General features: G+C 38.3%; 1 pseudogene; it reads left to right on the top strand.

Annotated features, from left to right (window-relative positions):
* The first annotated feature begins 36754 nt into the window (after positions 1–36754).
* LOC149231927 (small ribosomal subunit protein eS4x pseudogene) lies at positions 36755–106616 on the top strand (annotated as a pseudogene).
* The last annotated feature ends 37563 nt before the right edge of the window (positions 106617–144179 follow it).

The raw sequence follows: 144179 nt of genomic DNA, 5'->3' as shown, positions 1-144179 counted from the left end.
ATCTCATACTACCATATTTGGTCAAAAAATGGTCAAACAAGATGCTACAAGAGATCCTATAGCTGCTACAAGAAACTGCTACAGGATGTCCTAATCTGCTACATGATGTCCTAGTTTTCTATAGGAAGTTATCTGAAGTTCTTAGGGCAAAAGAAATGTGATATAAGGTGCTAGAGAGATGTATGATGGTGATAAATGGTGTAAGTCAAGATCACATTAACCAAGGCTAAGCCTAACACTCCAAGGATGTTGGATTGGCCTAAGATGGCTTGCTCACGGTGGCTACAAAACAGAGGTTTGGACTATGGTCTAGTATGCCTTGGAAGAAGATAGAGTGGACCTAGGTGAAGCTGGTTGGATGTGTTCCTCCCTGTAGATAAAAAATCCCTGCAACAAAACCTTTTTTTCTTTTCATTTATGCATCACTACATGCCAACATGGAAAAGATGAATTGAATTTGAGAAATATGATCTATCTATTGTTAAGGACTAGATCTATGAAATGGAATGCATTTTAAGCTACAAAAAACTTAAGGAAACAAGATAACAATTGCAGGTGCTTCCAAGAAATCATAAATAATGATCTAGCTAAGAATGAACCCTAAGCTATGCAATGACCAAAAAAAAAACTTTGTTTTTGGGGCTATGAGAGTGGGGCCCTCTAATCATGATCCCATAAGGGAGACAAGATAGAGGCCACTGTCACAATATTTTATGAAGTAATTTTCTTCACTACTACTCCAATGATCTACCTCTTCAAACTAATGGGAAATAGGTTGAGAAATCACTCAAATACTTGGTAAGCTAAACAAAACATAAATAAACTTCAACACCTAACTATCATTTTAATCTAAGAATAGAGATACAAAAATAGGAACTTCTACTGCTAAGGTTGGGCCCTAACCCAAGATCTTCAACTCTCTAAGACAACTTAGTGCTGGATCAAGGTAGAATTTCTCATTATTATCAAAATGTCAAATACAACATAATAATAACAGTCACAATTCTCTTTCTCAAAATGGCCTCTCGGCTACAACAAAAAAATGAATCCTAATGAGTCCCTTAGCTCTCTTATTTATAAAAAGTTTGAGCTCCCAACAACTCCCTATAAAATAGGAATATTTTGCTCCCTAACTCGATAATGACTCTTTCTTAATTGTCACTGCCTTGGCTGCCAATGGACTTGGCTTGCTTGGATGCTAGTAAATCTGAGATGATGAGATATGGTGGAGGAATCTTCGAATGATTTGAAGAGTTAAGGAGGGAGACCAATCTCCTAAAATCTCTCTTTCTTGCCCACTTCGCATTCCTTCACTTAAGTCAACCCATAGCTACTCCAATTCTGGCATTTAATACATATTAGGCTACATGATATAGTAAATCACCTTCACCCTTCTCCCTAAGAAAAATATAACAAAATATGTAAATAAATATGAGAAAGGTAAATTTTAATAAATTGGAGAGTGGCATTGTGACCCATATAGTTTACCTATTAATGAGCCTCATCATCAACCCCTACTAAAAGTGTTTCTCATCCTCTGAGAAACTTAGTCTATATCCATATCTTTCATAGCTCTTGTGGCCTCTCCAACATCTGAGGCCTTTGTTTTGTTAGGTTGTGTTATATTCTTTCCATGTAGTTAATAGGGGGTTTGAGGGACAACCATAACCCCACTTTATGGGGTCCGGGGTAGTGCCTCGGAAAATTTTGGTTTTGGACCCTATGTTAGGTTGGGCGGACCCACCTACGATTTTGTGCATGATTTTCACACATGTTTCTTGGATGCGATGGTTTTCGGTCCATGGTATTGGATGCTTCGGCATGTATAAATATGTATTATAACATTGAAAGGAAAATAATGAAAAATCAAGCTGGTAGTCCCGGTTTTGGGATCTAGGGGAAAATCTCTGTGTATATGTGTTTTATGTGTTTTGCTCTCGCATTATTTATTTTCTGTGTTTTAGAATTCATATGTAGGTAATTTCTGTATGGGGTTAGAACCTACATTTGGTATCAGAGTAGATTTGGCTTCAAGGGGACACCTTTGTTGCTGAGGGGTTTCACTCGGGCCTGTGGTAGACCCTGTTCAGTGGGAGATTTGTGAGATCGATTCTGGTGGTGAAAGAAGATGGCGAGTAGTGGAAATATAGAGATCGAGAAATTTGATGGTCAGAGTTTTAAGTTGTGGAAACTTAAGATGGAGGATCTATTGGTGGATAAAGATCAGTGGATTGCGGTAGATTCGGGTACTAAACCAATGGGAGTGTCCCGATGAAGAATGGAAGAAGTTGGATCAGAAGGCAAAGAGCACAATACGATTGTGTGTCTCAGATTCAGTATTGGTGAATGTATCAGGGGAAGCTACAACAAAGGATTTGTGGGACAAGTTAGGGACTTTGTACCAATCTAAGTCTCTGGTGAATAAACTGTTCCTGTAGAAAAAGCTATATAACCTGAGGATGAAAGATGGAGACTCGATGACAGAGCATCTGAATGAATTTAACACTATGGTAAGTCAGTTAGCATTTGTTGATATCAAAATTTCATATGAAGATAAGTGCATTAGTTTGTTGTGTTCTCTACCAGATTCGTGGGATAGTCTGGTTATTGCAATAGGTAGCAATGCAACCACATTACAATTTGATGAAATAGTCTCAGCCTTGTTGACAGAGGAGATGAGACGGAAAAATATGGAGAGCCAAAATGGTGATGCCTTTTCTATACAAGGACGGTCCCAGAACAGAAACAAAAATAAGTCATCAAGTGGGAGATCTAAATCTAGAGGGAGATCTAAATCTCCAGGAAAACCTGTAAAGGTGGTGTGCTAGAAATGTGGAAAGGAAGGCCACTTCAAAAGGGATTGTAAATCTAAAGCTCCTGACAAAGGAAAGGGATCTGATGAGGCTCCTTCTGCAGAGGCGAAAACCACCTCAGATGAAGGTGGGGATGTGTACTTGCCTTCTTCAAGTACACATGTAGATCATGAGGCATGGTTGATTGACTCAGGTGCATCCTTTCACTTCACTCCCCATAGAGAGTGGTTCTATGAGTATGAGAAATATGATGGTGGTGATGTCTTCTTGGGAGATGACAGGAAGGCTAAAATCATTGGCCGTGGAAAAGTAAAGTTGAAGCTGCAAGGTGGAAGGGTTAGAACACTTCCAGGTGTTCTGCATATTCCTGCATTATCCAAAAATCTAATTTCTGTTAGTAAGCTGGATGATGCAAGTGTAAAAATAGTGTTCGAGAAGGATACCTACAAGATGGTTCAGGGAGCACTGGTATTGATGCAAGGAGTTCGGATTTGAACTCTATACAAGCTGCAAGGTAGCACTGTTGTTGATGGGTGCAACAGTTCTATGGTTCATGAAAGTGGAGCAGAAAATCTAGTGGTCTTTGGAGAAAAGACCATGCTGTGGCATCAAAGGCTTGGACATATTGGAGAGAAGGGCCTTCGAATACTTCATGGTAAAGGTATGAGTAATAGCTCTCTGGATTTTGATTTCTGTGAAAATTTTGTAAATGGGAAGCAGAATCGGGTGAGTTTCCCCTCTAGTGGTAAGAGGGCGAAACATATATTAGAGCTTGTGCACAGTGCTGTGTTTGGACCTGTGAAGGTTCCATCACTGGGTAAGTCTGTGTACTATGTATCATTTATAGATGAATTCTCAAGGAATACATGGATATATTTCCTTAAGAAGAAATCTGAAGTATTTGATAGGTTTAAAGAATTTAAGGCTCTAGTGGAAAACCAGACAATGAAGAAGATAAAGGTGCTGACGACAGATAATGGTGGAGAGTTTTGCAGTAAGGAATTTGAAGAATTCTGCAAGAAGTGTGGTATAGCACAACAAAATACTACTCCATATACACCTCAAAAAAATAGAGTTGTAGAAAGAATGAACAAGACATTGATGGAAAGGGCAAGAAGCATGCTTAGTGGTGTCAGGTTAGGAAAGGAATTCTGGGCAGAGGCGGTGGATACTGCATGTTACCTGGTCAATAGGTCACCTTCATTAGCATTGGAGGATAAGACTCCACAAGAGGTATGGACTGGTAAGAAACCCTCTCTTTCACATCTGAGGGTATTTGGATGTGATGCATATGTACATGTTCCAAAGGAGAAAAGAACAAAGTTGGATAGTAAACCTGAAAAGTGCATCTTTATTGGGTTTAAGGATGGTTTAAAGGGTTATAAGCTTTGGAACCCAGTAACAAGGAAGGTTATGTACAATGGAGATGTGGTGTTTAGAGAGGTGAAAGATGTTATTAAGCATGAAGTCCAACCAAAGGAACCTGAGAAGATAGAGTTTGAGCTAAAGGAGGAAGAATTAGACTCTACAGTAGAGGAGGAATCAGAAGATGAAGAGCCACAAACTCTGGCTGTGAGAAGATCAGTTCGAGAAAGAAGGCAGCTAGAAAGGTATAGTCTATCTGCTTTTTGTTCAAATTTTGCTTTGTCTGTTACTGATGATGATCCCAAAACTGTGAAGGAAGCAGTGGATTCAGAGGATGGAAAACTTTGGAAAGAGGCCATGGTTGATGAAATGGCATCTTTTCACAAAAATGAGGCTTGGGATCTGGTGGAGTTTTCGGCTAGAAGGAAACCCATTAGCAACAAATGGGTGTTCAAAAAGAAGACAAATGCAGAAGGAAAAGTGGAGAAATACAAAGCTCGGTTAGTAGCAAAAGGTTATTCCCAGGTGCTAGAATTGATTTTGGTGATATTTTTTCTCCTGTTGCCATGGTAACTTCTATTGGATGACTTTTATCTGTTGCTGCTGCCTTTGATTTTGAGGTAGAACAGATGGATGTGAAGACAACATTTCTTCACAGGGATTTGGAAGAGGAGATCTACAGGAGGCAACCTGAAGGCTTTGTGGTGAAGGGTAAGAAAGAACAGATATGTAAGTTGAAGAAGTCTCTATATGGGTTAAAACAGTCACCAAGGATGTGGTATCAGAAATTTGATACATTTATACGGGGATTTGGCTTCACCAAAAGCAAAGCAGATCACTGTGTGTATTTTAAATTAATTGGTGACCGTGTTATTTATCTGGTCTTGTATGTGGATGATATGTTGTTGGTTGGAAATGACAAAGAAGTTATCCAGGATTTGAAGACCCAATTTTCCTCCAAATTCGACATGAAGGATCTTGGTGTTGCAAACTATATTTTGGGCATGGAAATTAAAAGAGATCGGGTAAAGAGGAAGCTCTGGTTAAACCAGAGGAAGTATGTCGAGACAATATTGCAAAGGTTTAATATGCAAGATAGTAAACCGGTGAAGGTTACTATTCCTGTAGGTGTGAGGTTATCTGCTGAACAGTGTCCCAAGACATAAGAAGAGGAAGAGGACATGTCTCGTGTTCCATATGCAAGTGCAGTTAGTAGCCTGATGTATGCAATGGTCTGTACTAGACCAGAAATTGCACATGCAGTGTGAGTATTGAGCAGGTTTATGTCAGAACCAGGGAACGAGCACTAGACAACAATGAAGCAGGTTTTCAGGTATTTGCATGGCACTAGTGATTATGGTTTGTGCTACCAAGGAAGACCAGGATTGGACAGAGTATTGGATATTCATGGCTTTGTTGATACAGACTGGGCTAGAGATCTGGATCAGATAAGATCTACAAGTGGGTATGTGTTTAACCTATTTGGAGGTGTAGTCAGTTGGATGAGTAAGAAACAATCTGTAGTGGCACTGTCAACTACAAAGGCAAAATACATGGCAGCCACTCATGCAAGCAAGGAATCAGTTTGGTTGCAGAGATTGTGTTCAAGTATGGGGTTAGTACAGGAAGCTATAAGGATAGACTGTGACAGCCAAAGTGCAATTTTCTTGGCAAAGAACCCTGCATATCATTAAAAGACAAAGCACATTGATGTTTAGTATCACTTTGTGAGGGATATGATAGAAGAAAAAAAGGTGTTGCTGGTAAAGGTGGACAATTTGAAGAATACTGCAGATGCATTGACAAAATTTGTGAGCTCTGAGAAGTTCTCTTGCTGTACAGAGACAATGGGTATTTCAGAGCTGGAAGAATGACTAAGCTCTCTTGTGGCCCGCTATGGAAAGAAACCAACAAGTGGGAGAATGTTGGGTTGTATTATATTCTTTCCACGTAGTTAATAGGGGGTTTGAGGGGCACCCGTAACCCCACTTTATGGGGTCTGAGGCAGTGCCCCAGAAAATTTTGGTTTTGGACCCTATGTAAGGTTGGGCGGACCAACCTATGGTTTTGTGCATGATTTTCACACATGTTTTTTGGACGCGATGGTTTTCAGTCCATGGTATTGGACGTGATGGTTTTCGGTCCATGGTATTGGATGCTTAAAGATGTATAAATATGTATTATAACATTAAAAGGAAAATAATGAAAAATCAAGCTGGTAGTCTTGGTTTTAGGATCTAGGGGAAAATCTCTGTGTATATGTGTTTTATGTGTTCTTCTCTTGCATTATTTATTTTCTGTGTTTTAGAATTCGTATGCAGGTAATTTTTGTACGGGGTTAAAACCTACATGTTGATAGAGTTTCCTCTTGAGGATAGAACCCTGCATTTTTCTCTATCTCTTCCCACTTCTTTCCTTCCTCTTCTTCCTTCCTTCCTTCTAACATAACCAACAACAAGGGTGGACTAAGTTTTAGTCCAATTGAATTGATCTTTAGTCTCTACATGGAATTCTTATACAGGGGGTCCTTTCCAATGCGTTTCTCAACCTCGCAAGGGTGCGGTACTCTCTGATCATTAGATAGTGTGGTAGGTTGTTCCATCTCCTCTAGCATGCTTGATGGCTTTCATTCCCTAACAATCATAAAGTGTTCTCAAAATGGGAGATGACCTTCTCTTGTTTAGCCAAGTTTCTTGGTGCAAGGTTGGCATCATTAGAAATGATGTTGTGGTTAGTAATGAAAGCCATGGAATTTATATGTTCTTCTTCGATGTAGAGGGGCTCTCTTTCCTCTTTTTCTACTATTCTCTTCACTTCGTCAGCCCTAGCCTTCTCATGACCGATCCATGATGCAAGGGCCATCAATTGTAGGTACCTCAACTTTGCATTGGGGTCCCACACTTTCAAATTTGTCAAGGAAAAGTTGTGTAGATACAATTAAGATATTTTGGCCTTGTCTTCTAGGGTGCTCTTGTCACATAGCTCTATAAATTGTCTATATTCTTGGAATGGCATGGTCCCTTGTTGTGATAATGTCTTGATTTGAAACTACAACCATTTATCCTTGAGGTATTATTCATATGATTTAGATGAAATCCTTCACTAAAGTGCCTCCATGGAGAGGCTTGCCATGGTAGCCAATTGGATCTCTTTTTCTTGCAACTGCCTCCTCAGCCATGTGTTTTTTGTATGTAATTGAGATCTCATGATGTGTTATCTATCTCTCAACTCACTCAACTCCCTTCCCATATCTAGGAGTTTTTCTTCCATATGGCCCACATCTTCTACTTTATTTGACTTGGAAATTTGCATCCAACGATGTGTTCTTGCCCTTTCTTTTTCAAGCTCAAAGAAGAGAGGGATTGAAAATTTATGTGGTATTACTCTACCTCCCTCAATGAAATTGTAGTAAGAACTCAGATTTAGCTATGGGCTAGGCTCCTGCAACTCTATAAAATCTCCCTCAGATGATTTTGGAGAAGTTGCCCCCTCCTACACCTGTGGTGTTGCTTCCCTGCCTTCTCTCTACCCCTACTGTCCTTCTTGTAGATTTTTCTGTGTTTCCTATAGCACTGACAATGTTTCTTGTAGCACTATCTGAGGATCCTGTAGTAGGATTTTTCCTTTCTGTACGAGGGTCATAGGTGCTTTGGTTTGCTTTGTTGATGCTGACCTGATGATAGCCTTCCTAAAATAAGTGATGTGAGCCTTTGGTGTTGCTTGTTGTGATGTGCCTTCCTCACTCTTCATTCCCAAGGAACTTATCTCTTCTTTCATGTTTGGCGACTCTTCAATTAGGATCAGATTTCTTGTAGGAATTTTTGGCTTCTTGTGCTTTATCCTGGTGCTTCTTCTTGTTCTAAAATAGAGGGGAGTATGTCTCTATCTTTTCCTCTTGGACTTGAAGGGTGTGCTCAAGGAAGCCAAAGCAGCAGGCACCTCCTTTTTAGTGGTCTCAAGAGAAAATATTGGATATCTCTCCCCTTATTTAGTATGTTTCTCAGGGCTAGTATCTGCCTTCTGCTCCTCCTCTTCTTCTTTCTCTTCTTCTTTTTCTTCTTCTTTCTCTTCTTCTTTTTCTTCTTCTTCTCCTTATTTTTCTTCTTCTTTATCTGGTTTTTTTGTTTCCTCCTCCTCTTCTTCTTCTACTTCTTCTTCCTCTTCATCATTAGAGGTTGGTGTTGCACCATGTTCAAGGGCTTAGATTTCAAGGAAAACCTCTCTGTTTATGTCTTTAAATGTGGAGCAGAAAACAAGAATTACGAATTGGCTCAAGGAATCCTCCATTATCAGCTTAATGAGTCCATGATGTGCTAATTGATGGTGTTTCCCTTCTTGCACCTTTTGGCTCATGTCTATAATTGATTGTAATAGGAAATAAGGCACACTGAGCCTTTGATTTATGGGTAAATCATCCTCGAACTTTAACTCATGGAGGATTCTGAATTGGGAGTCATAGACTACACTGAGCCTCCCATCACAAGAAATGCATTTGAGGATATGGTAGCTCACCTCATCCCAAGGATAGGGAAGGCTCTCCCTCTTGGCCCCATTTTTGTCTTCAATTGGCTCTTCATCATTTACAAAAATGTTTTTCTTAGCAAAGGTTCTACTAGCCTTGTCCTCCCTCCTCCATTGAACTCCTTGAAGAAGATTGGTTATTCTACTGATCACGTCAAAGTTGATTTTAATGGAAATCACTCTCACCATAGTGGTAGCACCTGTTCTTTCCTGAGGGTTGAGTGCCATGGAAAACTCATAGGCTATATCATCATCATACCCCCTAAGCAACTCAAATAAGCCTAAACAATTATGCTTCCTAAATATATCTACCATAGGGGGATCAAGGTGAATTTTAGATGTATCTGTGGGCCCTCTTCTATTGAACTCCCCTCCCATTTCTCTTCTCTGTTTATAGCTAAATGCAGGAGGTTTTGTAGGCTAGCTTCAATATGAGTTTTAGGGTGGCTGAGAGCTTAAAATTTTTTTGGTAGATGACTGCAATGTATACCCTTTTCTATATCCACACAATTCCCTTAAATTTCCCAAAATTCTGTCTAATTCTCTAGCCCACTGTAATTACTAGAAGATTGCAGAGTTCTTTCTTTTTAGTTATCAAATCATGAACACAGGAGAGATGGGCCACTTAATTTTCACTGTGATTCTTGGAATTATGAGAATTTCTAACCAATTTGACCCTAGGCACCCCCTTGCAGACTTCTTGTGGAATTCTAGTGCTTCTTATAGCTTTTTGAGTTTCCTGTAGCTTCCTATAGCTTTGTTTCCTGTAGGGTGGCCAAAACAAGGTTTGACTCTCCGATGGATTCTTAGCTGGTCCTAGTCTCTCTGATTTTGAAATGAGCAACAAGTGCATGAAAGTTTGGAATTTTATGCTATTTATGGTCGAGGCTTGGAGCGTTGTGTTGGCTGGTAGTGGTACGAGATTTCCTCATTGGGACTGTTGGCCCACCACTGGTGATCATGCACTTTCCCCTCGTAATCATCACCCACTCTCACATAACTGAATCGACCACCTTTTTGACTGATGCCCATTGATTTGACACTCCAATGTGGCATGCTAATTGGGAGTTCACTTTTTGATCATGAGCTGAGGGGGGGTCCAATTAACTGGTCACCTCCAGTGTATAAAAAATAACTGTTTTCCACATTTATACATTTTCATCATATCATAAGCGGGGAAGGGTTGGATGAGTGGCCATACCCATGCCTAACTTTATTCATCAATGCATGCTTGGAGGATTGGCATGTTGTACTACTACTTAGGTAAGCATTCATTTTTTTCATTAATGTTCATTTCCTCCTGCTTATGTAGCTAAATGCATGTTGTTCCATGTATGTAGGTGCTTGGTACATCCTTGTTTCTATTGTTGTTATGGAGATCTGGCTAGGAGAAAAAATGTCTTCAGAGATGCCGGTGCTGCGTTTTTCTCTAGTGGTGAAGGAGAATGTAGGCTCAGACTAGTTACAGTGATGGCACAAGCTACTATAGAAGATCCTATAACTACTACAAGAAATCATGTAGCTTCTTTTCTCTTCCTCTTTTCAGTATTTTCTTTCTTAGGGGAGATTGTGTAGTGATGTAGGGTTTGGAGAATGATGGTGAAGGCTTAGATGGAGTGGTGAATGGTTGAGGTAAGGGAGGACATGTCCTTTGGGCCTCTTTTTTATTTTTTCGTTTTCATGTGTTTTTTATAATGACACAGAGCTAGGTATGGATATGATGGCTTGGAACATTGATGATGGGTGAGGTATGATGATGTGTAGGGTCATTACACAACCTAGAATAGGCCTGCATAGTGATTTTCCTATCGAGACCCCTTTCCTGTAGCATTTCAGGACATCTTGTAGTGCTACATGATCTTCCTGTAGCAGCTACATGACATCCTGTAGCAAGCTAGAAAATGCCAAAAAGGATGATTTGTGATGCTTGAAAATGGAGATGAGTGATGGGGACATGGTGGCATGAATGAGATGAAGTGGATGGATGAAAAAATGAGATGATTCTTAGCATGTTGTCTTTGTAGCTCTGAATATTTTATTTCCTTCAAAAACCTACAAAATCACAGAATTTATTAGTGGGCAGGTTTGAGGTCCCTGCCATGGCATTTTTTGTTTTTTTCTTCTCTTTTTTCCTTTTTTTTTTAAAGACAAATAGGCTTCCCCAAAAGAGGTTTTAAGCCTTCCAACCTTCCCTATGGCACCTCACAAAAGGTTTTCACCCATGGATATTTTTATTTTTCTTTCTCCACTCCTGGGCTACCTCAAGGAGGTTTTCAACCCAAGAGTTGGCCTCAGATGCCTCATAGAGGTTTTCATCTAGGCCCCTTATTATTATTTTTTTTCTTCTTTTATTTTTTCACAAACATAAAAAAAATCTTGAAGGATCATGTGACTTGGAAGCTAAGACACTTCCAATCACATTTACCTCCTTACTAATGGTATTGATGAACTCTTCCATTGATAGAGGTCTTTTATAGGTTTTCAATATGTATCCATTGACAAGCAAAGGGATACCTTCCTCATAAATGGTCTTGATTTGAACAATCCCATTTGCATGGCACTTCTCTATCAGATATGGTCCCAGCCACCTTGTCATCAATTTTCCTTTGAAGTCCTTGAACCTGGAGTCATATAGAAAATCCAAATCCCCTTCTTGAAAAACCTTTTCCTTGATGTTCTTGTCATGCCAAACCTTCCTCTGTATTTGAATAACTTTTGTGTGTAGGAAGACCTACATCTTGAATTCATCCCAACCATTCAGCTCGAGAAGTCTCTCCTGCTATGCCTTTGTAACATCCAAATCCAACTGTGATGCCATTCGCAAAGTGTTGTACTCAAAATCAATGGAGAGCAGAGCCTTCTTTCCATAGACCAAGTCATAAGGGGTGAAGCCAATGGTTGTCTTTTAGGTTGTATTATAGGCCCAAGTGACCTCCAATAGTTTATTAGCCCAATATTTTCTATTACAGCTCACAACCTTGGTGAGGATGCCTTCCAATGCTCTGTTAGTGACCTCTACTTGTCCATTGGCCTGAGGATGGTAGGAAATTGACTTCCTGTGTTTTATCTTATGCTACCTCAACAAATTCTCGATCATATGTGATGTGAATTGAGATCCCTAATCGGTGACTAGTTCTCTATGGTACCCAAACTTGTAAAATACATTCTCCCTTAAGAACTCAGCCACTTTCTCCTCTGTTTCTACATTGATAGCCTTGATCTCATCCCACTTTGTCAAATACTTAGTGCACACATTTATGTACTTTTTCTGCCATTATGGTGGGTCAATGGGCCCATTGAAATCCATACCCCACTTGTTAAATGGCTCTAGAGCCACTTAAGTATGCAAGGGAATTTCATCCTTGGGAGTAGGTTTCCCCATTCTATGGCATTGATCACATCGACTGCTGTATATTCTTGCATATTGGTGGAGAGTGAGCCAATAGTAGCCAACTTGCAGTAACTTGAATGTTGTCCTCCTGGCTACAAAGTGACCTCCACAAGGCCCATCATGACAGGCTAGAATAATGTCAAATACTTCCCCCTTGCTAACACATGTCCTCAAAATTTGATATGGGACCAACATGAAGATATTTACCCCAATCTAAGTGAATGGGGCACTCTTCCTTACAATTCTACTCTTTTCCTTGGATGAGAGGTTTGGAGGGAACTATGCAACAACTAGGTAGTTGGCTATGTTAGAAAACTATGGGTAGAGAACTGAAATAGAAAATAAATGCTCATATGGAAGTTGATCATCAATCATTCCTTCTGCACCTGTAGGAAAAGCAAGTCTAGACAAAAAATTTGGAACTACATTTTCTCTACCTGGCTTATCAATGATAGTTAAATAAAACTATTGTAATAAAGTAACCATCTAATAATTATAGCATTAACATTAGGTGTATTCATTAAATATTTGATGGAAACATGGTCAGTATGCAAGAAGGTTTGATAAATAGTGATGTAGTGTCTGAATTTTTTCATGGAGTGGACAATAGCTAGGACTTCCTTTCCAGTGACAATGTAGTTTAATTCAATCTTGGAAATATTTTTGATAATGAAGTAAATGGAATAACACAATTTGCCATCTATTTGGCCTAGAGCTATGCCTATAGCCTTTTCAAATGCATCAACATGGATGTGAAAAGGAAGATCCCAATTTGGGCCTTTGAGTATGGGTGCAGTAGTCAACTTGTCCTTCCTTGGAAACTTTCTGACCAGCAAAATTCAGAGTCCTTGGCTAGCAGTCCAAACAATGACGAGGCTACTCATATGAAGTATTTGATAAATCTCCTATAGTATCCAACTAGGTCCACGAAACTCTTGACATCCCTCTGCTTTTGAGGAGTAGTGACCCCTTTTATTATAGAAATTTTATTTGGGTTGTCTTGTAGTCCTTCTTTGGACATTGAGTGACCTAGAACAATCCCTACATTCATCAAGAACTTACACTTCTTAGGAATAAGGAATAGGTTCATTTCAATGCACTTATTTAATACTTTCCCCAAGTTAGGGAGAGCCTCTAGGAAATCATACCCATAGGGAGTGAAATCATCCATATAGATTTCTACTGAGTCATGGATTAGCTCAACAAAGATGCTCAGAACATCCCTTTGAAAAGTGGTAGGGGCATTAAATAATCCAAAAGGAAGGACCGTATAAGCAAAGGTACCCCAAAGAAAAGTGAATGTGGTTTTATCTTGGTCCTCGAGGCTGATATAGATCTGATTGTAACCAATAAATCCATCCAGGAAAGAGAAGAAATTCTTCCCTACAAGACCATCCAAGACTTGATCAATGAAAGGTAGAGGGAAATGGTCTTTTCTAGTGGCTTTATTTAACTCAGTATAATCCACACAAATCCTCCATTTTCCATTCTTCTTTGGGACCAAAACAAGAGGAGACACCCACTCACTATCTGACATGGGGTAAATGAATCTTGCATACAATGACGTCTGCAGTTCTTATTTGACTATATCTTTGAGGGCTGGGTGCACTCTCCTTTGAGGTTAGTGCATTGGTTTGCAGCCTTCCTTGATGTAGATGTGGTGAATAAACACTGAAGGTGTTGTGGGGGAAAATGCCTATGCAGGACGATCCTATCCACCTAAGGTGTGACAGTGCCTTAGCAACAAACGAATATAGCTACACTGGTTTCTTCCTTTATGAAATGTGAAAGAAGAGAGATCAATAGACTTACCGGTGTCCTCCGTTTGTCCCTCGATCCAATCTCCCTTCTCTTTGGGTGTTCACAGCTACTTGCCTTCTTGCTTATCCAGCTACAACTTCCTGCAAGATCACAAGAGAACAGCTACTTGTGACAAGAGAACAGCTACTTAAGACAAGAGAAGAACACTACACAAAGACAAATGTTCACATTCATAGCTAATTTAGGATTAGAAATAAACCAAATACACTAATACATTTATACATCAAAATACATCAGCATATAGGAGAAACCAAGATAGCTTTATTGATGAATAACAAGGTTCAGGAAGAGATACGACCCAGAGGGCTCCAATCTAGCATCTCCTTCCCAACAAATGGAATTCCTATCTTCAACCCCTTCAAAGCATTAAGCACCCAATGATTCCAGTCTCAAACCAACAACAATTCTTTGCAATAACAAAATTCCAGCCTTTAGATCTCATGGAGAAGAGATCCATATATAGATGTTTGGAGAGAGGATGAGTCAGCTTGAGATCTGACTAGTGTCCTCTCCCTCTATCAGTTCTTGAGTCCACTTGGAGGTTCTTGCTTCCACTTGGAGATTTGGAACCTCTTACTCATCACCAGTCGAATTCCCTGAGGCAAGTGTCATTTTGGAAGCTTCCTGGGTTCTGACACCTTGAGGAATGAGTCTGCCACTTGTCCAATCTCGCTCAGCGCAGGTAGCCAGTGTTGGAGTTGACATTCAGCGCAGGTAGCCAGTGGAGCCATTGACATTCAGTGCAGATGGTCAGTGGAGCAGTTGACATGATCCTGAATTGACTTGTTTTTGAGCAGTTTCAGGTGGAGAACTTTTGTGAATTGTTGTGGTTTGTTAGCCTTGTTCCTCTAGGGGTAGGAACAACATGTTTAGGGACTTTGGATCCCTTAGATTATGGACATTTCATGCTCAATGCTGTAAGGCACAAAAATGTCTATAACAGTTGCCCCCTAAAGTATGAGGCTGTTTATCGGGCGAAATGCTTTATCAGGGGGATCCGAAGTTCATCCAATGCTGGGAGGGAGACCTGTAATACAATACAATACAATACATTATTTTTCATACTGCTTTCATGATCTAGCTGAGGCGGGCATTCCCATGCTCAGCTTTATAAATACATTTTTTCTGTACATAGAACAGACAATCGTCTGATGATAGACTGATAATTTTGATGAAATTATCATCCTTTGAGTAGGATGATTATCTGCTGCAATGGTGTACATGTCAATGTCTTTATCTTTCCTGAATATATATCGCAGCCCGGATGGATGAAATTAGATCCGGGGTCTTCAAACTCGTTCGATCTTCACTCTAAGTACAAGTCGATCCATGTGAGAATTGTTCTGAAGTCGAACATGGAAAGACATCGCTTGATTACCGGTCAATGATGTAAACAGTTAACAAGCGCGAGAGGAATCATTGATAATGATAATGACCCTCAAGGTACTGCAGTACAATTTACGTGGTGTGAATAAAGGACTTGGCGTCGAACACCATGCAAAATCTTCTGGTCGAAGGTCATTGATGTATACCTGTCACCGGAAGTGAGAAACTTGCCATCGTGGCATGCAAGCTTCAAAGTACTGAAGGGGTTGTTCCTAGATCAACTTCCTGGATAATGAGCTGATGTCGACAAGAAGCGATCTGTCACAGGAGGGCTTTAATGAATCCCACATCAGTGACACGGAACGGAGCTAACGATTTTAATGGAGGTGAAAACGATTTGTGACATATGATTCAGGGTGGCGATCATGAATGGATGAAGGATAATGTATGGCAGTGGATGGGACACGGTTGACTCTTTCTAAACGACTTCTCTTGAACATATGGCGACACTGATGCGATGGATCAGTAGCATTACCCCAAATATGGATGGTATGGCGAGACCATGGTGATGTGACCGGTGAATGAAACAACCCAACCCGATTGTGGTACGGAGGAAAAGTGTCATGTTCAAGAGCGACTTGCTACCATCAAAGTTTTCTTTAGTTTCTCCCAATTTTTCCCCAGTCATTGCTGACCAGTACCTCTTTATTTTTGTCAAGATTGAGGAGGATAACATATGCTTGTTCTATAACCTGCCCTTTGGGCAAGCCCATCGCTATGTTTTAACGAGCCTAGCGATAGTGAAACTCGTTCTCGTCTAAAGACAAGTTTGTCGCTATTTAATGATTTTAACGAGTCTAACGACAAGGATAACTTGGTCCTTTTCATTTTTAGAGAGTCTGAAAAGGTACATAAAGTCAACTCCAAAATTCCTTTTTCGTCATCTAATCCCTTAAGTCCGAAAAAGTATAAAACAATACAGAAGGGATGAGTTTTCGATAGTTTTAACGAGCCGAATAAAACAAGCGCTTGATCTTTTTGTGCAATAATCCCTCAGGTCCAAAAAGATTAAAATCTAGAGGAGGGATAGCTCTTCCGGTCGCTTTAACGAGCTGGAAGGCCAAAACTCGGCAATCTTTTCATATTTTACGAGTCAGTTGAAAAGAGCTTAAAGAAGACTCATCTTTTGAGGAACGAGTGATAAACAGGGATAGCAGTTGATTCCAGGTACAGGTTGGAATTTTCCAATCACGACAGTGTCACAAGGATGGCTAGGTGAAATCACTCTTCGCAGCTGTTCCTCAAAATGGGTAAACAATCATATGGAGGTGAACGATCGGCCAAATGAAAAGTGGAGGTGACGGTGCAAACACGACCAAGGCTTTAATGGCTGATGATATTACATTCACAGTGGTTATTTACCGGGTAGGTTAATTTTTTATTTTAAAATGAGCTTAAACGCTGGTGGAAACACTTGCTCATTGCTTATGTTTATTTTTTAACGAGCATGAAGTCCGCGTTAAAACTGCTCGGATCTTGCATTTATTTTTTAACGAGCATGAACTTTATGCTAAAACTGCTCGATAAGTTTGCATGCCCCCGACATAATAACGCAAATCGAGGTGCATGCCCCCCAAGCTTCATTGCATTCAACTCGGTGGTTGGAATGAAGGTTTCCCTTTGAAATTTGGAAAGGGGATTTGTTTCATTTTTTAACGAGGTTGACACGAGATAAGAACTGTCCTCAGAGTCCAGATCCATTAGATATAGAAGGTTTCATATTCCACTGTGGCCACTTCCGCCAGATTACTTGGAGGCGGTAGGGAAAAAGTACCCATTAAAGCAGGGTCTTTTAGGAGACCTACTCTGATATTTTTGAGTGAATGATTGCTTCCGTGGATCATTCGAATGCTTCCCGTAACTTGTGAACTATTGGGGAGAAAAGTTTGTTGGTCGAAGATTGTAATTCCTCCTTGGAAGGGAAATGCAATCTTCCTGAAGTAGGTCGACACAACTGCGGCCATGGCATAGATCCACGGTCTTCCTAGTAGGATGTTGTAATCAAGATTCCCATCGATGACTTCAACATCTATTTCTACTGTTTTCCCTCCTAGTTCAACTTTCAAGTTATTTAGGATACCGTATGGGGTATATGTCCTTCCGTCAAATGCTTTTAACGTCGTCGCAGACCGCGACAAGGTTGGAGATCCTAAATTTTTCCAGCAACTCATCGACATAATACATGTAGATGCCCCCTCATCAATAATTGTTCGATGAACAGTTTTGTTGAGGGCTTTCACTTGGATAAGGAAAGCTAGTTGAGTTGGTAACTGAGGGTCATATCCTTTATGATCAAAGGCCACAAGATTGGAATCCATTGGGTCAATCCCACCTATTGCTGATAATAAAGCTTGCTCTTAGGAGAAGCAATTTTGCGGTACCTCAAGTGTCGACATAGCGGACGGCGATAGGGCCAAGTCCTCTATCTGTGCTATTTTTGCACGAGGATTAAATGTCGACTTGTGTACTACTCCCTTTGGCGACTTTATCATTTGTTCAGGAATGATGGGTAGCACAACTTTGGTCAAAGTTGTTGTCGAACTATTAGGTCGTTCATTAGCCTTGTTATTCGACACCTGTGGATTCGCGTAATCTTTATTCCTTGTCAAAGCATCATTTTGCTGCTTTGAGATAGACAACATAAGCACTTGGGATAGGGAAGCATTTTGATTAGCAACCAGTTTGGTACCCGGGCTTGGAAACAGATCAGTCGCTACTGCTGAGGTTTTTGAACTCTTAAAGAGTTTCTTAACTTCAGCTATATGTGGACAATCTCTCGTCCAATGATCCTCATCGCATATATTACACCCCGCAAGGGGTTTCCTTTTTCTCCCTTTCTTTTTCTTCTTGCCCCCTGGTTGCTTCAGTTGTTCGCCCTTGTCGGTCGACACGACATTTACTTCCGAGGCAAGAATTTCATCTTTTGCATTTTGATCTGAAATCTTACGGGCTTTCTTGGACGTAGCCTTTGTCGATTTCGTGTTTGTCGTGCCAATCACGCCATCGCCGGCATGAGAGTCATTGTTTGATTTAGGAGGAGGAGGAATTGCGAATTCCGGGCTAGGGGCGTCAGGTATTTTGTCGTAGAGCGTGCCAAACTGAGTATAGACCAAGTCCAGATATTGCGCACGAGAGATGACTTGCTCTTCCGTTACGACTCCCCCCTTTGCCACATCTTCTGTGATTGTAGGAAGTAAAGACTTGATAAACCATTCAGCTAATAGCTGATCGGGAATGTACGTTTTTACCATCCTGCGACGACGTCGCCACTCATGTATATGATCAGATATGTGAGTGGCCGTTGTCTGTTTGAAGTTGGTAAGGAGTTCTGTTCCCGTTTCATACCTTATCGGTAATTGAAAATGGGTTAAAAAGGTTGTGGCTAAGGTACTGAAGTTGTCGAACGAAGCTCTAGGCAATTCAATATACCATTTTGCCGCTGGACCGGTTAACGTCCTCTGAAAAAGGCGAAGCCTTATCGAATCATCATTCAGTGTGTTTGATGAACACCACAGATGAAATGTCATCACATGATTTGACGAGTCTTCACCCGGATTTCCATTAAATTTAGGAATATCTGACAGACGTTTATGCGGAATCGCTGGCCACCAAGGGGCATAAGCAATTGGATCATTCGTCAGCCGGTTTAGATCTGGTAATTCTAGAGTTGCTACAAATGGCAACTGTTGATTCAGGTTAGGCGAAGCATACCCAGGATAAGATGGAATCGCCTGAGCAGTGGGTCTTTGCATACCAGTATAATGTATTTGATGCTGGCAACTTTGACAAGGTTGATGGGCACAACCATTATAATATGGTTGTTGATAACCGCTTTGGAAATGCGATTGTCCATTACTTACAAACACTTGTTGCTCAGGTCCTGGATATGATTGCTGGAATGGGGGTTGATGAGTTTGAACCAGCTCTGGTTGTTGGACCATTTGCTGTTGTCCAATACTGGATGATTGACCAAGATGAGGAGTCATAGTACTTGTTTGAGCCTGAGTCGCTCTGGATAAGGAGGCACTAACCGGAGGTTGCGATTGAGTTGTCGAGACAAGGGGCTGTTGTATGGCAACCTGAGAAACTTGGGGTTGACATGCCACAGGTAGCGCTTGTACTTGCGACGCAATCACCATACCAGGTATAGTGGCAACATTCGACACAGGTTGGACTGGTTGCATTGAATATGCAACCCTTGGTTGTTGAGGCAGTATTGGTACCCATCCGCTGGATGTAATTCCAGTTTGACCTGAATTTTGTTGTAAACTTTCATATGGTTGTTCTCCGGGGGGGAACAATGAAAGGGCATATTGTCCTCCATATGGTGGCAATCCAGTACTTAAAGGGTAGATTGGCCTTTGAAGACACATTGGATCTAGTTTATCCAAAAGATTTTCTAGCGATTCTACAAGAACTTTGTGATGAAGGTAGACTAACTTCGAAGATCAACGAGGGAATGGTGATGATTATTCCGTTTAAAATAAATTTTAACGACGCTTGGACACAACTTGCTTTTTCAATTTTAAAGAGTCGAGAAAAAGCTAAAGATTACTCTAGTCTCCTTCAATGTTTTAACGAGCCCGAAGTGACAAATGCTCGGATGGACTTTTTCTGTTATAGAGTTTGAAAAAGGCCAAAAGAAACTGCTCTGGAGTTCTAGGCAGAGGGTGTGCCAAAATTTTCGCAAAACCGCAGAATACTTTTTAAGGTACGGGAGGTCGATCTTCGTGAATGCTGTGTTCACTGCATTGCGATCAATAGGACGGCCTACACGGCTTCCTAAGGATAAAGGATATATGCCTATAGGGGTCTCCCAATATATACGCGACGATACGTGGGAGCACAATCCGTACTAGCGCTATCGTCCCTCAGGAGGAATCACCCACCTTCCACGAGATCAACAGTCACTAGGCTTAACGACGCTGGAACACGTCTCTAGCCTAGACCTCTATGTTGTGCGTTATGTTACAAAGCGTTGTTAGGTTCATTCAGTTTATTTTAGGTTGATCTTTTTAAAGTTTGCCTTTCAAGGTTCACCACGAGATGTATGATACAAATTCCTAAATGCAGTCTAAAGATGATAAGCAAGCTTTATATCTTTTCAACTTTGAAAATCCTAGCTACTGAGGGAAAAGAAAGACACCATCTTTTCTCAAAGAGAAATCAGCACACTCTAATGCACTTTTCCTAAATCCAACATGCAAACTATCAAATGCAAAATGCACAATGCAGGTGTTTGTTTTCCGCTTTCTTAGTATTGATGCCTACAAAGAAAGCTTTTTGTACAACTTTGAATTTGCTTTTAAATGATCAATACAAACAAGTTCACTTTTTCGAAATCAGAGAAGATAGAAGAGATTACAATACTTAACGATTTTCGAAATAAAGACTTGTTTTGACACTTAAAAGAGACAACTTCAAACCAATAAGCAAAAGTAAATGTATAATCACTCTGCAAACAGCCAATGAACTCTCTTCTAAGATCACAATCAATCAGATCTGAATCAAAGGCTACAGGATGACTATTTTACTTACGCAAAGGAAAACTGTAAATGACGCCACAAACACATAAAAACACTCACAGTCTTTTTGTACAAAAGGAGGCGGAATCTAAGCAAAGAAAAGGAGTTATCTGACTGGTACCTATGCTGGTTAAAGGCTGCAAAAAACAGAGATCAAAACAGGGCAACAGAGAGCAGAGAACCCCAGCTGCACAAGGCCAAACTGGTTCAGCGCAACCTCAACACTGAGGACTTGACGTTCAGCGCAGGTAGCCTTCACGGGACCTGCGTTGAAATGCAGACTGCCTTCACAGTAGTTGCGCTGAATGAGAAACTCTCGTTTCTCCTGGGTTCTGGGTCACAAATTACTCAAAAATCAACAGTTTCAGGCCAAATCAGAAACACAAGCAAGGTATAATCAAAGGGATGCTTTGAAAGCTACTAAGATCTATCACAAGGATCATCAAATCATTTGTGAATCCATTGTTCAGATCATAGACAAGTCCAACAACTGGATCAAAGCAGCAACTTTCTACTTTGCATCCAGGAAAGATGCAGTTCGATTGTTGCTGTCAAGTCTATGAAGTAAACAAAGGATGGAAACACAAATAAAATGACTAAAAAAATCTTCCCCAGCAGAGTCGCCAATTTGTTGTGGGGAAAAATGCCTATGTAGGACGACCCTATCCACCTAAGGTGTGACAGTTCCTTAGCAACAAACGAATACAGCTACACTGGTTTCTTCCTTTATGAAATTTGAAAGAAGAGAGATCAATAGACTTACCGGTGTCTTCCGTTTGTCCCTCGATCCAATCTCCCTTCTCTTTGGGTGTTCACAGCTACTTGCCTTCTTGCTTATCCAGCTACAACTTCCTGCAAGATCACAAGAGAACAGCTACTTGCGACAAGAGAACAACTACTTAAGACAAGAGAAGAACACTACAAAAAGACAAATGTTCACATTCATAACTAATTTAGGATTAGAAATAAACCAAATACACTAATAAATTTATACATCAAAATACATCAGCATATAGGAGAAACCAAGATAGCTTTATTGATGAATAACAAGGTTCAGGAAGAGATAAAACCCAGAGGGCTCCAATCCAGCATCTCCTTCCCAGCAAATGGAATTCCTATCTTCAGCCCCTTCAAAGCATTAAGCACCCAATGATTCCAGTCTCAAACCAATAGCAATTCTTTGCAATAACAAAATTCCAGCCTTTAGATCTCATGGAGAAGAGATCCATATATAGATGTTTGGAGAGAGGATGAATCAGCTTGAGATCTGACTAGTGTCCTCTCCTTCTATCAGTTCTTGAGTCCACTTGGAGGTTCTTGCTTCCACTTGGAGATTTGGAACCTCTTACTCATCACCAGTCGAATTCCCTGAGGCAAGTGTCATTTTGGAAGCTTCCTGGGTTCTGACACCTTGAGGAATGAGTCTGCAACTTGTCCAATCTCGCTCAGCACAGGTAGCCAGTGTTGGAGTTGACATTCAGCGCAGGTAGCCAGTGGAGCCATTGACATTCAGCGCAGATGGTCAGTGGAGCAGTTGACATGATCCTGAATTGACTTGTTTTTGAGCAGTTTCAGGTGGAGAACTTTTGTGAATTGTTGTGGTTTGTTAGCCTTGTTCCTCTAGGGGTAGGAACAACATGTTTAGGGACTTTGGATCCCTTAGATTATGGACATTTCATGCTCAATGCTGTAAGGCACAAAAATGTCTATAACAGTTGCCCCCTAAAGTATGAGGCTGTTTATCGGGCGAAATGCTTTATCAGGGGGATCCGAAGTTCATCCAATGCTGGGAGGGAGACCTGTAATACAATACAATACAATACATTATTTTTCATACTGCTTTCATGATCTAGCTGAGGCGGGCATTCCCATGCTCAGCTTTATAAATACATTTTTCTGTACATAGAACAGACAATCGTCTGATGATAGACTGATAATTTTGATGAAATTATCATCCTTTGAGTAGGATGATTATCTGCTGCAATGGTGTACATGTAAATGTCTTTATCTTTCCTGAATATATATCGCAGCCCGGATGGATGAAACTAGATCCGGGGTCTTCAAACTCGTTCGATCTTCACTCTAAGTACAAGTCGATCCATGTGAGAATTGTTCTGAAGTCGAACATGGAAAGACATCGCTTGATTACCGGTCAATGATGTAAACCGTTAACAAGCGCGAGAGGAATCACCGATAATGATAATGACCCTCAAGGTACTGCAGTACAATTTACGTGGTGTGAATAAATGACTTGGCGTCAAAGACCACGCAAAATCTTCTGGTCGAAGGTCATTGATGTATACCTGTCGCCGGAAGTGAGAAACTTGCCATTGTGGCATGCAAGCTTCAAAGTACTGAAGGGGTTGTTCCTAGATCAACTTCCTGGATAATGAGCTGATGTCGACAAGAAGCGATCCATCACAGGAGGGCTTTAATGAATCCCACATCAGTGACACGGAACGGAGCTAATGATTTTAATGGAGGTGAAAACGATCTGTGACATATGATTCAGGGTGGCGGTCATGAATGGATGAAGGATAATGTATGGCAGTGGATGGGACACGGTTGACTCTTTTTGAACGACTTCTCTTGAACATATGGCGACACTGATGCGATGGATCGGTAGCATTACCCCAAATATGGATGGTATGGCGAGACCATGGTGATGTGACCGGTGAATGAAACAACCCAACCCGATTGTGGTACGGAGGAAAAGTGTCATGTTCAAGAGCGACTTGCTACCATCAAAGTTTTCTTTAGTTTCTCCCAATTTTTCCCCAATCATTGCTGACCAGTACCTCTTTATTTTTGTCAAGCTTGAGGAGGACAACATATGCTTGTTCTATAACATGCCCTTCAGGCAAGCCCATCGCTATGTTTTAACGAGCCTAGCGATAGTGAAACTCGTTCTCGTCTAAAGACAAGTTTGTCGCTATTTAATGATTTTAACGAGTCCAACGACAAGGATAACTCGGTCCTTTTCATTTTTAGAGAGTCTAAAAAGGTACATAAAGTTAACTCCAAAATTCCTTTTTCATCATCTAATCCCTTAAGTCAGAAAAAGTATAAAACAATACAGAAGGGATGAGTTTTCGATAGTTTTAACGAGCCGAATAAAACAAGCGCTCGATCTTTTTGTGCAATAATCCCTCAGGTCCAAAAGGATTAAAATCTAGAGGAGGGATAGCTCTTCCGGTCGCTTTAACGAGCTGGAAGGCCAAAACTCGGCAATCTTATCGTATTTTACGAGTCAGTTGAAAAGAGCTTAAAGAAGACTCGTCTTTTGAGGAACGAGTGATAAACAGGGATGGCAGCTGATTCCAGGTACAGGTTGGAATTTTCCAATCATGGCAGTGTCACAAGGATGGCTAGGTGAAATCACTCTTCGCAGCTGTTCCTCAAAATGGGTAAACAATCATATGGAGGTGAACGATCGGCCAAATGAAAAGTGGAGGTGACGGTGCAAACACGACCAAGGCTTTAATGGCTGATGATATTACATTCACAGTGGTTATTTATCGGGTAGGTTCATTTTTTATTTTAAAATGAGCTTAAACGCTGGTGGAAACACTTGCTCATTGCTTATGTTTATTTTTTAACGAGCATGAAGTCCGCGTTAAAACTGCTCGGATCTTGCGTTTATTTTTTAACGAGCATGAACTTTATGCTAAAACTGCTCGATAAGTTTGCATGCCCCCGGCATAATAACGCAAATCGAGGTGCATGCCCCCCAAGCTTCATTGCATTCAACTCGGTGGTTGGAATGAAGGTTTCCCTTTGAAATTTGGAAAGGGGATTTGTTTCATTTTTTAACGAGGTTGACACGAGATAAGAACTGTCCTCAGAGTCCAGATCCATTAGATATATAAGGTTTCATATTCCACTGTGGCCACTTCCGCCAGATTACTTGGAGGCGGTAGGGAAAAAGTACCCATTAAAGCAGGGTCTTTTAGGAGACCTACTCTGATATTTTGGAGCGAATGATTGTTTCCGTGGATCATTCGAATGCTTCCCGTAACTTGTGAACTATTGGGGAGAAAAGTTTGTTGGTCAATGATTGTAATTCCTCCTTGGAAGGGAAATGCAATCTTCCTAAAGTAGGTCGACACAACTGCCGCCATGGCATAGATCCACGGTCTTCCTAGTAGGATGTTGTAATCAAGATTCCCATCGATGACTTCAACATCTATTTCTACTGTTTTCCCTCCTAGTTCAACTTTCAAGTTATTTAGGATACCGTATGGGGTATATGTCTTTCCGTCAAATGCTTTTAACGTCGTCGCAAACCGCGACAAGGTTGGAGATCCTAAATTTTTCCAGCAACTCATCGACATAATACATGTAGATGCCCCTCATCAATAATTGTTCGATGAACAGTTTTGTTGAGGGCTTTCACTTGGATAAGGAAAGCTAGTTGAGCTGGTAACTGAGGGTCATATCCTTTATGATCAAAGGCCACAAGATAGGAATCCATTGGGTCAATCCCACCTATTGCTGATAATAAAGCTTGCTCTTGGGAGAAGCAATTTTGCGGTACCTCAAGTGTTGACATAGCGGACGGTGATTGGGCCAGGTCCTCTATCTGTGCTATTTTTGCAGGAGGATTAAATGTCGACTTGTGTACTACTCCCTTTGGCGACTTTATCATTTGTTCAGGAATGATGGGTGGCACAACTTTGGTCAAAGTTGTTGTCGAACTATTAGGTCGTTCATTAGCCTTGTTATTCGACACCTGTGGATCCGCGTAATCTTTATTCCTTGTCAAAGCATCATTTTGCTACTTTGAGATAGACAACATAAGCACTTGGGATCGGGAAGCATTTTGATTAGCAACCAGTTTGGTACCCGGGCTTGGAAACAGATCAGTCGCTACTGCTGAGGTTTTTGAACTCTTAAAGAGTTTCTTAACTTCAGCTATATGTGGACAATCTCTCGTCCAATGATCCTCATCGCATATATGACACCCCGCAGGGGGTTTCCTTTTTCTCCCTTTCTTTTTCTTCTTGCCCCCTGGTTGCTTCAGTTGTTCGCCCTTGTCAGTTGACACGGCATTTACTTCCGAGGCAAGAATTTCATCTTTTGCATTTTGATCTGAAATCTTACGGGCTTTCTTGGACGTAGCCTTTGTCGATTTCGTGTTTGTCGTGCCAATCACGCCATCGTCGGCGTGAGAGTCATTGTTTGATTTGGGAGGAGGAGGAATTGAGAATTCGGGTCTAGTGGCATCAGGTATTTTGTCGTAGAGCGTGCCAGACTGAGTATAGACCAAGTCCAGATATTGCGCACAAGCGATGACTTGCTCCTCCGTTACGACTCCCCCCTTTGCCACATCTTCTGTGATTGTAGGAAGTAAAGACTTGATAAACCATTCAGCTAATAGCTGATCGGGAACGTACGTTTTTACCATCCTGCAACGACATCGCCACTCATGTATATGATCAGATATGTGAGTGGCCGTTGTCTGTTTGAAGTTGGTAAGGAGTTCTGTTCCCGTTTCATACCTTATCGGTAATTGAAAATGGGTTAAAATGGTTGTGGCTAAGGTACTGAAGTTGTCGAACGAAGCTCTAGGCAATTCAATATACCATTTTGCCGCTGGACCGGTTAACGTCCTCTGAAAAAGGCGAAGCCTTATCGAATCATCATTCAGTGTGTTTGATGAACACCACAGATGAAATGTCATCACATGATTCGACGGGTCTTCACCCGGATTTCCATTAAATTTAGGAATATCTGGCGGAAGTTTATGCGGAATCGCTGGCCACCAAGGGGCATAAGCAATTGGATCATTTGTCAGCGGGTTTAGATCTGGTAATTCTAGAGTTGCTACAAATGGCAACTGTTGATTCAGGTTAGGTGAAGCATACCCAGGATAAGATGGAATCGCCTGAGCAGTGGGTCTTTGCATACGAGTATAATGTATTTGATGCTGGCAACTTTGACAAGGTTGATGGGCACAACCATTATAATATGGTTGTTGATAACCGCTTTGGAAATGCGATTGTCCATTACTTACAAAGACTTGTTGCTCAGGTCTTGGATATGATTGCTGGAATGGGGGTTGATGAGTTTGAACTAGCTCTGGTTGTTGGACCATTTGCTGTTGTCCAATACTGGATGATTGACCAAGATGAAGAGTCATAGTACTTGTTTGAGCCTGAGTCGCTCCAGATAAGGAGGCACTAACCGGAGGTTGCGATTGAGTTGTCGAGACAAGGGGCTGTTGTATGGCAACCTGAGAAACTTGGGGTTGACATGCCACAGGTAGTGCTTGTACTTGCGACGCAATCACCATACCAGGTATAGTGGCAACATTCGACACAGGGTGGACTGGTTGCATTGAATATGCAACCCTTGGTTGTTGAGGCAGTATTGGTACCCATCCGCTGGATGTAATTCCAGTTTGACCTGAATTTTGTTGTAAACTCCCATATGGTTGTTCTCCGGGGGGGAACAATGAAAAGGCATACTGTCCTCCATATGGTGGCAATCCAACACTTAAAGGGTAGATTGGCCTTTGAAGACACATTGGATCTAGTTTATCCAAAAGATTTTCTAGCGATTCTACAAGAACTTTGTGATGAAGGTAGACTAGCTTCGAAGATCAACGAGGGAATGGTGATGATTATTCCGTTTAAAATAAATTTTAACGACACTTGGACACAACTTGCTTTTTCAATTTTAAAGAGTCGAGAAAAAGCTAAAGATGACTCTAGTCTCCTTCGATGTTTTAACGAGCCCGAAGTGACAAATGCTCGGATGGACTTTTTCTATTATAGAGTCTGAAAAAGGCCAAAAGAAACTGCTCTGGAGTTCTAGGCAGAGGGTGTGCCAAAATTTTCGCAAAACCGCAGAATACTTCTTAAGGTACGGGCGGTCGATCTTCGTGAATGCTGTGTTCACTGCATTGCGATCAGTAGGGCGGCCGACACGGCTTCCTAAGGATAAAGGATATATGCCTATAGGGGTCTCCCAATATATACGCGACGGTATGTGGGAGCACAATCCGTACTAGCGCTATCGTCCCTCAGGAGGAATCACCCACCTTCCAGGAGATCGACAGTCACTAGGCTTAACGACGCTGGAACACGTCTCTAGCCTAGACCTCTATGTTGTGCGTTATGTTACAAAGCGTTGTTAGGTTCATTCAGTTTATTTTAGGTTGATCTTTTTAAAGTTTGCCTTTCAAGGTTCACCACGATATGTATGATACAAATTCCTAAATGCAGTCTAAAGATGATAAGCAAGCTTTATATCTTTTCAACTTTGAAAATCCTAGCTACTGAGGGAAAAGAAAGACACCATCTTTTCTCAAAGAGCAATCAACACACTCTAATGCACTTTTCCTAAATCCAACATGCAAACTATCAAATGCAAAATGCACAATGCAGGTGTTTGTTTTTCGCTTTCTTAGTATTGATTCCTACAAAGAAAGATTTTTGTACAACTTTGAATTTGCTTTTAAATGATCAATACAAACAAGTTCACTTTTTCGAAATCAGAGAAGATAGAAGAGATTAAAATACTTAACAATTTTTGAAATAAAGACTTGTTTTGACACTTAAAAGAGACAACTTCAAACCAATAAGCAAAAGTAAATGTATAATCAATCTGCAAACAGCCAATGAACTCTCTTCTAAGATCACAATCAATCAGATCTGAATCAAAGGCTACAAGATGACTATTTTACTTATGCAAAGGAAAACTGTAAATGATGCCACAAACACATAAAAACACTCACAGTCTTTTTGTACAAAAGGAGGCGGAATCTAAGCAAAGAAAAGGAGTTATCTGACTGGTACCTATGATGGTTAAAGGCTGCAAAAAATAGAGATCAAAACAGGGCAACAGAGAGCAGATAACCCCAGCTGCACAAGGCCAAACTGGTTCAGTGCAACCTCAACACTGAGGACTTGACATTCAGCGCAGGTAGCCTTCACAGGACCTGCGTCGAAATGCAGACTGCCTTCACAGCAGTTGCGCTGAAGGAGAAACTCTCGTTTCTCCTCTGTTCTAGGTCACAAATTGCTCAAAAATCAACAGTTTCAGGCCAAATCAGAAACACAAGCAAGGTATAATCAAAGGGATGCTTTGAAAGCTACTAAGATCTATCACAAGGATCATCAAATCATTTTTGAATCCATTGTTCAGATCATAGACAAGTCCAGCAACTGGATCAAAGCAGCAAATTTCTACTTTTCATCCGGGAAAGATGCAGTTTGATTGTTGTTGTCAAGTCTATGAAGTAAACAAAGGATGGAAACACAAATAAAATGACTAAACAAATCTTCCCCAGCGGAGTCGCCAATTTTTTGTGGGGAGAAATGCCTATGCAGGACGATCCTATCCACCTAAGGTGTGACAGTGCCTTAGCAACAAACGAATACAGCTACATTGGTTTCTTCCTTTATGAAATGTGAAAGAAGAGAGATCAATAGACTTACCGGTGTCTTCCGTTTGTCCCTCGATCCAATCTCCCTTCTCTTTGGGTGTTCACAGCTACTTGCCTTCTTACTTATCCAGCTACAACTTCCTGCAAGATCACAAGAGAACAACTACTTGCGACAAGAGAACAGCTACTTAAGACAAGAGAAGAACACTACACAAAGACAGATGTTCACATTCATAACTAATTTAGGATTAGAAATAAACAAAATACACTAATACATTTATACATCAAAATACATCAGCATATAGGAGAAACCAAGATAGCTTTATTGATGAATAACAAGGTTCGGGAAGAGATACAACCCAGAGGGCTCCAATCCAACATCTCCTTCCCAGCAAATGGAATTCCTATCTTCAGCCCCTTCAAAGCATTAAGCACCCAATGATTCCAGTCTCAAACCAACAACAATTCTTTGCAATAACAAAATTCCAGCCTTTAGATCTCATGGAGAAGAGATCCATATATAGATGTTTGGAGAGAGGATGAGTCAGCTTGAGATCTGACTAGTGTCCTCTCCCTCTATCAGTTCTTGAGTCCACTTGGAGGTTCTTGCTTCCACTTGGATATTTGCAACCTCTTACTCATCACCAGTCGAATTCCCTGAGGCAAGTGTCATTTTGGAAGCTTCCTGGGTTCTGACACCTTGAGGAATGAGTCTGCCACTTGTCCAATCTTGCTCAGCGCAGGTAGCCAGTGTTGGAGTTGACATTCAGCGCAGGTAGCCAGTGGAGCCATTGACATTCAGCGCAGATGGTCAGTGGAGCAGTTGACATGATCCTGAATTGACTTGTTTTTTAGCAGTTTCAGGTGGAGAAATTTTGTGAATTGCTGTGGTTTGTTAGCCTTGTTCCTCTAGGGGTAGGAACAACATGTGTTAGGGACTTTGGATCCCTTAGATTATGGACATTTCATGCTCAATGCTGTAAGGCACAAAAATGTCTATAACAGAAGGGTGCACTCCCTTCATTTCCTTATAGCTCCAGGAAAAGGCATCCAATTTCTCCCTCAACATGTTGCACAACTTCTCTTCCTGATGGGTTAAGAGAGAGGGGTTGATTTTCAATGTTTTAGATGGCCAAAATTCTACCATTTTGATATGAGTAGGACTTGAGTCAACTAGGCACAAATCATTCCAAGGGCTATCTTCATATTTCTTCACTAGCTCATCGAGAGGCATGGTGTTGGGGGTATGGTTTTGGAGGATTTGATCAATTAGGTCATCTCCATCAGGTTTCCCACCTCTTATAAAAGTATCTAGGGTATAGATTGGGTAGGATGTGGTATGGTATACTTCATTTTCCTCCTCCTCTTCCAACCATAAGGGTAAGTCATGCTCTAGGGCTGGTTGAGTAGGAGGGTACAAGACCATTTTTTTCGACAAATACCCATTCTTAATGGTCATGTTACTAGCCCTGCAAGTTATGTAAGCATCAAAGGGTAACCATTGATTTTTTTTTGGGGTGGAGAACTAAGAAGTTAGCAAGATACTCCTAGGGATAAATAGATACCATCACACCCTCAAGAACTCCCTTAGGAGCTACTGTGGGTCTTCCTACAAGATGCAATACTATTGTGGTCTTCCTTAATTATCCTTGGAGATTAAATTTGACCATGGTATCCTTAGTCATCACATTAATGGCAACCCCAAGATCAATGAAGGTGTGGGTGTTGGGCACGTGATCCCCCAAGGAAAGTTTTGGGGCTTAGAGCCCAGATTTTGGTCAATTTTGTAATTCAAATGTAAAGACTCCGCATTTTTTGGGCGCGAAGCACATAGGTGTAAAAGAGTCATAGGGTTGCTCACCCTTATTTTGTTATTGTAATGTGAGCTATAGACATTAGAGCTAGGCTCAAAGAAGTTAAAGTAGCGAATCTAATTGAACAATGAAGATGTATGCGAGATAGATCTGAAGTGTAAAGTCTATTTTTGGGTTGTAGAGTAGGAAGAGGCTCTGCAGCTTAGTCTGTAGAGGCCTAGTAGTCCGCAGCTGAGTGCGCGGACCCTTGTAGCTGAGTGCGCAGAGGCCTAATAGTCCGCAACTGAGTGTGTAGACCCCTGTAGCTGAGTGTGGAAGGTGAGTCAAAGTCTGGAATCATTTGGAAGCAATAATAAAGAGAAGTTCCTATCAGTTATGTATATTTATTTCCTATTTTATGCATCAAATATATTGGGTATGAATTACACTTCTATTGTTTATATGATGCGCAGATATATATAACTGTTATTGTTAAGTGAATGCAAGTTAGAACTTCTGTTTATGCGAAGATAATCAAGACCTATTAATAAGATACTTGGCGAATAGCACAGTTCACTGCCATAATAGCACAAAAGCATCTCAACCCCTAGTTGGGGATGTGTGAAAGACGATTGTGACACTTTGTGAGGGTACTGAAGGTTAGAATAGTGCATGAAGTGACCTGTACGAAAGCACGCCTAGTTGGACTAAACCGACATCACAAACATCTCAAGGGTGTGGAAACTTGGTTCCAACACCCCCCCATACTGCTTCGGGTGAGAATTTAGTCTGTGCTTTGCGGGTTGATGTCGAAAGGGCCAGTAGTGTACGGATTTGTTTAGCTAAATAACTCCGAACCTGGGTCAAGCCCCCATAAGCCAACAAATGGTCCCATTGCCGGGACCAAAATCTACATAGAGATTTCTGATGTCGTATCATTGGAATCCAACCAAGAAAGAAATTGAAGGCTGGCTAGACAGAAGAATTCACGAGTTCATGATGCAGGAGAACAAAAACCTGTGACTATCAAAAGAAGAGAGGCTAGACAACTACCTGTATACAGAGATCCATGAAATATTTTTCCCATCCTTCCATACTAAGCTATACAAGTGGATCGTGAAGCTAGCAGATATCCAAGGAAGGTGGAAACTTGACAATCCTATTCTGTGGACCCTAGAGCTAGTGTGAAGGTTGGAAGCATCGAAGTATAAGATCATGTGCATCGTCGACCATTGGCTTGATTATATTATAGGAGGATTCGTTACTGAGTTCACGGTTGACAACTCAGTCAGCTACAGCGCGGTAGAGGGACACTTTCTCAAAGGATCGCAAGGTAAGTACATAAAGTCTTTGAATACTTGGATTAAAACGTTTTTGTGTGAAAAGTGGGTTATGTAGTTACCTTGATTTTTGGGGCTACACGAAGTAGAAAGGTTTACAGGAACGAAGGAAATAAGGGTCTAGAAAATAGCACCTTGATTTCACCTCCACGAGGGGATAATGAAGAGCTTGCGAAGGTCTCTTCATGAAGTGCTATTCATTTGATAAGGCAAAGAATTTTGTGAATACCAACCCCACCCACACCACCACCAACTTCACTGCCATCATCTCCATCTTCACCTGTACCACCTCCACCACCACCGCAATTCAATATGGCAAACACAGTTAAGCTGCATGTGTTCAAGGTTTTGGGAAATGAGGATCTGGACCAATTCTGGTTCGTTGTAAGGGCTGTATGTGAAGAAAAAGGTGTTATAGATGACCATATAAAGAAAGCGACACTGGTTAGCGCCCTATAGGATCGCGTGCTGACCTGGTATATTAAGTACTCCAATGATAATCCAAATGCGGGAGTCGCGGATATCCAAACAATACTAAATAAATAATTTAGTAGGCCTAAGTCTGAAGCACAATCAATCATTGGATTTAAAGAGATTATGATGCTACTAGGTGAGACTCCTTGGGAACTGGATCATAGGATGAAATGTATGATTCGCAAAGCCAATATGAATTTGACAGATGGACAGCATCACGAGTGGTTTGTAGCTTTGCTACTACCACATTTAAGTGGTGCGCTATTGCAACAGAAGATAGCAACTTAGGAAGAGGCCCTGGAGATTACTATGAGGTTACATGAGACCCTGATGCAGGATCCTAACATAGGAGTTCAGAAGATCCACACGTAGTTGAAGAATCTATGCCTTGAGATGTAGAGTCTGAAACATGATAGGATGGTTTGACAAAAAGTGCACGAAGAAGCATGGTGTGTAAAATGCAAGAGTCAGGGTCATGACAAAGACCACTACCCATTTTGTACGAATTACCTTGTAGGAGGAGGACCGATGCCTTTAAGGCCAAAAGCTCAAGCAGGACCTAGTGCGGTGATTGCTTTGTGGTGCATGATCTGCCAAATAGCAGGAAAAAATGCCACGAACAATTGTCACTTGTTACAGAAGTACACACAAAATTCACAACAGTTGTTCTGCAACTTTTGTAGGTCGGTGGGATATCACGAGCATACCTGCAAAAGTTATGAGTTGATGATGGATAAAACTCCCACCTATAGAGTTCAGGCCAAAATGTGGCCCTTCAACTAAAATGTAGGAATGGCACGGATGGGATTTCAGGGGCGTGAACGAGGCCAAGGTGGAGGAGGACCTAGTAGAGGTCACAGACAATTGATTTGCTACAATTGTGGAGGGCCAAGACACTATGCCCACGATTGCACAAATCCAACACACCCGTTGTGCAAGTACTACATGTTTTTTGATAATAAGACAAAAGATTATCCTACGATGATAGTTGGGATACACAACAAAGGAGCGCTACCACCTCCCCCTACTCAGAACCTGAAGATGATGAGGTTTGAGCCGCACGAGGAAGACCCAAATGTAAACATTATGCTCTGAAGTGGAATCGTGACGAGAGATGACAAAGGCAAACAACCAGAAGATAGTACTTGGGTTTGCAAAGCTTCGATGAAAGAAGTAGAGTTTGATTTGGAGCACGCTCGAGAAACCTTCATGAAAGCTAAGAAGAGCTTCGCTAATGTCTCCACTTCAGGAATAAAAGATAAATCGGAGCATGAAATGGACCCATCCATGCTGAAAACTTTCCTTGATACATGTATGAAGTTACTACGTGATAGTAAGGCTATAAAAGGGTTACAAGAATTCAACAACAGATGCGCTGGGACTGTGCCAGGAGAACCACGTGTAGTCTGGAAGATTGGAAAGCATAAGACAAGGACAAGATGAGAAATGAGACTTACTGTGTAGATCAGAGAATATGAAATGGATCAAGTAATTTTGGATTTGGGATCAGATGTGAATGTTTTGCCAAAACAGACATGGGAGCAAATGGGGAGACCTATGTTGCAATGGTCTCCAATTCAGCTAAGGATGGCGAACCAACAGAAAATAATACCCATGGGGCGATTGCAGGAATAATTGTGGATATTGAGGGAGTGAGCGTGCTGGAGGATTTCGAAGTGATAGAGATTGTTGATGAAAACAATCCCTACCCCACACTCTTAGTAATTGATTGGGCCACTGACATGAACTGGGTAATTAATCTGAAGAAGTGGAAAATGATCTTTGAGAAGAAGTCACTGCATGTAATTGTACCCCTGGACCTTGCTGAAGGATCGTGCTATATAGAATCGGTCCACGACTATGAGAGCGATGATGATTTACACTGCATCTACAAGATAACAATGCAAGACCAAGATTGGGTAAATCCCATTGCAGATGGGCAGATTACATGGGAACGCGAGAGCTCCTGCACTTCAGATTTTGATGAAGAAATAGAGTGCTGGCAGAATCGGTTACATGATGTAACAACACTAAATTGTAATATGGTGACTAGGTTGTTGTGCTGCATGTCAACAGAAGCAAGGGATATGCGTACTTATGATGGTCTAAATGAGATAGATACCTTCTTAGATGCATCTGAAAGGGAGGTTCTAGAGAAACAATGTTTCCAGGCCTTGGACTGGGTACTACGCGCCACGCCGGCGAGATGGTGGGGTATGCACAAAGGAAGCTTTGACAACTGGCGCAAATGTAGGAGAATGAAGCACACACGATTTGGGAAGCCTAAGGTGCGACTGACAGACAATTACAATGGACAAGATGACCTGCATGCGCATCTAGTGAAGTGGACGTAGGCCTATGGAAAAGAGCCCCAACCTGCACAGATGCACATGTACTCTGTGTTGAAAGACCTGATCAATAAGCATGCTTTGGGGGGGCGAACTTGAAACTAGCTCTTAATGTTGGGAAGACATTATGTAGGAAGAGAAATGGCACAGAAGATTCTACACACAAATGCATTCAATAAAGTATGCAATGCGAAACGAAGTGATTAGGACCTATGCGTACCTGTAGTGTTATGGGCTTGTCAAATGACATGCAAGAAACTAACGGGACATACACCTTTTAGACTTGTCTATGGAGTTGAAGCTGTAATGCCTATGGAATACATCATGCCTAGTCTATGCATAGTAGTGCTTAGATGTATGACAGATCATGGAGCCCTGGAGGAGAGGCTCACACAGTTGGAGGAGCTTGAAGAAGAATGATTTTTGGCTGGATTTCACTAGTAGGTCCAAAAGCAACACGAAAAGGCATAGTACAATAGACATATTAAGCTTTGCACCTTCAAGGTGAATGATTTGGTGCTGTTATATGATAGTAAGTTTGATAAATTTCCAGGGAAGGTCAGAATGCATTGGCTGGGACTATATTTTATTAAGGAAGTTACAGATGGTGAAGCGATATAGTTGGTAAAGTTAAATGGAGAACCCTTCCCAAGAAAAGTAAATGGTAGTCATTTGAAGCCATACACAGGTGGCCCAGCCATCTGACTAGCTAATAGAAGCACAGTCTTATTGCTCCAGACAGCTGAAAGGAGGTGCAGGACTATAAACTACTCTGCCCGGGAACTACGCAATGTCAGGACTATACGCAGTAGCGAAGTGTCACAGAGTCTGCGATAGAGCAAGGTTAGCTGTGCTGCTATGTGGGTCTGCTAGAAAGTGATCATTAAAGTCACTGTTCACAATGTGATACTTTCTTTGAGACCAAATGGAGTGGGCGGTAGGCATTTAAGATGAAGTTTAGGGGCTAGATTCTTGAAAATCTGCTGCCAATCTAGCATTAATGGACTGAATGTGTGGGGAACGGTCGAATTTAAATTCAAAAGGCACTATAAATTACAAATGGCTCTCCAACAAACAACACTTGGCAATTTGAGAATTGAGTTGTTGCACACTATAGGCGATGAGCGAGCAATGCATCAACATTGAGAAGTTGAGCCTACAATGCAATGAGGTCGTGGAACAGAACAAACAGATAGTGTAGCTAGTGGAGGAAGCCTACCAGATGGTCCCAGAGTTGGCCATCCAAGCAGAGAAATTGGTGGAGGTGCGCGTCCGAAAGTTAGCAGCAGGGGTGCGTGACGCCAAAGCTGAAATGGCCAAGGTTTAGTTGGCGTTGAACCTTCAGATAGCAGAACTGCAGTTGAAGGTGCAGCCTTCAACTCCGTCAAAGGTTAAGGAACAATGCACCACCTCGATCACAACATCAATGGCAGTGGTTAACAGTGTAGTGACAGACTGCATGAAGCTGTTTGAGTAGTCGTTCGAGGTCCTCACCACCCTATAGGAGGACCCGAACATAGAGTGCCTAGAGATAGAGGTGTGCGAGCTGCAGCAGAGATGTGACAAGGTAAAAGGCATCACGTAGATGGTTTCCCTTACACAAAGGCTCGCCAGGATGCAACAAGCAAAGGCGCTCAAGGAGCAGGTGGATGTTGCTTGGAATAAAGAGGTAGTTTTGAAAGCACACCTACAACCATGGATTGATGAGGCATATACCATTACAACATCCATTGAGAAAATCTTGTGCAGCTGCAAGCAACTCAGGAAAGGATTGAGGGCAGCAGATCAACGACAACAGTCACCGAACATCGTGTAGAGGAAGTTCAGCAGGCAGCTGCTCAATGCGCTGACGAACTTGCAGTGATCCAGTCAGAGTTGGGAGGTATTCATGCAAAAGTCTCTGCACCTACAGAGTGACTCGAGGGTGATTCATGATGTTTGCGTTGGGGGCTTGTTGGGCGTGGGATCCTCCAAGGGAAGTTTTGGGGCTTAGAGCCCAGATTTTGGTCAATTTTGTAATTCCAATGTAAAGACTCTGCATTTTGTGGGTGCGGAGCATGTAGTTGTAAAAGAGTCATAAGGGTTGTCTAACCCTATTTTGTTATTGTAATGTTGGCTATAGAGATCTACCTATTGTCCCTTAAGAAGCCAATTTCCTGGCTATGTAGAAATTGTGCTTAAGACATTAATGTTTATAATTATTGTCACTTGTTTGTCACTTAATTGTATGTTGTATTCTCAAATGAAGGACCTGAAAGACTTGGTTTTTAACCCTCAATACTTAGGTGACATGAAAATCTTAGATTCCATTTTATTGCTAAATATAAATGATCAATGAAGAAAGTTTGAAGAATTCATAGACAATATGTTGTTTTACACATAATCTACTATCTGTGACACTTGGAGAAGTTAAAGATAATATGCTATCTTACACAGAAACTACTATCTGTAACTTATAAGAATTGCATAGGTAGGAACTTCAGGTATAGTAGCACTCTTTTAAAGGATTTTAACTTCATTTACATAAGAAAATAAAGACTTGCAACTTCATTACCATACTTAAAGGAAGAAAACATATGATGACACATAACAGAGAAGTCACAAAATCATACCCAACAATGTGTGGAAAACTTATGAGTCTTTCATTAATCAACAATTTTGTCAAGAATACAGTGGCCTAGTCTCCATGTTCTCCAAAGTTTGAACCCTTTCTTTGTAAATTTTCCTCTTTTTATACATTATGAGACAGTTGTTAATCACCAAAACAGTCAAACTGCTTAACTATTTCCTAATTTCCTAAAGTAAAAATCACTACAGAATATTACATCAGAGGGTAAAAGACACCTCATTCTCAAGAAAACAAAATGAAAGGAAGTAACGGAAATTATAAAACTGATGATGGTTGCTCGTTGTTCGGATTTGTGGCTTAGCTATTGATGAAGTTTCTCTGTAGATGTTCTGATAATTAGTTAAACTGTTTTAACACTACAAACTGCATTTTGACAAAACTCTGTGTGCGGACTTGGGCCCACGTATGTATCAGAAACGTTCTAATTTTCTAGAACATAAAGAACCCTTATGGTCCACATATATATCGGAAGTGCTTTGATTGGCAGAAACACTAAGAAACCTTACCAATCACCGTTCCTTTGAAGTTTTGGTCGTCCGCCTCTAACTTTGGTTATTTTGCTAAAACAACGAAATTGGTTAATTTACGTGGAATATAGCTTACCATGGAAATAAAAAGGATTTAGACTCTCGTTCATAAACTTATCATGTCCACCTAAGTTGTGCGCAATCACCATCCAATCACCCATTCAATGGACAGTCTAATCCTTTGGAACTTAATGAAACTTTAAACCTATTGAACTAAACCCTATCGCGTCTATTTTTTCAATGAGCCGTTGACTTACCCATGGACCTGGTAAGAAATAAAACTGACAGTTAAAGATTTGTTGGGTCCGATTTTAAAAATAATAATCGATTACTTTTCGACACGATATCTATCGAATCTCGCCCCTTTCAATGAATGGTTGTGATTGATCTAGACTTCAGTGGATTAAATTGCATTTCATACACCATCGCGTCTGATTTCCGAAACAAACCTCATTCTAGTTGATTGCGCGACTACCATTGGATATGTGTCCTATTGATCGGATGACATAGATATTCTCGTGGGTTCATCACATTAAAAAGCCATTAATAATATAAAATCAACCATTTCTTTCAAATCTCTGCATTTCCTTTTATTTTCGTATAACATAATATTTGGTTTTTCTTTCATATTTTTTATTTTTCTTTCATTTTGTGATAAAACTAAAAATAAACTTAAATAAAAATGGATGCTACAACATCTGGCTCCACCTAGGGATAATGCTTTTGCCACAGAAGAACTAAGAACCGCAGATCAGTGCCTTCACCTCAGGCATGGAGTCATATATTTCTTAGCCAATTCAAATTATATGGAATTTGTACAATGAATTCACTCTGGCATCTACAATGATAGTATGCTTGTGCTTCAGAACTGGAAATATCTTGAGGTACTACCCATTGACAGGAAGCTGTAGAGTTTCACCATCAAGATTCTCTACTATAGTTTTATAAAGGATATCAAAATTTTGTTAGTGGATTCAGCCAATCCATTTCCCTATGGATGATAAGTAGTTGAATGAGATAGAATAGCATTATATTTTTGACAAAAAGCAACAAACTTACTTGAACTGAACACTTGAGCATTGTCTGTTATGACTTTGGCAGGACATCCAAGTCTACTGAACATGTTTTCCTCATATGCGTTGAGATCCTCAAAGGACCGAGCCAAAATATCAGTATATTGCTTGAAAATCTTAATATGTCTCTCCATAATTAAGTGAAACTTCATTGAACAACTTGACCAGCTTGGGCTCCTTTTGGGTTCCAATATTGTGATCTTGAATCTGTTCATCCTATGAAAGGAAACCAACACCTGTTTCTTCTTTAGAATAGGGTCCATCAAGGAAGCACTTCCACACCCCTTCTTTTTGCAGCTCTGTATTTACACAAGCTGAAGTAAGCTACCTCTGGTTATCTTGAGCCAATTCTGCATTGTCATGCAGCATGAAGCAAGAAAAGTCATCTTTTTCCTGGCTATATATAGGTGAATTACTTGCTTCGTTATTTATGATTGTTCAATTAAATCTTGTTTCTCTATACAACCTCCTTTCTTCACCACCAAAAATTGGTATGACAGCATAAGAAAATTCTAGTTTCAAAACACAACCCAATTTGGCTCCCCATGACCTAGATAGCAACATTCCAAACCTAACAGGGATATCTACTACCACTACATTCATTACCAAGCTTCTAGCTAGGATCTAGGCTAGTGACACCACCATATATTTAATGACCCCAAAACGCTTGAAATTATTTGAATCAAACGAATACAAGTCTCTATACGGTTTAGTAATTTGTAGGTTTAGATGTATCATCACTGATAATGGCATAAGGTTATGTGAAGCTCCTTTATCAAACATACAATTGTGTAAGAGGAAATCATGAATCAATAGAGAAATGTAGAAAGGAGGTGTTGAGGAATCTACCTCCTCCACATGTGGACCAAAAACCACTACTGGTTTATCTTCTTTCAGATTCAAAATGTCATTTATATTCACATTCTGAGATAGATTGATAAACTCTGCAATTTCTCTTTGATAAGCTGGTGTTTTAACCAACTCTGTGAGGGGCACTTGAATTCTGATTTTTTCTAATTCCTTAGTAAGACTAAACATATGAACCTATTTAGTATTCCTTTCATTTTCATCTTCAGTTTTCTTCATTATTGAAATTTCTTGTGGAATGGAAACAATTCTTTCTAAAGGAATTTTGTCACTTCTATATTGAGAAGACTTACCTTGAAGTATCTGAGTCTTTCCATTTGTATTCTACTAATGCTCTCCTTTATCTAACTGTTTTGTACGCTATGGTTCTTGTGGAGTTGCATTCTATAAGGGAGCTGGAACTTGCTGCTCACCTTCATCTTCTTGACTTCTAGACATTTTCCTTGATTGCAAGTCATATTTCTTATGTAATTTTTCCTGCATAAAATTAGAAAATCGCTTCCGACATTCATCAATTTCATTATCATCATAAATGTCATCTGTTTCAATATATCCTTCTCCCTCAACAGCTAGTTCATCTTCATCTACTACATAAAATGTGAAAATATGGTCATCATGATCCTTGGAACGCTTTGGTACACCATCAGGATCTGCCTCTAAATACAGTGGTGCTTGAATCTGATCTTGATCTTTTCTCTCCCTTTGCAAAATTTGCAGAGGTTGTCTTCTATATTGAGGATTAAAATTTATCTTTTGCTGTACTTTCCTCTGAGAATTCTTACTCTCTAATTCCAATTTAATCAATTTATTAGACAAATTTCTAATTACATTATTCATATCCTCTAATGTTTGATCTTGAGAGGATTCTACTTTAGCCTTTCCCTTATCTTGGGTAGGCTGTGACTCTGGTGCTTTACCTGTAGCCACCAGATTTGTTATATCCCTAAGGCATTAGTTTGGATATGATCAAGGTTTCTGGATCTCCTCTCCCTCAATGTAAATCCAAAATCTGATTCAAAAGCCCCCGCAAAAGTTATTTTTGCATCAGCAGGAGGGGGCTTAATCTCCATTGGAAGAATATTGTACAATTTATTAAACCTTCTGATTAATTCAAAAACACTTTCATCGGATTTCTTCTTGATATCATTAAACTCTATGAGTGAATACCCATGGTCTCTTTTCTCTCCCCATCTCTGGGTGAACAAGCACTCCATCTCTTCCCATGTAGGAATATAGTTATTAGGAAGCCCTTTAAACCATTTCCTTTCTTCTCCATCCAAGGATTGGACAAAATGTCTTAGAACAACATCCAGGTGTTCAACATTTAGGTTTTTGTGAAATTACAAAATACTGATATATGATTCTCTTCTGTTTGTTCATCCTCCCCTATGAAACGAGGAAGAATCTTCAAGTATTCTTGTGGCATTTGATTTAACTATTGTGGAAATTGAATAGGTGCATACCTATTCATCAAGAAAGTAGGTGTTGCCATGTTTACTTCTAAACTGGCTGAACATTGATTACTAGCAGATGTAGAACCTGACTGAGGAGTAAATGGAGTATGAGAAGGTGGAAATGTAGTTATAGGTTCAAGTTGAATAACTATAGCAGATATTGAAAAAGAAACAGACTCTAGAGAATTTTCTTGACAATTAGGTTCTTGAAATGAATTGGATGTAAAAGATGACTCTTGGCCTGATGAATGTTTGGATGCAAGATGTGATGAACTGCTGCTAGGTGTAGATAGTGTAGTACTTAGTGTAATTGGAGTTTTTGGCCTTCCAACCCTCTTGGAAGTTAGCCTCTCAAGATCTGAAAGGGCTTGAAATTTCTGCTGTGAGGTATCTAACCCTGTATGGGGCCTCTTTGGAGCTATCGTTATTTCTTTTTTTTTAATACAGCCAAATATGTCCTCCTCACCGAACAACCAGAGGAAAATATTAAAAACCCAGGGAAAAGTGTTCTTGTCTTCTCTCCCTGGAAATGGCGTCAATTAATGTTGTCCCTTAAGAAACCAATTTCCTGGCTATGTAGAAATTGTGCTTAAGACATTAATGTTTATAATTATTGTCACTTGTTTGTCACTTAATTGTATGTTGTATTCTCAAATGAAGGACCTGAAAGACTTGGTTTTTAACCCTCAATACTTAGGTGACATGAAAATATCATAATTCCATTTGATTGCTGAATATAAATGATGAATGAAGAAATCTTGAAGAAGTCATAGACAATATGTTGTTTTACATAGAATCTACTATCTATGACACTTGGAGAAGTTAAAGATAATATGTTGTCTTACATAGAAACTACTATCTATAACTTAGAAGAATTGCAGAGGTAGGAACTTGAAGTATAGTAACACTCTTTTAAGGGATTTTAACTTCATTTACATAAGAAAATAAAGACCTGCAGCTTCATTACCATACTTAAAGGAAGAAAACATATGATGACACATAACAAAGAAGTCACAAAATCATACCCAACAATGTGTGGAAAACTTCTGATTCTTTCATTAATCAATAGTTTTATCAAGAATACAGTAGCGTAGTCTCCACGTTCTCCAAAGTTCAAACCCTTTCTCTGTAAATTTTCCTCTTTTCATACATTATGAGACAGTTGATAATCACCAAAACTGTTAAATTGCTTAACTATTTCCTAACTGTCTAAAGTAAAAATGACTACAGAATATTACATTATAGGGTAAAATACACCTCATTATCAAGAAAACAAAATAACATAAAGTAATAGAAATTAGAAAACTGATGATGGTTACTCGTTGTTCAAATCTGTGGCTTGGCTGCTGATGAAGTTTCTCTGTAGATGTTCTGATAATTAGTTAAACTATTTTAACATAACAAACTGCATTTTGAAAAAACTCCATGCATGGACTTAGTCCCACATATGTATTGGAAACATTCCAGTTGGCTAAAATATAAAGAAACCCTTATGGCACACATATATATCGGAAGTGCTCTAATTGGCAGAAACACTAAGAAACCTGACCAATCACCGTTCCTTTGAAGTTTTGGTCATCCGCCTCTAACTTTGGTTATTTTTCTAAAACAACGAAATTGGTTAATTTACGCGGAATATAGCTTACCACGGAAATAAAAAGGATCTAGACTCTGGTTCATAAACTTATCACGTCTGCTTGAGCTGTGTGCGATCATTGTCTCATCACCCATTAAACAGATGGTCCGATCCTTCAGAACTCAACAAAACTTTAAACCTGTTGAACTAAACCTTATCGCGTCTGCTTTTTCAACGAGCCTTTGACTTCCCCATAGACTCGATAAGAAATAAAACTGCCAGTTAAAGATTTCTCGGGTCTGATTTTAAAAATAAAACCCGATTAATTTTTGACACAATATCCATCAGATCTCACCCCTTTCAATGAACAGCTGCGATTGATCTGGGCTTCAATGGATTAAAATGCATTTCATACACCATCACGTCTGATTTCCAAAACAAACCTAGTTCTAGTTGACTGCATGACTATTGTTTGATTTGTGGCCTGTTGATCGGACGACCCAGATCTTCTCACAGGTTTATCACTTGAAAAATCCATTAATAATATAAAATCAACCATTTCTTTCAAATCTTCTCATTTCCTTTTATTTCCGTTATAACATAATATTTGGTTTTTCTTTCATATTTTTTATTTTTCTTTCATTTTGTAATAAAACTTAAAATAAACTTAAATAACAATGGATGATACAACACTACCCATGGTTCACAGACCATGGGATTATATAAATAGAGCGAAGCTCTAAGTATTTAAAGCAATGAATCTAATGGAATGATGAAGATGTATGCAAGATAGATTTGAAGTGTAAAGTCTAGTTTTGGGTCGTAGAGTAGAAAGAGGCTTTGTAGCTGAGTGTGCGGACCCCTGTAGCTGAGTGCTCAAGGTGAGTCGAAGTCTATAATGATTTGGAAGAAATAATAAAGAGAAGTTCCTATCAGTTCTGTGTATTTATTCCTATTTTATGCATCAGATATATTGGGTATAAATTGCACTTCTATTGTTTATATGATGCGCAAATATATATAACTGTTATCGTTAAGTGAATGCAAGTTAGAAATTCTGTTTACACAAAGATAATCAAGACCTATTAATAAGATAAGTAAGATACTTGGCGAATAGCACATTTTTCTGCCATAACAGCTCGAAAGCATCTCAGCCTCTGGTTAGGGTTGCACGAAAGACGATTGTGACACCTCATAAGGGCATTGAAGGTTGGAATAGTGCATGAAGTAACATGTGCGAAGGAAGGTCTAGTTGTACTAAACCAACATCATTGAAATCTCAAGGGTGTGGAAACTTGGTTCCAGCATCCCCTGATACTGCTTTGAGTGAGACTTCAGTCTACGCTTTGCGGGCTGATGCCGAAAGGGCCAATAGTGTAGGGATTTGTTTTGCTAAATAACTCCAAACTTGGGTCGAACCCCCATAAGCCAACAATGGGGAATGATGATGCCATCAATGTGCACATCTACCACAGGAATTCTAGGGTCTATATACTTTGGGAAAATTACTCTCCCCAATATTAAGTCAGACAACTATCCAATCACATTAATGGTAGGGGTGTCTTTCTTTCTCCTCCTATGATGTTTGAAGTATTTCTCCTTGATTATCTTGTTGCATGTGGGGACATCCTTGATGGCTTGGAGGAGTGGGATTTTAACACACAAGTTTTTCAATTCTCCCAGAAGTTCAGTCTCTTCTCAGGTTTGTTGACTAGAATGGATCAATATTTTAGGAAAAGGAGGTTGATTAGCTTTAAGAACACTCTCTTCCTTTTCCTCTTCAAGCTCCTCAAGTGGAAATTGAGGTTGCTTATCTGGAAGCACTCTTCCAGACCCATGGTTGATTTCTTGAATTTTGACAACATAGGTAGGGTAGGATGTCTCTCCACTATAGACATGATGTGCCTGTTTGGTTTTTGAGTTCAGATTTGATTGAGAAAGAATTTGAGGTTGCTTAGGTGGAGGAGGATGAAGGAGCTATGGTTGAGATGGAGGTGGAGGAAGTAAGGCTCGATATTGGTTGATTGGGGGCCTCCACCCCTGTCATGGGGTATTGCATTGAGGATGCGAGGGAGCATATGGATGAAATTACTGATTGGTAGGTTGGGAAGGGTATTGAGTGCATAAGACCAAGGAGAATGTGTGGACCATGAAGGATGAGTAGGGGAACACCAAGGGGGAAAGGATTCTTTCTGGTTGGGATTGTAATATGAATAAGACACCCCTTGCATTCCCTGTTGGTATGGTCGAGGTCCTTGAGGCCTCCTCAAGTTGATATAAAAAAGTTTTTCAACCAAACCTTTAGTTCCTTGATATACAACTTTCAATCCAGACATAGAAAGGCACTTATCTTTGGAGTGGTTTTCCTCATAGACTGAGCATACCTCTATAACAATCAATGGACATTTATTTCTAGGGTGCCTTCTAGTGCATCTAAGGATCTCTCTGCTTCTTCCTTCTTCCTCTTGATCTGAATGGTTTCCATTTATGGAGCAGGGTATGCAACAATTCAATTTTAAATTCTTCCAACATGTTTCCACTCTCACTCTTGACAGATGTGTTGGAGGAAGAGGAATTGGCCAAAACTTTACTAGCCCTACCCTTCTTTGTGGCAACCATAGAATGATTTTTGAAAATTGCCTTGATATAATCATAAGATAGTTGATAGATGTCCCCTATAGACAACATGTTTAGGATTTCTAGGATATCTTCCCTGATCCTTCTAAGAGGTACTAACTTGAGTGATTCAGGATCAAGGGTACATCTAGCCCTTTTATAGTTGCGTTGAAACCTTTCCTCATAATCCTCCAAGGAGTCATCATGTCCCAAGGTCATTCTGAATACTTCCCCTTTGGTGTCGTTGGACCTACAATAGTCCCTATACTTTTCATTGAAGGATTGATGAATTTGAACCTAGGTAGTGATGTTGTCCCCAGGTAAAGCCATTAACCAGTGCAAGGTTTCATCCTTAAGGGTGGATAAGAACAACTTCAACTTCTGGTTATCAGAGGTATAATGATAAGTTTTGCGGATGAGAGGAAACTCAAACAAAAAGGTATCAGGGTATTCTGAGGTTAAGCCATGGAAGTAAGGAAGGGAAAAAGGGCTTATCCATTTCATCCTAACATATCCATTAGTATCTCTAATGGGAAAAGAACCTTCATTTCTATTTTCAATCCTACTTTTGTTTTCAGCCATGGTATAAGTGTGTGGAATGGTTTCTTTTTCTTCCTCCCTAATAGGCTCTTCAAAGATCTTTGGTTGCTCACCTAATGGGTCCTCTAACTCCCCTGCAGTCAGAGTGGGAAGATGACAGCCACCGAAGAAGAGGTAAGGTTGACTGTCTGATGGTCGGGGGGCATTTGGAAAAATTTCCTAAATTGTCTCTACTCCTACAAGGCATGAAATATTTTTTTTCCTTTTATTTGTTTTTTATAATTAATTGGAAAACATAAAACAAAGAAGAATAAGATCTACCTACTGAATGTAAATTAGAAAGAAAAATAGAAATTACATCTACCTAGAAACCTCCCTAGAAACAACACCAAAAAGTGGTGAGCCTCAGTAGTGCAGTAAGGATGCTACAACTCCTAGGGCTACCAAATTTACTTTATCAACCTGAGGTTTCGTACAAACTTGGAGGTGACAATGCTGCATACACAACAGATGCAACATTCTACTCATGTCACTTCTCAACTTGAGCACTAGACCATTAGGGTTCCAGACTAGTCTTCTATTGACTATAATGAGTCTGAATACTGATAGTGAATGTAAAGATAGTTCTAATGCAGGAAAGTAAATTATTGCCTATTTAGGAAATGAAAGTTACTGAATGGTAAATGCTATGAAATGCCATAAATCATCTAGCTAGGAAATGTCACAAATTGCTTGCAAAAAAAAACTATGCTAACCTTACAATTTATCCTCTCGATATTGTGAATTTTTGGAATTGAAAGTTGTTTTATCATTCTAGGAATCATACATACATGCACTAACTATCTCATTTTACATTTGTAGAAAAACCATCTTTTAATTTCCAAATTTAGAAGTATAAATGCTATGTTATTTTTTCTGATCCCGCAAGAGGAAAATAAATGGGAAGGTTGGTCTAAGTGGCATTCATGGACATGGAATCCAAGATAAGGGCCTAACCTTCTATTATACTACCATCTTTGGTCAAAACAAGGTCAAACAGGTCGCTACAAAAGATCATGTAGCTCCTACAGGATGTGCTGATTTGCTACAGGATGTCCTGGTTTTCTACTTGAAGTTAGATTAAGGTCTTAGGGGAAAATAAAAGTGAGATGAGGTGCTAGAGATGTATGATGGTGATAGAAGGTGTAGGGAAGGAGAAAATTACCCAAGCATAAGCCCAACAATCCAAGGAGGTCGGATTTGCCTAAGGTGGCTTGCTCATGGTGGCTGCAAAACAGAGGTTCGGACTACGGGCTGGTATGCCTTCGAAAAAGGTGGAAAGTACCTAGGTGAGGCTCATTGGATGAGTTCCTCCCTGTAGATCAATGATTCTTGCAACAATACCTGTTTCTCTTTTCATTTATGCATCACTACACTCCAACATGGAAAATATGAATTGAATTTGAGAAGGCTAATCTATCTATTGTTAAGGACTAGATCTATGAAACGGAATGTATTTTAAGCCAGGTAAAACTTAAGGAAACAAGGTAACAACTACAGGTGCTTCCAAGAAATCATAAACAATGCTCTAGCTAAGAATGAACCCTAAGCTATGCAATGACCAAAAGAAAAAAAAATTGTTTCTGGGGCTGTGAGAGTGGGATCCTCTAATCATGATCCCATAAGGGAGATGAGATAGAGGACACCATCACAAGATTTTCTGAAGTACCTTTCTTCACTAATGCAACACTAATATACCTCTTCAAAATAATGGAAACTAGGTAAAGCAATCACTAAAATACTTGTTAAGCTAAACAAAACATAAATAAACTTCAACATCTAAATATCATTTTAATCCAAGAACACATATACAAAAAGAGGAACTTCTCTTGCTAGGGTTGGTCCCTAACATAAGAGCTTTAGCCCTCTAATTCAACTCAGTGCTATATCAAGGTAGAATTTCTCATTATCATCAAAATTTCAAATACAACATAACAATAACAGTCACAATGTTTTTCCTCAAAATGGCCTCTTGGCTGCAACAAAAAATCGAATCCTAATGAGTCCCTTGGCTTTCTTATTTATACAATACTGGAGTTTCCAACAACTCCCTAGAAAATAGGAGACTTGGCTCCCTGTTATAGACATTTTTTGGCACTGTAACCCCAATCATATATGTCCATAAACCAAAGGCTTCTGAGTCCCTAAAAGTGTTGTTTCATGCCCGAAAGGAACAAGGTCAGCTGATTACATCATCTCCCAAAAGTTCTCCACACAAAACTGCTCAGAACTGGTCAAAACTAGACCATACAAGTTGCTCAATGCTAAGGGTGAAATGCATCTCACCTGCCCAGTGCAAAAGGTGTGATTCATACTAGCAAGCCCTTCTGTAGGGTGCGAAGGGCAAGAATAGACAAATGGCAGAGTGAGTTTGCGAGGTGGATAATCATGGAATCTTCCAGAAACTTCTCTTGTGACACTTGCCTCTCTGAATTCACCCAGGGATGAGTAAGAGATCATCAATCTCCAAGTGGAATCAAGAACTATCAGAGAGAAGACACTAATCAAAATCCCAGAAGCTGACTCACCACCGTGCAATCATCTATATATGGATCCCTCATCCCAGAGATCTAGAGGTTGGAATTTTGTTTCTTGTAAGGAATTGTTGTTGGTTTCCTGGTGGAATATCATAGTGTTGGGTGATCTAAGGTTTTTATGAGCCGAAGAAGGGCTTTCATGCTGGTAGGATGATGTTGGGTCAGATCAATGGGTTGTAATCTTCTCTTCTGATCTTTATATCAATAAAGCTATTCAGGTTTTCCTCCACATTCTTGTATGTCTGATAGTATATGCATTTGCGTGGTTAATATATATCTGGTCCTATATTGCTTATGATTGTAGATCTCTGCACTTTGAAGGTATTATGCTACTTTGACTTTACAAGTACTCTTTGAAGCAGAGCGGTCAAGGGAGAAGTGGAAAAGACCTGTTGGTGAGGAGAAGGAACAAGCAAAGAACTGAGCGAAAGATTGATGTTTGTATTCTTTGATCCTCTCCTATCTACTTCTCATAAAGGAAAACGAAAGTAACTTTAATATGTTTGTTTCTAAGATAGCTACCAGTCTTAGTGGGACTAGCAGCTCTGCATAGACGCTAGATTTCTTGATAACAAAATGGCAACTCCACTGGGGAGTGAATAGATTGTTTTCTTGTCTATATTTGTTTGTTTTATAAACTTACAGACAGAGCCTGAAGTCAATCCAGCTAGCCTTCGAACTGTATTTCCTATGCAAGTGCAAAGTAGATCAATGTTGCTTCAGTCTATCTCCAAGTTTTTTTTATAAACTGAAAAATCGATTTGCAAACATCCTAATTGCCTTGGTGGTGGCTCTAGTAACGTCATTAGATCATCCCCTATGATTTCTGTTTACTGACTATCATTAGCTCGGCCTAAATCGGTGAAATAAGCTGCAAACTGTGACCAAGAACCAAGTTAAAGTCTCGTCCTTGGACCATCGAACATTCTCCTCTTGGGAATCTGGATGCATTGCACCTCTCGTGTGCAGTAGGTGCACTGCATCGCACTTTCCCTGTGTTGCAGGTGCGCTGATCAGATAAGACCTCTTCTACTTCCAGATTTTGGTTTCTTTGTTCACTCTCTTCAGCTTTATTCAAGAGTTTTGCTATCTGTGATCAGTATACCACTGTGGAAACTCCCTTCCTTTGCATGACTCTACCTCCATAGTACAAAGAATTATGAATGTTTTTATGTATTGTGTGCCATTTACAGTTCTCTTTTACAAAAAGTAGCATAATCAAACTGTCGTCTTTTGATTTCGAAGTGTTGCAAGTGTCGTTTTCAATCAAAGAAAAGAATCCTATTGTTCTTGATGTTCAATTATACAGTTACTCTTGTATTTGATTAGAATTAGTAGTTTTTCAAGTGTCGAAAGCAGTTTTCAATTCAAAGTCGCAAAGTGTCGTCATTATCTTCCTTTGGTTTTTGAAGAGAAATTTGTTAGTACTGTCGCTTTGAAAAGATAATTCAGATTTGTACTCAGAATTCTTTATGTCATTCACACATTAAGAAAGCGGAAAACAAATCCATGCATGTGCATTTTCATTTAGACTGCTTGTTGGTTTGATTTAGGACAGTGCATCTAGTGTGTGCTCTCTGCTTTATGTTGAAAGAATATCATCTCTCTTTCTTTAGTAGCTAGGATTTTCGTTGCAAAATGAAGATTAAACGATTGTTTATCATCTTAGATTGCATTTTAGGAATTATATATCTACATCACGTGGTGAACTTGAAAGGCAAAGTTCTTAAGAAATATCAACTGTAAAATAAATTCAATGAACATAAAAACGCTTTGGAACCTAATGCACAACATCTAGAAGTCTAGGCTAGAGACGTATTCCGCCATCGTAAAGCCTGGTAACTATCGCTTTCATTGTAGGTTGGGTGATTCCTCCTCTTTGAGACGACAAGTGTCAGTATGGACTTGTGCTCCCACGTATTGTCGAGTATATTTTGGGAGACCACAATAGGCTATATCCTTTTTCCTTAGGAAGCCATGTCTGTCGCCCTATCGATCGCAATGCACTAAACGCAACATTCGGGAATATTGACTACCGTACCATAAAAATTATTCTACAGTTTTGTGATTGGTTTGGTAATCCCTCGGTCTAGATTTCTAGAGTAGTCTCTTTCATTCCTTTTCAGACTCCTTAAAGGAAAAGGTCCATTTGAGCACTTGTCACTTTAGAATCATTAAAAATCGAAGGCGACTAGAGTCATATTTTGTTTTTTCTCAACTCTTAAAAATTGAAAAAACAGGTTGTGTCAAAGCGTATAAAATTTATTTTAATCGGAATAACGTCACTGTTCCCTCATTGGTCTTAGGTTGAGAAAATGGAGTCCACCAACCAAGGATTTCCCCTTGGAGGAAATCCTGGTCCTTTCTCCTCTTGGAGAGATGTTGGTGCACCTCATATGGCCACATTGTCACTTCCAGGATTGACGATTGGCTTGCCAATATGGCTCTTCTCGACCTCCATCATTCAGAATACCATGATTCCTGAATAATTAAGTCATCAACTAGATCATACTAGAGTTACCCCTCAACCTTCTAGTTCATCCATTTCTCCCTCTCCTCCTTCCTCTTCGCTTGATGAAGCTGGTAAAGCAAAAAATCAAGTAGCTAAGAATGATAAGAAGGGGAAGGAGAAGAAGGAAAAGAAGAAGAAGGAGCCAAAGGCAAAAAGGGGTAACCATGCATAATCTAGCGAAAATCCACACACGGCACCGTCCAGACCTAAATCTCCATGTGTCATTTGCAAAGAGGACCACTATCATCGAGATTTTCCTTGTATCCCCCTGATCTTAAGGGACCGGTCTCCTTGTTTGCACAAAATGGTGTCATCAACCTTTGATGATCATGTTGAAAGCACACCATCAACTAGTGAAAACGAAGTCTCTAGACAGAAAGGAAGATGTAAATTTCCTTGCAAACTGTGCGAAGGCAATCATGTCGTCCACTGTTGTCCCTTCCTGGATGAAGCTAAAAGAGTCTTGGATAACCGTCCCGCTTCACCGCTGTGGCTTCCTCTTGGATACAAGAAACTCTTTCCGAGTCCATCGCTAGTTGAAAATCCAACCGACGCAACTTTGTGGTCGATAGAAGCATCTATGATTGAAGATAAACCCGCTGAATCCATACTAGATGAAAGTCAAAAGGTTGAGGTGGCAGTCGACCCAGTCTTGTCTTCGGAAGGTCCATCTTCAGATGATACAATCACCAAAGAGAATGAGAATGACACCGTTCAAATTCTTTTCATAAACACAGACTTCGATGAACATGGGGGCAATCTACCTGTTCCTTTACCGGGGGAAGGAAGTTCGTCAGAGTCATACCCGACCGTTTATTTGGTCCCACCTCCGAGAAACCTAGTCGTTTCCTTCGATTGGAATCTACTAGGCAGACCCCGTTTACCAGCTAGTGTACCATTCCAAATCATTGTTTAAACCTACAGAATGGTCATGGTTGGTACCATCATAGATGAGGGGGCTTCTGTGAGTATCCTTTCCTCAACTGCTTGGAAAGCACTTGGTTCGCCATCGCTTCTGCCTGAGATGCAGAATCTAACAGGCTTTGATAAAGGAACCAGTCGACCGTTAGGGATCCTTCCAAGTTTTCCTATAACCTTGAGAGGGAAAACCATGTATCTGAATGTAATGGTAGTCCAAGGACCTTTAGATTATAATCTGCTCCTTGGGCGCGACTATATTTATAGCATGGGAGCCATTGTCTCCTCACTCTTTCGAGTAATGTGTTTTCCGCATGAAGGCCGAGTGGTCCAGCTCGTAGACCAACTTTCGTTCCCCAGATCACACATAGCTAATAGTAAAATACCATCCCTAAATCGTCTTTTCATGCAAGGAATGTCTCATCACTCTCCAATCTGTCCACTTGAAGAACGCGAGTAATTCAGTGGCCATGACTGAAACCTAGGGGGCATGGACCCTGGTCTGCTTTGACAGAAAAACTTCAGGTATAGGGTAGGTTTCCGCAGAGGATATATGACTAGTCTGACACACCCGTCCATATAGGAAAATGGGATTAGACCGGAATAAGTTACCTCTGTTAGAAGGTAGGCCTTTCCCGATAGAACAATTGTTTTATCTGCAAATTGAGGGGTAACCTGGGAATCTCTACTTCGCTATACCTGGGGGCATGCAAACCTTTTGTGCGCAAGTGAAAATTGACCAGCGTAATGCTAACTCCATAGTTTCGCTAACTTTAATTGCTGAATTTGGGTGAGTGGTCGAATCGACCGTTCGCCTTCGCAGGGGCCAAATGGCATCAGCGAAATAAAGGAAAAATTTTCCTACCCGACCTTAGTAGTTAACTAACCCTTAGGACAGTAGTTGGTCGTTTCTAGCTTGCATGGAAGAGGTAGCAGAGCAAAGTTTCGAATGGTGCAATCTCCCTAAAAATTGAACCTATCGATGAGACATCCTTATTACATGACTGGCATGAGAAGTTTTTATGTGAAATTCAAGCTCATTAAAAATTAAACCTAAGCAATGAGAAAATGTTCCCCCTAGAGTTTAATCTCACTAAAAAATGAACCAACCTCTGGTAAATAACCATTGCGAACGCATTATCATCAGCTTTGTGAGTCCTGGTCGTGTTCTTACCATCACCTCCACTCTATTTTAGTCGATAATTTGCCTCCAATTCATTGTTTACCCCTTTTGAGGAAAAACTGTGAAGAGTGATTTTGTTAGCCATCCTTATGACACTGCCGTGATTGGAAAATTCCAAACCTTACCTGGAATTAGCTGCTCCCTGGAAATATCACTCGTTCCTCAAGAGGTGAGTCTCCTTTAAGCTCTTTTCGTCTGACTCGTAAAATATGAAAATATTGCCGAGCAATTGGCCTCTCCATCTCGTTAAAGCTACCGGGAGTGCTATCCTTCCTCTAGATTTTAATCTTTTTTGACCTGAGGGATTATTACACAAAAATATCGAGCGCTTCTCTTGTTCGGCTTGTTAAAACTATCGAAAATTCATCCCTTTCGTATTATTTTATACTTTTTCGGACTTAAGGGATTACATGACGAAAAAGGATCACTGGAGTTTCCTTTCCATCCCTTTTCAGACTCTCTAAAATTGGAAAAGGACCGAGTTTTCCTTGTCATTAAACTCGTTAAAACCAACAGCGACAAACTTGTCCATGCAGACAAGAACGAGTTTCACTGTTGCTAGGCTCGTTAAAACATAGCGACGGGTTTTCCCGAAGGAAAAATTATAGAACAAGCATATGTTATCCTCCTCAAGCTTGATAAAAATAAAGAGGTACTGTTCAGCAATGACTGGGGAAAAATTGGGAAGAAAACTTGAAGAAACTTTAATGGTAGCGAGTTGCTCTTGAAAATGACACTTTCACTCCATCACCATGATTGAGTTGGGTTGGGTTATTCCGTTCACCGGTCATATTACCATTGGTCCACCGTACCATCCATCTTTGGGTTAACGCTACCAATCCATTTCAGTGTCGCCAATATGTTCAAGAGAAGTCGATCAGAGAATTCACCAACCCATCTTGTGTCTCATCCGCTGCAATACCTTTACGCTTCATTCTTTCATGACCGCCACCCTGAACCCTGTATCATCAGATCATTTTCACCTCCAAAAGTAATTTTCTCCGTTTCGTGTCATAGATGTGGGATTCATCAAGGTCTTCCTATGACGGGTTACTTCTTGTCAACATCAGCTCATTATCCAAGAAGTCGACCTAGGAACAACCCTTTCAGTACTTTGAAGCTTGCATGCCTCAATGGCAAGTTTCTCACTTTTGGCGACAGGTTTACATCAATGGCCTTCGACCGAGAGATTTTGCGTGGTGTTCGACGCCAAGTCCCATTTTCACACCACGCAAATTGTACTGTCGTACCTTGAGGGTCATCATCATTATCAGTGATTCCTATCGCGTCTGTTAATAGCTTACACCATTGGCTGGTAATCAGGTGATGTCTTTCCATGTTTGACTCTAGAACATATTTCACATGGATCGACTTGTACTTCGGGCGAATATTGGACGAGTTTGAATACCCCGAATCTAGTTTCATCCATCCAAGCTGTGATATATTCAGGAAAATAAAGACATGAAATGTACATCATTGCTGCACAGATGATCATCCGAATCAAAGGATGATGGCTCTATTAGAATCATCAGTCTGCCACACAGATGGTTGTTTGTCCTATGTACATGAATATGAATTTATAAAGCTGAGCATGGGAATTCCCGCCTCAGCTAGATTATGAAAATGTTATGAAGATAATGTATTGTATTGTATGTTATTACAGGTTGCCTTCCAGTTCGAAAAACCTCAGATCCTCATGATAAAGAATTTCACCTGACATCAAAAGATTAATGACCTCATGATTTAGGGGGAAAATGCTATAGACATTTTTGGGTGCTGCAATCCGAATCATATATGTCCATAAACCAAGGGCTTCTGAGTCCCTAAAAGTGTTGTTTCATGCCCTAAATGAACAAGGTCAGCTGATTACATCATCTCCCAGAAGTTCTCCACAGAAAACTAGTCAAAACTGGACCATACAGGTTGCTTAGTGCTAAGGGTGTGATGCATCTCACCTGCCTAGTGTAAAAGGTGCGATGCATACTAGAAAGCCCTTCTGTAGGGTACGATGGGAAATAATAGACAAATGGCAGAGATTTTGCGAGGTGGATGATCATGGAATCTTCTAGAAACTTCTCTTGTGACACTTACCTCTCTGAATTTGCCTAGGGATGAGTAAGAGATCATCAATCTCCAAGTGGAATCAAGAACTATCAGAGAGAAGACACTAATCAAAATCCGAGAAGCTGACTCACCTCCCTGCAATTATCTATATATGGATCCCTCATCCCAGAGATCCAGAGGCTGGAATTTTGTATCTTGTAAGGAAGTGCTATTGGTTTCCTGGTGGAATATCATACTGTTGGGTGATCTAAGCTTTTCATGAGGTGAAGAAGGGCTTTCATGCTGGGAGGATGACGCTAGGTTAGATCAATGGGTTATAATCCTCTCTTCTAATATTTACATCAATAAATCTATTCAAGTTTTCCTCCACATTCTTGTATGTCTGATAGTATATGCATTTGTGTGGTCAATATATATCTAGTCCTATATTGCTTATGATTGTAGATCTCTACACTTTGAAGGTATTATGTTGCTTTGACTTTACAGGTACTCTTTGAAGCGGAGTGGTCAAGGGAGAAGCGACAAAGACCTATCAGTGAGGAGAAGGAACAAGCAAAGAACCGAGCAAAAGATCTGGTTGGTATTCTTTGATCCTCTCCTATCTACTTCTCATAAAGGAAAATGAAAGTAACTTTAATCTGTTTGTTTCTAAGATAGCTACCCATCTTAGTGGGACTAGCGGCTCTGCATAGACACTAGATTTCCTGATAACACTCCCTAACTCGAGAATGATTTTTTTTAATTGTCACGAGCCTGGCTAGCAACGAACTTGGCTTGCTTGGCTGCTAGTAACTCCGAGATGATGAGATAAGGTGGAGGAATATTTGAATGATTTGAGGAGTTAAGGAGGGATAACAATCTCCTAAAATATCTCTTGTTTTCCAACTTCGATGATCCGAATTTAAACATGAACACAACAAATTACAAATATAACCATAAATATAGAGATGTAATAGAAATAACACTTCCTTTGATTAATATCAAATAATGAAATATGCTTACAAATAATATGGAAATGAGACTAGCTCAGCGATGGTAGCTTATCTTTGATAACGGATGTCGTTGCTCCATGCCTCTGAACTCCATTACAATGAGGCTCAAGGGCCTTTTTATAATTGAACAATAAGAGAAAACCCTAAACAACCAAAACCCTAACCCAAGGAGATGTAACACCAAGAGTTTATGGGCCCCGTTGGGGTTAGTTGGACAACCAACTTCCCAGGCTCGTGACTTGGCCATATTATCTCCGTTTCAAGCACATGATACCCCATTGGAAAGATCTGTCCAAAGAATATGACAAAAAATATTATTTATTAAACAAATCATTGGCGGTAGATTGCCAAAAAAATGTTGTTTAGGACCTAACAATGGCTCTAGAAGTTTAGGATTTGAAAAATTGCTAAAAATAGTAAATTGTGCTACAATTAAGGAACTAAAAAACTGAAAGAGACAGTTGTGAGGGTCCAAGTGGTATAGGCAGGTGGCCACCAATATCCACCTGGATCATTCAATTTCTTGCACTAAGTCAACCCAAAACGGCTCCAATTCCAACATTTAATACATGTTAGGCCACATGATATAGTAACTCATCTTCACCCTTCTCACTAAGAAAACTATAACAAAATATGTAAATAAATGTGAGAAAAGTCAATTTTAATAAGCTGGAGAGTGGCATTGTGACTCATATAGTTTATCTATTGATGAGCCTCATCAACAACAACAAAAACTTAGGAAAATGAAAGGATCAAAAGACATAAAGCAAGGGAAGAAAAGGAACATAAAAAAAAATTGGAAAGGCAAGAAAGGGAGGAAATAATGGCTCAACAAGTGCTGGAAAAAGGAGGAGGGGTGACAGATAGGGAAGACTATGGTGCAAGCCAATTTGAGGCAAACATGATGATGTCAAACACTTTGGACCACCTTGCATACCACACACCATCATACCAGGTGATCCATTAATGAAAAAGGTATTATAGACTTTATGTGAAGTTGCTTATGTTACTTAGTGCAACAGATCAAAAAGATTGCAAATAACATAAACACATAAGTAAGTTGAAAACACATTCAAACACATCAACATAGTAAAATTTAATAAAGGAGTTCACCAGACTTCTTGGCTATGTCTCCTGGTCCATTAGCTTCCTACGCTGACTGCTTTATTTTGTTTTCAAAATGCTATTACAGGTATGAGCTCAGAAAAGATGTTAAAAAAATAACACATTAATATTGGATGAAAAATTCACATGTTTCACCAAAAGTAAGGGATGTGATGCGGTGAAGAATAACACAAAATCAAAATGAAGAACATGCAAAAGATATCTTGGACAACACTCAGATAGAGTTGTTCAATAAGTTCATAGAAGGGAATTGTGGAATTAATGTCTCAATCAGTACTTTTGTACAACAAAAACCATGGTATGTTAAACCTATCACTATATGTGAAACTTATTGTTGTTGTTATCATGTGTAATTTCAATTATATTATGACACCTCCCTTAATCTTGGTAAAAACATTTTGGAAAAATTAATCTCCTCCAACTATCCGTGATTTCATATCCAAAATTCTATGTGGAAGAGAAATTCATGAATTATTTTACCAAAAGAAATGTATTGGTGTTAAAAAATGTGATAATTGTGGAAATTTGACTTTATTTGACAAAAAATATCATATTCATATGAATGATCAATCATTGTCCAACATAAAAGTGAAATGGAAGAGATATGAATATATCCATACATATATTGGTTCAAGTAGTGGTACAACTATTAGAAGGATTGATTTACAAGAAGAAGAAATTTATGTGATAGAGTTTTAGAAGAATTTTGAGACAGAACCTTATAAATACACCAAGAATTCTCATAGAGCTTGATGGGAGGACCTGCAATTCCAAAATTTCCGTCAAATTTTTCCATGAGGGACCATTTTTTCGATAATTATTTTTGTAGAAAATTGCACATTTGTTGTACAAAATGAAATACAGAGTGAATATTACCATTTTGATGAAGTCTCTATGCTTTTCCATGTTCTATATAGACATACTGAAGAAAATGTTGGTCATATAGAAAGCACCAGTGAGAATCGACATGTTATTAAAGAATATCATTTTTATATTAGGGATGATCGTACACATGATACCCATTTTGTACAACATTGTTTTGATTAGATTTATGACTCATTGAAATATCATGGAATAAAATTCAATGAACATTGGATTTGGTCAGATGGATGCATAGGTTAATTCAAATCTTCACGATAATTATTTTGGTTGTGTTGTATTCATATGAAAACCAACATTAAACATTGTTGGAATTTCTTTGAAACTAGTCATGGAAAAGGAGAACATGATGTTGTAGGGGCATGTATAAAATGGGCACTTCGAATATATCAAATGGAAAAATCTACAAAGCGAATTTTCTTAGCTAAACGCGTTTTTCAATGGTGCATTTCTACACTAATCCATGAGACTAATCCATCAAGGGAGGTACATAGGTATGTAAATATACATTAACTTGTATATATTTCTAATATATGATAATTTCTATTAATTTTCTAATTTTAAACATTTATAAATTATATAGTTTAAATAACTAATCAATGATTATATTTGATATATAAATTGTAGTTTAAATAACATATTTAAATTCTTGTTTGAATTTACTGTAGGTTTGTTTTGGCATATTTGAGTCCAAGATGTAAATAGATCGATTACATATGAAGCTGAAATAGTAAAAGTGACTCAAAAATTGTGTTCAATTAAAACAAAACAGTACCCAAATGTGTTTGCATTTGATAGAATAAATAAATCTTGTTTTTTTCTTCTTTGCATAGAGAACACACAATTCAATGATGTTTGTAAAAACAATATGTATGTGAAAGCTTAGAAACATACAAAACTTAATACAAAGGGGAAAATGTTGCTTGCAAGCTTTTAAGAGATGGAATTAGAGGAGACTAGTGTCATCTGAAGGTGATCGAGTTTCTGATCTTGTTAGATAAGGTAACATTTCAATTGATTTCAAAGGTTATATATAGATATATATATATATATATATATATATATATATATATATATATATATATATATATATATATATATATATATATATATATATATATATATATATATATATATAGATATATATATATATATGTTTTTAAATTCATTGTCTATAAGTATCTAGATAATAGTTAAAATATATATCTAAATAGATAATAAAATCAATTACATGTTGATAACTAATTTCTTATTAATTATTATCTGAATTTACACATTTTTTATTGTGCAGAAGATGTTTTTGTTGTAGTTTCACCCATTAACAACATATAAAATGTCAAATATTATTTGATGTGGTGCACTGAATGAAAGATGAAGTTATTGGAGGTCTATGATGATAACGATTTTATATATGAAAGAGTGTCTATTATACTGAAAGGACATTTTTTCCAAGAAACTCATCAAACCGCGAGTCATGTTTACTTTCAAGACTATCAAACTGATTCCATAAGTTGTCAATATAGTAACTTGGTGTGTTCAACATGCATAAAGTTGATAGAAGTTCAATCAAGAAAAAAGTTGAAAGTTAAAAAGTTGAGAATGCCAAAATTTTACCATGAATGGATCATTGAGGATGGCATTCCATTAGAATTTTTTTAATTGAACTGCCCGAGAATATCTTCTCCTTGTATTAATCTGTGAGAAAGAGTTCAAGTAGATTGTTAGTATTTCTTTTTGTGCACCCTTAAGTTGTCAATTCTACCTAGTACTAAGTATTACAAAATTGTTTTCATTAATATGGTGGCTTTGTTGTTAAGCTAAAAAGAAATTCAAAGATCCCAAATACAACTATAATGTAAGGATGTAGAATATATCACCATTTTCTTATTTGTTTTTTATTATACACCTATCATGTTTGCACTGCATTTTTATTTTTTATGTAATCATTTTATCTTTTCAAATATTTTTATTGCTATATTAGTAAAATTATTTACTATATTAAATCGCATTACCATAAAAAATGCATTATTAAAAAAATGCATTTTATTGTGTTTTCCCTATACATGCAGTGCATACAAAACTTGCAAAACTAACAATGCATGCTCCAAACATAATATTTCATATTTGAAATTTTCATTTACTTTAATGCAACTTTTGAGATTAATGCAACTTCAGTTGATTCAACATTGCAATTTTTAATTCTCAATCTCTAATCTTTCTCAAATTTCATGAAGAATACAATTTAGTATCTAAAAGTAAACTTTAATATAAACAAGGTAGTTTAGAATGTACGTTTTATAAATCAATTTAAATTATGTTTTCATATAACAAATTTATGTTAAAAGTTAAATATCAACCCACATCCATAGTAGCTCTTCTATACAGGATGATGATCTATTCATGAATGCAAAATGTATACATGTACCATGTTTTATAATGTGAAATTTTAAGTTATATGATTGTTTTAGACATCTACACCATTATAATATTCATGAATGAAAAATGTACCAACTAAATGCAAATTTACAAACATTGCTTCATATTTATGAACTTATATGTAAAACCTTTAAGCATAAAACCATGTATCATGCAAAATGTAGCATGTTTTAAATAATTTTTATTGTTGATTAAACTCACAAACTATTACTTGAAACCTTACATCAAACAAAGAGTTGGACGTTAACTAGAACAAATAAGAAAAGGTTGATCCATGAGAAATTTTTTGGGTAATAATGAAATCCAAAATGACATGCATTCTAATTATCATTTAACTTGAAACATACATCACTTGAAAAGTTGGTATGGGGGAACTGTAACTACTAAAAAGGGTATCAAAAGTTGGGTTCTAAAACTCGACATATGTGAGCCATAAAAAGTACCAACTAAATGCAAATTTATTGTAGTATTTTTTCTTTGAGAATATTTATATTAAACATTAAGTATCAATAGACCTTATATACGATATGATCTATTCATGAATGAAAAATGTATATATGTACTAGATATTTTATAATGAAATTTTAAGTTATATGATTTCTTTATAAATCTACACCATTATAAGATTCATGAATGGAAAATGTACAGTAACACCTTCCTCCCACATATACCCAAGTAATTGTCCAACTGAGGTAAACATGTGACAAGAGGCTACTATGATTGGATTCAACCTCCTATGTGACCTTAATGAAGTGGAATCAACGGAAAAACAACATACATACGTTCCACATCAACTACAGAACTCCCAATAACCATCCCAACCACTCAGGGAGCTAGCCCCCAGGTCCCACTGAGGTTTTAGACCACTTGACCTCTAGACGCTCCAATGTTATGGGCCTAACAATGTCCAGGAGGCTCTAGACACTCTCATGATAAGGCATGTCAGCCTCCAGGGACTATTTCCAGTAGACCTATGCTAGATTCTGTGGGATTTAAGGCACTTTTCAAGCCCAGAATTTTGGCCACTGCCCAAAACTTGTTATAACTTCTAGAATCCATTAAAAACATAATGACAAGAATAATAACCCAAAAATAACTCTAGGACTAGGCCAAACCATTTCCAACTGGGACTAACACTCCATCAAAACCTTGGCATCAATGCAATCTACAAGTGTAAACAACAGTTCTAAGCATATGGTTCTCATACTTATCTGAGAATCATTAGGAAGCATTGTTCCTTTACATCATTAGTTGCAGTACCATCTATTAGGTCATATATACATTGTTTATTCATTTACAAATAAAAACATGAGGAGAGCCAACCATCATAACTGTCAGAATACGTATACATAACCAGCGTAATACAAACAGAAATACTAAGGAAATATCAGCCATGTGATCCACATATAAACCAATCTAATACTCATAGAATAAAAAGGAGAATTAATTTCATATTAATGATGCAAAATCCAAAACCGATATGGGACTACCACATTCCATGTGACCATAAAATGACTGAGCCAAATCCCTCTTCAAACATTCACCCCCATGCCATATTCCAAGCATGAATGTGGGACTCAAACCGAAAGCACCAACCAGGGCATCTTGAGGCTAAACCACCTAACCCTCATTAATAAAAGCCATGCTTTACCGTAATCCATCCCGGATCAGTAGGCCAGCACAATAAACATGTAATAAAATGCTTTACCATGATCTCCACTAGATCACTAGGCCAAGAAAAACATGAATGCCACTGGATTTCTCCACCTACAATGTGAGGAATTTTTTTGTCTCTTAGTCTCCCACACTTTAACGCAATCCACATGAGATCACTAGGCCCTAAAGCGAGACCAACTCTCCAAGATTTACCATATATCCAAAACTGGGATTACTAGGCCCAACAGGGAGCAATACACCTCTTGGCTTTACTGTATATGCTGCCTATCACCCACAAGGATTCCTATGCCCACCGAGGCAACAAAAAATATGACCTTAGCGCAACCCATAGTTTGGTTAAGGGGTTATTAAACCATGTTTTCTATCATTCAGAGATCCACCTCACTAAGCCTTGAATATGGTCTGAAATCCAACTCAACCAAAACACGAGAACCCCATTACACCATGGCTATCCGGAAATGGTAAGGCTAGGCTGAAAACATTGTCACACCTAGAAAAACCCATGCCATAACAGCAAAGAACCACATGCAATACCATTCATGAAAAATATAGAAAGGAAACACACACATACAAATTGATACCTACAAAGAATACTAATGTAGTTTCTTGATCATTCTCTTCCTTGCTTTCTCCTGCCTTCCTTTTGCCTTCTTTGGCTTTCTTGACCCAATGCAAAACCTAAGAAAAATATTGCCAACTGATCCTCAGAATCCTTTTTATCATTTAGGCCTCTATTTTATTCATTTTCCCTTATTTTCCTTCATTTTCCTCCTCACATACAACTTGTGACCTTTCACCTTCCTTTTCTCCTAATTTCCATTATTTTCATAAATAAAATGCCAAATAAATGCTATTTTTCCTTTCCAAAGCCTTAGCCATTTCCTTTGCAAATTTCCTTAGCGATAATAAACCAAATGAACACCCTCACTAGGATGTCTTTCCCACCATTCAACCTCGCATACATGTCCCATCAACCGTGGTCTTACATTTTTTACATGGATTTTAACTAGGGCTATTACAAACCCCCCCCCCTTAGGGGAACACCATCCTTGGTGTTCAATTACACCTATAACCAGCAAGATTGCAGACAAAAAAGATACTACCCATGGAGCTTTATAATATAGATCATTGTAGTATTTAGAATGACCATCTACTAAAACATGACAAACATGTCGTTTACTAGAGCTTTATAACATATCTCTTTATGATATTTACAATAATAACCACATATACACACATACACAATTTCTTCACCCAACAAATAATCATACTATCTATGGAGATTTATAAATCTAGCTTGATACAATATTTACAATAATACACATATATACACATAGGCACATTTTCTCTACCAGCAAATAAAAGGATATGATGCCTATGTTCACAACAAGGGAATCCAGAGGCTCACACCTCCACCCTCAAAGTAATACTAGGATTCACCTCCTTCCCAAGAAATCTTGAATCCACAACAAGGTGAAATCTGAATCAAATGTCCAGCTATTATAATATTGTGCCACTTGTCCTCTCAGTGACTGGTTACCAGATCATTGTTCCAGGGCACACTCTCAATGTGCACTTGATACCATTTGGCAATGCTAATGACCAAAAAAAATCCATCCCTAACCTTCCCTTCTCTGTTACACAGTCCCTCAAGCAATCCGGTCACACCCCTTTTGTGTAGTCATTCACCTTCCAAGTTCCTTGACATCCCATATCCCGGGTGATCCATCTCTTATCAAGGCTTCCTCGCATCAAGAATTCAACCAAGCAAGGCATATACCTATATCAAACCATCATACCAGTCATAGAAAGTTCATGGAAATCAATGGACACTATTAGGTACCAGTTTCCCACAATGGACCTACTCATGAAGTTCTTTACCAACATATTATTGTGTGTTCCAATTCCTTTTGTCATTTTTGCTAGTGCTCGCAGTCGATTTCAACCACCCAACTGAGCATTTACGGGCTTCTTGTACCAAGCACATAACTTCCACTAGATTTAAAATAAATTGAAACAAATTCAAATAATACCTCATTGGTAGCTTGTCAATAAGGTACACTTGAAATTTTGTTCTCTTCGAGTCACAAAAAGTAAAACTAGCATCTTTGACCAAATCATCATGTATAAACATATCACATCAGGTTAGCTCAAAACAAAACCATCATAGATCAAAATCATAGATCACATGCCATAATAAAACTAAAATAAAATACCAATACTTATCCTTTAATAAATCCTTAGCTTATATATTTTCATTATTCCATATGCACATTAGATCTGTTGCCACACCCTACAAACACCCAATGTCTTCTCCTCAACCATGTGCACATACACATAGTGTGCATCACACACATGCAACCACACGCGAAAAAACAAACAATGCAATAAATGCACCTACACTTGACATAAAACACATACACCTACACCCAGTGTAAAAGAAAACACAATACATATGCCTACATCTGGTGTACACCACCACACAATACATGCACCTACACTCGATGTACAACACAATGCATATACGTACACATAGTACAACACAATGAAGACACATGTCATGGTACCATGACTACGCCATGCACATATATAATACCACATGTACACAAGAAAACATGTATGACATGCACATAATACGGTATGTACACCAATACAACATGTACACAGTACCACCTATACACAAAATCACTTACATAATGTGTACACAAGATCACATGTACATGACACCACCTGTACAACGTGCACACATTGCCACATGTATATTATACCACCTGTACAACGTGTACACAATGCTAGATGTACACAACACCACATGCACAGAATGTACATGATATCACATGTACACAACACCCTATGCATGGCATGTACACACCACCACTTGCACACAACAACATTTGTACAACATGTACTTGACACCACATGCTCACAACACCACTTGTACAATCATGCACACAACACCATATGTACATAGTATGACATGTACAACATGCACACAACACCATATGTACACAGAATTGCATATAAAACATGTACATAGCAGCCCATGTACACAACACAACATATCCAACACAGGCACAACACCATATGCACACAACACTGCATATCCATCTTGTGCACAGTATGATATGTATAGAGCACAACATATCCAACATGTACATAACACCATATACACTGAGAACTGCATTTGCAACATTCACGCACCACTATTTGTACCATACCACTTTGAACATAACATTTCATAGACAACATGTACACGCATTATATATACACAACAACGCATGCGCACAACATCACAAATGAAACATGTACAACATATGCACAAAAATAGTACCACATCCAAAGCTACACTGTCTCTACGAAGAAACCTTGCTTCTAGTGTCTTATCCATGCTTGTCCCAACATGCCTTGGATCTCATTGCTTTCATTCAAATGATGTATCCCTTAGAGTTACTTCTCATAGCATAAACATAGGCATAATACAATCATACAATATCAATTCATACCCACATGATACTGACCTAGTATATTGTCATGAATACTCTCCCCACTTGATTCCCCATAAGACTAGGAACCAAGTCATGCAATTCATATGTGTAAGCAATCATTCCTCCATAAGAATGATTCCTAATGACCCTATCAAACACAACATACATACAAGAGGAACCATAGCCCTCGAACTCTATACCTCGAACCTCGATCTATACCATCTAACCTATACCTCGACCTCACTTACCAATATGGAAAAATGGTGTTTTAAGAGTGTTCCAATGCATGTAGGAACCTCTCCAAGGACCTTCTGGGTCTCAAAAGAACACATACATACATATATATACATATAAATATTATCATTGATAGTCATGATCCATGATGACTCTGTCAGACATGACATACATACATGTATACATATATAAACATTGGCATAATCATAATCATACCATAATTACTTGATAGCATAAGGTCAAGGTTAAGAGAACTCCCTTTATCCATGCACAACAATGAGTAAAACAATTCCCAACATAGCCAAGGCATATAAAATCTCAAATCCATTTAATTTACCATTTATGTTACCTTTCTCATGATTGTCCTATCACTGTCCATTTACCTCAATGGACCCAACCAGTCTAATTAGCTGTCATACGCTTTCCTTCAATTGCCCTTATACATGCACTAAGCTTCATCTAGGCCATACATCACCTATTGGGGACCACACAACTCTCACCAAGCTCCATTAACTTTCCTCTTTTCCATCTAATTCCCAAGGCTCAAAATAATAAAGGCAAGACCGAGAAGAAAATAAGAAAATAATATAAAACCAACAAAAATACGACACCATAAACAAAGTGGCAAGACCTTGCACTAGACAAAATCAAAATCGCAAATCAAGCGTAACAATCACAAAATACTAAAATCACAAGACTAACAACATACACCATTACTCAATCCCATGGTTCCCAAGGAAATCTCAACCAGAGCCTTCTTCAAGATTTCATGAAAACCTCTCTTGCCATGAAACTCCCTACATCATGCTACCATAAACACATAAATGTCAATGCATAAGTAAACGTACAATACTATGGTCACCTTTCCTTGTTGGGCCAAGCATGTTGCTTGCAACTAAACACTTCCACGCCATCTATCAAGGGACTCCAATTCCCTTGACAAATCCACCTGTAACTAGAGACTAGATAATATACTTATGAAGTACGTGTTCATGAATCTAGCACATATCCACATAATGTCAAACAAAAACCAAGGTTAAGAAGACTTCTTGTATGCAATGAACTCATTCATTTGGAATTAGGGTTTCCAAACATATCCATATGAATTCTCTCCCAATTCCTTTCTTTTACCTTTTTAGCTTACTAGAATTGAGTCTTTCTATATACTATCACATCACCCAGCTATTAGTTATATGAACAAATAAACTATTACCTTGTCATGCTAATACCAAGTATGTTACCCTGCAACTGCTCACACATGTCAGCAACATGTTCCAAATATCAAGACAATCATATCTATCAATTTGAAATCAACCTTTACCAAGACCAAAAATCATGTCATAATCCATAGTCAACTTATAGTCATTAGACATAATGCTACAACTATCAACTACTACACTCAAGTATATATCAGTTGTTTGAACACACATGTGTGAATAAAACCATCTTAAAGTAAGATCGTTTCTTGATGCAATCTTATAGACACGTACTCATATCATGTGATTAATTAAACATTCAACAATAGATAGATGACATAATAAACACCAACACTCAAACACGAAGTAGATGACATAATCAAACATTTAATCACAAAGTAGATGACATAAGCAAGCTCATACCTTAATGTATCTTAGGGGAGGCTATCTTGTCTGCACAATCAATCTAGTTAGCACGATATAACTTCAAAACACCTAAGCTCAAACACAATTAAGATCATGATATCCATAACTATAACTAACTAACATGTTTACATAATAATATCATAAACATTTGCCGTTCATACATAACAATCACATATGTATGATTAGTCTATATTAGTACAACATAAAATCACAAATAAGTCGACTCATACCTAAATCTCATAACCCTAACCATCCGCATAGGCCAATCCAATTTAGCATGATACATATAACATCAACATCTTAATGTAATAACCCTAATCATCAAGCTAACTATCTTATAAAAACAACATTGAGTTAACCTATAATGTACTCATCAACAACATTTAACATAATCATCAAGTTATCTAACATATAACAATAAGAGAAATCCATACAACCACATGTTACTACCACTCATGACTATTTGACACATGTGCACATGACTACACTAACCAACTAGCATATATCATGTATGTAACCATAACATCAATAGAATGGAAGGCATACACATAACCATAATGCATATAAAAATCCTTAACCTACATACCTGCATGCCCAACATACAACCTATAGGACAACATGCTCTTGCCTCGGGCTCCAATGCTGCAACTTCACTTTAATGATCTACACCTCCTGCTATATCTCAGCAAACACATTAGCGTCAAAACATACAAATATCATCATGATGACCTAATTGAATATAATGAATTCACAATGCATGTCTGACCTACCATACATGCATAACCATAACCATGAAAATGCATGCATAACAACATATAGACACTAACATGTATAACAAATGCATATACAACAATACACTCATGATAACACATTGCAAAACAACACCATCAACCTTCACATGGAGACATCACTACAACCATGATCAACACCATGCAAATACTACAATCACATGGAATACAAGCATAAGTAACACATATGAAACTGACATGAATGCATGATCAACACACCACCCCTCTAGTCTGAGGGGTGAACCATACTTTGATACCACTCTGTAACACCCTCCTCCAACATCTACCCAACAATCAAACAATTGGGGTGAACATGTGACGAGAGGCTACTATGATTGGATTCAACCTCTTATTTGACCTTAAGGAAGTGGAATCAATGGAAACACAAGATACAAACCTCTCACATCAGCTACATGACTCCCAAGAACCATCCCAGCCACTTAGGTAGCTAGCCCCTAGGTCCCATTGAGGTTTTAGACCACTTGAACACTGGACGCTCTAATCACATGGGTGTGACAATGTCCAAGAAGCTCTGGATGCTCTCATGATAAGGCATGCTAACACCCAGGGACTATTTCCAACGTACGTGTTAGAGTCCACGAGATTTAAGGCACTTTTCAAGACCATGATTCTGGCCACTCACCAGAACTTGTTGTAACTTCCAAAATCCATTAAACACATGATGAAAATAATAATAACCCAAAAACTAAGTCTAGGACTACGCCTGACCATCCCCAGCCTGGACTAACATTCTATCAAACACTTGGCATCAATGCAGTCTGCAGGGGTAAACAACATATTTGAGCATAGGGGTATCATACTTATCTAAGAATCCCTAAGAATCATCTTTCCCTTACATCATTAATTGTAGTACCATCTATTAGGTCATAGATACATTGTTTATTCATTTAGAAATAAAAACATGAGGAAAGCCATACATCATTATTGTTAGAATACATATACATAACTAGCATAATAGCAACGTAAATACCAAGGAAATATGAACCATATGATCCACATATAAACCAGTATAATACTCATAGAATAACAAGGAGAAATAACTTCATATTAATGATGAAAAATACAAACCCGGAATGGGGCTACCACGTTCCACCCTACCATAGAATGGTTGAGCAAAATCTCTCTTCAACTATTCACCTTTGTGCCATATTCCAAGCATGAATGTGGGAATCAAATCAAAAGAACCAACCAGGGCATCCTAAGGCTAAACCACCTCACCCTTATCAATAAAACCCAGGCTTTACCATAATCCATCCTTGATCACTAGGCCAACACAATAAAAATGTAATAACAAGCTTTGCCATGATCTCCACTAGATCACTAGGCCAAAATAAGCATGGGTGCCACGGGATTTCTCCACCTACACCATGAGGAATTTTCATGTCTCCTAGTCTCTTAGGATTTACCGTAATTCACACCGAATCATTAGTCCCTAAACTAAGACCCACTCTCCAAGCTTTACCGCATATCCAAACCTAGGATTAATAGGCCCAACAAGGAGCAATCCACATCTTGGCTTTACCATATATCCTTCCAATCACTGGCAAGGATTCCTAGGCCCACCAAGGCAACACAAAATATGGATTTACCGCAACCCATAGTCTGGCTCAGGGGTTACTAGGGCATGTGTTCTATCATTCAGAGATCCACCTCACTTAACTTCGAATCCATCCAACAGTCTAGCTCAACCAACACATGATAACCTCATCACACTATGACTATCCAAAAATGACAAGGCTAGGCTGAAAACACTGTCACAGCTAGAGGAACCCATGCTGTAATAGGAAATAACCACATGCAATACCATGCATGCCAAGTATGGCAAGGGAAACACACACACAAATTGATACATGTAAATAATACTGCTATAGATGCTTGATCCTTCTCTTTCTTTCTTGCTCCTTCCTTCCTCTTGCCTTTCTCGATCCAATGCAAAACCTGAGCAAAAGCTTCCCAACTGATCCTCATAATATTTTTTTTCAATTAGGCCTCTATTTTATTCATTTTCCATTATTTTCCTTCATTTTCCTCCTCACATGCAACCTGTGACCTTTCACCTTCCATTTCTCCTAATTTCCATAACTTTCATAAATAAAATTCCAAATAAATGTCATTTTTCCTTCCCAAAGGCTTATCCATTTCCTTTTCCAATTTCCTTATCCATAATAAACCAAATGAACACCCACACTAGGATGCGTTGCCCACCATCCAGCTTGGAATACATGTCCCATCAACCATGGTTTTATATTGTTTTACATGGATTTTTAACCAAGGTTGTTACATGTACCATGTTTTGTAATTTTGCACATTTACAAACATTGATTCATATTCATGAACTTAAATTTAAAACCTTTAAGCATCAAACCATGCATCATGCAAAATTTAACATGTTTTAAATAATTTTTATTGTTGATTAAACTCAGAAAGTATAACTTGAAACCTTACATCAAACAAAAAGTTGGAAGTTAACTAGAACAACCAAGCAAAGTTTGATCCATGAGAAATTTGTGGGTAATAATGAAATCCAAAATGACAGGCGTTCTACTTATCATTTAATTTGAAACATACATCACTTGAAAATATGTTATGGGGAAATTGTAACTATTACAAAGGGTATCAAGAGTTGGGTAGCAACTTTATATTAAAAGTTATGTATCAACCCACATCCATAGTATCCCTTATATACATGATGATGATGATATATTCATGAATGCAAATAATCTATAGTTATATGAATTGTTTTAGACATCTACACCATTATAAGATTCATTCGAATGCAAAATGTACCATGTTTTTTAATTTGCAATTTTACTATTCATTAAACTACTTGACAAAACAACTTTGAACTAAACCTAAAAATCATCTACTAATATTATAAGAATCATCGTGCAAAATGTACCAACTAAATGCAAATTTACTTTGATTGCTTCATATTCATGAATTTAAATGTAAAGCCTTTAAGCATCAAACCATGCATCATGCAAAATGTACATAAACTCCAAAATTATCATATTAAAGATCAATTCATAATAAAGAGTTCTATTTAAAATATATCCAAAATTTATATCATTATAAAAGTATAATAAAAAGTTGTCAAATAAAAATATGCATTAAAGAGATCATTTCATGGTAAAGGGTCTTACTTTAAATATGTCCAAAATTTATTTCGTGATAAAAGTAAATATAATAAAAAGTCTATCAAATAAAATTTGCATGAAAGAGAATCTCGCTGAAATATACGATCTATCAACACCCTCATGATGTCATTAGAATCATGGGTTCCTTGCACAACATGTGTAATATGCATATATACATAATATTTTGTACTTAAAAATTAAATTTTGACGTTTTAAAATTAAATGAGAATTTAATCATCAAGATAGAGTTATAAAAGGTTTCAATTTCCATGCAATATCCCATGTTGTTCCTCCTCCATTGCACCCTTGTGGGAGCCCTATAAAAGACATAAACATGTATATATTAAAAATTTAAAATTGCACATAAAAATGCATGAATTCGTAATATTAAAAAAATGTAACAACTTTTTTAAATTGTGTAGATGATCCAATTCTCAGAGCTGACTCAAGTTTCACAAAGATTTCAATTTCCATGCAATACCCCATGCTATTTCTCCTCCATTGCACCCTCGTGGAAGCCCTATAAAAGACATATACATGTGTATATTAAAAATTAAAAATTGCACATTAAAATGCATGAATTCGTAATATTAAAAAAAATGTAACAACTTTTTAAAATTTTGTAGATGATCCAATTCTCATAGCTGACTCAAGTTTCACATTCCATGCAGTACCTCATTGTGTTCACCCTGCATTGCACCCTCATGGATATCATGTACAATACATGTACATGTATATATTAAAAATTTAAAATTGCACATGAAAATGCATAAACTCGCAATATTAAAAAAATCAAGTAACAACTTTTTCAAATTATCTAGACAATCCAATCCCTGTAACTGACTCAAGTTTCAAATTCCATGCAATACCTCATGGTGTTCCCCCTGCATTGTGCCCTCATGGATTCCTTGTACAATACATGTACATGTATATATTAAAACCTTGAAATTGCACATGAAAATGGATAAACTAGCAAGATTAAGAAAAATGTTACAACTTTTTCAAATTATCTAGATGATCCTATCCCCATATGTGACTCCATTGCTAATGTCCCTAGAGAAGGGAAACTGTCTCCACAAACCTAAAATTCAAAAATTTTAAAACTTAAGATAGAGATCTCTTTTTTTAATGAAACTTTCCTCAATTTATAACAAAACAAAAATGAAATATTCAATACTTGTGACAAGTGAATATTTGACACATCTCCTAACAGGGAGGAAGAGAGTGGAATTGTGTCGAGAATGTTGGATGGAATCAAAATCTGTTAACATTTAATTATATATGCAATTATTTCTTCAAAATATTGATATAATAAAAATAAATTAAAAGTATCAACATGAACTCTTCAAAAAAAACTAACATCTTTCAAAATATCTTGATTTGAACCTGAACTCGGGACTATGATATTATCTAAATATTCGTTCAACAAATGACTTAACTGTAAATGGTGAAAGTATGATACATTCATTTTAGATTATATCTGAAAGAATTTAAAAAATGTATGTGAATCAGAATTAACACATAAATTACATTACATTAAAATATCCACCCTAAACATTAACACATACTGATCCCATGCCCTCTTTCTAATGACCAATAGGTCTTTCCAACCATTATGAAAAGAATTTTCATATGTTTTAAACTCTTTAATATTCATATTATCTATATCCTCATCTGATTTATATACAAAATTAGCACTTGCATCAACTCGATCTCTTTACATCAATTCCAGTTAATGTAGTCTGTATGTTGTCTATAATGGCATCCCTTTCTTCTCAACTAGTATGAGAAGTGGCATCCATCTCCAACCACAATGTTGCCAGACATGGAGGTTGAGGTACCAAAGGTGGCGTAGGACAAGGCAATTTAGTATCCCTTAATGCACCCTTACATTCATATGTTTGACCTCTCGCACTAACAAAAAATTTAGATGGAAGGTCACTATAATCAGGCTTCATACCCAAAAAGAATTTTGCATAAAATAATTTTTCAAAAGAATGTGGAACCTCATCATTCCATGGCAGCTTTCCATATGCTGCAAGGAACCTATCAGGGTGCTTGAAATATTACACCTTCAGCATCTTTATTTTCGGCCCTTCATTGAAATTAAACAAAGATTTGGCATGTGCTTTTTTAACCCTTCTACTTACCTCAACCCATTTATAGGGACCCATCATTGTTTCCTTTCTATGCCTCCTTATATCTATAAAGAAATCATTTGTAGGCCGAAGGTTCTTGTAAATATTAAGAAATGAACTTAAAGAGCGCACAACTATTTCTAAGATTTGTCCACCCTTTGCAAGGAGCTCCAAACTTGCAAGATCTTTCTTCAATTTTGAATAATGAGCTATAAACCTTTGTAACATAGATTGTTGGATGTTTGTTTCCCAAGTAATCTCATCATGAATATCAGATGGATAGGTGGTAGTTGGTGTATGGTCTTCTTCTTGAATTTCCTTGCTTCGCCTACGTTGACTTCAATCAACATTTTCACTCCTTGCTTCAATATAATTGCATAAATATTAAAATATGTCAATGTATTTATAGACATCCAAGATATACATGTACACGAATATGTACATACAATTCATTTACATGTACAATTTTCTTTTAACATAAAAAAATTAAATTATATAATTTACCAAAATGATGAGGATCATGATTATCCGAATTAGATTCATGACCACCCGGAGATGACTCAACACCATCATGCCCAAGTACATGAGTTGATTGAGCTTGTTGACCACTGGGAGAATGTTGACCACCTTCACACAACGACCTACTGAGATATGCTTCTAGAAAAAAATAGAAATTATAATAAATTAATTAAGTTAAATATACAAAAATGTATTCAATATATGTATGTACATATGACTCTAGCTATATATCATTTAAGTAAATGCACATAAACATCTATATACCATACCACGATGATGTGAAAGATGGCCCTCCATTGATCCATGATATTTAACCTATAAATGCATCAGGATTACATGAAACAAAACTTATTAACCATGGAACTTAAAAGCACATAAAACAATGCAAAATTAACATGATAAGTAAGAAACCACTGCACAAAATATTTTATTATGGAGTTCATCGAATTTGGACTATCTCTGGGCCCTTCTCAATAGTGGGGAGGCATTCATTCATTAAGTGACATGAAATGAGATAAAAGTTCAAGCAACATTATTTACAATCCTTATACCTCAAAGCTAGAAGATGGAAGAAGAATGGAGAGCCCAGCTTCAAAAAAAAACAATACCACTAAAATCCTGATGAAAAATAATGTAAAAATGCCTATCCGAACACCCAACTCGAACAATCGGGCTTTCTGCAACTTCTCGGAACCTTCGTGCTACGCAGGTGAGGTACTGCCTTGCTGCCAGGTCAGGTTCTACTGCATGCAATGCTTTAGAACTATTCCATTGATCCCCTCTACCTTCTTCCAACATATATGGAATTTTATATAAGCATGGCAGCAAATCCCTCAATACCTGGGAAATTTCCAACCATAGATGAAGTTAAGCAGGAAAGCTTGGTTCCTAATAGAAGTTCTCAAACCTAAATAAGGCATGGAAACAACCTTACAAATATGGAAAAAAACTTCTTTAAATTGTGCGCTTAATTGCGCAGCATGACTATCGGCATTCCCCACAATCGGTGGTGAGACCCAAGCCTAAACAACATGTGATCTATGATACGAAAGATCCACCGGGAGTATGAAATATAACATATAAAGTGTCGTATCTAGGAAACCCATTAGAAATCGCAATCGATGCTTCCCCTCCGCGGATACTAAAGTCCATGCAACTGCGATAATAGCAGAACTGCCAGGGTTATGAAATACAATGTATAAAAGATTGGGTCCGAAGCCCATCGTAAATCACCATCAGTGGAGGCTAGTTGATACCCTATTTGACTGCTCCCACTGCGAACTATGATTGCTGTTTTATTGCATCGCAATTGGATTTTCCGGGGACCTATTCTTAACATTTTCCATTTTATGATTGCATTATGCAATTATCACATCAAAACTTTCCTAGGGTCAATTTTCCTTAAGTCGCTTCTTCTCCTTAATGCTATAAGTGATATGCGGGACCAATGGCAGCTTGCCACTTAGCGCTTCACCATTCACTAAGACTTTTTCCACGTCATCTCCTCCTTCCACCTGGACAAGTAAAACTTGATATTTGACTTGCTCTAACTTCTTCAGATGAACTCAGATTTGAGTGTCGTTCACACCATTAATCAGGATGACGAGCACTTCGATCCGATGTTAAGTTTATCAAAGTTTTGCCACTTTGATTTTTGAGCCTTCTACCATGCGACTAGTACTTTTTGAAGATCCACTTGGATGAATCCTCCCCACTAAGATATTTTGGACCGCCAAAATCCTTTTTAGTCAACTAGAAAGTAAAGAAATCTCCCCCTCACTTTCTCTTTCTCAAACCATCAAGTTTTACTTGGATGTATTCCCTTGAAGCCAACACGAATGTACTTCACATCTCCCCATCATGAAGTTCTGGTTTTCTTGTCAAGAATGATATATTCGGGAAACTTATCTAGATATTGTAGTGCAAAATCATCGACAGTAGGAATCTGTGCAACCTCTTCGGTATCCATAATTAATGGAGGTTCATAGAGCTTCAGGTTTTCAACATTCACTACTAAGTACACTTGCATATAAACAGGGGAGTCAAGACAAAAAGAACTATCTCTAATTTTTTCTAATATGGTGAAGGGAACATATTGTATGGGTCTAAAATTAATCCCTTCTCCCTTCATTCTATCCTTTCTGATTTGGAGCCATACCTTGTCCCCAATTTGAAACTTATGGACAACTCGGTGCTTATCATTTGAAGCTTTATACTAAGCCTGATTTTTCTCCAATTGCTCCTCTACTACCTGATGAATCACCTGTATCCGTTGAATAAAATTCAGTGCTTTGTCCCTATCATCTCATCCAATGTCATCCTCATCTTTCCTGAAGAACATGTCTAAGGGATCCCTTGGTATATAACCAAAACATGTCTCGAATGGTGAGATATGTGTGGATGAATGTGTTGATCGATTGTATGTATGCTGCACATAAGGAAACTCTTCATCTAACAACTTGGGATTATTTCCACAATAGAATTGTAACAAGTGTAGCAGAGTGTTGTTGATGACCTTTTTCTACTCATCGTTATGTGGATGAAATGTCGTACTTATTGTCAGCTTAGTGTCCATCATTCTCCACAAGCTGGTCCAAAACTCTCTATTGTAGCGGCTACAACCACCCTCCAAATTGTTTCCTTAGCTTTGTTTTGGAGTGTCCCTTCCAACTTTTCGTAGCATCTTGCCTTACTTCATCAAGTTCACAAGCTTCAGTATTTCTCTTCCACAAAGGCAGCCTGTCGATCACAACCTGATGCACTTCCCTCGCAAGTTGATCACCTGGACTTGGTCCAGCTCCAAGCTGAGCAGCTTCCCTAAGAAAATTGAGCATTTCTAGAGGGAAACCAACCTTCCCTCTAGAAATTGCACAATCCTATCTGGCAACCTGCTAGACTCCAATATTGTGCAATTCTACTAGTCAACATTCCTAGCAGGAATTGCACAATCTTCCCTAGCAGGGCTGCTCAGCCCAAAATTTGCACAAATCTGGGTAACAGTCAGCTACTCTACCCAGAAATTATGTAAATCTCCTGGGCAACCAGCCCAACTCCCAGCCATAAATGCACATTTTTCTCTAGCAGTCGAGCAGTCTCTTGCATTTGCAACTGACTTAACCGGTTCCCTCCGGGACTGAGCAAAAATGACTTGCATGCATGGGCTACTTCTACCAAGGAAGCATACAAAGGCATCCCTTGTTTCAAGGATCTATGTTTAGCAGTTGGAGGTTACATGAAAGGAGCATCCCAAAAACCTCCCACCAAGTGCCGCTTTCCCTATATTTGTGGCATGTGCGTCACAACCTTGATGTTATCGAACTCTTCAAACAGATGTTGCAGAGCTCATTCCTCACATCAACCTTGCGTCTCTAACATCCCACATCACATCTAGGAGCAGTCGACAGATTCAACTCAGCTGTTGTGGGGTAAGCCTGCTTCCCATGCCTTGTGTTGCATTTCTGTCGCTTTTTATGTTTTCGCTTGTATTAGTATTGTTTTCTTTATTTCTCTGAACATTTTCTATCATTTACATGTGTTTTAACTTGTCCTAGCACCATTTCAGTTTTTTTCAACATCTAGCTGCTGTCGCATGCATGAAATTGTTTTTCGCCAACGCTCGTCGATTCGGAAACTCGCCTCACCCACATGCATGTTGTTGCATTTTTTGAATGTCTCATTCACCATTTTCATGTATTATCACTCACTTATGCTTACACGTGATATAAACATGCATTCACACTCACATTCACTTTCAATTGCCCGTCGATGAGTCTGGCCAACCCCGGCCCGGACTCTGCCTCACCAAGAGCCTCACCCTCACCAAGACAACATTACACAATCATGAGAGGGAAGACTCTGCCTTCCTTCCTAGAAATGCACATTTCTACCCAGAAGCTGTTCCCGAGGCCTGCTTTGTGCAATCCTGAGGGACAGTAACTGATGGCCAAGAAAATTGCACAATGCAGTCACTGAGCCTGCAGCCATTGCCAGCTGAGATTACGCATTGCGCAATCCCAAAAATTAGTAGCCAGAATAGAACGTACGCTACATAGTTCTAGCAGTCAGTAAGTCTCTCACCAGCCCAGGTTGTGCCTTGTACAGTCTTGGCAGTTGGTCTCCCAACCTCCCTATCGAAATTGCACAACCTGCATGATTACTCACACAAGTATGTTGCAAGTCAGTTCTCAAGTTCATTTTGGTTTTCAACAATAGATTGCTTTCCATTAGTGTTTCCATATCTCTAGGTATTTCAGGTGTTCATCTACCTCTTAGCGATGCAGGTACAATGGTTTCCAAGAGAGCAGAGTCAAAGACACCATTCGAAGCACACCTAGAGATGTAGTCGATCAAATTTCTATGAGCTTGCCTACTCACGAAGATATCAAGTTGTTCGTAGACAAGAACATCAAGATATCAGAACAAGGAACATCATGAATAGTATCTGAAGGAACCATACCAAACACAACAAATAAAACGAATGTAGCAGATGAAATGAATGCAAGAGGAAGGTTGTTGACGACACAAAGGTGGAACAAAGTCGCAAGATCAAGAAAATCCACAGATAATGAAATCAACTTTGGAGACTCAGGCTATGAGGTGATGACATGACATGAAGATCACACAAAGACAAAGAATGGAACAGAGAAGGAGTTTCATGTGATGAAGAAACAACTTAGGAGGAACATGAAGCTGCATAGACAGACGAATGAGTTGCAATAGGATCAGGAACAATAGTGGGTGCAATGTGCACTCACGGATGAAACTGCACCCATACATGTTAAAGATCAATCCTAACAACTAACACGGAGCAAACATGGCGAGTAGTGTTGTTAATCACATGCAAGGGATTCTGTGGCATGCAGGTCATTGTGTGCATGCATTCAACCCAACTCCTTTAGCACACTCACCAAGGTGAAGATAAGAAGAAAGTCCAACTCGAGTTGAACATGTACTTCGGCAAGTTGATGCGCATGACCACCAACACAGACTTGAGGATCATCATGGACACTATGCATTAGTGTGTTGCCAGTTCAGCCACACCCAATAAGACCATGTGCATGTTATAAGACGAGTTGGATGAAGGGGCCAAACCAATTCACTGATTTCCATGGAGGTAAGAGTTCACTTCAGTGAGATGTCACCATGAGGTGCATGCACACCATCATGAATGAAAAAGCTTGGCATCAGCTCACCACCTTCTCCATCACAAGCATGTCAAACAGCTGGTATCATCACAACGAACCAAGTGTCAGTGATGTCTTGCATGACTTATTCAAGCCATGTTGTCTCACATGAGTACATGGGCATTGTGATGTTGAGTCATGTCAAGTGTAATTCAAGTGTCAATAGTTGTATGTAAGAGTCATAGAGTAGGTGAAGAGTCATGAGGGTAGTTGAACTGTCATAAAGGGGAATTTCCAGGGTCACCCCACCCTTTTCTATAAATAGTCCCTCATAACTCATTGGATGGGTTTTTGGTCAGCCAAGCTTCTGTTAATACTATCTTGAAGAAAGCTTGGACAATATTTTAATGCACCTCAGCTTCTTCAATGCATGAAGCTAGTTCATATCTTTGGAGGATCAGGTGGACGTGGTTGTAACATTTCACTGTTGGGGCTAGCAGGTTTACATGGATATATTGTACGATAGGAACTTACACTTCTTTATATAATAAGAGGCAACACATTTTCGCACATGTATTGTATTTGTTGTAAGACTAATCTTTAACACTTGTAATGCATGTTGCTTTAACCTGTGTTCTAGATATGAACTGTTTCATTTGTTGTAATTCATAATCTATTAATGGAAATGTGTTGTATATGTTGTTAATTTTGTCCCATCCATGTCGACTACTCTTTTAGACATTAGACATACCTTTCATATGAATCTCTTTGCAACAACCATTGCACTCGTTCGGACAGATTTGTGAGTATCATATGTGTTGTCTTACCTTGTATGTTGTGACTGCCGTGTTCGTGTGGACTACTCCGTCGAAAGATGTGTATGTCCTATGCGTTGTGTGTTCCTAGCCGAGTTGTGGCTGATCCCTTTCAACCTGGAACTCACCTTCACCCTCATTTGAACCCACCTATGTTAGAACTTGTCATACACCTTCCTTGACACACTGTAGAGGTCACACCCTTGCTACTGACAGAGTTATCTTACTTGCCTCTGTGCGACATGATGTCAAGTAATTCCCATACGACCCACTACTAGGAATCCTACACTGAATGGTCTGAGGTCTGATTGGGACTTCTTGCCAAGGAGATCCCCTTACATGTTGGCGGGTCCAGCACCGTTAACATTTTGACACTAGAAGGAGGGCCAGATTACAAGTTGAGCCCTCACATGTGTTTTGAATCTCTACACATCTATCATGAATAAATACCAAGTTTCTCTTATGGAATTTATGTCTTATGGAAACAATTTCATCATCTCGAAAAATCTCTCAAATAACTTATCTCATAAAACATTTGATGGTGGAGGCTATGTAGCCTTGGTAAGGCATGCGGTCAATGTTGTAGGCTCATGCGAAAGACATGGATTCTTTCAGGAATACATGAGCTGTGAGTTTTTCATCTACATGCTTCAAGGGAACCCAATGCACTCATGTACCACACTGCCTGAAAAGTACATTCATTCTCTTGATCATCTGGTCGCATAGATACACCGTTCTTTCAATCACTTTGACTGTCAAGCACTCAACAAAGAAATTCTGAAATTACGAAAAGCACTCGATGAATTTGTTGAACAGTTTTACACACACTTTTGTAATCTTGCATATTGATTCCCAGAAGATGATTTTGATTGGGAATTTCCTGATGGAAGATTTGAGTACCTTCTTCACATATCCAAACCCCGCCCAACACACTTTGGTGATGGAGCTACAAAATCACATACAGAAATAGTTGTTGTCACAAGTGACTATCCGCCTTCACCTCATCAAATAGCTCCACCACCGTGGAGTGATATGGGAGATCATGCACACACATCGGTTGAACTATATCATCCTCCCGCCCCACTTGCTATTGATATTTGCACATATTTTGATTGCAAGCTTGTTGGTTGTCACATGGAATCATTCCCTCGGCCTCCGTCCTCACGTTCTACTGATCCTCCATATTGTATTGTCTTGTGTTCTCCCATTCTAGTGTCCTCACCTATTGTGAACGAGGATCAAGCCATTGTCGGAGTTTGTGTTATGCAGCCAACCTGCGCCATCATTCATGATGAATGTGTGCGGGAATCTAAAGAAGATCCTGCAATGAAGGATGAATCCCTTCTAGTTGTGCCTCATTCACTTCATCCTGACATCCTTGTGATTTTGTCACTACTGATTTCTCTTGTGAAAACTCATTTTTGGATGCTTCTACTTTCGATAATTCACAGAGCACCTCAGATGTCAGTGTTTCATTACAGTGCAGAGAGGACACCTATTCCTTGGAAAATATTTCAATATATGATTTATCTTTCTTGAAAACACAGAAGGTGAATATCTTTTCTTCTCGTCTACCCCTTTGTCTCATTCATCAAGTCATGAGGATGCTGATGAACATCTCGAATGTTCTAATCTTAGTTGTCGTGATCTATTCACTTCATCATCTGGTCACGATGTTGATTCAACCATTGTTAATCTATTTGAGACATTGGTCTACGATGATCTATTTGTCAATGAGGTCGAAACCCCCCATATTGTCGAGGCACTTCAGCCCGAGCTGATGGTTATGTCAGGCCCTCACTGTCTTGAGGTTGGTTTCACTTCCAGTCGGGAAATTGTTTAAACACTCAAGGCTCCTCATCACTCTTTATTGTCCATATAAAATCAACCAAACACCCATATTTCTCTTCCTCCACTTGAATTATACAATCCCATCGCTCATGCATTGGAGGAATCTTACACAACATGCACACATGCACAACATAAGTGGTCTACCTTCCTCACGTTTTCTTGCATGTCATAGTGAAGAGAATGCATACACTCAACATCTGCATGCAGTGTAGCACAGTACCATGGCACCTCCACAGAATGCATGTCATGCAGTTTCATTCATATTTGTTCTATGGTTTCTTGTAAGCTCTGAGTGTGTTTGTCTTCATTGTTACATTTTTCTTGTTTGCTAGTTCTCACAACTGTCTTTTTCACGAACCATGCCTTCAGTAACATGGGTCAACCAATGCACCAGTGGCTGCATTGGAAGTATCACTTCACATGAGATGATCCATGCACTGTTAGCTTAGGAGTAGGAGTAGCGTTTTCTTTTAAGTTGTTTTCTTGCATGTTTGTTTGTTTGTTTGTCTGCTTGCCTATTTTCTTATTTTCTTTACTTTCGCTTTTGCTTCTGATCTTTCTTTGCTTTGTTTCTTATCAATTTTCTTGTCTCGTTTCATAGGATAGTATCGCATGAAACCATGTATGACTCTTGAAGCAAGTTGGTTAAAGTACAAGAGGCGTTGTGCTACTATCACTACTTGGTTATTTGTCATCTTACCTTTGTATGAGGAACTTGTTACTTTTAGTCCATGATATGCTGATGGAAAATACGTACTATTCAAAGTGAACCTTGGTGAAAACACAATGCTTGCGTGCTAGCTAGTGTCACCTACTCTAGTCGGTTGTTTTTGGGTTAACCCTTGTTAGCTCATTCATGTAGAGTAAGGTGAGGGGGAAAACCTTAACAGGCATATCAAAGGTATAATAAACTACTTCTCTGCTGGAACAACTTCTTCTACTCTCAATAAGTTAGGATTACTCTTCTTCCTCTTAAATGAATAAGTGCTATGCACAGTTACAAAAATGAAAAATGTAAAAAAAAAAAAGATTTTAAAGAAAATGAAAAATGAATAAGGCAAAAGAAGAGAAAGGCTTCTTTTGCAGAGAGGTGATGCAAGTAACTCTGTCGGGGTACTGAACAGGCTCGCTGGAAGCAGAGCCATGCTCGTGTTCCTATGTGACTCCATCGGGGTACTGTCCAGGCCTACTCACAGCGGAGCAACACCAAAGATGAAACTAAGACTCTGATGACTATACTGCTTGTGCACCAATATACCCCTCAACCCCAATCGAAAAAATTGTGTTTCCTTAGATTGGAATGTGTGTCAATCGACCAAGAGTTTGGGAGATGCTACATCTTACAATCAAGCTAGTGTGTAAACCAAGAGGAGCTAAGAACTGAACAATACTTCCAGAGCTGTTAGACTTGATTTTCTTGAATAAGGTCCATTCAGAGAGCTGGAGTTCTACCAATGTGTCGCCAAGTGTTGTAGCAGCTACAACCACCCTCCAAAAACTTTCCTTCACTTTGTTTTGGAGCCTCCCTTCCAACTTTTCACAACAACTTTCCTTACTTCATCAAGTTCACAAACTTCAATATTTCTCTTGCACAAAGGTAGCCTGTCAATCATAGCCCGATGCACTCCCCTCATAGGCTGATCACCTGAACTTGGTCCAGCTGTAGGCTGAGCAACTTCCCTAAGAAAATTGCGCATTTATGGAGGGCAACCAACCTTCCCTCCAGAAATTGCACAATCCTTTCTAGATGCCTGCTCGGCTCTAAGATTCCGCAATTATGCCAATCAACACTCCCAACAGGGATTGTGAAATTTTCCCCAGCTGTTACAGAGAAAAGTGTCTATTTAGAACTGCTCTATCCCACTAAGGTGTGACAGCTGCGTTAGAAACAAACAGAGAAAAACTACTTTTGTATTTCCTTTATGAACTATAGATAGAGAGGAATAGAAAGAACCCACCTGTGTCTTGCGCTAATCCTTTGATCCAATCCCTCTCTTCTTTGATAGTCTCCAGCTACCTGCTCCCTTACTTGCCCAGCTTCACAAAGTACCTGTAAGATCACAGAAGAAGAACACTATACAAAGACATGGATCTATATTCATAAACAACTTAGGATCAGATTTAAGTTAACCATACAAATGTAACAAGCATCAATGATACAAAAGCATGGAGGAAAACTCAAATAGCTTTTATTGATAAACAAGAAAAGGTCCAGGAGGAGTTACAACCAGTGGTTCCTGACCCAGCATCAACCTCCCAGCAAAGAAGCCCCTCTTCACCTCAAACAAAGCATAGATCACCCAACAATCTGATGTTTGTCTCAAAAAACCAACAACAATTCCTTACAATATGCAAAATTCCAGCCTCCAACCTCTGGATCTCTGGGATGAGAGATCTATATATAGATATTTGCAGAGGTGTGAGTCAGCTCTGGGTTTTTTATTAGTGTCTTCTCTCTGATAGTTCTTGATGCCACTTGGAGATCTCATTGATCTCTTACTCATCCTTGGGCGATTCTGAGAGGCAAGTGTCCGAGGAGAAGTTTCTGGAAGATTCCATGATCATCCACCTCGCAAACTGTCTCCGCCACTTGTATTTTCTCGTCCATCGCACCCCATAGAAGGGCTTTTTGAAACGCAACGTGGTTCCCGTGTGTACAAGGTGCAATGCATCGCACTCTGGCCATGGAGCAAGTGCAATGATCTCGTTTTGACCAGTTTTGAGTAGTTTTTCATGGAGAACTTCTGCGAGAAGTTGTAATCAGTTGACCTTGTTCCTTTAGGAGTTAGAACAACACTTTTAGGCACTTAGGAGCCCTTGATTTATGGACATTTCATGCTTGGGGTTGTAGGGAACAAAAATGTCTATAACAGTTGCCCCCTAAAGTATGAGGTCGTTAACCTTTTGGTGTCAGGTGAAATGCTTTATTATGAGGATCCGATGTTCTTTCAATGCTGGGAGGAGACCTGTAATAAGATACAATACAATACATTATCTTCATAATATTTTCATGATCTAGCTGAGGCGGGCATTCCCATGCTCAGCTTTATAAATTCATTTTCATGTACATAGGACAGACAATCGTCTGAGTGTAGACTGATGATTCTGATAGAGCCATCATCCTTTTGAGTGGATGATTATCTGTGCGGAAATGATGTACATTTAATGTCTTTATTTCCCTGAATACATATCGCAGCCTGGATGGATGAAACTAGATCCGGGGTCTTCAATCTCATCCGATCTTCACTCGAAGTACAAGTCGATCCATGTGAGAAATGTTCTGAAGTCGAACATGGAAAGACATCGCTTGATTACCAGTCAATGATGTAAATTGTTAACAAGCGCGAGAGGAATCACCGATAATGATAATGACCCTCAAGGTACTGCAGTACAATTCACGTGGTGTGAATAAAGGACTTGGCATCGAACACCACACAAAATCTTTCGGTTAAAGGCCATTGATGTAAACCTGTCACCGGAAGTGAGAAACTTACCATTGAGGCATGCAAGCTTCAAAGTACTGAATGGGGTGTTCCTAGATCAACTTCTCGGATAATGAGCTGATGTCGACAAGAAGTGATCCGTCACAGGAGGGCCTTAATGAATCCCAAATCAATGACACGTAACGGAGCAAATGATTTTGATGGAGGTGAAAACAATCTGGTGATATAAGGTTCAGGGTGGCGGTCATGAAAGAATGGAGTATAATGTATGGTAGTGGGTGAGACACAGGTGAATTCACTGAATGACTTCTCTTGAACATATCGGCGACACTGATGTGATGGATTGGTAGCATTAACCCCAAATATGGATGGTATGGCGTGACCATGGTGATGTGACCGGTGAATGAAACAACCCAACCCGACTCGGACACGGAGTGGAAGTGTCATGTTGAAGAGCGACTTGCTACCAATAAAGTTTCTTTGAGTTTTCTTCCCAATTTTCCCCAGTCATTGCTGACCAGTACCTCTTTATTTTTGTCAAGCTTGAGGAGGATAACATATGCTTGTTCTATAATTTTCCCTTCGGGCAAACCCATCGCTATGTTTTAATGAGCCTAGCGATAGTGAAACTCGTTCTCATCTAAAGACAAGTTTGTCGCTATTAATCTTTTTAACGAGTTTAACGGCAAAGATAACTCGGTCCTTTTCAATTTTAGAGAGTCTGAAAAGGAACGTAAAGGAAACTCCAAAATTCCTTTTTCGTCATCTAATCCCTTAAGTCCGAAAAAGTATAAAACAATACAGAACGGATGAATTTTCGATACTTTTAACGAGCCGAATGAAACAAGCACTTGATCTTTTTGTGTAATAATCCCTCAGGTCCAAAAAGATTAAAATCTAGAGGAGGGATAGCACTTCATGTCCCTTTAACGAGCTGGAGAGGCCAATGGCTCGGCAATATTTTCATATTTTACGAGTCAGTTGAAAAGAGATTAAAGGAGACTCGTCTTTTGAGGAACGAGTGATAAAATGGGTAGCAGCTGATTCCAAGTAAGGTTTGGAATTTTCCAATCACAGCAGTGTCACGAGGATGGCTAGTGAAATCACTCTTCACAGCTGTTCCTCAAAATGGGTAAACAATCAAATGGAGGTGAATGATCGGCCATTGAAAAAGTGGAGGTGATGGTGCAAACACGACCAAGGCTTTAATGGCTGAAGTACTACATTCACGATGGTTATTTACTGGGGAATAGTTCATTTTTTAACGAGCTTAAACACGGGTGGAAACATTTGCTCATGTCTTATGTTTATTTTTTAACGAGCTTGAACTATGTGCTAAAACTGCTCGAGGCGGGTTTATTTTTTAACGAGCTTGAACCCTACAGTAACACAGCTCGTGATGAGTTTGCATGCCCCCAGCATAATAATGCAAATCGAGGTGCATGCCCCCCAAGCTTCATTGTATTCAACTCGGTGGTTGGAATGAAGATTTGGAAAGGGGATTTGTTCCATTTTTTAATGAGGTTGACATAGTCAAAGAACTATCCTCAGAATCCACTGTATTTATAGTATTTGATAGAAAATCAAAAACTGAAGGATGATTAAGGTCATCGGAATAATATTCATTGTAATCCGGGAGATGGGAACGATGGTGGTAATCTTCCCATGGTGCCTCCCCTAACATCATTGACTGAATGATTCCTTTGTCTGTAGAATGTACATGTGACCAAGGATCTGAAGAGGTGCCATGTTCCTTAGACCTATCTATCCAAACACTCGATGAGCGTTTATTTGGGTTTGCCCCCCAGGCCAAGAAAATTGATTGCTACAATATTTCTATTAGGGTGATGATCCATGCTGAGAAAGTGTTTAGGAATCTTCCGAATCCATTACATATAGAAGATTTCATATTGCAGGTTTCCACTGTGGCCACTTCCGCCATCTTACTCGGAGGCGGTAGGGAAAAAGTACCCATTAAGGCAGGGTCTTTAAGGAGAGATACTCTGATATTTTGAAGCGAATGATTACTTCCATGGATCATTGTAATGCTTCCCGTAACTTGTGAACTGTTGGGGAGAAATGTTTGTTGGTCGATGACTGTGATTCCTCCTTGAAATGGAAATGTAATCTTCCTAAAATAGGTCGATACAACAGTAGCCATGGCATATATCCATGGCCTTCCTAGTAGGATGTTGTAATCGATATTTTCGTCGATTACTTCAACATCAATTTCTATTGTTTTTCCCCCCAGTTCAACTTGCAAGTTACTTAAAATCTCGTATGGAGTGTATGATCATCCATTAAATGATTTTAACGTCGTTGACGATCTCGACAAGGGTGGTGAGCCTAAATTTTTCCAGCAACTCATCGACATAATACATGTAGATGCCCCCTCATCAATAATTGTTCGATGCATATTTTTGTTGAGGGATTTCACTTGAATAAGGAAAGCTAGTTGAGCTGGTAACTGTGGGTCATATCCTTTATGATCAAAGGCCACAAGATTGGAATCCATTGGGTAAATCCCACCTATTACTGATAATATATCCTGCTTTTGCGAGGGGAAATTTTGTGGTACCTCAAGTGTCGACATAGCGGATGGCGATTGGGCCAGGTCCTCTACTATATTATAATTCTGTGCTACTTTAGCACAAGGATTAAATGTCGATTTGTGTACTACTCCCTTTGGCGGATTTATTATTGGCTCAGGAATGATGGGTGACACAACTTTGGTCAAAGTTGTTGTCGAACTACTAGGTTGTTCATTAGCCTTGTTATTCGACAGCTGTGGATTCCTGTAATCTTTATTCCTTGTCAAAGCATCATTTTGCTGCTTTGAGATAGAAAACATAAGCACTTGGGATCGGGAACCATTTTGATTAGCAACCAGTTTGGTTCCTGGGCTTGGAAATGGATCAGTCAATACTGCTGAGGTTTTTGAAATCTTAAAGAGTTTCTTAACTTCAGCTTTATGTGGACAATCTCTCGTCCAATGATCCTCATCGCATATATGACAACTCGCAGGGGGTTTCCTTTGCCCAGAAGGGTTTGTAGAAGGTTTTTCAGGAGATGACTCATCCTGCTTCTTTTCTCTCCCTTTCTTTTTCTTCTTGTCCCCTGGTTGCTTCAGTTGTTTGCCCTTGTCGGTCGACACGACATTTACTTCCGAGGAAAGAAGTTCCTCATTTTCATTTTGACTAGAAATCTTACGGGCCTTTTTGGATGTAGCCTTTGTCGATTTCATGTCTGTCGCACCAATCACACCATCGCCGGCATGAGAGTCATTGTTTGATTTAGGAGGAGGAGGAACTGAGAATTCCGGTCTAGGGGCGTCAGGTATTTTATCGTAGAGCGTGCCGGACTGAGTGTAAATCAAGTCCAAATATTGCGCACGAGCGATAACTTGCTCTTCTGTGACGACTCCCCCTTTTGCCACATCTTCCGTGATGGAAGGTAGTAATGACTTGATAAACCATTCAGCTAAGAGCTGATCGGGAACATACGTTTTTACCATTCTATGACGACGTCGCCACTCATGTATATGATCAGATATGTGAGTGGCCGTCGTCTGTTTGAAGTTGGTAAGGAGTTCCGTTCCCATTTCGTACCTTATCGGTAATTGAAAATGGGTTAAAAAGGTTGTGGCTAGGGTACTGAAGTTGTCGAATGAAGCTCTAGGCAATTCGATGTACCATTTTGCCACCGGACCAGTTAACGTCCTCTGAAAAAGGTGAAGTCTTATCGAATCATCATTTAGGGTGTTTGATGAACACCATAGATGAAAGGTCATTACATGATTCGATGGATCTTCACCCAGATTTCCATTAAATTTAGGAATATCTGAGGGAAGTTTATGCGGAATCGCTGGCCACCAAGGGGCATAAGCAATTGGATCATTCGTCAACCGATTTAGATCTAGTAATTCTAGAGTTGCTACAAAGGGCAACTGTTGATTCGGGTTAGGCGAAGCATACCCAGGATAAGATGGAATCGCCTGAGCAGTGGGTCTTTGCATACTAGCATAATGTATTTGATGCTAGCAACTTTGACAAGGTTGATGGGCATAACCATTATGATATGGTTGTTGATAACCGTTTTGGAAATGCGGTTGCCCATTACTTACAAAGACTTGTTGCTCAGGTCCTTGATATGATTGCTGGAATAGCGGTTGTTGAGATTGAACCAGCCATGGTTGTTGGACCATTTGCTGTTGCCCAATACTGGATGATTGACCAAGATGAGGAGTCATAGTACTTGTTTGAGCCTGAGTCGCTCTAGATAAGGAGGCACTAACCTGAGGTTGTGATTCAGTTGTCGAGACAAGAGGCTGTTGTATTGCAACCTGAGAAACTTGGGGTAGACATACAACAGGTAGCGCTTGTACTTGCGATGCAGTCACCACAGCAGGTATAGTTGGAATATTCGACACAGGGTGGACTAGTTGCATTGGATATACAACCCTTGGTTGTTGAGGCAGTATTGGTACCCAACCGCTGGATGTAATTCCAGTTTGACCTGAACTTTGTTGTAAACTCCCATATGGTTGTTCTCTGGGAGGGAACAATGAAAAGGCATACTGCCCTCCATATGGTGGCAGTCCAGTACTTAAAGGGTAAATTGGCCTTTGAAGACACATTGGATCAATTTGTTGAGTTTCAACATAAGAAATACCAGATGATAATCCGGATGAAGAAATAGGAACAGACCATGTTGTCGAAACAGTCCACGATTGGACTCCGATTTGTTGTTGATAACTTGCCTGGACAGATGGTATACCGGCGAGCATTGTTGGAGTAGCAGCAAGAGGTTCTACTGCTGCTGCGTCGGATGACACAGTCCTGGATGTCGACGGTTGTTCAGACATATCTAGTCTATCCAAAAGATTTTCTAGCAATTTCGATTGACTTTCTTCCACCATTGCGAATTACTCGATCAACTAAAATAAAGGGGAAGTATGTTTCCGAATTAAATGAATTTTAGACGCTTTGACACAACTTGTTTTTTTAGTTTTTAAGAGTCGAGAAAAAACAAAAGATGACTCTAGTCTCCTTCGATTTTTAATGAGCCTGAAGTGACAAGTGCTCAGATGGACCTTTTCCATTAAGGAGTCTGAAAAGGAACGAAAGGGACTGCTCTGGAAATCTAGGTAGAGGGAGTACCAAACCAATCGCAAAACTGCAAAATACTTTTTACGGCACGACAGTCAATCTTCCCGAATCCTGTGTTCAGTGCATTGCGATCGATAGGGCGGCAGACACGGCTTCCTATGGATAAAGGATTTAAGCCTATAGGGGTCTCCCAAAATATACTCGACGGTACGTGGGAGCACAAGTTCGTACTGGCACTTATCGTCTCAAAGTGGAGGAATCACCCAACCATCAGTGAGAACAATAGTTACCAGGCTTTACGACGCCGGAATATCTCTCTAGCCTAGACCTCTAAATGTTGTGCGTTAAGTTCCAAAGCGTTGTTAGATTCATTGAATTTATTTTAAGTTGATCTTGCTTATGAAGTTTGCCTTTCAGGTTCACCACGAGATGTAGATGTAATTCCTAAAATGCAATCTAAAGATGATAAACAAGCTTTTTATCTCTTTTGTGCAATTAAAATCCTAGCTACTAGGGAAAAGAAAGACAAAACCTTTTCACAAAGAGCAAAGAGCACACTGTAAATGCACTTTCCTAAATCAAGCCAAACATACTGTCTATATGCAAATGCACATGCATGTATTTGTTTTTCAACTTTCTTAGTATATGGATGCTAAAAAAAAAGTTGATGCACAAATCTGAATTTCTTTTCAAGCGACAAACATAAACAAGTTTCTTTTCGAAATCAAAAAATGGAGACGATTACAACACCTTATGATTTTGAATTGAATACTTGTTCTTGACACTAGAAAATTAGAAATTCATACCAAAAGCAATAGTAACAGGATAATCGACCATCAACAGCAATCAAACTCTTTCCTACAATTGAAATCGACACTTACGACAGATTCAACTCAAAGGACGACAGTACGATTACGCTACTTTTGCTAAGGAGAACTGTAAATGACTCAACAAACACACAAAAAACATCTACAGTTCTTTTGTACAAAGGAGGCAGAATAACAACAAGGAAAAGGGGTTTCAAACAGACATATACTGATCACAGGCAGCAAAATTCAGAGATAGAACTGGAAAGAATGAAGCACCAGAACCACAGCTGCACAGAGCTATTCTGATCAACGCACCTGTAACATAGAGAATCTGAAATGCAGCGCAGGTTGCCCTTTCGAGAAGTGCGCTGAAATTCAAGATCTCTTAACAGTACCTGCGTTGGGCCAGAAACGAGACTCTGTCCGGGTTCCGGGTCACAGTTTGCAGTTCAGTCCTTGGTTTTTGGCCGAGTAAAAAGCAATCAGTAATGCAACAATTAGGGGTATATCTAAGGAGGATCTATGAGCTATCACAAGGGCAATCAGATAGTTTGTGAATCATTTGTTCAAATCATAAACAAATCCAGTGAATGGATTGAAGAAGCAGTTGTCTACTTTTCATTTGTTATGGCAAATGCAGTTTGAATGCTACTTATAAGTTTATGAAACAAACAAGCAAAGAATGATAAACAAACAAACTAATTAGCTCCCCAGCGGAGTCGCCATTTTGTTACAGGGAAAAGTGTCTATTTAGAACTGCTCTATCCCACTAAGGTGTGACAGCTGCCTTAGAAACAAACAGAGAAAAACTACTTTTGTATTTCCTTTATGAACTATAGATAGAGAGGAATAGAAAGAACCAACCTGTGTCTTGCGCTAATCCTTTGATCCAATCCCTCTCTTCTTTGATAGTCTCCAGCTACCTGCTCCCTTACTTGCCCAGCTTCACAAAGTACCTGTAAGATCACAGAAGAAGAACACTATACAAAGACATGGATCTATATTCATAAACAACTTAGGATCAGATTTAAGTTAACCATACAAATGTAAAAAGCATCAATGATACAAAAGCATGGAGGAAAACTCAAATAACTTTTATTGATAAACAAGAAAAGATCCAGGAGGAGTTACAACCAGTGGTTCCTGAACCAGCATCAACATCCCAGCAAAGAAGCCGCTCTTCACCTCAAACAAAGCATAGATCACCCAACAATCTGATGTTTGTCTCAAAAAACCAACATCAATTCCTTACAATATGCAAAATTCTAGCCTCCAACCTCTGGATCTCTGGGATGAGAGATCTATATATAGATATTTGCAGAGGTGTGAGTCAGCTCTGGGTTTTTGATTAGTGTCTTCTCTCTGATAGTTCTTGATGCCACTTGGAGATCTCATTGATCTCTTACTCATCCTTGGGTGATTCTGAGAGGCAAGTGTCCCAAGAGAAGTTTCTGGAAGATTCCATGATCATCCACCTCGCAAACTGTCTCCGTCACTTGTCTTTTCTCGTCCAACGCACCCCATAGAAGGGCTTTTTGAAATGAAACACACTTCCCGTGTGTACAAGGTGCAATGCATCGCACTTTGGCCATGGAGCAAGTGCAATGATCCAGTTTTGACCAGTTCTGAGTAGTTTTTCATGGAGAACTTTTGGGAGAAGCTGTAATCGGTTGACCTTGTTCCTTTAGGGGTTAGAACAACACTTTTAGGGACTTAGGAGCCCTTGATTTATGGACATTTCATGCTTGGGGTTGTAGGGCACAAAAATGTCTATAACACCAGCAGGGCTGCTCAGCCCAGAATTTGCACAAATCTAGGCAGTAGTCAGCTGCTCTACCAAGAAAGTGTGCAAATCTCCTGGGCAGCCAGCCCAGCTCCTAGCCAGAGATGCACATTTTTCTCCAATAGTCGAGAAGTCTCTTGCATGTGCATTTGAGTTGACCGGTTCCCTCCGAGATTGAGCAAAACTGACTTGCATGCATGGGCTTCTTCTCCCAAGGAAGCATGAAAAGGCATCCCTTGTTTCATGGATCTATGTTTAGCTATTGGAGATTACATGCAAGGATCATTTTAGAAACCTCCCACCAAGTGTCGCTTTCCCTAGATTTGTGGCATGCACGTTACAACCTCAATGTTATCAAAACTCATCAACTAGACATTGCAGAGCTCATTCCTCACATCAACCTTGTAGCACTGATATCCCACATCATATCTAGGAGAAGTCAACACATTCAGCTCAACTATTGTGGGGTAAGCCCACTTCCCATGCCTTGTGTTGCATTTTTGTCGCTTTTTGTGTTTCCTCTTGTATGAGTAATGTTTGCTTGATTTCTTTCAATGATTGTTTCCATTTACATCTATATTAGCTTTTCCTAACACCATTTCAGCGTTCGTCAACATCTCACTGCTATTGCATGCATGAAACTATTTTTCACGAATGATCGCCGATTCGGAGACTCGCCTCACCCACATGCATGTTGTTCCATTTTCTAAATCTGTCATTCACCATTTACATGCATGATCATTCACTTATGCTTACACTCAATATCGGCATGCATTCACACTCACATTCACTTTCATTTTCCCGTTAGTGAGTCTGGCCAACCTCGACCCAGACTCTACCTCACCAAGACAACATTGTGATATCCTGAGAGGGAATGCTCTGTCTTCCTTCCAAAAAATGTGCATGTCTGCCCAGCACTTGTTCCCCAGGCCTAGTTTACACAATCCTGAGGGACAGTCACTACTGGCCAAGAAAATTTAGCAATGCAGTCACTGAGCCTGCAACCATTGCTAGCTCAGATTGCAAATTGCGCAATCCCTACAGACAATAGCCAAACTAGACTGTGCATTGCATAGTTCTAATAGTCCGTCGATCTCTCAGTAGCCCAGATTGTGCCTTGTTTAGTCTTGGTAGTCGGTCCCCCGACCTCTCGGCCGAAATTGTGCAACCTTCACGATCAGTCACATAGGTATGTTGCAAGTCAGTTCTCAAGTTCATTTTGGTTTCCAACTGAAAGATTGCTTTCCATGAGTGTTGCCATGTATCTAGGTATTGTAGGTGTTCAACTGCCTCTCAAGAGTGCAGGTACAATGGTTTCCAAGAAAGTGGAGACGAAGACACCATTCGAAGCACACCTGGAGATGTAGTTGATCAAATGTCTATGAACTTGCCTACTCATGAAGATATCAAGTTTTTTGTAGACAAGAACATCAGGATATCATAGAAAGCAACATCATGAATAGCAGCTAAAGGTAGCATACCTAATGCAGTGAATACAGCAAATGCAACATCGAATGCAGCAAATGAAATGAATGCAAGAGGAAAGTTGTTGACAACATAGAGGCAGAAGAAAGTTGAAAGATCAAGCATATCCACTAATAATGAAAGAAACTTTGGAGAATCAGGCTATGAGGTGACGACGTGACATGAAGATTGTGTGAAGATAGAGAATGGAACAGAGAAGGAGTTGCATGTTTCGAAGCCACAACTCAGGAAGAACATGAAGCTGCACAGGCAGATGAATGAGTTGCCACATGATCAAGAACAATAGTGGGCGCAACGTGTACTCACGGATGAAACTGCGCCTATACAAGTTAAATATCCATCGCAACATCTAACATAGAGAAAACATGATGATCAGTGTTGTTAATCACATGCAAGGGATTCAGCAGCAAGCATGTCATTGTGCGCATGCGTGCAACCCAACTCATTCAGCACACTCACCAAGGTGAAGACAAGAAGCAAGTTCAACTAGAGCTGAACATGTACTTCGGCAAGTTGATGTGCATGACCACCAGCACACACTTGAGGATCAGAGCAAACACTATGCATCATTGTGTTTCTAGTTCAGCCGCACCCAAGAAGACCATGTGCATGTTAGAAAACGAGCTGGATGAAGGGACCGAACCAATGCACTGGTTGTAATGGAGGCAAGATTTTGCTTCAGCAAGATGTCACCATGAGGTGCATGCACACCATCACGGATGAACAAGCATGTCAAAGAGTTGCTCTCATCACAACGGACCGAGTGCCAATGATGTCTTGCATGACTTTCTCAAGCCATGTTGTCTCACATGAGTACATGCGCATTGTGATGTTGAGTCATGTCAAGTGTAAGTCAAGTGTCAATAGTTGTATGTAAGAGTCATAGAGTAGGTGAAGAGTCATGGGGGTAGTTGAACTGTCACAAAGGGGAATTTCAAGGGTCACCCCACCCTTTGCTTAAATAGTCCCACATAACTCATTGGATGGGCTTTTGCTCAGCCAAGCTTCTGTTAAGGCAATCTTGAAGAAAGCTTGGACAATATTGTAATGTGCCTTGGCTTCTCCACTACATGGAGCTAGTTTATATCTTTGGAGGAGCAGGCGGATGTGGCTGTAACATTTCATTGTTGGGGCTAGCAGGTTTACATGGATGTATTGTATGATTGGAATTTAGACTTCTTTATATAATAGAAGCTAGTGCATTTTCACACATGTATTGTATTTGTTGTAAGACTGATCTTTAACACTTGTAATTCATGTTTCTTTAACCTGTGTTCTACATATGAATTGTTTCATTTATTGTAATGCATAATCTATTAATGGAAATGTGTTGTATATGTTGTTAACATTGTCCCATCCATGTCGACTGCTCTGTCAAAAATCAGACAAAACTTTCATATGAAGCTCACTATAACAACCATTGCGCTCATTTAGACTTATCCATGAATGTTATACGTGTTGCCTTACCTTGTATGTTGTGAGTGCCGCGTCCGTGTGGACTTCTCTGCCAGAAGCTATGTATGTCCTGTGTGTTGTGTGTTCCTAGTTGAGTTGCGACTAATACATTTCAACCTGGAACTCACCTTCATCCTCATCTGAACCCACCTATGTTAGAACCTCTCATACACCTTGCTTGACTCACTACAGTGGTCACACCCTTGTTACTGAGACAGATATCTTGCCTCTGTGCGACATCGCGGTCAAGGCATTAGCATATGACCCACTCTTGGGACTCCTACACCAAACAATATGAGGTCTGATTGGGAATTCTTACCAGGGAGATCCCCTTACATGTTGGTGGGTCGAACACTGTCAACACTCTTGAAGAAAGAAAGGGTCTTGATCTGACACAATAGATGTGGGAAACCCAAAATCGACCCAAACATGTTGAAAGAAAAGATAAGTAGTTTGCTCAGCAGTGACCTACTTTTTACAAGGAATTAAAATACACATTTTACTAAAATGATCCATGATGACATACAAATAGTCGTGACCTTTCGCAGACATAGCAAAACCACCTACAAAATCCTTGGACACACTTTCCCATGGTCGAATCGGAATAGGGAGTGGTGTGTATAGCTCAAGTTTTTTATTAGAGGGCTTTGAAATAGAACACATCACACAACTTTACAAAATGAGTCACAATGTTTTTCATATGAGGCCAAAAACAAAACCTCTGTAAATGACATAAATTATTTTCAACCCCAAAATGACCAGACACGGGAGAGGTGTGAGCCTCTCAGATTACATGTACCCTTTCATCAATGGGTATGCATAGTTTTCCAAGGTGAAAGAATAGTTTTTCCTACAAATAATAATTGTCCACCTACTATCCACGAGTCAGTCTTGCATAAATCTCTTTAAAATCCTCATTATTTGCATATTGTTCAACATAAATTTCTAACTATACATAAGAATTCTGAAAAAATAAAAATGTAGAAATAGGAGGGCGAGAAAGCATATATGCTACTTTTTTTCTGGCGCCCTTCTTGTATTTTATTACCATATGACAATGTTGGAGGAATCCTATCCATCTGAAATGACGGGCTTGCTAAATCTTGGTCTGGGACTGAAGGTACTGCAAGGGATAATGATCCATATCAATGATGGTCTCCTTGCTGATCAGATATTATTTCCACTTCTTTACACTCTGAACCGAGGTGTACAACACCCTGTCATATGTGGGACAATTCACAACAAACTAGGATAAAGTCTCTGAATGGTAACATATAGGCTTCCTTTCCTGCATCAATACAGCTCCCATGGCATATCTGTTGGCATCTGTTTCAATCTCAAAATTTTGTTGAAGGTCTGGTACGGCTAGCGTTGGTGAGGTGCTAATCTTCTCTTTCAGCATGTTGAAGGATTTCTGGTGCTTCCCCCCTGACTGAAAGGCCTACTTCACACTAGTCAATGCATGTAAGGGAGCTCCGATAATAGATAAGTTCACAATGAACCTTCTACAATACTGTACCATGCCAAAAAAGCTTCAGACCTCTGTAACATTTGTGGGCTCAGGCCATTTCATAATCTCATCTACATTAGAGGGATATATCCTCAATTTCCCATTACCCACTATGTGGCCTAAACAAACCAAAGAGGTCTTACCAAACTCATTCTTTGACAACTTTACATTTAGTTTTTCATTTTTCAGAACATCAAGACTTTCTTCACATGACCGACATGTTCATCCCATGTCCTACTATAAACAAGAATATCGTCCATATATAGAAGCACAAAATTATCAAGAATAGGCCTAAATAGTTCATTCATTACCCTCATAAACATGGTTGGAGCATTACACAATCCGAATGGAATCACCATCCATTCGAACAACCCCTGTTTGGTTTTGAATGTAGTCTTCCAAATGTCTTGTTCTGAAACTCTAACCTGGTAATATCCACTACGCAAATCCATTTTTGTAAAATAGACAACATTTCAACTGATCTAATAATTCATCAATGCGAGGGAGAGGGTATCGATTCTTCACTGTAAAAAATTTTAGCACCCTATAGTCTACACACATTCTCCATGTGTCGTCTTTCTTTGGCACTAACATGATCGATGAGTCACGTGGAGAAGAACTTGGTCTGATGATCCCTTAATTTAGGAACTCCTGCACCTGTTTCTTGATCTCCTCCATATCGATAGAAGCCATCCTATACATGCCAATATTTTGTAAAGGAGCATCCTATTGTAAATGGATCTCATGTTAGATTTCCTATTTTTGGGGCAATTCTCTTGGTTCCTGAAACAATCCATCATAGTCATAAACAATTTCAAATGATTATTTCTTATGATCAAGATCACAACCTTTGAAAGCGTCAGCCATCTCGGCCTCTTTTGCTCCAACTACCATGAGAATGCACCCCTTGTTGGAATTAACCAGTCGTTTAATTTGTCATGCACTGGCAAGACTAGAAATTTCGTATGATGAGCTTTGACTATATATTCTACCCCATCCTTCATAAGGTGGTATTTATTTTCATGCCAAAAGAAAAATTCTATTTTTTCATATAGATACGAACTTCCCAAGATAATTCCACATATATCCAAAGGCACAACATCTAACTCTGCTCATCAACTAATTTGGAAGCAGTAACAAATATGACCCTACACTGCTTGTTTACTTGTAATTTTCCTTTATTGCTTACCCAACCAAGCGGGTATGGACTCGAATGAGGCTTAGTTTCGAGGCCTAAATTTTTAACTAAGGACTCTGAGATTAAGTTTTCTTGGGAACCTAAATCGAACAGAGTTTTCACCTTTTTATGATTTATAATAACTCGAATGTGGAATAGTTCAATTCTCTTTCACTCAATACTTACATGCTCATTCAAATTACTAGTACTTGCAATTGAATAAGAACTATTATTAATGAGAGTACCTCTTGCACCAATGGATGTGATCAATGTCTCATCGGTGGAATCTGATCCCAGGTCTTGTGCTATTTCCATTGTCTTTTTTCCCCTTTCTGATGAATATCTTCGGTCTTAGCTCCAGATGCAACTTCTAACAGTGGTCCTCGTCATGACCATCCTTCTTGCAATGAGTGCAAGACAGTGTTGCTCTGACCCCTATCTTGGCCACAATAGCCTTCTTAGCCTTCCCCTTTCCTTTCTTCTAGAATTTTCCATGCTAAGGGTTGAACTGTGTATTCTTGGCTTGATCATCTCTGTCATTCTTGCCTCAACTTTCAAGATGAATCACCTTTATACTGGCCTCATCAATCATAGTAGGCTTGAACAATAGCAACAGGTGTCTTATGTAACTATGTAGCGCACCAACATACTTAGTTACAATCTTGGGCGAATCTAATGAGATGCCAAAATTCAACGCTTGTTTCCAAAATTCTTCAGTGAAGCTTTGCACATTTTGGAATTTACCTTACCTTAGATATTTTCATTCCATTAGTGCCTTTTGTTTATAACCCAAAGGGTAAAATTGGTCTTTCAATGCATAAATAAAAACTAGACCAAGAGGAAAGAAGGTTACTCGACTTTTTGCTTCCCTTCTGCAACTTGCTCTCCCACCAAACAAGAGAAGTGCCACTCAGCCAAAGAGATGCTAACTGGACCTTTGCCTCATCTTCTTCTATCAGTTGAATCCAGAAGTAGACCTCTATCTATCTTATCCAATTAAAAAAAAATTCTACACTACACTCTCCATTGTATATGGGCAGGTCAAAATTTACATCTAGCTTGAAGAACGGTTTCTTAGATGTATGTTTGGAATCATGATTAGAGTGATGAGGACTATCACTTGAAGAATGAGAATGAGGGGGCTCTTCTCCACCACCTTCATGATTTTCTGATCTATTGTCATCGGCAACTTCCTTCTTGTGCCCAAGTGCCTTCTCATACGCTGAAAATAGATTATCCACTTTCTCTGCCATATTATAGAATACCTTGTGGAAATTATGTTCCTCTTCCCAACGGGCTTCTTCATTGGCCATGTTTCTTCTTCATTTTTTACGTCCTACTTTAGGAACAAAGGACTTAAGCATTCCTTCTCCTTTTTGTGGCTTGTTCTAGGTTATCATATACTCATACAATTCGCATCAACAAAGACCTACTCTGATACCAAACTTCATCCACGATCTTTTACTTACAGATGCATCGATATTACATGAAATAGAGCTTATTAACCATGGAACTTAAAAGCACATAAAACAATGTGGAAATAACATGATAAGCAAGAAAACATGACACAAAAAATTTGATTACAGAGTTCATCCATGAAGGACTATGTCTCCAAGCCCTGCTCAATAGTGGGGAGACCTTCATTCATTAAGTGGCATAAAAGGAGATAAAATTACAAGAAAAATTATTTATAGTACTTATACCTCCTATCTGAACACCCAATTTAGACAATTGGGATTTCTGCAACTTCTCGAAACCTCCCTGTTGTTCAAGGCGAGGTCCCGGCTTGCTACCAGGTTAGGGTTTGCTGTGTGCAATTCTTTTGAACTATTTCGTTGATTCCTTTTTCCTTCTTCTAACACAAATGGCCCTTTATATAAGCATGGCGGCAAATCCCTCAATACCTGGGCAGTTTCCAACCATAGACTAAGTTAAGCAGGCGGGCTTGATTCCCAACAGAGGTTCTTAGGCCTAAATAAGACATGTAAACAACCTTACACATATGGCGAAAACTCCTTTAAACTATGCGTTTACTTGGCGGCATGACTATCGACGTTCCTCACAATTGGTGGTCTAAACCAAGACCAAACAACAGGCACTCTGTGATACAATGGACCCACGAGGAGTATGAAATATAAAATATAAAGTGTCGTATCCCAAAACCCCATTGAAAATCACAATCGATGCTTCCCCATGGTGGATATCAAAGTCTATACAACTGCTATAACAGTGGACCTGTCGAGGTTATGAAATACAACGTATAAAATATCAGGTCCGAAACCCATCGCAAATCGCAATCAGTGGAGGCTGGGTGATACCCCATTCGACTAATCCCACTATGATCTTTGATTGTGAGAAGATCATGATTTTATCGCATCGCAACTGGCTTTGTCAGGGATCTATTCTTAACACTTGCCCTTTTGTGATTGCAATATGCCATTATCGCATCGCAACTTGCCTAAGGCAAATTTTCCTTAAGTTGCTTCTTCTCCTTTTTGCGATATGCGATATGCGGGACAAATGGCATCCTACCACTTGACACTTCTCAATTCGCTAAGAATTTTTCCATGTCATCTCCTCCTGCCACCTGGACAAGTCAAACTTGATCTTTGACTTGCTATAACTTCTTCAGATGAACTCAGATTTGAGTGTAGTTTGCACCATTGGAATTAGGATGATGAGCACTTCGATCTGATGTTGAGTTTATCCAAATTATTCCACTTTGATTTTTGAGCCTTTTACCGTTCCACTAGTACTTTTTGAAGATCCACCTGGATCATCCATTGATTGATATCATACTCTCTTTGACTTAGTGATAGATGCTCCTAAAAAATATGGAATTTTTATAAAATTAATAAAACTAAATTGAAAAAAAATCACTTCAATATGTATCTACATATGATTCTACAAATATCATTTAATAACTTTCACATAAACATATATATACCATCTAATGATGTAATGAATGATGGCCCTCCCCTGATTCATCTGATACTCTCCTTGATCCATGACCAATCTCATCAGCATGCATAGAAATTCACCCTCTAGTTGATGCATGAGACTTAGTTGATGCTCTATCCCATTTACGCCTCGAAGAATCATGTGGTAACTTCTCATGTGATTATCCATGCCCTTGATCCACATTTGTGGATGGATGGATATATATATGATCTTTAGAAAAACCCAAGTTACCTCATATATTTAAAAATATTTAAAATTACTATTTAAAAAGATCAAGAATTCAGAAAATTAATAAGACAAATAAATGTAACTATCCAAGGGTTTCTTCAAAATTATTTGGTGTAAATTCTTCATTTCAAATATACTCAAGACTAAAAACACAAATGTCGAAGTGTACATTTTGAGAATTAAAGATAAAAATTTGTAAAACATGTGAGGTTCACAAAGTTGTGCTTACACAGTGGGGGCACACTTAGTATAGTATTGAAAGAAACACATGGTCATTAAAAACACCACATCTATAACTAAAAAACGCACATATCAAATATACCTTACAATGTCCATCAATAAATTTTGATGGAGAACATCTTGACACCAATTGATATTTCACACACAAATCTGGAATTTCCATTGCCCCATATAATAGATCACTATAAATCCTATTAACATTTGCACAATGACTTATGCTAAATGATTGAAATTGACTAGCAATATTTTTTTCTTCTCCATGCAGTTTTTTTAACTTCTCCTTTTTGACTTGGTACATGCCTTTCATCTAGTTGCACACAAGTTCAGAATTGGTGAAGACTACAATTCCATTGGATCCATAGTCCCTAATTGTTCCTAAGCCTTTTATTAGTGCAATAGAATATGTTTCATTATTTTTTGTCATTCTAGGTACATTTTGTTTTCTTTGGAGGACTTTGTTCATCACAATATTTTATAGCACATAAGTAATCACAACTTGTCTTGGATTGGGATAACAAGAAACTTCTATGCATAATGTCCATTTTTCAACCATGTTTGATGGGTTTTCTGATCCTGTAAAAATCAAATTCAATAAAATGAATAATGTATTTATTTTTTGCAAATCAATGCAATTGGGAAAACGTCTTAACAAATATTCTCATGTTGGAATGCACAAGAATAACATTCAAACACATGCTACAGTACATTGATTTTCAATTATGAGAAAAATATTTTTCATTATAAAAAAATAATGTGATTTTCAACCCAAGCTAGGGCCTCTAATCCTCTAATAGTTACTCCCATGACTCTCCATACCCCTAAGACTGAAATAATTATTTGTACTTCAATGCCTAATGATATTCCTTCGCTATTCAATGAAGCTTATACTTATCATGAGAATACCAATTCTTGAAATTATATATATATATATATATATATATATATATATATATATATATATATATATATATATATATATATATATATATATATATATATATATATATATATATATATATATATACATATTGTGATGTTTATCAAGTTTGGATTATACCAAAGGTTAACCTATCAATGTATATTTTCCATCATGTTATGTATGATTTTGTTGCAAAAATTGCCACATTTAAAAAGTTTATACCCACATTCAAATCAATAAACAACTAATTTGTAAGGGCTTTCATCTTCTATATAAGTCATTCAATACTTTTCTATGAGGCAATAAGGGTTGATTGTTGATCATGCCACATCACCTATCTACCTTGGACACCTTAGTTCAATTCAACAAATATTGAGAGAAATTGTTGAAGGCATTTTCCTTAATTCTAGTTGCATATATGGATATTGAATTTGTGATTTGAGGAAGAATATGCTCCTAATGCACCTAGGATTTCAATGTAAACCCTTTTAAGGGAACTTTTATTATTATATTGTAAAAAAATCCCTTTCATGAGCATTTTGAGGGAGATATTGTCATTATTGTAATATTCTTCATAGTTTGTGTAAGTGGTTTTAAGTACTCATGGTTTTGAGCCCACTTATTGTAACTCATTATAAGAAATGAGGACTCCATTTTATATAATATGGGATTCTCCTCATTTGTAATGATCAAATAATAATAAATATATTGTTTGAGTTATTTTGAGTGCAATCTTTGCTTCTTTGCAGTTACTAATATTATGTAAGGGATTTATGATTACTAGTATTATGCAAGGGCTAGAATAGGTTCTTTTTAATAGGATTCTTGATCACTACATAAAAGAACAAAACCAAATAAAAAATATGAAACAAAACAAAAATAAATAAAAAATTATCTCTTCACTACAAGCCTATCTCTTTTGCTTTGATTCATTGTGATTTAGGTTTGAATAGTTTTTCATCATGAATATTTTTATCATCGTGCTACCTTTGGTATCTATGATATTAATGTTTAGTTATTTTATTTTCTTTAGATATTTGTTATGGGGCTTCCCACCTTAGGTCCATGACATCTTCAACTAAGAAGATGATAGTGGGTGGCTTTTCTAGTAGTTGTCCATTGGCTGTCTCCTATAGGACCAACTTTCCCTTCACAAGAGTTTGAGCAACAACAAGATATATAAGTATTTAATACGAGAGATATCGGACCTCGAATTTGATATTATACAAAAACAAAAAATCAATTTACAATTTATCAAATATATTGCACACCAATATTAGATTTATTAAAACCATCAATTGAACATTAAGATTTCCAACAAACCTATTGTAACTTTTAATTTATGGCATCATTAATAAGTCATATTGTTTGACTAATACTATTACAGTTCCTTCCCCTATGGTTCCTATGATATTAGGGAATGTGGTTTGAGCCAACTAGGATAAGAAAACATAATGATACTCTTCGATAAGATGACATAAATTAATTAGAAATGAGTGAAACTTCATGAACATTTTCTTCTAGATTAAAGGTACCTCATTATACATGTATATATGAACTGCTATAGAGTTGAAATAAATAAGAATTTACTTAAAATTTATAATAATTTAGGCTAACATAATGCTGCAAGGGACATACAACAGGTATGATAAAATAGATATAATGATATCATAAAGAATCAAAATTAGATTGATGATAGAGTTGAAATTAGTAAAAAACAAATCTTATGATTTATAATAATTTGGAGTAGCATGATGCAACCTACATATAGTAGGTATGATAAAATAAATATAATAAAATGATAAAGAGTCAAAAACAAATTGATTATAGATGGTGGAGAAATAAAAGTCCAATTTTAATTAATACCCAAGACTATGAAACAATAAATTTTTCCTACTCACATTAGGCTCTTGATGATTAGAATCCTATGCTTCCAATATGAATTTTCCTTGCATACAAACAATGAGATAGCAAGTGAATATTTCAGCCTTAATACAACCACCTATATCATCATAGCCTCAATAAACTATGAATATACTCTGTTTTTATATAGGACTCAATGCATATTATTCATCTACTACTATGAAAGTGGCTAGTGGACAAATGTTGCTCTTAAATTATGCCTAGATCTACCAATAAGGGTCGCGTCAATTTCTATAGCAGTTTCTCAACAATCACCATAGTTGGTTGTGCATTTGCCTAAATTTTCCTTGCATAAAGACAAAATTTGAGAGAACATTGTTAGCATTGGTCTCTAGTATCACCTTGGAGATGAAATTTGAAATATGTGTAATTTCAATTGCTATGAGGGATCATAGTCACTGGTAATTTCAATTACTATGAGAGATCATAGTCATTAGTTGCAAATCTAAATGTTTAAATATTAATTCTAGATCAGAAGTCCTTACGAGGAATGATACAAGGGCATGCAATGCCTTCCTCTTGTGTTTCTTCTTAGGAACAAGCTGAACTATGCCCTCACATACTGCGAATTCATAGCCATTGTAATGCAGAGACTTATTTCTGTTGATATAAAAGTGAGGATAAACAAATGTTATCCTTCAAGGTTTATGGATGTCCTGTTGATTGCAAAAAAAAATGAAAATTTTAGGCTTCTTTATGATAAAAAAAGTTTGTTTCCACTTGCATTCAATCAAAGTTGAAGAAGCACAGTATAAACTTTGCAAGGTTCATTCTGTACAATTTGGAGATAAGGGTATTCCTTACCTCAACACTTATGATGGATGCACAATTAGGTACATCAAGATTGACCTAGAGACATATAAGATCAAGGAGTTCATCAAATTTGATGTTGTTAGTGTTGTAATGGTTACTGGAGGTTGTAATAGAGGTCATGTTAGAATCATTAAGCATATATAAAAGCATAAGGGTAGCTTTGACATTATTCATGTGCAAGATGCTATTGGGTAGGAATTTTTTATTATATTTTAATTTTTTTAAAATAATAAATATTATAAATTGATTTCATCTTAGAATCTTATACTTGTTTTCCGAAATTTATCTATTTGGTTTTATATTTAATTATATTCTATAATTTTAACTCATATTAATACACGTCTTATTATCCACATTTATTTATTCTTATATTAAAATTTATAAATTGAAATTATTTAAATTTTAAATAATTAAAAAAATTAATGGTAAACGAAACTCAGGATACATCAATGAAACCTCATTAAAACTTTCAAAATTCTTGTTCAACAAAATATGATAATATAATCACACGAAAAAGATCTTTTTCCCTCTCAAAATCTTAGAGAAACTTAGAAGTCGCCCAACAAGCCGAAGAGTGAGACGTTTTTGTCCTTTTACTATTGGAATTGGAACATATATTTTGGGTTTTTATGTGTGCATGATAGGATATATGGTAATCGCTCAAGAGTCAAATGTATTTGATTTTTTTTTTTTTTTTTTCATTTAGACAATGGTTTAAAAAGCGAAAAACAGTATATGGAGACACCGATTCAAACTCAAAACAACCATCGTTCTATTGGTCATAGCAACCAAACAATGCAACAAAATCCCATATGACGAAGGGTAAGAAAATATAACACTGGGTAATCAAAATACGTAACCGTAGAGACAAAAATAGTTATATGCATATGGATTCTAGATTCAGAAGGAAAATATGCATATGGTATAATTTGACACAACGGATGATAGGAAAGTCCGAACTATGATATTGTAAACTTTTTTTTTCTTTTTACATATGCTTATATGTTTTTTTGTTTGACAAAAAAACTCTAGACTTCCATCACCCGTCAAAGAGCCAATTGAAAGAAACTGAAAGTAGAGGATGAGTCGTAGAAACAAGAAGATAACTAACTTTGTTTTTTGTTTTTGTGCAGTCAGACGAGAGAGAGACATAATTCCTTCGGCGCAAACAAGCTACACGACCTCTTCCGCTGGCCAAGAGTCCTGCAAAAACCACACAAATCACCAAAATAAATCATGACAGAAAAAATGAACATAAAACAAGAAAACCAAAAAATGACTCACGCTATACCTTCAAAAATTCCTCCAGCGCAATAACTTCCAAAGCAACTACGAATGAACCGCTGAATAACTGCCAAAACAATTTCAAATGTACTATCAAAAAGTTTGAGAATGACTCACGGTCAACATATATATATATACAATTTTTTGGTCGAACAAGTTGTTCAGCCAAAAAAAACTAGTCGCCGAATTTTTCCCACACTGGCCAAAAATTCGTTGCACTATTGTTGTTAGTTTAAACAACCAAGTTTTCAGGCGAAAATAAATTTAGTTCTTCAGCTGAAAATTATTAAATAGTTCGGCCAAAAAATTAATTAGTTTGGTTGAAAAAATACAATTACTATTTTTTTTGCAAGCAACTATGGCAAAAGGGTAATCTAACTTTACATTTTCATGGATAGGCGGTTTTAATTTTTTATTTAATTATAAGTAATTATTAGGTGGATGGTGGAGATTTAACCTCCATAGAATAGTCCAAAATATTTGTAGTAGTATATAGAGATCAATGGTTAATATTTCTCTCCAAGTTAGTTATGCTCTTTTAATTAATTTATCTCAAATTAATTAATTAAAGAAAATATCATATGAACACTGTCATATTAGGTGTGTGGTATTAACAAGCCATGGTATTGGCTCATGGTATTGTAACAAACATTATTTACAAGTTAAGAAGTTCCAGGATAAAGTGGTGGATTAATTCCTATCAACATTTACCAACCATTTAATTTATATGGTTGTACTAATATACTCAATAATGATGTCATGGATTGATTCTAGCTCCTTTTCATCAACCAAGAATATAAAAGCAATAGACAAAACCACAAACACAACTATATATGACTATGGTGTACCATGTGGGATATGGTTGAACTTTGTTGACCATGTACACCACTCAACCGTTTTTTACCATGGTTGATTATGTTGAGCATTTGACCATGGCCAAGCATCGTCTATCCTGGCCATGGCTACCATGGTTGAACGTTGTTTAGCTAGTTTTCTAGTTTGAGCATGGATGATCATGTAAACCTTGATTATGCATGGATAGGTATTGTTTGACCATGGTGGACTATGCTTGAGCATAAATAAGCACGGTCACCATGGTTGAGAAATGTTTAGGTGGTTTTCCCATTCTTCAATGAAACCGACTAAGTTTGAACTTGGTGACCCAATTTGACTATGGTTGAAGTTGTTAAATAAAGATTGAGTATGGTTAATCACTGGTGACTATGGGAAATGTGTTTGAGCATGGTTGTCAACATTTAACTATAGATGACTATGCTTAATTGTGTGGACTATGGTTGAACATAGTTGACCATGTGGGCTATCATTGAACAAAATTGACCATGTAGATTACATCCGTGTTTGAACATGTTGTCTATCTTTGTATTTGGTCGGTAACGAATGAACATATTGACCATCCTAAACCATGATCAAACATGGCTAGCCACAATTGACCAAGTAAAGTATATATGGCCATGGTGACCATGGTTCATTATAGTTGACATGGTTTGACCATGGTTGAATATAATTGAACTTTTTGTGCATTCTTGACCATGTTGAACATGTTTGACCATCGTTGAGATTGTTTGATCATGGTTGGCTCTGGTCATGTATGCTTTTGTAACATACCCCACTTCCACAACAAACAAAAACTTTCCTTAGTGCATTATCACCAAGTTCTTGTTAGATTACTATCACAGCTGTGTGTATCATCCCACTGTCTTCTTTTATATTTAATGTAGAATCACTGATGCTAAATTCATATTGTTATATGTACTCCATGATTCCTTATTTTTAATTCATATTGATAGCTCATGGCTAACTACTTCCCTCCTTATACAAACATAATTTGATTCCAGCTCCTTCTCTTATTTAGGTTGGTGGAAACACTCATACTTTTGGAGGAAGTTAAATGTTAAAAGTAATTAAGGTGGATTATCATCATACCACCACTGTGTGTCATTCTTGGTTCTTCCATCATATGTGGTGAGGGTTATTTCCCTAGTGTATAGAAATATTGGACCCAAGGTCACTTAATATAAAATATTATGAGCATATTTTAAACTCTCGAGTTTACACTTGGGATTCACCTTATGTTTTACATTACTTCACCTTACCCACGTGGTGATGAACCAATGAACTTGAATATATAGCCTTTTCCTCAGTGTTTACCCATCTCTTCCCACATGAAGTGTCAGATAGGAGTGGTCCCAATTTCTTTGAGGAATCCAATGGTGGAGAAGCTTTTCACGCTCCTTTTGTAGGGAAAACTCTTTCCTTATTGACTCATTTACCCTATTTTTTTTCAATTAACCTTTTTGCAATTAAGGGGGAGGGTTTCAAACTCAGGCCTTTTGGTTCTTTTGATATCAATCGTTCTATGCATTCTACTCTTCTTGCGTTGTTGCAAGTTATTATTGGTTAGTTTAGTAAGGTCTGAGATTTGTTTTTGTTGATTACTTCAATACTACTTGAGGATGCAAGTATTGGTAAGTGGACATGCTCCTTTAACATTTTTGTATTTTTACTAACTCCTATCACATTATTAGATCATGGGGTAAATTTTCTTACGATTATCATGTTGGGTATCTGTGGTAGGTTCCCTGAGAGAACCCTTGAGCAATTTGGCCAGTTCAATCCACATATCAGGGTTTTTCATTTCCCTAACATGTACAGTTCCTTGATATATATATTTTCTTAGAATTATTCTATAGTTGAATTGACTCAAGCTTCCTATTATAGCCAAGCGAATGGTTGCCTACGTAATTTCTTAAATATTTTCATGTGTTTCCCTAATTTATTTGAATATGTTTTAGTATTCTCTGCTACTCTACACTTAAAATTTGTTTCAGGGTTCTAGGTAAACACAAGGTTCTTTTAGGGGTTCCTAACATTTTTGATTGGGGTCCCTTACCCATAACATCCCACTTCTATAGAGGGGAATTCACTTTTGAATCCCTTTTGTGTCTTACCTATTACTATTTCAGAGAAAGTTTAGATTACTGGCACAAATCATTTGGGGCTTCCTTGGTTCCCCATTTAAATTAAGAAATTACATCAAGTAAGAGTTAGCCTCAAGGTTTTAGGTTCTTTACTTCTATTTTTTTCACATTTCCTCCAACTTTGTTAGGTTGATAGTTTCAAATTTTTGGGTTTCCAATCCCTTGTATTATTAGTAATGCATTTTTTTCCTTAGTTCCCATTGATATCTTAGTAGCTATATCTATGGAATTACAACCTCTGCAAGGCCTTGAATCCTAGGTAACACCTTGTTTCGTTTTCCCTAGATCATGGTCAACTTTAATTTATGGAGTGAGGTTATTAATTGAATCTTAGACTTGTTATGATATCAATGATGGTTTCCTTCCAACAAGAACTAGGAATCACGACACCTAAGAAAACTCTAGAAAGAGTTTCCTTGATTTAATTTTAGAACTTTTTGTAATTTTAATATGGCTTGCTAATGGAAGAGTTTTTTTTATATGTTGATTCCAGGTTAGGCTTCCTCTTGTCATATTTTACCATAATTTTTACCCATTTCCTATCTGCTCAATACATTTCAAGTACTAGGAATTGTCACTAGATCGCTTGGCTAGAGGCATCTATTAGCATGCATTTATCTTTTTTCCTGTAACAGTTGTTATATTGATTCAATTGTCACTCAACTATGTTTTGTCGTAAGCAACAACACTATATACTTACTTTTTGATATTCAAACACATGCACATTTTTTGAACTTAAAATGAATTTACACGTGTAACCTGATAGCTACATATTTCTATTTACATTAATAAATTTTAGTCTAATAGTTAGATTTTAGTTATTTTCTTATAGAACCAATTAAACAGGGTATTTACTTGAATATTATATTCCATGGATTTTATAGTTTCTATTCAATCCCCAATATGTTTCCTTTTACCTATAAATTGCCATAAAATTCTCAAATGGCTTCCATTACTATGGGTTGCCTCATATTAAAGTGTTAATCTTAGTTCTATTTATTTTGGGGTTTACTTCCTACAATTTCTTTTTTAGATGGATAAACATGGAATTTGTTACTCTTTAATGCATTAGCCCTCTATTATTGGGCTAAATAGCACCAGCTTATTGGTTTAACTATTAGTATATTCCACCAATCTTGGTGTACCCCACCTGTCTCCATGCCATGTATCACTACAAAAGACCAAAAACTATGTATTTTATTAAGGGTTTTACTCTTATTTACAGTAGCGCTATAACTATCATTCTCAATTTATTCATATGTCTGAAGGATTTGTTCCTTCAGTTTGAATTTTATAATTATAGTAAATATAAACCTTAGCTTCAGACATAAGTGCTCTTCTTTGCACTCATACTTCATGAATTTTGAATTGTTTAAAGACTTTTTTTATGTAAAGAGTTAGATATGACTATTAAATTTTAGGCAATACATATAGATATGTACTTATGTCATTCTCATATTACCTCTTTGCATAAACAATGGGTTAAAAGGAGCAATCTGCACTCCTCGATCTTGTTTAAGCTTTTTATGTACAATTAATATAATAATATACCCACTGTAACTCTTCAAGTGGTCTGTATAAATGCAACATTTGCTATTGACGTTATATTTACTCATTTACTAAATTCTTGTGCTCTTATATTACACTATATAATTATTAAACAACTCAATTTTCCCTTCCTTTCACGTTTTAATATATGTTAATGCTTAGTAACAATATATATACATAGTGTTCGCATTATGGCTGATCTGTTGTCCTTGATGGAAACCTACTTGATAAAGATGTCAATATTATGAGTATGGAGACTAGTACAGATGCTAGAAGAGATATGAATAGAGAAATGACATTTCAGAGTTAGATGAATGTTAAATAAGAAGTTTTGAAAAGTATACGCGGATCCTATGTAGAAGGGTCACGTACATATGTAGGTATTGAGAAGAAAAATAGCATAGATAATCCACACCGTGGTACTTTGGATACCAAGGGTCTTTACCATGGTATTGGCCCATAGTAATGTGTGCAACAATGGTTATTTGATCCCAACAAATAATACCAATAGCATTACTAAGGAATTGGCCTAAGATATTGAATAAGGTTAAATCTATATAAAGAGATGGAGATCAAAGTGTTATGTGTGCAAATATTGGGTTGTCTATGAATGATTTGACCTGAAATAGGTGTGCACTAGGGAGCAAGGAGAAGATTCATATCTAAAAGATCTGAAATATGTTGACATATGTTCTTGATTGATTTACTTATTGAAAACGTCTAAGTAGCTAATACTAATAAAACTATGATAATGTGATCTAAATGATTTATTCAAAAGTATGGAGTGTTGACAATAAACGTTGTGAAAAGTGATTTTGTGTTTGCAGGAACTTTTTTTTAGATCTGTATGTACATATGTTTGGGCATATTCCTGTACATACGTGGATCCATCTATGAAGGGTCATATATACATTTTGCGAAATAATTTTCAGTATGTGAAAATTTGTACTGGGGTTTTCTCTAATACATACACTGATATTCCTTGTTGAAGTCATGTACACAAACTAGGGTTTGATATGATAATTAGTGTTTACAGATTTGATGATTGATGTTTACAGTTGATGTTTTCTATTTTACTTTCTATTGTCTATTGATGATGTATTTATCATGATTGAGGTAACTTGGAACAAAAGTTTGAGTGAGTGTATGATGTGTAATTGGTTCTAAAATCTATGATTGATTCAATGATCTATAGCTGGTGAAATGGCATGTGAATGATTTAGTGATTAATGATTTAGTGTTCAGTATTTTGAGATATGTACGCAGTTTTATTCATAGACAATATTATCCAGAGCTATGAACATGACACTAAGGTAAAGAGCATTGAACTTCAAATGTTTACAATTCAATATGAGACTCATAATGCATAATGATGAAAGTATTGGTTGTTTTTTCCTTAGGGTAGATGAAATCATTAGCTCAACGAAAAATCTTGGTGATGAAGTAAAATATTCAATATTTGTTGAGAAAATTCTGAGATCTCTAACCCCAAAGTTCGATTCCAAAGTCTTTTCCATTGAAGAAATGCAAGATTTAAAGAATCTCACTATTGAACAACTCCATGGGATTTTAACAACTTACGAAATGAGCAAAAGGGGTCCATCAGATATTAGAGAAGCAATATTTAAAGTTACATAAAAAGTAAAGGAAAAGGAAGATCTTAAAGAAACATGTCACATTTTAGATGAAGAAGAAGTGGATTTCATGAAAAAGCTCCAAGTAGGAACTGACAAGTTTAGCTGTAAGCTTCATTTCAAATGCTTTGTCCATGGAATGGTTGGTCAATATGTTGCTAAATGTAATTATAAAGAAAATCATGAGAAATGGAAGAATTATTCAAAAGGGAATGTTAAAGGAAGGTTTGATAACAAGAAAAGTTCTTATACTCATGAAGATAGTGAACATTCTTCCAATAATGAGGATGTTGAATTTGATCAAGATTGTCAATTGCTTATGGAATTTGAAGAAAAATGTGTGGATGAATCTGGTGATGTTTTCATGGATGCTCTAGAAGAAAATGATATATGTAAGGAAAATACTCTTATTGAAGAAATAATTAGCTAAAAATATGTCTAGAAGGAGCTAAATTAGCAGAAGAAGTTTTGAAGAAACAAGTTCTAGAAAAGGAAAGGCACAGTGAAAATTTAGAACTTGAATTAGTGGGTCTAAGAAAGGAACTTGAGAAAACAAGAGCTCTAAATAATAAATTTGATAAAGGATCTGAAACTTGAGAAGAAATCATCAAAGTGAAACACTCTACTATAATTAACACAATCCTTGGATACAATTCAAATGTTGAATCGTCACAATTTTCTAAAACAGGTATAGGAAGCTACCTCAACGCAATAAAAGGAAGCACTCATCAAAATGATAGCTCTAAGAAAAATAATGAAGGATCAAATATCTCTCAAGAAAATAAACTTTACCATAATCAAAGGGGAAGCTACACAAGAAGGTATTATACTCCCAGATACTCCTACTTCAATGCTCAATGCTTTATTTGTCATTATTTTGGTCACAAAGTTTTTCATTGTGTCACTTATAAAACTATTATGACTAGAGAAGAAAGAAACCAAAAGGAATGGTATCGGGGAAAATAAATCTTCTTGTAATGTTTTCTCACCTCTTCAAGATGAAATTGAATTTTATTGTTTCAATGAATTTTGTCATAAATAAATTGAAAGCAGAAGCAGAATGGGACCATCTTACCAGCATGAGCAAAAGAAAATAACACCCAAGGTATGGAAAAACAAAGCTACAGACTCTAAAAATTGTGGTCTAGATTTGTAAGCAAGAGATCAAGAAAATAGGTGGTACATTGACGATGGATGTTCAAAGCATATGACAGGTGAAAAAGATAAGTTTGTCTTTTAATGAAATAAAGAAAGAAAAGAATTTAACTTTTGGTAATAACTATCCTGTTGCTATCGAAGGGAAAGGAACCATGTTGCTAAAGAAAAATGTCAAGGCTGGAAATGTTTTACTTGTTGATGGATTAAGGCATAACTTGTCAAGTGTTAGTCAAATGTGTGAACAAGGGCATGAATTTGTTTTCAGATCAAAGAACTATGTGGTAAGAAATATGGACACAGGTAAAGATCATAATAAAGGGAACAAGAACTCTAGGAAATGTCTATGTCTCGGAAGGCATCCAAGAACATTGTTACTTAAGAAAATCTGAAGAAAGTTGGATTTGGCACAAAAGGTTGGGACATATTAGCTTTTCTCAATTATAAAAATCAAGTAGAATGGGAGTAATTTGTGACTTTCCCAACATCTCTCCACCTAAAAATAACATCTGCAAATCATGTCAATTTGGTAAGCAAGCCATAGTTCAATTTAATGCTAAATAAGGTACTTCAAGTAAGCCACTTGAACTTATTCATACTGATTTGTGTGGTCCTGTGAGAAATAAGTCTCCTCGTGGTGAAAAATGCTTCATATTATTAATCAATGATCTTACAAGAATGTGTTGGATTGGCTTACTAAAATATAAAGATGAATCATTTGAAAAATTTAAAGTATTCAAGGCTCTGGTAGTGTTATGAAACCAACTCACAAAAAGATAGAAAAGATAGATGAATGCCTTAGAAATAAGCCTCTTTGAGGGGGCAACCTCCTTTACATTACACAAATGAACAATTCTTAGATGATAAAAATGAAAAGAATTCCTTTTTATATATAGGAGTCTAAGGGGTCATAATATAATCAGAGCCGACATAACAATAATAATGTAAGGGCACAATAGTAACAATAGTGGGCTTATATGGGGCACGATAATAACAATATGGGGATTACATGGGCAGCACAATATAATAAGGGGGTTGTACTAATAACAATAAGGGGTTACACTAGTAGAATAGGGACCTAACTGTTGGAAATAATACTGAGAGGGGGGGTGAATCAGTATTATCAGATTAATCAAACTTTTAAATGCCCAAAAGCATATACGCTACTTCAGTTAAGTGAACCAGCGTGTACACGCTACTGTGACGAAGTAAAACAGCGTATAAGCAGAAAACTCACAATTTAGTTGGCTTATTCTTCAATTAAGTGCATCAGGACATTATTCATCATATTAACAGTAAACATGTGCAGTATAACAGAACAGATAAAAAGCCACACACATGAACACCAAGATATAAGGTGGAAACCCAATGTGGGTGAAAACCACCTGCTGCAAGTTGTCTCTATCTTTCTTAATATGAAACTTCAGTTTACAATCTTTTGTACTGGTGCAGCCTTATACCAGTACGCAGGCTACAACCTGCAGAAGGCTTCAACCTTCTCTCGTTCTCCAAACTTCCTTGGAAGGGAGCTCCAACCCCCTTTGCTTTTGTACTAGCCAAGATACTAGTACGTAGGTGCTGACCTACAATCTTCCTTCTTCCAGGTATCACTTTTCATACATTTTCAGACTTGGATATTCCTGAAGCACAACATTACAATCTGAAGACCACAATTCATTCAATTTTCACAACAGATCATTGAAGCATAAAACAACCCAACTTTGAATCACTGAACCACTGAACCCTGTCAATCACCAGTTACCAGAACACAGAGCAGACTACAGAACTCTGTAATAACAGTCAGACCCCACTGTAAACCAAAATCAAGCTTCAAAAGATATACGTTACTTTAATGAGCAGAAACCGCGTATACACGCCCTTTTACCGAAGCCAACCTGCGTACAGATCTAAAAATAAACTTTCTCAACTTGCAGCTGTACCAGATATTAGTTAGACTCAGAACGTAACATTGCGACAATATGCAGATCTAGAAATACGCATAATCAACCATATCATGATAGTGCATTTCAAACCATTAGATCCCGATCTATCCTTAGATCTAGTCTTCCATTAACCGATGTGATCTCTCCTTGGCTTAGATCAACCAACTCCGAACCTGCATATCAGATCTCTTTCTCTCTTAGATATTCATGCCTTGTCGAAAGATGATCTTTGCCTAATGATCTTCTTCTCCTTATATAGCCTTAGGCCTTTCTCAATACCAAGAGCCAAAACCATAGTAACACAATACCATCAACTTTAAAACTAGGGATCGACACGCCCGTCGAGACATAATGGTCCGAAATCATAGGCACAACTTCCAAGGTCTAACCACCATGAACCAAAGGAACCTTTCCACATACACGCGCTTTTTCTGAATCGAACTTGCGTGTACACGCGACTTGGGCTTAACGAAACAGCGTGTATGAGTTTCCTTGGCATGCTGTACTGAGATCTGTCTTCTGATTAAGTTGCCATCACCTGTACCAACTTCTGAGCACCTGTACCATCCACTGAGTGAGTTGCCATCAAGGACAACACTTGAACCATAATGCCAACAATCTCCCCCTTTGGACTTGATGGCAACCACCACACCAAGTCACTCTCCCCCTTTGACATCAAGGGCAAAGGGTGGACCAAAATATTCTCTTCCTTGGTATTCCTTCTGCTGTCCATACTGCTGTCCATACTCCCCCTGAGTACATGCTGAAATCTCTAAGTGTGCTCCCCTTTGTGTATGCCAAAGTGTACCAATCTATCCGTCCTGCTTACCAAGTGCTGTTCATGCTCCCCTTGACTGTAGGCAAGATCTGCAAAAGATGTTCTTCAAGAAGAACAAAGACTTATACATTAAAGAAGACCTTCCTATCATCAAAAGACTCAACATACATTCATCACCCAATCTAGTGGGGATATACCAATATTGACTCATCCACCTAACCATGTGAAGACACATGATAATACATGAACATTTCATCATTCATCCCAGGCATAGTGGGGAAACCAACAAAGGCCGTTACATGACCTTGACACCATAAAAGAGACAAGAAAGACATAGAGACAACAGATCTAGACCAAGACTTAGAAAAGACACCAGCAGCATCGGATAAACATCTTGTTAGATCAGCAACTAGAATTTCTTTCTGAGCTCCTTCTTCTTAAACCAACAACCAAAACATCTGAATGCCAACAATGCTTTATGAGACTTTTGAGCTGCTCCCCCTGAACCTGTGCCTGTTGCACTCCCTGAAACTGTGCCTGAATACTTCTGACATTCCTATTGCTGTTCAGAACTTCAGAGTTTTCCTTTGCTGTTCAGAACTTCATATACGCGTTTTATCCTGTATAAAACAGCGTATGTACGCGGATATTCTTTCTGCAACAAGCGTCCAGCATACACGCGACTTATTCACCATAAATCCGCGTGTATACGCTCATATCCCTTCCGTAACCTGCGTATACCAACTTTTCTGTAGAACAAACAAATTTCAACAACAGGATGAAGCATCAACTACTCCCAGCTTTTGTCTGAGATATTCAAAAGTTTCCCTGGGCAGTGGTTTTGTGAGAATATCAGCAACTTGCTCCTTAGAAGGAACATACTCCAATTTGACCTTCTGCTCAAGCACTTGTTCCCGAAGAAAATGGTACTTGATTGGTATGTGCTTGGTCTTTGAGTGCATGACTGGATTCTTTGAAATGCTGATTGCACTTGTATTATCACATAAGATAGAGACAGGTGGAGTGCAAGTGATTTGAAAGTCCTGCAAGGTCTGCATCATCCAAAGAAGTTGTGTGCAACAAGATGCTGCAGCCACATATTCTGCTTCAGCTGTAGATAAGGCAATCGAACTTTGCTTCTTGCTGAACCAAGACACTAATCTGGAACCCATGAAGAAAGCACCTCCACTTGTGCTTTTCCTATCATCCACACTTCCAGCCCAATCTGCATCTGTGTAAGCATGAAGAGTGAGATCTGTATTTCTAGGATACCATAAGCCATAGTTTTGGGTCCCTTGAAGATATTTGAAGATTCTTTTGACTGCCTGAAGATGAGTTTCCTTTGGGTTGGCTTGAAATCTTCCAACCATCCTACTGCATGTGTAATATCTGGTCGAGTACCTGCCAAATAAAGCAAACTCCCAATCATGGATCTATAAGTGGGTTGGTGAACTGCTGCTGATTCATCATTTGCACTGAGGCTGCATCCTGTAACCATGGGTGTACATACTGGTTTTGATTCTTCCATGCCATACTTCTTCAAGATCTGCTTGAGGTATTTGGTTTGAGACAAGAAGATACCTCCTTCATTTTGTTGGATTTGCAATCCAAGAAAATATGTCAATTCTCCAAGAAGTGACATTTCGAACTCTTTCTGCATAACCAAGGCAAAGTTTTGACTCATAGTTTCTTCATTGCTGCCAAAAATAATATCATCTACATAAACAACAAGAATTAGCAATTTGTTATTTTCAACTTTTATATAGAGATTGCTATCTGCTGATCCTTTTGAAAAGCCTTGTTGGTGAAGATATTTGTCCAACCGATAGTACCAAGCCCTTGGGCTTGTTTGAGCCCATAGAGAGCCTTTTTCAATCTGCATACAAGGTTTGGATCATTCCCAAGAATGAACCCATCTGGCTGCTCAATATATACTTCTTCTTCTAAGTCTCCATTCAGGAAGGCTGATTTCACGTCCATTTGAAATACCTTGAAGTTTTGAAAGCTTGAGAGAGCAAGGAACATTCGGATGGCCTCTAGTCTTGCCACAGGAGCAAAGGTCTCTTCAAAATCTATTCCTTCTTGCTGTGCATACCCTTTACAAACAAGTCTGGCCTTGTTTCTAATTACTTCTCCATTTTCATTTAACTTATTCTTGAAGACCCATTTTGTTCCTATTACATTCTTATCTTTTGGTCTAGGAACCAATTCCCAAGTGTTGTTCCTTTCGATTTGCTCAAGTTCTTCATCCATTGCTTTGACCCAACATTCATCTTTGCATGCTTCTTTCACATTTTGTGGTTCAATGGAGGAGAGTAGAGCCAAGTAGCTTGAAGCTTCTGCAAGTGTCCTTCTTGTTTGTACTCCTGCTTCTTTCTGCCCCACAATCTGAGTTTCTGGATGATTCTTTTGGACATATCTGGATGGAGTCTTCTCTTCTATTCTTGTCTGCTCCTCTGGTTCTTCTTGAGATTCTTCTTCTTCTTGAGGTTCTTCTTCTTCATCATTTCGCCTTTGAGAGTAACCTTCATCTTCTTCATGATGAACTTGCCTAGGAATATATCCCTTCTCATCAACCACTATATCAATACTGTCAACAATTCTGCCAAGTCTTTTATTGTAGCACTTGTATGCTTTGCTATGTGGAGAATAACCAAGAAGAATGCCCTCATCTGCTCTAGGTTCAAGTTTGCCAAGTTGCTCATCAGTGTTCTTAATATAACATTTGCTCCCAAAGATTTTGAAATGCTTCACGGAAGGAGTTTTACCACTCCAAAGCTCATGAGGTGTTTGAGTGCTGTTTACTCGGACATTTGTTTTGTTAAGAATGATAACAGCAGCATGTGCGGCTTCTCCCCAGAAGGTTGCAGGAGTACCTGATTCATCGAGCATAGCACGAGCCATTTGTTGGATAGTTCTGTTCATTCTTTCCACAACCCCATTTTGCTGAGGAGTTCTAGCTGTAGAGAATTCTCTTCTTATCCCATGTTCATCGCAGAAATCAAAAAATTCATTTGATGTGAACTCCCCACCTCTGTCAGATCTGAGGCACTTGATTTTGTGTCCTGATTCATTTTCAGCCAATGCTTTGAAGGATTTGAATTTTTCGAATGCTTCATCTTTGTGCTTCATAAGCCCTAACCAAACAAACCTTGAGAAATCATCAATGAATAATATCAGATATTCTTCTCCTCGAGGTGACCTTTTCCTAAATGGACCACATACATCTGTATGGACTAGCTCAAGAGGCAAGCTAGCTGATCCTTCCTTCTCTGGAAAGTTAGTTCTGGTCTGCTTTCCAAACTGACAAGATTTGCATATGGTGTTGTCTGGAATTTTGATATCTGGAAGATCGCGAACTGCCTGATATTTGCATGCTTTCCTTATTTGTGAGAAGCTTAGATGTCCCAACCTTCGATGCCATAACCAGTGCTCTTCATCCTTGCTAAGATAGCATTGTTGTTGTTCTTCTTCAAATATGTACAGATTATTTGGAGTTCTTTTGCCTTTGAGAACTGTTTTACCTGTATCAAGATCACGAACAAGACATCCATTCGATCTGAAAATAACCTCTGTTTTTTGATCACACATCTGGCTGACACTTAGAAGATTATGCTTCAATCCATCAACATACAAAACATTTCCAGCCTTGACCTTTTCTTTAAAGGAGCAATACCTTTTCCTTTTATAGTAGCAGGAGTATCATTTCCAAAAGAGACTTTCTTTCCCTTTTCTAAAGTAGAATAAGATTCAAGTTTTTCTTTATCACCTGTCATATGTTTCGAACATCCACTGTCAATGTACCATAGATTTTCCTGTCCTTCTGCATAAAATGCTATCCCACATCTTTCTGTTTGAGGTTCCTTTATTCTCCATGTTTTGGTGCTTGTGGCTTGTTCCTTTTTCTCCTGAAACCTGCTCCTGCATTCAGAGTCTTTATGACCAAAATTATTGCAAATAGAACATTCAACTTCATTTTCAAGCACCGAAAAGTTGTTATAGGTCCTTTTTGTAATCCCTGTCATACTTCTTTGTTTTTGAGCTTCCCTAGTCATGATTGTTTTATATGCAACACATTGAGCTGCTCTGTGACCAAAGTTGTGGCAAGAAAAGCATTGTCCATTGAAGAAGCTTCTGCGGTTATTGAATCTACCAGCCAACTGATTGTAATTTCTATTTTCATCTATTCTTGAGCCAAACTGAGAAGATTTTACCTGTGGTTGGTTGTAGCTTTTGTTCATCCTTAAGGAGGATTGTCCCTGATAGTTTCTGTTTGTAACTCGTCCCTGCTTTACCTGATTATCTTCATTGTTCTTCCGCTCATTTCCTCTTGCTGCATCAAGATAACTTTTTGAGGTGGATGCTTGAGAGGTTTCTCCATTATAGCCCAAACCTGTTTTGTTTAGAGGAGACCGCTGCACACTAATAATCTCATCCAAGTTTCAGATCCTTTGACAAATTTAAGATTAATAGTTTTTGTTTTCTCAATTTCTTTTCTGAGACCAACAATTTCACCTTCTAGTTTTTCAAGATGTTTTTCCTTTTCATCAATTTGAAATTGCAAAGTATCAATAATCACATTCCTTTCTTCTATGCTTCTCTTGAGTCTAGTGATTTCATTATAGAGATTATCCACATCTATAGCATCCTCATAATCATCATCTTCAAATGCCATTAACAGCTTATATTTATTACCTTGTTCATCTTCATCACTGTTTGATAAGCCATCACTATCTTCATGGGTGTAGTAGCTTTTCCTATTTGCACTTTGTTTCTTGTTCCATCTAGCAGGTTCTTTTCCTTTATCCTTATAAGGACATTTTGCAGCATAATGACCTACTTTCCCACAAGCAAAACATTTGAAAGGTAGCTTACCTCTGAACCTTCCAGAACCCCTTTGAAGATTTCTGACAAAATTTGATTCTTCTTCCTCTTCTTCTGGAACATGGCTTGCTTCATAGTAATCTTCTTTTCCTGATGCCTTAAAAGCAGCTTCCCTTCTGTCAGATGGACCTCCCTTTCTCATTTCATAAGCGGTTAGAATTCCATGTAGCTGAGACATAGTGAGAACACGGAGATTTTCTTTTTCTTCTATTGCAGATACTTTAGATTCAAACTTGGGGGATAAAGATCTTAGAACCTTTTGAACTACTATAGTTTCTCTTATTTCTTCACCCAAATTTTTCATACAATTAACAATCTCATCTACCCGAGAAAATAATTAGCCACACTTTCATCATTATACATCCTGAGAGTCTCATATTGAATCCTGAGTGTTTGAAGTTTAGCTTCCTTTACCTGTTCATCTCCTTCATAGCTAGTGATCATTTTGTCCCATATTTCTTTTGCTGATTTGAAGTGCATGACCTTCATGAATTCTGTTTGAGATATACTTCCTAATAGAGTAGCGACTGCTTTTGCATTTGTTTCATATGCCTTTTTTTCATCTGGATCTGTAGGAGTAGCTGAAGGAAAAGCATAGCCTTTTTCTACAATGTCCCAAACTTCTGTACCAAGAGATTGAAGATATGCAGTAACTCTTACCTTCCAATAATTGAAATTTGTTCCATCAAAAACCGGTGGCCTGATTGATGCTTCTTTCTCGTAGTTGCTCATGATGAATGATCTTCCTTCAAGCGATCAAGCTTCTCTGAAGGACCTGCTCTGATACCAATTGTTGGAAATAATACTGAGAGGGGGGGTGAATCAGTATTATCAGATTAATCAAACTTTTAAATGCCCAAAACATATACGCTACTTCAGTTAAGTGAACCAGCGTGTACACGCTACTGTGACGAAGTAAAACAGCGTATAAGCAGAAAACTCACAATTTAGTTGGCTTATTCTTCAATTAAGTGCATCAGGACATTATTCATCATATTAACAGTAAACATGTGCAGTATAACAGAACAGATAAAAAGCCACACACATGAACACCAAGATATAAGGTGGAAACCCAATGTGGGTGAAAACCACCTGCTGCAAGTTGTCTCTATCTTTCTTAATATGAAACTTCAGTTTACAATCTTTTGTACTGGTGCAGCCTTATACCAGTACGCAGGCTACAACCTGCAGAAGGCTTCAACCTTCTCTCGTTCTCCAAACTTCCTTGGAAGGGAGCTCCAACCCCCTTTGCTTTTGTACTAGCCAAGATACTAGTACGTAGGTGCTGACCTACAATCTTCCTTCTTCCAGGTATCACTTTTCATACATTTTCAGACTTGGATATTCCTGAAGCACAACATTACAATCTGAAGACCACAATTCATTCAATTTCCACAACAGATCATTGAAGCATAAAACAACCCAACTTTGAATCACTGAACCACTGAACCCTGTCAATCACCAGTTACCAGAACACAGAGCAGACTACAGAACTCTGTAATAACAGTCAGACCCCACTGTAAACCAAAATCAAGCTTCAAAAGATATACGCTACTTTAATGAGCAGAAACCGCGTATACACGCCCTTTTACCGAAGCCAACCTGCGTACAGATCTAAAAATAAACTTTCTCAACTTGCAGCTGTACCAGATATTAGTTAGACTCAGAACGTAACATTGCGACAATATGCAGATCTAGAAATACGCATAATCAACCATATCATGATAGTGCATTTCAAACCATTAGATCCCGATCTATCCTTAGATCTAGTCTTCCATTAACCGATGTGATCTCTCCTTGGCTTAGATCAACCAACTCAGAACCTGCATATCAGATCTCTTTCTCTCTTAGATATTCATGCCTTGTCGAAAGATGATCTTTGCCTAATGATCTTCTTCTCCTTATATAGCCTTAGGCCTTTCTCAATACCAAGAGCCAAAACCATAGTAACACAATACCATCAACTTTAAAACTAGGGATCGACACGCCCGTCGAGACATAATGGTCCGAAATCATAGGCACAACTTCCAAGGTCTAACCACCATGAACCAAAGGAACCTTTCCACATACACGCGCTTTTTCTGAATCGAACTTGCGTGTACACGCGACTTGGGCTTAACGAAACAGCGTGTATGAGTTTCCTTGGCATGCTGTACTGAGATCTGTCTTCTGATTAAGTTGCCATCACCTGTACCAACTTCTGAGCACCTGTACCATCCACTGAGTGAGTTGCCATCAAGGACAACACTTGAACCATAATGCCAACACTAACATGCCCCTCTCCTTCAGAAAGTGTTGTCCTGAACACTTGAGTAGTTTTTGATGCTCCTGTATAAAATTGTTGTCCTCCCATGTGGAATATTCAGTGAGTAAGTTCTTCCACTTAATGAGATACTCTGAGATTGAGTGATTTTGTAGCTGTCGAGTTCTTGTTTTTGTGACTGCTCTAGGCTCCAATATGATTTTTCCTTCCTCATCAAGTTCTGGCAATATTGTTTGAACTGGGATCTTTTGCAACTTTTGAATGAGTGGCCCCACTTCTTCGTCCTTCTTCCATTCATACCTTGGTTCGTTTATCCAATCTAGTTGGATAATATAAATGACGCACAACCATGCTTCCACATCCTCATCCATTCTTGAGAGTGCATCTGCAACAACATTTTTCTTCCCTTTTTTGTAGATGATTTCAAAGTCATAACCCAACATATTTGTGACCCATTTTTTCTATTCTTCTAAAGATAATATTTGTTCTAAAAAGTATTTAAGACTATCATGATCCATTTTTACCTTGAAGTGTCTTCCCATTGGGTAAGGTCGCCATTTCTTAAGTGCATGTAGTATTGCCAACATTTCCTTATAAATACCTTGCTTGAGATGTAGCCGTAAAAATACCCAATCACCTACATCAAAACTTTTTCCACTGCGATGTTGATCTACCCGTTGTTTCATTCTATTCTACACCAAAGTGGCGTTATCCTTTAAAAGTTGGAGAACTTGTTGTTGATGCTTGATGTGATCTTTTACTGCTTAAACCTTTTTCTTCTTGATATGTCCTTCTATCTTGAGAGTTTGAGAAGTGGTAATTTCTTCCAATGCTTTACAAGATATGGTCGGATTCATTTCTTGATACTCGATGTGATCTTTCACTTCTTGATCATTTTGCTTCTTGATATGTCCTTCTATCTTCATAGTTTGAGGAGTGGTAATTTTGGCCAATGCATTACAAGGTATGGTTGGATTCATTTCTTCTTTCTTGATGTGATCCTTCACTTCTTGAACCTTTTTCTCCTTGATATGTCCTTCTATCTTGAGAGTTTAACGAGTGGTAATTTTTGCCAATGCTTTACAAGATATGGTTGGATTCATTTCTTCTTTCTCTAGGGTTGGGTCCTAGTGTATATCCTCTTCTTTTGATGTTTATTGATCCTTTTCTTCCTCCTCTTCATACTCTATGTAAAATAATTTCTTTTTAGCACACTTATGACCTTTAGTGCATTTTTTATGACAATTGTAACAAAGACCTTTTTCTCTTTTCTCTTCCAATTGTTGTGGTGTAACCCTTGTAGGTTGTGGAAGGCTAGGAGAAACAACACTTCCATCTTTATAGTTGTGAGGGGTAGACTTCCTTGTTGACATAATTTTTCTTTCCACTTTGTAACAAAGCCCCTTTTCTATTTTTTCTTCCAATTGTTGTGGTGTTGCTCTAAAGAAGGTGTTGCTCTTTGTATCCTCATAATGTGCTATAATTTCCTCCGTGAAAATTGACCACGTAATAAGTGGTTTACGAGAACAAAGTCTTTTATACCATAAAAATTGATCTTTTTCCGAATATGAAGATGCAATGCATACCTTTTGTAACAGTGGTACACCATTTAGATCAAAATATTTCTCCATCTGTAGTATCCAATTTACCATATCCTTGCCATCAAACTTCCTCCATCTTGATTTTTCTTGATTTTAGGAGCTCAATCTTGAAATGACTGTAACTCTATAATTTCATATCTCCAAGTTCTGAAATTTATTCTTGTGGTAGCTATTTCAGTTCTCTTTCTCACCCCACAAGTCTAATCAGAATTTGATTATCCAAGAAAGAGTTATGCCAAATCTCCCATGGTGACCTGATTATAGACTAGTTCATTAGAGCGAACTTGTATGACGTGCCACATCTCACTGTTTTGACCTTAGTACCTGAAACTGATATACAGAAAACTACAAGAAGTCCTCTTTCTGTAACTTCTTACGAAATTTCAATCTGATGCTCAGAGAGACAGTTATGACGATTTTCCCCCAGTCACCTATTTGGAATGTAATTCGGGGGTCTGCAAAATCCATAACTTCCTCAGATTATATCTCCGAAACTTTAGCGAGACAGGATCTGAAATTTGGAGCCAAGGTTTAGGCTGATTTATTCTAAAATGGATTTCTAGTTTAGCTTTTGAAACTTCGTAGAGAAACAGTTATAGCGAAAATCCCACAATGGTCTGTTTTAGTTGAAATTCTGGATTTTGCAAAAACCCTAACTTCCTTAGATCATATCTCTGAAACTATAGCGAGAAAAGATCTAAAATTCAAACCTAAAGTTTAGCGAGATGTATTCTCAAATGTTTTTGTTTTTTGGCTTCTGAAACGTCACAGAAAAAACGTTATAGTGAAAATTCCACGATGACCTATTTGGAGCAGCGAAACACTAGAATCCAAAGCTCCAATTCCAATTGTTATGAAACAAACTCACAAAAAGATAGAAAAGATAGATGAACGCCTTAGAAATAAGCCTCTTTGAGGGGGAAACCTCCTTTACATTACACAAATGAACAATTCTTAGATGATACAAATGAAAAGACATCCTTTCTATATATAGGAGTCTAAGGGGTCATAATATAATCAAACCCGACATAACAATAATAATATAAGGGCACAATAGTAACAATAGTGGGCTTCTATGGGGCACGAGAATAACAATATGGGGGCTACATGGGCACAACGATATAATAAGGGGGTTGCACTAATAACAATAAGGGGTTACACTAGTAGTATAGGGACCTAACAGGTAGAAAATGAGTTAGATTTTAAAATGAAATGTCTTAGATAAGATTGAGGAGGAGAGTTTATATAATATGAGTTTTTTAATTTCTATGAACAACATGGCATCAAAAGACAATTTTCTATAGCTAAGACTCCTCAACAAAATGGAGTAGTAGAAAGAATGAACAAAACAATCCAACAAATGGCATGTGTCATGCTTGATGAGTTAGGAACACCACATACCTTCTAGGGGGAAGAAACACATACAACCATGAATATTCTTAACAAAGCTCATGTTCGAGTAAAAAATGATAAAAAACCTTATAAACTATGGTACGGTAAGCATGCAACTATCAAACACTTAAGAAGTTTTAGAAGAAAATGTTACATAAAGAAAAATGATGATAAGCTTGGAAAATTTGAATCTAGAGTTGATGAAGAAATCCTTCTTGGATACTCTTCTAGAAGAAAGGGATATAAATTCTATAATAAAAGGCTTCAAAATATTGTTGAATGCATAGATGTTGTAATTGATGAAGCATCCACAGGTACCAAAAAGGAAGAACCAGCAGATGATGAACCTCTCCCTACTACAAGCCAAAAGGTTGTAGGAGAAGAAAATAAAGAAGCATGAGAAGAAAGAAATGAAGATACGGGTACATCAGAAAAGGCTCCTTCAAAGTATGTTCAGAAAAATCATCCTGAATATCAAATTATAGGTGAAAAGGAAGCTTGAATACAAACTAGAAGAACCCTTGTTGGAACTTCTAGTTACCTAACCTTACTATCCACAACTGAACCTCAAAATATGAATCAAGCAATGAAAGACGAAATATGGGTTATGGTAATGCATGAAGAACTTGATCAAATAGAAAATAACCATACATGGGAATTAGTACCAAGTCCTCATGATAAAAATATTATTGGGAAAAAATGGGTTTTCAAAAACAAACTAAATGAAAATGAAGAAGTAATTTGAAACAAAGCAAGACTTGTATGCAAAGGATATGCTCAACAGAAAGGTATATATTTTAAAGTATATCAAATGGATGTTAAATTTGCATTCTTAAATGGGGATCTAGAAGAAGAGTTCTATATAAAACAACCTGAAGGGTTCATTCTTTGAAATGATACAAATCTTGTGTGCAAACTTAAGAAGGCATTCTATGGATTAAAACAATCTCCTCATGCATGGTATTATCATCTTGACAGGTAACTTCAGCAGCAAGGGTTCAAAAAGGGGTTTGTAGATAGCAACAAATATATTAAAATTTATAAAGATAAATTTTTTATAGTTGTTATTTATGTAAATGACATCATATTTTGAAGAAATGTAAAATCTACGAGTCAAGGATTTACCTCAGTTATGCAACAAGAATTTGAAATGTCTCTAATTGGTGAACTAACATACTTTCTTGGTCTTCAAGTTCAAAAAACTGAGAATGGTATCTTTCTTTCTCAAACCAAGTACCTCAAACATATTTTGAAGAAATATGGAATGGAATACTACAAGTCGGTATGCACACCAATGGTAACAAGATGAAATCTTAGTCAAAATGATGATTCTCCTTCAGTCAATCAACCAAAATATAGATCTATGATTGGCATATTTCTCTACCTTACAAGTACAAGACCAGACATTATGAATGTAGTTGAAATTATTGGATGATTTCAAGAAAATCGTAAGGAAACTCATCTCCAAGCACTTAAGAGAATATTCAAGTACCTACAAGGAACTCAAGATTTTGGTCTATGGTGTTCCAAAAATGCAGACTTTGTACTTCATGCTTACATAGATGCAGATTGGGCAGGTAATATTGATGATCACTAGAGTACTAGTGGAGAAGCATTTTTTTGGGACCCCACTTGGTGTCATGGTTCAACAAGAAAGAAATATCCATCACTTTATCTACCACTGAGGAAGAATATGTTGCTACTACATCTTGCTTTACTCAAATTCTATGGATGATCCAAACATTGTAGGACATTCAAGTCACTTATCCTCAAACTGTACCTATTCTCTGTGATAATACTAGTGTCATAAGTATCTCTAGGAATCCTATCATGCACTCTAGAACCAAGCACATTCCAATCAAATATCATTTTCTGAGAGAACAAATGCTTGAACAAAATGTATAACTAGAGTATGTTCCTTCAAAGGAACAAGTTGAAAATATATTTACAAAGCCATTTCCATGTGATTCCTTTGAATAGATCATAAAAAATTAGGAATGATTCATGCTTCACCACTTTGCTAATTATTATGACAAGTCATGTTTAGGGGGAGACATGACTGTAAATTACCACAACTTACTTTCTTTATGTGGATGATGTGAAGAAAAATCGTGTATGTATGTGGTTTCTGAGTTGGACAAATGCATATACATCTCATTGATTGGTAATAATGGCACAGATTCAAGGGGAGACTCTTATATGCATTTCATGTTTGGTATTCTATTTCTGACATTAATTTGCTACGGTCTGTAGGTTTAGGGGGGACATCTCTAATAATCCTAAGGTCCCTTGTTGGAATTCTGATTCTATAAGCATGTCTTGTTGCATATATTTTCTAATGTCTAGATAGTTCTCTGTTACTACTAGAGATTTCTATGTTGTTTTTCTATCTCTAGTTTTCGATGATGTATGGATTCCAAATGATAAATTTATCTATTGATATGATTGATGAAGAGGATGTGCCCACTATGGTCGTTATTGATGATTGGTACCATGTTGATGAGGATGTTCATGTTTCTTTTATGTTCCTGTTATCAAATATTCATGTTGTAGCTTCCTAAATGGTATATGGTGGTTGTTGATGACTATCATGATCTTACAACCTCAATGTTGAGGTCTTGTTTTTTGTTATATATGTCATATCTGTCCCTTGATGTAAACGTCATGTAAAGACCCATGATGTAGTCATTGTAATATTCAGTCATGTATGGGATACTGGGATCAAGTCATGCTTTGTATGTAACCCCATTATTTTGGGCAATTGATGTAATGTTGGGACAAATTTGTAAACTAATTGTGTTGGTCAGTTGATTCAATAATGAGTTATTAGGCATAAGAAAGGTTATTTTTAAGTAATATAGTCTTGCACTCTATTGAATATATTTATAAGGGCCAACGTATGCTCAGGGGGAGCATGGTCAGCATGTAGTTCTCATATTCAATAGATCAGGCCTATAGTGAACCTCTCTACATAGTTTTTATTCTGCATTGGCTAGCCCTTTTCCCTTGATTTCAAAGGGGGAGAGAAGCTTGGTGTTTAGATAAGTATGTTTGGAGAAGCTTGGTAGGAAATCTTAGTATTTACAAGTGTGTTTGTAGGTGTTTATGTTGGCATTATGAGATAAGTGTTGTCCTTGATGGCAAACCACACTGATGACAAATCATAGTGCAGAAGGTCAGTAGCAAGGAATTGATGATCAGACTATAAGAAGAAGAGAAAATTCATATACGCAGGTTCATTAAGCCCAAGTCGCGTATACACGCTGGTTCGCTATATACCAAGTCGCGTATACGTAGGTTCGCTATATACCAAGTAAGGTATACACGCAGGTTCATGAACGGAAAAGAGCATACGTGTTGGAATGCTTACTTTTGGTCCGTGGTAGTTAGTCCTCGGTACTTGAGCCTATGTTTTTGGACCAAAGTATCTCGATAGACGTGCTGATCCCTAGTATTGAGTTGATGGTATTGTTTTACTATGGTTTTGGACCGTGGTATTATGAAAGGTCTAAACCTATATAAGGAGAAGGTCATTAGGCCAAACGGTGTGAGTGAGTAATGAATATCTGATGAAGTGTGAGATCCAAATGTTGGTTATGGGTTGGTGATCTGAACCATGGTTTCACTCATGTGGAGGATGACGAACTATGGAACGGGATCTCAAGGCTTGGAATGATTATCTTCATATGGTTTGACTGTGGATAGACTAGATCCATTGACGCATGTTTATTGTTATGATCTGGGTATGTTTTGATGTCTGGTATAGCTGCAGAATTATAAGTTAGGATTTGCAGATCTATACGCAGTTTGTCTTTGGCAAAAGAGCGTATACACGCAGGTTGGGTTTGTCCAAGTAGCGTATACAATGTGATGTATGATATTTGAAGATGAAGTTGGATCTGGTTACTGTTATGTTGTCTATGTTGTTGACAGGGTTTCAGTGATTCAGTATTGGGTGATTCAGAGATTGATGATGCAGGTTGTTTTATGGATCCAGTATGAAAATGTATGAAACGTGGTCCCGGGAAGATCATAGAGTTCAGAAGGCTGGCACCTATGTGCTGGTAAACATATCAGCCAGAACAAGAGCCAAGGGGGTAGTATCTCCCTTCCAGGAGCAGCTGGAGAATGAGTAAAGGTTGGAGCATTCTGTAGGCAGGCACCTACGTACTAGTAAATGGATCGGCTAGTACAAGAGCTAAGAGGGTTGTAGCCTTCTGCAGGTTGTAGCCTGCGTGCTGGTAAAGGACTGCACCAGTACATTGTAAAAGAATTTTCTTATTAAAGGAAGATAGAAACAAAATTGCAGCCGGTGGTTTTCACCCACATTGGGTTTCCACCTTATATCATGGTGTTCATGTGTGTGCCTTATGTGTGATGATTTGTTCTGTTATACTGCACCTGTTTACTATTAATATGGTTAATAATGTTCTGATGCATTTACTGAAGATAAGCTAATTGAATCATAAGATTACTGCATGTACGCTAGTTGCCCTTAACGAAGTCGCGTGTATACGCTGATATCCTTAACTGAAGATGCGTGTATGAATCTGAGTATGAAATTGAAAAGTTTTATCTAATATGATAATACTGATTCACCCCCCCCCCCTCTCAGTATTATTTCCAACAATTGGTATCAGAGCAGGTCCTTTGGTAGAAGCTTGATCGCTTGAAGGAGATCCGTGGAACTATGGGAAAGAAGCTTAAGAAGAAATCACCTAAGAAGAAGAAGACATCTCAGAAGAACTATGACAGTGGGAAAATTGATTGGGGATTAGGTATAAGAAGCTCTTCAGATTCAGAATCAGATTCAGAATCATTATCAGGTAAGAATGTGTTATCCTCTGATGTTCCAGCTATATTTCCGTGTGAAATAGATGGAAGTGATAGTGAAACTACTGAACTTTCTCTTATGGGTGAACAAGAAAGATATCAAATAGAGGCAGTATTTAGAAGGCTTACAGACAAAATTAAAGATCATCAAGATCTATTGAACAAAATGGAATATGCTTTCAAAGAAGAAGTTAGCAAACTAAAAGCTCAATCAGAGGAAGGAAACAAGGTAAGGAAATTACTCAAGGACAAGGAAAATCAATGTCAAAAGTTGCAGGGTGAAGTGACATCATTAAGAGATGAAGTCAATGAAAGAAGCACAACCATCAAGAAACTCAGAGATAGATCCAGTTACTATGAAAGTCTTGAAGCCACGATCCGCTCGCTAAAGGGAGATCTTGAAGAATCAAGGAAGCAGAATGAAGATCTACATCAAGCAATTGAAAATCAAGACAATGAAGTCACCAGCTTAAAATCTCAACTAGAATGTGCCTTCCGAGTTCGTCAAATGCAGCAGGATCTGAATGAAGAACAAGAAAAGGAGATTCTCAAACTAAGGAAACAAATGGAAGAAGGAAGGAAAGTTGAAGAATATTTGAAAAAGCAATCTCTTGAAAAAGAAGAACAGCTTCAGGTTGAGGTAAATATCTTGAAAGGTAAACTAGAAGAAAAGGATAAGCTTTTACGATTTCAAGATAGTTCTAAAGCCTTGGATGATATTCTTAGTAGTCAAAGGTCTCCTGCTATAAAGACTGGTCTTGCTTTCCATGAATCTATTGAAGGTGAATCTAGTTCACAAGGTGAGGCAAGGAACTCTAAAGAGATATCTAAAGTGATCAATGAAGAACTGAAAGATCCATCTCATCATCAACCAAGGAAAGAGATTCTTCAAAGAAAAACTTGTACTTCTCCTATGAATAATGTTGAATGTTATGTATGTCATAATCTTGGACATGTTGCAGCCAGATGTGGAAGAAGAAGAGTTCAAGACCATCATGCAGAAAGATCATCACATTCAAGGTACTTTAATGGATACTTCTTCGCTTGCAATAAGTTTGGTCACAAAGCTGCTGATTGCTACAGGAGGAATATGAAACATGTAAGATGTTATGCATGTAACAAACTTGGACATATAGCAAAGGAATGCAGGAACAAAGGACGGACATCACACCAAAAGGAGAAAACATCATCACACTTGAAGATATGGAAGAAGAAGGAAGTTCAGCCAGAAAGATGTGGCACAGCACAAAATACTTAGGTTCAGCACAACACAGACATAATAAACTCAGAGGGAGCTGAAAGTGTAAAACTTCAGTGTCCTGAAACTCATATGCAATTTTCATAAACTGAAGTCGCGTATATACGCGAGTTATACACTGCAAAGTCACGTATATGTCAGTCTGTGGAAAAGCAGTGGGGACAAGCTCAGAAAAGGGGTCTGATATGATTCAATCCAGTATCTGCTCTATTGGTTAACAGTTACAGTCTGCTGAGAATGTCTAGAAATGACTTGATACTTGTAAGATGCTAGAAGTGTTTTAATCCTAACTTGATGGTGATGATGTCTTGATGCTTACTATTGATGTATGCATGTTCAGATCTAACAACAAACAGATGGCACAGGTTGAGGGGGAGAATATGCCTTTAATATTGCATTGTTGGCATTATGGATTAATAGTCCTTGGTGATGTTACTTATATGGCTAAATGATATATCTTGCTATGATGTGGTTGTGAGTAGTCCATGATAAAATCTCATATGATTCTTGGGTTTCATAGTTGATGTTCAGATCAGATTTATGGTTGACTCATTGATGATGCATATATGGTGCTTACATGGTGATCTTCATAAGGATAAGGAGAAGTACAAAGCTTGAATACACATCTTCCTCACTTGATGATGAGTCACTCATATGCTGCTATCGTCATATGCATAAAGATCATACAGTTATGATGCAGGCACTCTTGTGGATAAGGATTGTTGCTGTTGATGATATCAAGAAGCTTTGTCAAATAATCTTGAGCTCAAGATACCTAATGCTGATACATGGATGACTACTCAAAGTTTCTTTGTTGGAGACATGGTGATGAGTTCTTATCTATATGATGATAGGTTGATACTTACATATGTTGATTGATGCAGATGCTCCCAAGTAATGATACTTGGATCATGTAGATCCTGAACGTTGATGTAATGGCTATGGTGGTTTCACACATAATGTGAATGATTTCAGGATGATGTTTAAAAAGGAGGAGTTGACATCTATGTCCAGACATACCTTGTTGCAGGACATTTTACAGGTTGCTGATATGGAAATGGTTGTACGTGAGTTTCATAAGGCCTATCCACGTATATACGCTTGTTTATGTGGATGCAGACGCGTATATGGAGTTTTGAAGGAAATCAGCAGGGACAGATGTTGGTTACAGAGAGTATGATATGGGTCTGACAGAGACCATCTGGCACAGGTTCAGGAGGAACAGATAATGATGCATTGTTGGCATTATCTTAGAAGCTTTTGTTTCTAGTTCACATTCATTGTTGGTTTCAGGTGGAACAAAGGGCGAAAGGAGAACAGAAGGATCTCTTGGTTGCTGATCTGAATGGTGATTGACAGATGCTGCCAATATCAGTTATTGGTGACATTCATAAGTCTTACTCTAGATATCTCGTCTCTATGTCATATATCTCTTTTGTGGTATCTCTTTCATGGTGTCAAGGTCATGTAACGGCCTATTTTGGTTTCCCCACTATGCCTGGGATGATTAATGCAATGTGATTGGTTGTCATATGTAAAATTTTGATGTATCCCCACTTGGTTGGGTGGATGAGTCAACTTTTGTATATCCTCACTTAGTTGAGAGATGGATGTATGAGTCTTTGGTGATAGGAAGGTCTTTTATGATGTATAGAGTCATGTTCTTCTTGAAGAACATCTTTTGCAGATCTTGCCTACAATCAGGAAGATCATGAATAGCACACTTCAGCAGTACAGAGACTCGGCATGTACTCAGGGGGAGCATTGACAGATTGGGACACTTTGGCATTTACAAAGGGGGAGATCATTCAGAGATTTTAACAGATACTCAGGGGGAGTATGGACAGCAAAATGTTCAGCAAAGGAAGAGAACATCTTGGTCCACCCTTTGCCCTTGATGTCAAAGGGGGAGAGTGATTTGGTGTTGTTGCCATCAAGTCCAAAGGGGGAGATTGTTGGCATTATGATGCATGTGTTGTACTTGATGGCAACCCTCTCATAGAAGAATATCTCACTTATGTATAACTGGATGAATCTTCAGAAGAGATATCAGATGTGACTGATGGAGGACAGCTCAAAGGAATCAGATGATAGTTCTAAGTGTGACAAGTTAGCTTTGCCATCAAGTCCAAAGGGGGAGATTGTTGGCATTATGAGATAAGTGTTGTCCTTGATGGCAAACCACATTGATGACAAATCATAGTGCAGAAGGTCAACAGCAAGGAATTGATGATCAGACTATAAGAAGAAGAGAAAATTCATATACGCAGGTTCATTAAGCCCAAGTCGCGTATACACGCTGGTTCGCTATATACCAAGTCGCGTATACGCAGGTTCGCTATATACCAAGTAGGGTATACACGCAGGTTCGTGAACGAAAAAGAGCGTACGTGTCGGAAAGCTTACTTTTGGTCCGTGGTAGTTAGTCCTCGGTACTTGAGCCTATGTTTTTGGACCAAAGTATCTCGACAGACGTGTTGATCCCTAGTATTGAGTTGATGGTATTGTTTTACTATGGTTTTGGACTGTGGTATTATGAAAGGCCTAAACCTATATAAGGAGAAGATCATTAGGCCAAACGGTGTGAGTGAGTAATGAATATCTGATGAAGTGTGAGATCCAAATGCTGGTTATGGGTTGGTGATCTGAACCATGGTTTCAATCATGTGGAGGATGACGAACTATGGAACAGGATCTCAAGGCTTGGAATGATTATCTTCATATGGTTTGACTGTGGATAGACTAGATCCATTGACGCATGTTTATTGTTATGATCTGGGTATGTTTTGATGTCTAGTATAGCTGCAGAATTATAAGTTAGGATTTGCAGATCTGTACGCAGTTTGTCTTTGGCAAAAGAGTGTATACACGCAGGTTGGGTTTGTCCAAGTAGCGTATACAATGTGATGTATGATATTTGAAGATGAAGTTGGATCTGGTTACTGTTATGTTGTCTATGTTGTTGACAGGGTTTCAGTGATTCAGTATTGGGTGATTCGGAGATTGATGATGCAGGTTGTTTTATGGATCCAGTATGAAAATGTATGAAACGTGGTCCCGGGAAGATCGTAGAGTTCAGTAGGCTGGCACCTACGTGCTGGTAAACATATCAGCCAGAACAAGAGCCAAGGGGGTAGTATCTCCCTTCCAGGAGCAGCTGGAGAACGAGTAAAGGTTGGAGCATTCTGTAGGCAGGCACCTACGTACTAGTAAATGGATCGGCTAGTACAAGAGCTAAGAGGGTTGTAGCCCTCTGCAGGTTGTAGCCTGCGTGCTGGTAAAGGACTGCACCAGTACATTGTAAAAGAAGTTTCTTATTAAAGGACGATAGAAACAAAATTGCAGCAGGTGGTTTTCACCCACATTGGGTTTCCACCTTATATCATGGTGTTCATGTGTGTGCCTTATGTGTGATGATCTGTTCTGTTATACTGCACCTGTTTACTGTTAATATGGTTAATAATGTTCTGATGCATTTACTGAAGATAAGCTAATTGAATCATAAGATTACTGCATGTACGCTAGTTGCCCTTAACGAAGTCGCGTATATACGCTGATATCCTTAACTGAAGCTGCGTGTATGAATCTGAGTATGAAATTGAAAAGTTTTATCTGATCTGATAATACTGATTCACTCCCCCCTCTCAGTATTATTTCCAACAGTTTACGAATCGTGACCAAACACCAAAGTGGTTACCACCAAGTCAAAATGGGGAGATTGTTAGCTAATGTGTTTTCCTTGATGGAAACCTACTTGATAAAGATATCAATATTATGAGAATGGAGATTGGTACAGATGCTACAGGAGATATGGATAGATAAATGACATTTGAAATTCAGATGAATGTTAAATCTAAAGTTTGGGAAAGTATACACAGATCCTATACAGAAGGGTTGTGTACACACACAAGTATGGAGAAGAAAATCCATTTACATAATATGCACCATGGTGATCTAGATACTGTTAGTGCAAGGAGTTACTCCTATACTGCAAAAGGAGTAAGCCTTACACATCATGATTTCATTTCAAAATTTAAAAGGGTTTTTTGAGTGGTGGGATGGCTTCTAAAGGAGTTTTGAAATGATTTTCTTCCTCTTTAACTTTCATGCATTTTGCAAGTTGTGGCAAGCATAAATTGCATGGTTAAGTGAGTAATATAGGGGAGAAGAGGAAAGAGAACATGTAGCTACCAAATATCCTAAGAAAGTGAGTATCTTAAGACAATCACTTCAACTACATAAACAACCTTGTAACAAACTTCGTTTCTTGGCAAGGAAAATAACACTTAGAAAGTAAGAAAACGTATAAAGTATTTCACATATCTTTTGTGAAACATTCACTAACTATTTCTACTTGAATTGATATTATGATTTACAGAAAACTGGATAGTAAAGAAGTCATCATTAGATCCTCTTAATGATTTCTCACTCATACTATATTAGTTGTTGTAATTTATCATTTAAAAGATTAAAACGGGCTTGACAAGGAAAACAACATCTAGAAAGTACAAACATGTATAAAGTATCCCACAAACCCTTTGTGAAACCTTCACTAAGAAGTTCTACTTGAACATATATTATAATTTACAGAAAACTGGATAGTAGATAAGTCATCATCAGATCCTCTTAATGATTCTCACTCATACTATACTAGCTACTGCAAATTTATAATTCAAAAAATTGAAACAAGGAAATAGACAAACCACACATTAGATATAACTTGAATCACAAAATCCTCCAGCATGAAGTGCAGAAAAAGCTATTTTATTAAGCTGAGTCTTCAGGTGAACCAACCTCCCCCTGAAATGATATTTACAAAAGATATATATAGAGAGAGAGGCACCAACTCCAACTCTCCTAAATTGGTGGTTCCACTATTTCCTTGTTACATAGGTGTCTTTTAGATATTAAAAACATCTCCCATAGAAATGCAACAGAAAGTACAGGTGTAGATGAGAAGAAGAGGAAAAATGACACTTTTTTGCTAGAAAATCTGTCTAGCTGCCCTTTTTGCTGTTGATTTTTCTCTTTATGGACTTCAATATTAAATGACCATATGTCTTCATTAAATACAACCTTCAACAACCTCATAACTATCTCATATCCATCATCTTCCTTATCCATATTGTTATGGGTTGTTGTCTTTCCAAAATTGGCCCAGAGTTTTGTACTGACAACTGTATATTTCTATTAAAACAGGTGCTAGCGGAAATTCCGGTAATACCTGTAATAGAGAAAAAACTGGAAACGCGTCCAGAATTTTGGGTAGGATAAAGTTTTCGCTTCAAAATTTTAACAGAAAATACTTCGAAACAACTTTATATGCTTGGATATTCTGAGCTTTAATCTTCACTTTCAAAACATTGACTTAATATGTAAAAAGGTATTTTTTAAGGAAAATTACTCTTTCATTTCATGTGAGTTACAGCCTCTACAAGCTTATCTAAGTTTGTTTTATTTCTGGCAGCAGATTTTGATCTTGTGATTCTGGTTGTTTCTTCTTTGATGATGGTCTCTTTCTTTTCTGCTTCTTTTTGTACCTTTCTTCTTTTGGAAGGCTCTGATGGCTAGTCCATGGGAGCTTTACCTCTTTTCTTCCTCAAAGATCTTTTGATTTCTACAATTGAAGGATCCTCAGTCTGCAACTCTGCATGTTGTTCTTCTATGACTATTACTTCAGTCAATAAACTAGGATTATTTAGGGCTTTTGATTTCAGTCTGTATTTGTTTCTTTCCCTAGTATGTCTCTTCCTAGCTCTAGCAACTAGTTTTATTTCTTCTTTCTTGTTTTTACTGGTCACTTTATACCCTACTTCTTTCATAAATTCCTCATCATAATCAATAGGTTGGTTTTCTTGTTGTTGTTTATGTGCTTACGTAATTTCAGGAAGCACCTGCGCTTTAGATTTCTCTTCAGCTGCAAGTTTTCCTCTGTGAGTTCTTGTGTAAACCTTAGGAAAAGCTCCAACAAGAGGAACATTTTCATGCTTTTTGTTTTCTGGGTAGAAGAGTTGTCACCTTGCTCATTTATCTTTTCATATTCAGCAGCTAAAGGCTTCTGTTTGCTGCTTTTAGTACCTTTGCTTACACTTTCCTTCTTTGCCTTTCTTTTGGAACTTCCTTCAGCTGATGTAGTTGATGTCCTTTTTGTCTGAACCTATGTTGAAGAAGATTTAGTAGTTTCTTGGGGTTTTGGTGCAGGTTGGCCTGCCCTGTAAAACAAGAAATGTTCCCAAGTTTGGTTTCTCTTTTTCAGTTCTTCTTCAACCAGAACCTTGATAATTGCCTGATGATACAGGCTATATTCTGATGCTTCCTGGTGTGCTTGAATTCTGGCTGCCATTTTGGTCAAACTCTTCAATATGAAATAGGGAAAATTAAGATTCCTCATACCTACAAAATGAAAAAGAAACCTCATATGGTAAAGAAATACTATTGTATACCTTCTCTCACAAGTGAGAAAAACCTTAACCAGTTTGACTGTTTCTTCCCATTCCTTCTTAAGATAATTTCTAGGAATTCCATTGGCCCAGTTAGGATATTTGTATTAATCTCTAATAAAAGTATTCAGATCTCCTCCTTTAATGAGTTTTCCCTTAAACCACTTTTCTCCTCCCTGGGGAAGGTTAAAAGCTTCTGCAATTGACTATTCTGAAACCTGCAATTTAAAACCAAATATGGTAGCTTCATGTCCATTGAAAGTTTGAGAAAACTCTTGGGATATACCACGATGTGAGCCCCCTAACCTGGTGGAGAGTGGATACCAGCCTGCCTGAATAAACAATCTTCTAACACTTGGATTAGCATCAACTAGTTCAACTCCTTGAGGTTCGATTCTCTTAAGCTTTCCACCTTTCCTAGACTTTGATGCCATGGACATCTGCTTGCTTGTTATCAAGAATAGGTGTCAAAGTATGGAAGCTTACCCAATAGATGTTGCAATTAGTTTGAATTAGGCTGCCTGAAAAACTAGCATGTGTTCTTAAACACCTCAATTATTGTCTCCTTTGTTGCACTTCAGAAATTTGAACTGGTGAAATTTCCTCCATTTTCGAATATTTGAAATAAAGTTTTGGTTCAATCTCCTATGCATATGATACTTCATGATTAAATGAGATTTCATGTCATAATAGAAAGCATGTAATAGTAACGATGAAGTCAAGTTGCTTTGGAGAGTCCAGCTAATCTGCTACAGGTGGTTGTACGAGATTTTTTGCAAATCTCGCAATTTTTCTGCTTTAATTCGGACTGGCCAGAAATTCTGGTAGTGCATTACGTGGAACAGAAAGAATGACCGTTGGAATTTAAACATATAGCTAAGACTGATGCTACAGACATGTTTTAACTTTGGAAACACGGGTTTATTTAAGATCAGTGGAGTAAGCAACGACTGGCTATGGCTGTGACTGACACCTAGCTAATTTGATCAACCAAATCGATTAACCACTACCACTTGACTTGACTTAAAGTTTGTGACCTATCCAATCACGAAATCTCATGATTTGGATTAAATATTTTTCCATTATGACACGTGGACAATCGAAAACGGTTGCGTTTTCGGCTTTATTTTTTTAAAATGGGAGACACTACCAGAAATTCCGGTAGCATCAAAAAATTTATAAAAAAACAAGAAATATAATGAGAACAAAAAGATTGTCCAAAAAATGGGGCATTTTTTTTTTTTTAATTTACAAAATTAATCATAAAAAAAAAAAAATTTAAAACCTACTCATGACTTAGCCTAGAACTGTGCTAACAGATACCAGGGTTCTTTACCATGGTATTGGCCCATAGCAATGGGTGTGACAATGGTTATTTGATCTCGTAAAAAAATACCAAAAACATTACTAAGGGATTGGCCTAAGGTATTAACTAAGGCTAAATTTATATAAAGAGATGGAGATCAAAGTGTTATGTGTGCAAATATTGAGTTCTCTATTAATGATTTGATCTGAAATAGATGTGCACCAAGGAGAAAGGACAAGACTCAGATCTAAAATATCTAAAATATTTTGACATGTGTCCTTGATTGATTTACTTACTAAAAATGTGTAAGTAGTTAATATTGATGAAACTGTGATACTATGATCTAAATGACTTATTTAGTCTATAGTGTTGACAGTAAAGGTTTTGAAAAGTGATATCCTTGTCACATCCTTCATAGCCCAGAGCGATGTGTACCTCGCAGCTTTGGGTAGATCATTCTCAACCATGGGAAATTAGTTGTCCTTCGGCAGCTCTCCTGTAACCAATAGGATGGTTAAGAGCAACCACACATAGTGGAAGGTCTTACCCTGCTCCTAGGCCTCCCTGCAGTTTGTCAAAAACTCATCACAAATGAACTGCACCTAGTTGAACTGGACCCCCTCTGCGCATTGCTCTGCCAACGCAATTACCGATGTTGGCACTTCGTCTGCGCGACATTTCCTCATCAGCTTGCGAGCCAACAGCTGGGTGGTTACGTGCACCCCTTGGTCCTTGATGCTTGTGATTGCGTACCCTCACTTCCTTTTCTGCAACTTATATTTGGCCTTCATAGGTTCTGCTAGGACCAAGTCGCTGCTCTTTCGTGCTATGGTTGCAGGGTCATTTCCTTTGATGGGTAGCGAAGAAATTTGGTGAATTAGATCGGCCATGATGGGAATCGACTTCTCCAGTAGAGATACCCATCATGTACTAGGCACAGTAGCTGTCGGATGACAAAAATGGTGATGGGTGCACGGTGGTAGAGGGGTATCCATCATAGATGGAGTAGCCCAACCCTTTCTACACTGCGTAGCCATTTCTACTTCAGTAATTTCTCCATGGCCAACTATGGGAACTTCTCACCATATGTGAGGTCCCAGTCTTTGAACTTCATATTAGCTACCTGTCCCAACGGTGGACCTTCAAGCCTTATTTCATCAGGAAGGAGCGGGGTCTGGAGCGTACTTTATCGTTGAAGGCACTTGGGAGAGATTCTCCACCTCATCATCCTGCGCTTTCAATTTGGGCAATCAGGGCTTTCCAATCTTCCTCCTCCTCTGTTTCAAGGGTGACAACTTTGCCCTTCTCTTCCATTAACAATTTAATAAATCGTGGGTTCTGTGATGATACCCGAACTGGACCCATTGTTTTCTTGTCTTTCTATGGTCACGGCATGCATGGTGACTTTGGAACCTCTGGTGCAGTTGTCGCCTCTCCAGGCTGCTCCTGGATCATACGGGGCTCTGGGGTCACTTACGCGAATCATACTCTGGTTCTCGCAGTTTTCATCGTGTCTACACTGGATTCGTTCGGTCGCATACTCAAGGGTGGCAAGAGTGCTTGGTGTTCAATGCTATGTATTGGCTCAAATTTTAAACAACCAAGTGTTGCCTCGAGGCTAGCCCAAGGGATTTTATAGTATCATTTGATTTTGAATTCTACCATTCCCTCCACTTGTGGGTCATTAATACCTTCTTGGAGATAGATCGTCTCGAATCTATCTCTTAATTCCTGTCTTAATTGCCCACCACCCACTCCTTTATGCTTTAAATTGGACCTCTTGTCATGAACAGTGTAATCAATGGTCACCTTCTAGCCTACCCGCGCAGCAGTGTAGCTCTCGATGCGCAACCGTGACCCCTATGATATACTGACCCTACGCGTAACCTCCTTCTAACGCAACTCTCCTACAGACTTGTTTATAGTCCCACGCTCTCTTTCAACTGCTTGGAGCACTGAGACTGTGCTTTCTACGGATAGTCAGGTGGGCACACCACCTGCGCAAAGCTTCCCTGCACCTGCTAGCCTAGTCTGTGGGCACCCCTCAATTACCCTCGCGTCAGTCAGCGTGTCGTGTTCTTCCTTATACGGTGCGCTCCCTCAGTTCCTTTGTCTAGTGAGGTGCGGCCACAACCATGGTAGCAGAGCCACAAATCCTTCTAATGCAGTAGTATGGCTACCTCCCTCTTGTCTTGTCGTACTTGGTTCCTCAGCGTGGCCTGCCTGTGTGATTCTGGTTTCCAGTTTGTTGATTTCTTCGTCCCAGATCCTACTTTTCTTCCTTAGTCGTACTCGATCTTCTTCGATTTCGTGAATTTTCGAGTGTGGAAGGGCGTCCAGTAACTGCATATAGTCGTCTTCACACAGCAGCATAATTCCTTCGTCCTAGTCCCTACGAATTGTTCCAATTATGTGAGGATTCCTTCCTCCCAAACTTATGGCCTCAACTCTACCCGTCATC

The sequence above is a fragment of the Pinus tabuliformis genome, chromosome J, assembly GCF_031772625.1.
Source record: "Pinus tabuliformis cultivar Carrire ecotype Pingquan chromosome J, CPIR1, whole genome shotgun sequence".
In the NCBI taxonomy this organism is placed as follows: domain Eukaryota; kingdom Viridiplantae; phylum Streptophyta; class Pinopsida; order Pinales; family Pinaceae; genus Pinus; species Pinus tabuliformis.
Note: the sequence above shows the minus strand (reverse complement) of the source record. Positions and strands in the feature narration are given on the sequence as shown.